Source organism: Microplitis demolitor, chromosome 4, assembly GCF_026212275.2.
Source record: "Microplitis demolitor isolate Queensland-Clemson2020A chromosome 4, iyMicDemo2.1a, whole genome shotgun sequence".
Taxonomy (NCBI): domain Eukaryota; kingdom Metazoa; phylum Arthropoda; class Insecta; order Hymenoptera; family Braconidae; genus Microplitis; species Microplitis demolitor.
The window spans coordinates 941,684-1,047,453 of NC_068548.1; the positions used below are offsets into that span (position 1 = coordinate 941,684).

Below are 105,770 nucleotides of genomic sequence, written 5' to 3' on the forward strand. Positions count from 1 at the left end.
TTTAAATTTCCCGCCAGTTAAAATTTTTAAATTTTCGCGGGAATTTAAATATTCGCGCATGCGCGCAGAAAAAGACAGCGCTACCTGCTGGGTAGTGGTCTAAAGTCTTTCCCTCCATCCTCCATCTTTAAATAAACCTAATAATAATAATAATACGTCATATATTTATACATATGTATATATATATATATACATTACAGTCACTTGCGTTGCTTCCGTCCCTTACTCAAACACATTTTGACTGATAAACGTCACTCGCGCTCGTGTTATTTTTAATATTTATCCCACTAAAATTAAATTCAAACAAAAACAGACCGACTGCGATCCCCTTGACCCTCCCCCGTTTAAAAAAAAGTTTTACCAGTGCGACGAAAGTTTAAAAAAATATCAGATCAATAATCAAAAGTTAATTTTATTTTTCCGCGAATTAGTGATTTTTCAAAAAAATAATAATAATAATAATTATTATTATCGTGATTTAAATTTAAAATATTTTTGTTTTTTATGGGAATGTTTAGTGATTTTATTATTAACGCATCCTGTCAAGAGGTAGGTAAGTTTTTTTTTTTATTTATTTATAATTTTTTTTTTTTTTTTAAATTCTTTTTTTCTCATATATTTTTTTTATCCTTGAGAGTAATGGAATGACACAAATATTGATTTATATATATATGTATGTATATTTTTCGAGGTCAGCGGAACTATCAATTACAACCCCTGATTGAATTTTTTTTTTTTTTTTTATATTCGAGGTCATATATTTGCTTAAAAAATTTGAAACAAGGAGAAGATTTTGAATATGTATATATTTTGATAGTGATGAAAGATATATGGATATTGTGGGAGGTTTTTGGAAAGGAAATTTTGTAAGCTATAATTTTTGATTCTTTGTAAATTTTTTTAAAATCAATAGTTTAAAAGGTATAGGCAATTAATCATCAATTAATCATTTATTGTAATTTTTTTGACGTTTTAGATTAATGCTGTAAATTAGAGACATTAAATTATATATATATATATATATATATATATATATATATATATATATATATATATATATATATATATATATATATATGTATGTATGTTTAAATTATTGGAGTAAGTAAATTTTCTAAATATAGAATTAAAGCTATTACTGAAATTAATAAATATATATGTATATATATTTATCTTTCATGATAACTATATTTATTTAAATCTGGGATAAATATTTTGTTAATTTTTTTTAATGGTCTACAGCAATAATAATAATAATAATAATAATAATAATAATAATAATAATTATAATAATAATAATGAATGTGAATGTAGCAGACATCAAACAAATTTAAAATTATGAAAAAATAGAGTAAATAATTAGAAAAATTAAATTTAAAAAAAATGGGCATTTAAAAAAACTCAAAATTAACAAGTGCATTTTTTGTAAATATATTTTTTTTATTATTTAGTATATTCATTTATAATTTTAAATTTGTCTGATTACTGCTACACTAACAGTCATTAATAATAATAATTTTACTGAGCCTGAAAAAATTTCAAAATTTTAAAAAATGTTCGACTCATACACTTTTAAAAAAAAAATATATATATATATATTTATTTATATATATATTCTCTGATTACGGAAGTTAAATCACTATTAAGTCATTAACGTAATAGTTTAACGTCTTATAGCCTTGTAGAGATACCAAATATATATATATATATATATATAGAAGTTAAAAGAATTCAAGGTAAATTTATAAAAAAAATAATAATTCAATTGTCATATTTATTTAAATAAAATAAATAAATATATATATATATATATATATATATATATATATATATATATATATATATATATATACTATAATGATAATATCAGAAGATGTAATGGTTATTATTATTGTTATTATGATTATTATTATTATTTTGTTTTTATTATTTATACAAGTGATAATATGACCGTGATCTGTATTATGAGCTAAGAAGACTCTTAAGACCCCCTGCAATTATATATGATGTATATAAATATACATATACATATATATATGTGTTTGTGTATGTTTCAAGTCAAATGGTGATAATGAATGAGAAAAAAAGTTATACATATAAAATTACACGTGTATCATATCATCACATTATATATATATATATATATATGTTGGAACTTTTATTCTCATGTAGAGTAAAAATTTTATATACTTTAATAATAATAAATTTTATTTATATTACATAATTTTTACATGATAATGAAATTACTCATCTAATAATTTTTTGAATTTTATTTAAAAATAATAAACTAAAAAAAAAAAATATTTTTAAAAAATTGCACTTATAGCTTTTTGAATTTCCTACAAGTGCATATTTTTATTTTTTTTTTTTTTTTTAAATTCAAATCGTCTAAAAAAATCTGAAAATCATATTATTCTAAACTTAGCAATCTAATAATTTTTGAATCTTTCTAATAACGACCATACATAAAAAAAAAATATTTAAAAAAATTGCACTTATAGCTTTTTGAATTTCCTACTCATTTATTTTTTTTTTTTTTTTTTTTTAAATTCAAACTTAAAAAAAAAACTAAACAATTATTAATTGTCTTCCAACTAGAATCTTAATTTTGACTCCATAAATTCATACTCCAACTGAACCCTAATCAGTCTTCTCTCTCTCTCTCTCTCTCTCTCTCTGTTCCAATGATCATTAATTCTTCCAATACAGATATCCACTACCGTCATCAACCAGCAAAGTATTTTATTATATAGCATCACCTAACTATACCATTGGCAATATCTTAACTCCACTCTACAATCTACTACCCACCTTGCACTCAATACAAAAACAAATCAAACCCCGAGTAAAAAAGTCAAACTAACCAGCCGACAGCCAGTCAGTAGCATTTCTGATCCCAGCTCAAGCTACAATTCATTCCAATCCATATCTAATTCCTCGTTTCCTCGTTCCTCAAGTTCCCCGTTTCCTCCTGTCCTCCATTTTTTTTACATTCATCCGCACAGTTTACTCTGTACTCTACGTCACACATTACACATCATATATATACATATATATATTTATATATATATATATATATATATCACTAGTTACTAGTTAGTGTCGCGTGCATTGGCACCGTATAAATTTTTATTTTTTTACTCCTAATTTTCAAAAATTTTTTTTACACCAAATTTTTATATATTTATATATTTATATATTTATTATGCCTTCAAAAGTACGTATATATTTTTTTATATAAAAAAAAAGTTATGTCATGTGCACGTGACGTTTTAAAATTTGTCTCAAAATTATTTAACTCAAGGTCAAATTTTTTTTTTTTTATTAAAAAAAAAAATTTTTAATTAAAGTTGACCTTGAAAATAATTTAATTGAGCCAAATTTTAAAAGTAAAAATACGTGACCTTGCATTGTGATCATGAACCTGATGATTTAATTGTAGACAAATTATAAATAATTATTTTAATTGTTAATTAATTATAATTTTTTTTTTTTTTTAAATTTATTGATTGGTTGATTAATTATTTTTTTTTTTTTTTAGGGATCTGGTTACTTGAAGAGAGCCAACACTGAACGTCTTCATGAAATATTTAATCAGGTATTATATTTTTTATATAATTGTTATTAATTTTATTTTTTTTTTATTTTTATAACGAGGTCGAAGATCGATTGATAATTAATCATGTGTCGTAAATTGATAAGTGTAATGTAAATATAAAACATAATGGAAAAATTGAAAGTTTAAGTAAAAAAAAAAAAAAGTCAATTTTAATTTTAATTTTTACTAAAAAAAAAAGTGGAGACTTTTTTGGAAAAAAAAAAAAATAAAAATAATTTTTGAAAATTTTAGTATGCAACACAAGAAAAAAATGGCGAACGTTTTATGACCCCATCAGATTTTGTACGAAGTTATCTTGGGCTTTATACAGATGCTGACTACAATCCAGATTCAGTTGCGCTGCTTGCGGGGATCGTTGACACATCAAAAGATGGGTATGAATTTATTTAAAAAAAAAAAAAAATTTTGTTGTGGAAAAATTTTTGTTATTTAATATTTATATTTGCAGACTCATATCTTTTACTGAATTCCAAGCATTCGAAGGGCTTCTTTGTGTCCCAGATGCTTTATACAAAACAGCTTTTCAATTATTTGACACCAATGGAAATGGAATGGTTGCATTTGGTAATTTATTATTTATTATTATTATTTCTCAAAAATTCATAGAAATTTGAATTCCTCGTACCCGAATTAGTAAGATTTGATTATTCGTTTATGGAAATCGCTTAGGTCGCAAGCTCTCAAAAAGCTCTGTGTAGTCTATAGTCGCAAGCTCATACAAATTTCAATTCTTGAGACCTTAAATCGAAAGCATTCCTTAATTCCTCATGAAAATTTCTCATAACGCGTGTTGACAAAAAAGCTCTACTAGTCCTCAGTGACCCAAAGTCACAAGCTCACGTAAATTTAAATTACTGAGACCTCGATTGACAAGAATACATGTTTGTTTCATAGAAATCTCGAAGCACGCAAGCTCACAAAAAGCTCTATCAGCCCCCAGTGACCCTAAGTCGCAATATCACGTAAATTTGAATTACTGAAGTATCAATTAATAAGAATCTATGTTCGTTTAATAGAAATCTTGTAGCACGCAAGCTCACAAAAAAGCTTTTTCACTCCCCAGTGATCCAAAGTCGCAAGCTCATGGAAATTTGAGCTCCCGGGACCTTAAATAATAAGAATATATGTTTCACTTATCGAAACTTCTGACCACGCAAGCTCTCGCAAGCTCACCCAAATTTTTCTATTTTTCGCAGATGAGTTCGCTGAGGTAATGAAAAAAACTGAACTCCACAGCAAAATGCCTTTCAATATGGACAGTAGTTTTATAAAGCTTTACTTCGGGAAAGATCGTAAGCGTCTTATAACTTACGGCGAATTCAGTCAATTCCTTCACGATTTTCACGAAGAGTACGCCACAGAGGCGTTCAAAAAATTCGACAAAGACGGAGCTGGATTTATATCGCTATCAGACTTTCAGGAAATAATGTTGAACATAAAGAGCCATCTTCTGACCAAAGAAGTTAAAGAAAATATAATAGCCGCTGCTACTACTGCCCATGGCGGTCGGAAAGTCAGTTTTCCTTATTTCATGGCCTTCAATTCTCTGCTCAATAACATGGAGCTGATCAAGAGGATTTATCTAAATGCGACTAATGGCCACAGGTACCAAGAAGTTACGAAAGAAGAGTTTTTGTATTCGGCTCAGATGATGTCACAGATCACGCCATTGGAAGTTGACATCCTCTATCATTTGTGTGACTTGCTCGGACAGTCAACTAAAATTATTTACAATGATCTGGTTGCTATCACTCCGGAACAATATTTCAAACATATCACAAGGCGATTAGCGGAAATTAAAGCCGTGTCTGTGAGTATTTTTAATTTTTACTGCAGTCACAGTAAGAATTTTTTTATTTTTCTAGTTTTTTATTTTTTTTACGTCTTGGAAAATTTTTTTTTGAAAAAAAAGGGGTGCGAATTGTAGCTTATTAAATTCCGCGTAAAATGATGTATATATGTTACATATTTTGTGCAGGGGAAGGGGTAAAATAAATTTGAAAAGGCGGGAAAAAAGAAAATTTGAAATTTTTTGGAGTTTTTTTATTTTTTTTACATCTTGGAAATTTTTTTTTTGAAAAAAGAAGGAGTGCAAATTGTAGCTTATTAAATTCCGCGTAAAATCATGTATATATGTTATATATTTTTTGTAAGGGAAGGGGTAAAATAAATTAGAAAGGGCGGGAAAAAAAATAAATTAAAAAAATTTTGAATTTTTTGGCGGGAAAATTTTTTTTTTGGAAAATTGGGAGGTGGGGGAAAAGTTTAGAGAATTTCGAGTAAAAATGAGCGGAGGGTTAGAAAAATTTGAGGCGGGGGAGGGAAAGGAAAAAAATTAAAAAGCGCGCGAAATTTGAAATTAAAATTTTATTTTTTTGAATCAGTAGCTTGAGATAAATATTCTTATAAAATTTTATGTTTAGAGTCCAGACGAACGTGGGGTAGTGACTCAAATCCTGGAAAGTGGTTACCGATTTGTTCTGGGATCGATTGGTGGCGCAGTAGGAGCGACCGCTGTCTATCCAATAGATTTAGTGAAGACGCGTATGCAGAATCAACGCACGGGTTCATTTATCGGTGAACTGATGTACAGAAACAGCTTGGACTGCTGCAAAAAGGTATTACAAATTACTTACTTGAAAACTCAATTTAAAACTAAGAAAAAAATATTAATTGATTTTACCCACAGGTAATACGACACGAGGGATTTTTTGGTCTCTACCGGGGCCTGGTTCCGCAGCTGATGGGCGTCGCTCCAGAAAAAGCCATCAAGCTTACGGTCAACGATTTTGTGAGAGACAAATTTATGGATAAAAATGGCAACCTCGAACTTTATGGCGAAATTATTTCCGGAGCTTGTGTAAGTTTTTTTTTTTTTTTTTTTTTAAATAATTTTTTTTTTAGTAGAAATTTTGTAATAATTTTTGTTTAGGCTGGAGGGTCACAAGTTATTTTTACAAATCCACTGGAAATCGTTAAAATCAGGCTGCAAGTTGCAGGCGAAATTGCTGGGACTCAAAAAGTTCGCGCGTGGGCAGTCGTTAAGGAACTGGGACTTTTTGGTCTTTACAAGGTAATTTTTTTTTTCTTTAAATAGCATATTTGAGTCAAGCGGTAAATTTCCGTTTGTTTGAGTACCCACATGATAATATTCAAATTTCAAAAAAATTCAAAAAAAATTATATTTTTTGAAAGTAGACAAAAATTCCTCTCGAATGAGTACCCACAACCCTATATTTCAATGACAAAATTTTTCAAAAATTTTTTCAAAAAATTAAAAAAAAATTTTGTAAAACTTACATATTTTGAAAGCAGGCAAAAATTCCTCTCGAACGAGTACCCACAACCCCATATTCCAATCACAAAATTTTTCAAAAATTTTTTCAAAAAATTAAAAAAAATCTATACATTTCGAAAGTTGACAAAAATTCCTTTGGAACGAGTACCCACAACCCCATATTCCAATAAAAAATTTTTTCAAAAAATTCCAGGGTGCCAGAGCATGTTTACTTCGTGACGTTCCATTCAGCGCAATATACTTTCCAATGTACGCCCACACTAAGACAAAGCTCGCCGACGAAGGAGGTTACAACACACCCCTGTCACTTTTGTGCGCTGGTGCAATCGCTGGAGTTCCTGCAGCCGCTTTAGTTACTCCCGCTGACGTCATAAAAACCCGTCTCCAGGTGATTACTTTTTATTTTAAAAAAAATCCGCGAACCCGCGAAAATTTAAAATTTAAAAATTTCAGGTCGTAGCAAGAAAAGGACAGACAACTTACAGTGGACTTTTAGACTGCGCACGTAAGATTTATCGGGAAGAAGGTGTCAGAGCGTTTTGGAAAGGAACGACAGGTATAAATTCAAAACTAATTTTCAAAAAAAAAAAAAAAAAAAAAAAAAAAAAAAAAAAATTTATTATTAAGTCGCGATAAATTATTATTTTAATAAAATAATTTTTATAAATTTATCTTACGGTTATAAAACAAAAAATGGCCCCTTATCCTCATCTTCTTCTTCTACTTTTTATTTAAATATCAATTTGGCTTTTTTTAAATCAGTAAGTAAAAATTTATTAAAAAACTATAAATTAATGCCTGGAGTTTTTTTTATTCGTTTAAATTTTTTAAATTTTATGTTCGTTCATTTCTGTCACCGTAAATAAAATTTTTAACATTAGCCTGTTTTTTTTTATTTTAAATTACTAATTAGTGTCACTAAATAAAAAAATAATAAATAATTTTTTTTTCTTTTAATTAAATATTAAAATAATTGTCTTAATTTGACAGCTCGAGTCTTCAGATCTTCACCGCAATTTGGAGTCACATTATTTACGTACGAGTTATTGCAGAGGTTATTTGTCGTCGATTTTGGAGGCTCGTAAGTAAAAAACAAAAAAATAATTTTTACGTTTTTTGAATTTCGCGCGTATTTAAAATTTGAAAAATTCGTCGGTGTAAAGTTAAAAGTTCAGGTATATATATGTATAGAAAGATAGAGAATTTGATGCCCTTTAAAATGAGTACCCACAACCCGTACTTATTTTCGATATTTCATGATAGATATATATAGTCTATATATATAAATATAAATATATGGAATATTAAGTGGAAATAAATATGGCATGTGGGTACTCATTTTAAAGAGCATCGATCGAACTGTCTTTTGGTGTATTTAGAAATTTTTTATATATATTTGTATATCTATATATTTATATATCAATATATAAACATCGACAAATATATAAATGTGAAAATGTATATCTGGAAATGGATAGAGATTTTGATGCCGTTTAAAATGAGTACCCACAAGCCATATTTATTTTAAATATTTAACAGTGGTATTTATATATATACATATATATATGTAAAAATAAGTAAAAAATAAATATGTCATGTGGGTACTCGTTCGAAAGGGCACTTAATTTCCTATATAGACATATATTTAAAAATATATACTTTTAGTCGACCAGCCGGATCCGACTTGAAAGTGCCATCGACTGGAGTAGCTGACGAAATGAAATCAAAGAACAGTGACCACATCGGCGGGTACGAAGTGGCAGTTCCTATTCTATCTGGTATCGAAACTAAATTTGGTCTGAGCTTGCCTCGATTCCAAGCTGCTCCTCGACCAACCGTCAATAAAAATAATTAAATCATTAATTAATAATTATTAATTATCAAACAAAGTAATATATTTTTTTGCATCTAGTGCTTTTCTCCATTCATTTTTAAAAGAGATAATTAACGCCGTTATTGAGTTCGTAATTTTTCAAATAAAAAAAAATAAATTTTAATGAAAATTTGATTCCATAAAAATTTTTTATCGACGGTCGTGTATTAATTAAAATGTAAATAATTAATAAATAAAACTGTAATATATAATTATTAATTAATGAACTTTTTTTTTTTTTTTGAGTGAATGAGTACAAAAATTTTTGAATAAATAAATTAATGCACGATTAAATTAGATAGTAAGTGCACGAATAAAGAAAAAATATTCAGAATTTAAAATATGCCATGAAATTTTTTAAAAATTAAATTAATAAATTTTGAGTAAGTGGAATTTTTTTTATTATTGACAATGATTTGTACATGTACAATAATTGGATGATAATAAATATCGTTAAAAATTTATAAGATTTATTTATTGAGGTAATAATTCATTTCTTTAAATTTTAGATTTGGTGACAGTAGTAAGTTCTGTCTAGGGATTTCATTTTTTATATAAGGTTTGTATTGAGGCTGGTAGGATTTGTAATTTCCTGAAGAATGAGTACCCACATGATGGGGTTTTGAAAAAATAAAATTTTGAAAAATTTTTTGGAAAATTCAAAAATTTATGGGTTTTCATGTTTATTATAAAATTTCCTCTGGAATGAGTACCAACAACCCAGTACTCAAATCAAACGAAAATTTCAAACATTTTGAAAAACAAAATATTCAAAATTTCTAAAATTCATTCATTTTTGATTTCGTCACAAAATTTCCTCTCGAATGAGTACCAACAACCCAGTAGTCAAATCATAAGAAAATTTCCAAAATTTTGAAAAATAAAATTTTTTGAATTTCAAAAATTCGTTCATTTTGGTGTTTGTCGTAAAATTTCCTTTGGAATGAGTACCAACAACCCAGTACTCAGATCAAAAGGAAATTTCAAAAATTTGGAAAACCAAAAAAATTTCAAAAATTCATTCATTTTCGTATTTAATGTAAAATTTCCTCTAGAATGAGTACCAACAACCCAGTAGTCAAATGAAAAGAAAATTTCAAAAATTCTGATGAACAAAATTCAAAAAATTCACTCATTTTTGATTTTGTCACAAAATTTCCTCTCGAATGAGTACCAACAACCTGTACCGGAAATAAAAAAAAATTTATTAAAAAATAAATAAATAATAACAACAATACGACGTGCTACTTTAAGCACGATTTATTTAACAACTCTAGACTACCATGCAATATATATTTAACGCTACATCAATTTAACTTGAAAACATCATAACCGAGACTATTTTATAATTATTATTATTATCATGATCAACAATCAGTCACGCGATCTCCAGTAGTAGAAGATATTGTACATGGTATCAACTCTTAGATCTTTAACGTAAACTCCATCACGCGAACCGCGATCCTCAGGTGCTGCTACGATTGCATTTAATAGTCGACGATCTTCCACAGCGCTATCATCTTTCTCATCTTTTTCGAAATAACCTAAATCTTCTGGCAAAGATTTTCGTGTTTCCATCGATGGTGGCAAGCTTGAACTCGCCGAATTAATTGACTTATCATCGGAGTCTTCACAAATTAAATCTTCACGGTTGTTTTTACCTGCGGTAAGACAAAATCATTAAAGCTCTACCCTCTCCCTACAGCTGCTGCGGAAGCTTTGCATAAAAGCTCAAAAGCTCGACATGAAAATATTTTGTCAAATATTTTTTGTTAAAAAACTTTTTTTGAGATTTTTCCAAGAGCTTGCGAGAGCTTGCAAGCTTCTGAAAGCTCGAGGGAATGTTGCGGCATTGAACGAAATTTTGGGCACTAGGATAAATTTATAAGAAGCTTTCAGGTTTATTATGAGCTTAGAAATTAATGTGAGCTTTTAATGAGCTTTTAGATTTCAGTAAGCTCATAATGTGCTTTTACTTAATGTCAGATGATTAGAAAATTTCAAAAAACATTGAATGGATTTTTTTTAGATTCTTGAAAAAAGCTCAGATTTTGTCGCAAGCTTGCAGAGATTTATAAACTTATGAGCTCAAAAATGGAGCCAATGGGTTCTTAGTGCCAGCGCGAGTTGAGAAATCTGCGAGCTTTCGCAAAAGCTCACAGCTGGCAAGCTCGCTGAGCTATTGATTTTTAAGCTCAACGAACTTGATTTTAAATTCAGCGCATATACTCTACAGCTCTTAGCTTAGATACGAGCTTTTCGGAGCTCACAAGTGAGCTTTTTCGAGCTCGCGAGTGAGCTTACCTGAGATGACGAATGAGCTTGCGTCGTTGTACAAACATTCTTAATATTTTTTCTATAAACTTATTCTTTTCAAGTTCTAATAATTCAAAATATTTGTGAGCTTTTTCGCAAGCTCATGTTCATTTATAAGCGCGCGAGCTCAATACAGTACTACTTAAACTTTCAAGCCTCATAACAAAAAATATCTGAGCTTGTATAACAGTCTGTAAGGCGCGAGCTCACTGAACTCTTTGAGCTCACGAGCTCATTTTTAAATTTTTTAAACTTTAATGCTCATTACGTAATATGAAATTTTTGAGCTTTTGAGCTCGTGAATATTTTCAAAAAAGCTCATACTCACTACACAACGCTGGGTAATTTACCGACGGACTGAAACCTTCTGGGCAATTTAAATTTCCTTTATTATACGGAAGGCTAGCGAAAGTATTTCCACTAAAAAAAAAATATAGAAAATTAGGTTATGACTTTTTCTAATTATTTTAATTAGAGTTTACTTACGCTGACCCATAATTGCACACATAGAGTCGGTAAGTGACGTTTTGGTCACGATATCTAGTGAACCCGCAACCCACAAGGTAAGTGTTCGCCCATGCGAGCTTGTATAATGCCCAAAAAAATAAAAAAAAATATTTTCTACTAAATTACTCATTAATGATAATTAATAATGATAAATATATTTACCTGAGTGTAATGTCCCGAATTCTGGACATCCTTCGGATTAATTGGATTAAAATGGAAATAAATATTTTCGTCGAACCATTTTTGAATTTGGCGCGCAAAGTCTTTTTTATCTGACGGGTGCAGGGATCTGCTGCGGGTTATGCCGATGTTTTGACCGACTCTTCTGAATCTTTCTGATGATTAATTAGTTAATTAATTAATTAAATAGATGATTAATTAAGTGGTTAATTACCGACACGACGATCTTCTTCGCTGTTATGGGCGAACGTGCAGTGGTTGGCCCATTTTTGGGCACCTTCAGCTAATTCGTCGTCCCAGTACTGGTGCAAAAATTAATAGCGGGTAAAATGGGTCAAGGTAAATTTCGGGAGTAGTATACGGTTGTGGGTACTCATTCCAGAGGAAATTGCATTTTGAATTTGATTATTAAGCTAATTTTTGAATTTTTAAAAATTTTTCAAAATAAATTTTGTGACTCAAAACTTAGTCTTGTGGGTACTCATTCTTCTGCAAATTTTATGCAGAACTCGAAAATATGTATAGTTATAACTTTTCTGAAATTTTCAGTTTTCAAAATTTTCAAAAAAAACTTATGCAACCCAAAGTAAGACTTGTGGGTACTCATTCTTCTGGAAATTGATTTCTCTATCAAATCTCACCCTTGATAAACACCCCCCCTCCCCTCCCTATGTACTCTCGCGAACGCCCGTATTTCCAAAATTTTTTGAACGAAAGAATTCAAATAAATAAATAAATAACATGTAAATTAGCAATTAATTTCAAACTCTCTCTAACTTCTAACTTCTAATTATTAATTTAATAATATCAAAAGTAATAATAATAATAATAATAATAATAATAATAATAATATAGAGCAACACGTATGATTTAATGAAATGCGGTTTGTTGAAACTGTCAGACACATTACTGTAATCACCACTGTGGTTTTCATATATACATATATATATATACGTCACATTACATATATACACATCTGTACATAAATTTTACATCTGGTATTCAAATATATATAAAATGATTTCCGGTAGATTGACCATGCGTTTCCACATGTCCATATTTTATATTATAACACATTATTTATACTCATGTATATATATATATATATATATATATATATATATATATTTGATTGCATTGAAACATAGAGAATTCAATTCTCTTTAAAATGAGTACCCACATGACATATTTATTTTTAATTTCAATATATTTAATATATATAAATATGTATATATTTAAAATATATAGAAATATAAGTATATCATGTGGGTACTCATTTGAAAGGATTTTTAATTTTCTATACATCTAGATCAATATGTATATATATATATATATATATATATATATATATATATATATATATATATAAAATTACCAATTCACGCATATTTGATGCTGGAGGCTGTCCCTCAACAGATCCACTGGCGATTGAATTCCTGAGATCGTTGTGCATATGTAGAATGTTCTCTTTTAAGTCACAGGAAATTCCTCCAGTTTCTAATTTTCATTATTTAAAAATTTAAAAGTTTTTTTTGCCCCGAAAATTAAAAAAAATTTAGTAAATTTTAAACCATGGCGGGAAATTATATTTTTTAAAAAAAATATTAATAATTACTCACCCAAAATTTCAAAACCAGGACAAGAAGTTTCCATTTCAGTGGCCCGTGTTACCCCACAAACAATGAAAACCAAAAAAAACATTTTTTTTAAATTTTCCATTTTTTGATTCCGAAAATTAAAAAAAATCTTGAACAAAAAACAATGATTGACCGGCGAGATGATAAATTGCCTGTCTTATATTTATATATATGTATGTATATATGTATACATGTCATATATATATTTTATGGGTTGCAATTGGAATTGATTTGTCTTGTATTTTATAATCGGCAATAAAATCCGACATTTTAATTGTTTTTATTTATAAATACGTGACCAATAAAAAATATATTACCAATAAAAACAACATGGTTATATTTGTTTATAATTAATTAAGTAATTAATCAATTAAATTACTTTTATTTCCATTTAAATTGATTACAATCAAATTAGTTATAAAAAATTAAAATTAATGTTTTTTTAGTTACGGTTTATTATTATTAGTTTGAGGCGATGTAACTTTGTAAGGATTGACTTTAAGGGAATTCGTTAAGAGGGAATTTTTGTAGGGAATTTAATTCTCTATAAAAAAGATTTCTATAAAAATTCCCATAATTCCAACTGTTTATGAGTTATTTTGAGTTTAAAAAAAGAAAAGTTGAATTTTGTGCAAAAAAATTTTTGAAAGTTTGAGGAGCTGTAACTTTTGAATTTTTGAGTTTATGGAAATTTTTATAGAAGGAATTTTTGTAGGGAGTTTAATTCTGAACAAAAAAGTTCCTTACAAAAATTCCCATAATCCCAACCGTTTATGAGTTATTTTGAGTTTAAAAAAAGAAAAGTTGAATTTTGTGCAAAAAAATTTTTGAAAGTTTGAGGAGCTGTAACTTTTGAATTTTTGAGTTTATGGAAATTTTTATAGAAGGAATTTTTGTAGGGAATTTAATTCTAAACAAAAAAGTTTCTTATAAAAATTTCCATAATCCCAACCGTTTATGAGTTATTTTGAGTTTAAAATTAAAAAATGAAATTTCCCTAGTACTTTTTCAAAAAATTAGTTTTTCTATCTTTAACCCTCTCTACCGCCCAAACTATCACTTTTATCACAAAATTCCTTATGATCAATTTTATAGGAAATTAAATTTTCTACAAAAAAGGTCTCTATAAAAATTCCCATAATTCCAACCGTTTATGAGTTATTTTGAGTTTAAAAATTTATTAGTGTATAACTGTTCTATCAGTGCATTTCCGGTAAATATAAATCATTAATTATAATTGTTATTATTATCTAATAAACATAACCACATAAAGCACCAAGGTAGTAATAATTTCCTCGAGCTGAAAAAAAATTTTTAAAATTCTTAATTTGCAATTTTTAAATTTTAAATTTAAAAAATTTCTCATAAACTTACAACAGAGTCCCGCATATCTGTTAGAGAAAGACAACCCATAAGCTGTGCATGAAGGCTGCCCAGATTGGTATGGCGCGAATCCAAGAACGTTCCCGCTATTTTTTAAAAATTCAAATTTTTAAAAAATAAATAATTTTTAAAATTTTAATTATCGTAATTACCTGGGACCGTAATTACAAACGTAGTTCTTGGTGTATCCTCTTGCAGGATCGTAGAAAAATGTGTAGCCACAGCCGACTAAGAAAGTGTCGGCCCAGACGATCTGGAATTTTTAAAAAAATTAATTCTTACTGTGGGGATTAATTAACTGTGGTCAATATACCTGAGTATAGTGTGCAGTATCACGACCATAGCCTGTGTGGAAGTACTGTACTTCATTGAACCAACCAGAAATTTGTCTTCGCCAATTCGGTTCTGCATCGTAAGGTCCTGGTGGTCTTGTTGTCCATGTACGGGCTATATTTTGTCCTACTGTGAATCTCCCTACATATATGTATATATTTGAGTACGTAAAAAAATAGAGAATTCGATGCCCTTTAAAATGAGTACCCACATGCCATATTTATTTTCCATAATTTATAAGTCATATATATATATATATAAATATATGTTTGAAAAAAACAAGCAATAAATATGGCATGTGGGTACTCATTTGAAAGGGCATCGAATTCTCTACCTTACCATGTACTCAAATATATATATATATATATATATATATATATATATATATATATATATATATATATATATAAGTTACTTACGAACATGTCGATTATTATCATGAGATTCCGAGCATGTTTCCGCCCATTTTTGTGCTGTCGCCGCTAACTCATCATCCCAAATCTTTTAATTACATAAAAATAAAAAATAATCGATAAATAAAATTATAATTTAAATTCACAATGCATTTAAATCTTCTCTTAATAATTATAAAATATACTATCTATGTATATATATATATTTAACATAAATTAAAAAGATTACAAGCTTTAAAAATAAAAATAAAATTAACGCGCGCGACAAGTTAAATTTAAATGTATTTTAATCTTGGATTTAAATGTAAAATTTAATCCATTAATGTATTTACTTTACTCGTTACTCTTTTACTCTTACTCCATTTTTTGTCAAGTGGAAAATAAAAATAAATAATTATTATTATTATTATTATTGCCAATGTTTACATTTTTTTTTTGTTGAATTTGAATTTTTTTTTCTGACATATATTATTTTTTTTTGGAGTTTGTAAAAGTATAAAGTTTAAAAAGCCTATATCTTTAAAACTATTGATTTTAAACAAAATTTTAAAGAATAACTTTTGAAAGAAAATTAAATTTCCTACAAAAAATGTTCCTTTAAAAATTTTCCTATCTCCATTTTTTTATGAGTTATTTAAGATTAAAATTTTCTAAGTCAATTTAGCCAAAATTAAAAAAAAATTTTTTTAACTTTAAAATTCTATAACTCGTTAAGAATCACTTTTACGACAAAATTTATAAGGATCAATTTTGTAAGAAATTTAATTTCCTACAAAAAATGTTTCTATAAAAATTTCGATATCTCTCGTCAATACCCCACAATTTTAAAAAGTTCATTTCAAGTCATGAAAAAAATATCAAATATCCCATGAAAAAAATAAAAATCAATAGCTACCATTTCCATCATATTTGCTGCTGGAGGCTGCCCATGGACTTGTCCTAATGCTATTAGCTGACGTAATCGATTGTGTTCATCCAATATAGTCTGTTTATCTTGACAAGATATTACTCCGGCCCCTTTTAGTAGAAAATAAGAAAAAAAAAAAACAAAAATTCCACGAGTAAAAAAATTTAAATATATACATATATATATATATATGTCATGAACATGCGAGTTGTGATTTTTCCCACGACATAAATTCACAACTGATGTAACGCCTAGTGGCCGTGCCTTTTCCAATTTCCGCCTAAATATATATATCTATATATCTATATATATATATATATGTGTACATATATACATTTATATTGTTCTAGATATATAGAAAATTTGATGCCCATTCAAATGAGTACCAACATGCCATATTTATATTCACATATATATACACACATGTTTATATATTTATTTGAACATATATATGAATTATCAATTATAAAAATAAATATATCATGTGGGTATTCATTTGAAAGAGAATTTAATTATTTATTTGTTTTCCAAATATGTTTGTGAATATACAGAAATTTATATACATATATATTTATTGATATATATATATATATATATATATATATATATATATATATATATCAATCAAATTTTCAAATTAAATACATCATGTGGGTATTCATATGAAAGGGCATTTAATTTTCTATTGATATATGTATATAAATATATATATATATATATATATATATATATATATATATATATATTTTTTTTTTTTGTTTTTTTTTTTTTAGAGAAAATTTCCAGAATAATGTACAAGATTAAATTTAAAAAAAAAATTTTGTTGTGATAAAAAATATTGAGATAAAAATATAAATCCCTTAAGATCTACTTGACCTGGTAAGTACTTTTAAAATACTGTGTAGACACTCGTTGAGTCACACGATTATTCTTTACTGCAATTTGGAGTGCACTCTGTATAGGGTGTTTATTAATATATACTTACATATTTATATAAATATATATTTATTTATTTTATATATATTTATCTGTCACGGGAGTTAAATAAAAATGGGCTTCTATAAAGTAAATAGGCTGTAACTCGAAAGCATTTGGGTTTAGAGTAAAAATGATAAGAACCTTTTTTTTAGGAAATTAAATTTCCTATAAAAAATGTCTAAAACATTTTTTTGTAAAACCAAGTGTTAAAAAGATATGACCGTTTGAAATGAAAAGTAGAAAAATTCAAAATTGGAAAAATATTTTTTATTGAAATGAAATTAAAAAAAAAAAAAAAATAATGTGTTGAGTACTTACTTAAGATATTTTTGCCCAAACATGCCGATGCGAGAGACAGAGCTCCGGAAAAAATAACAAAAATAATAAAATAACTCATTTTGAAAAAAAAAAAATTTTGACTTAAATCTTTCTTAAAAAATGAAAATTGATTGAACGTTAGTTCGAAGAATGTGTCGACAGGTTTGTCAAGCAAAATAGACAGGCCGATGGATACATCGGCTTTATATCAATTCGATCGGCATCACGTGTGTCAAGGTAATGCTCAAATAAAAATAAAATAAAGTTAAATAGATGGGTGTGTTTTCAGTGTTAGAATTTATTCCTCTAATTCTAATTTCTAGGATATTCTCCAGTCATAAAATATGTTTTTTTTTTAGATTCTTAAATTTATTAGACCCGGAACAAAAAGGACAGTCCAATCACGTGGGCGTAATTAATGGCCAGTAATTAATTTACTTACAAACTCTGGTTACGACACGCGAAAATTCATTTTATTTTCTTCACAATTTCATTTTTTTTTTGCTGAAGAAAAAAATTTAATTATTTTTAAATTACACAAAAAAAAGTAAAATTTTAATTTTAAATTACATGGGGTCAATGACTTATAATTACAAAAATTAAAAAAAAAATTAATTATCTATTATCAAATTTTATTACTTTATTTGACTGATTAAATTACGATTAATTAATTATCATTAAAAAAAAATTAAATTTTTTATAATAAAACTATTATTTATATGTCCATGTTACCCCTCTTTCTGTTTCTCTTCCAACTCGTCACTATGATAAGACTTCCCTTTCCTCTATGCTTCTGTTGCTATGCTACTATTCCCCTCTACACGCTCGTTGGCATGGTAACGCCCACTTACACGCTTGTTGCTACGGTAATATCCCCACTACGCGTCCGTTGCTATGGCAACGCTCCCACTCTACGACCGTTGCTATGGCAACGCTCCAACTCTATGACCGTTACTATGGCAACGTCTAACTACAAGTTTTTCTCACTAGAGTAAGAATCTTCTACTATCTACTTCTATCCCAACTAATAATAATAATAATAATTATTATTATTATAAATAATTTAATTTATTTTAATAATAACGGTGAAGAATAATTTATTAATTCTGTAGTCTTGTTCCATAATTTCGCAGCCAAACTTGGACTCATTGCTTGTAATGATGGTGATGTAATGTCACAGTTACTGAAAACATATTTATACATATATTGAATCAATTGTACATATATATATATATATATATATATATATATATACATAAATAAGTATATCGTGTGGGTACTCATTCAAAAGCTTATTCAATTTCTGATAAATTGATATATATATATATATATATATATATATATATATATATATGTATATATATGTATGTATATATAAAAATAAGTATATCATGTGGGTACTCATTCAAAAGCTTATTCAATTTCTGATACATTGATATACATATATACACATATATATATATATATATATATATATAAATATATATATAAATAAGTATATCATGTGGGTACTCATTCAAAAGCTTATTGAATTTCTGATTCATTGATATACATATATACACATATATATATATATATATATATATATATATAAATATATATATAAATAAGTATATCATGTGGGTACTCATTCAAGAGCTTATTGAATTTCTAATTCATTGATATACATATATATGTATATAAATATATAAGATGATAAATATAAATACATGTAATAAAGACCAGTTTGATGAGCAACTTGTGGACTTGTGGCACAGTAGATAGTAGTACCAGCACCTTGTTTGTTATTTTTTAAAATTGGCGCTGCTAGAGAGTTGATTAAAGGCGGAAAAAATTTATCAAATAAGTCAGTCTTCACAAGAGTCGGATCGACATTGTAGACGTGGATATTTGTTAAATTATTTTCTGGTAAATAAATTATATTATATTAAGTATAAAATAATATTATTACTAGTATTTAAAAAATCAATACATAAATTTTTAAATTTAATTAATAGAGAAAATAAAATTTTACTTTGTAATTTACGTGCTAATTCTATTGTGAACAATGTAATCGATATTTTACTTTGCGAGTACGCAAATACTGTACTGAATGGATTTTCTGTATTCAAATCGTCAAAATTTACGACACCAACTGAAAAAATTTTTTTTTTTAATACTATTCTTTATATATATGTAAATATGTATATATATAGTTACAATAATGTGAGAGCGAAGACAAATTAACGATTCGCGCTTCATTAGATTTTGCTAAAGCAGGCAACAATAGTAATGTGAACAAAAATGGCGACAAATAATTGGTCTGCAGATGAGTTTCGTATCCGTCGATTGATTTCATACATTTATCAACGACGATACCAGCATTGTTTATCAATATGTCTATTTTATCATAGTCATTGAGTATTTTTTCCGCACAGTTGCGGACACTTTCGAAACTATTTAGATCTAATTGGTAAATTATAAGATCGCCGGTTCTGAAAATTGTGGGAATTTATTTTTGTTAGTGCATTTAATTTTATTAATTTAACTTACTGGTTATTCGATTTTTTTATATCTTCAATGACACGTTGAGCTTTTGTGATATTACGGGCTGGTATTAGTACTTTTGCTCCTGAAAAAAATAAGATTTAAAAAAATACTAATAATTATAATAATAAAGAACTATTATAATAAATAAAAGCTAGTAAAAATACTGATAATACTAATTATTAAAAGTACTAATCATTGCTGGCAAAATACTAATTATTAAAAATACTTATACAAAACTAGTAAAAATACTGATCATTGCTAGTTAAAGTACTAATCGTTATTAGTAAAAATACTAATAATACTAATCTTTTAAAGTACTAATCATTGATGGCCAATATACTAATTATTAAAAATACTAATGGCAACTAGTTAAATACTAATCGTTATTAGTAAAAATACTAATAATACTAATCATTAAAAGTACTAATCATTGATGGCCAATATACTAATTATTAAAAATACTAATGGCAACTAGTTAAATACTAATCGTTATTAGTAAAAATACTAATAATACCAATCATTAAAAGTACTAATCATTGATGGCCAATATATTAATTATTAAAAATACTAATGACAACTAGTTAGAATACTAATAGTTATTAGTAAAAATACTAATAATACTAATCATTAAAAGTACTAATCATTGATGTCCAATATATTAATTATTAAAAATACTAATGACAACTATTAAAAATACTAATAGTTATTAGTAAAAATACTAATAATACTAATCATTAAAAGTACTAATCATTGATGGCCAATATACTAATTATTAAAAATACTAATGACAACTAGTTAAAATACTAATAGTTATTAGTAAAAATACTAATAATACTAATCATTAAAAGTACTAATCATTGATGGCCAATATACTAATTATTAAAAATACTAATGACAACTAGTTAAAATACTAATAGTTATTAGTAAAAATACTAATAATACTAATCATTAAGAGTACTAATCATTGACGGCAAAAATACTAATTATTAAAAATACTAATCAGAACTAAATATACTAATCATCACTAACAAAAGTACTTATCGTTATTCGTAAAATTACTAACAATACTAATCATTAAAACTACTAATAATTGCTGGCAAAAATACTAATAATTAAAAGTACTAATTCTTGCTAGTAAAAATACTAATCATCATTAATAAAAATACTAATCATACTATTCATGAAAAGTACTAATAACTGTTAGTAAAAAATACTAACCATTATAAATACTAATTGTTATCAGTAAAAATATTAATAACAATAATCATCAAAAGTACTAATCATCGTTAGTAAAATACTTATAATACTATCTTCTCGAAGTATTAATCACCCCCAATAAAAATACTAATAATTAAAAGTACTAATTACTGTTAGTAAAATACACTAATCATCAAAAGTACTAATCATGGTTATCATGAAAAATACTAATAAAATTATAATACTAATTACCAGTATCATTGAAAATACTTTTTACGATTATCATTAAAAATACTTCTAATAAAATAAATAAAAAATACTAATTATAGTTATCATTATGGAATACTAATTTTACTGATCTTCAAAAATACTAATAATAATATCAAGTTACCTCTCTGATAAAGAAATTTAGCAGTCTCTAATCCAATCCCCGAGGTCGCTCCCGTCAAAACAATTACTTTATCACTCAAATCAATATTCTTATCAATTTTAAAATCTTCACAGTAATCATTCAAAAATATTTCCTCACTCCAACCGAAAAAATTGACAGCAATAATTATCATCCCAAGGATATTAACAACAAATAGTTTCATTTTAAGACAAAGAAACAGACTTTAAAAAAATAACGCGGACCAAATTCGCGTCAATGAAGCTGCACAAGATATTAATAATTATCGTTGGGTGTTACTATATATGAAGTATGCTAGTGTCCAAGTGATCAATGTCAAATTTCATATGATCTTGAATTTTAATTACCGTCCTTTCTCTTCTCTGTTCAATGTCAACTGCAGCATCTTTTTTTTATCCAGGCGATTTTTAAATAGTCTTACAGATATTTTTTAAATTACGGCTAAACTATAAGAGATATCGCAAAAATGATAAGGAAAAATTTTAAAGGAAATTGAATTTTCTACAAAAAAGTATTCTTATAAATTTTTTGTAAAATTGATATTTCAGCCAGAATTTGAATTACAAGTAATTAGAAAAAAAAAATTCTAATGTCGCATTTTAAATCTAAAAAGAAATAATTTTTTAAAAATAAAATACCACTTCCAGTTGATTATTTTTATAGTTTCTTTAACCTTTACAAGACAGAACATTATATAAATGTATCATATTTATTACAAAAACCTCAGTGAAGGAAAAAAATTCCACGGTCATAAGAAAAAAAAATGGATAAAAATTATAAATTATTTATTTTTATAATTATCTTGTTTATAGTGCATTTAATAACTGAGACAGATGCATGTTCATCGAGGTAATTTTTTTTTATTAAATCCCAAAAATGAAAGCACTAATTTATGACTAATTTTACAGCGCACCGGAAATTGAAAATAGCAGCACAATAATCGAAAAAACAGAGTATTTAAAATTTTTAAGAGACGTAAATAAGGATAAAAAAAACATAAGACAACAATTTAGTAGAATTTGGTTCAGATATTTAGACTGCAATGGAACTTATGACCAAGATATCGGCGACGTATTACAAGGCTTGTGTAATTATTGTGCTATGATAGTGAATGAATACAGAACTGTTGAGTGGGATTGCATGTAAGTAGGAAATAAGTCATGACTATTATGGTTTTTCGTTCGTAGAATTGTTCGATTGTTTTTTTTTTTTTTTTTTTTTTTCAAATTTAGGAGTAAGTGCTACACGAGAATAGGATTTAGTGACTGTTGGAGTTACTACAGCAGAGAAATTGGTACGGCAGTAGATTATCTAGATGGTTTTGTAGAAAAATTGAGTGGAACAGAGCAAATTTTTATGATTTTCGATTCTGAAGTCAATAAAAATTAACTTTTTTTTTTACAAAAATTCATACATATATGATTGCATATCAACATATATGACAGTATATGTGAAATATGATGATATATGGCTCTATATACTTCTATATGATGATTTCTGCTCGTATATGATCATAAATAAAACTATATGGTAATATATGACGATATACGACAATGCATTCTCGTATATGATAATATATGGCTTCATATGCTTCTATATGATAAATTCTGCTCGTATATGATGATATATGGCTTTCTATACTTCTATATGATCGTTTATGCTCGTATATGACGATATATGGCTCTAAATGCTTCTATATGATAATTTCTGCTCGTATATGATCATATATAAAACTATATGTTAATATATGACGATATACGACAGTACATTCTTATATATGATAATATATGGCTTTATATGCTTTTATATGTTAAATTCTGCTCGTATATGATGATGTATGGCTTTCTATACTTCTATATGCTCGTTTATCCTCGTATATGACGATATATGGCTCTATATGCTTCTATATGATGATTTCTGCTCGTATATGATCATATATAAAACTATATGTTAATATATGATGATATATGACAATACATTCTCGTATATGATAATATATGGCTTCATATGCTTCTATATGATAAAATCTGCTCGTATATGATAATATATGGCTTTCTATACTTCTATATGATCGTTTATGCTCGTATATGACGATATATGGCTCTATATGCTTTTATATGATGATTTCTGCTTGTATATGATCATATATAAAACGATATGTTAATATATGATGATATATGACAGTACATTCTTATATATGATAATATATGGCTTCATATGCTTTTATATGTTAAATTCTGCTCGTATATGATGATATATGGCTATATGCTTCTATATGATCGTTTATGCTCATATACTACGATATTTGGCTTTATATGCTTATATACGATAATATATGATTATTTATACTTATATGCTAATATATGAAGATCTTTGATAATATATGACAGTATGTGAAACTATATATAGGAGATATAGTATGATGATTTATGATAATATATCCTTGTATATGACAAGAAAAATTACAAAAATTTATATATTTAAAAAGCAATAAAATAAAAATTTACATTTATATATTTACTGTTGTCAGCTTTCAAAATAAAACATTAATTGTAATTATTTTTTATTTGTATAAAAATAAAATTTAACGAGTGGAATTTTTTATGTTTTTTTTTTATTGTTAATTAATATTAATAACAATTAAAGCAATATTAGAATTATTTTTTTATTATCTTTTTTTTCTGACGTAATATTCCAACTATATAGAGCGTATTAATTACTTCTGGGTTATTATAAATAGAGACAATAAATTAAAAATATTTATGTTATCAAAAATTTTAAGCTGTTATCATACTCCTGATATCTGTTAAAATTTACTCCTAAGAAAATGGTCAGAAATTCATCAATTTTATTTTTTATAACAATTGTTATTTTTTTTAATCTACACGATAGTCATCAGTGTTCGCCTCGGTATTTATTTTTGTTTTTATAATTATTATTATTACTATTATAAAATATTAAAATTTTTAAAATAATTAATTATATAGTCAGGGAGTACCGGAAGAAACCGAAGATACTGCGATAATTGAGGATTCGCCATATTTAAAATATTTGCGTGATTACACTAAAATAGTAAGTCATGAGCAAACATTTAACAGAAGATGGTTCCATTATTTGAAATGTAATGGCACTTATGACAAAGATGTCGGCGACGTACTGAGAGGGTTGTGTAGTTACTGTTCGACATTTCGAGAAGATAATAAAAGTAATCAGTGGGAATGCATGTAAATAAAAAATTCAAATAATTTATTTCCTATTTAAATATTGGTTAAGCAGACTTTATCGATTTATAGGAATCAATGTTACACTGGTGTACAGTTTGGAGAATGTCTACATGAATACAGAAAAAGAAGTAATGGTCAAGTTAGATTTATTAGTAGTTTTGTAGAAAAACTCAGTGGATCTATGCCTCACTACATTGGTCTTCATATAATGATATAGAAAAAATTTATACATATTTTAATAAAGAAATACTTATTAAAGCCAAAAAATGAATATATGATCGTATTTCTCATCTATATGACATTATATGACAATATTTGACAGTATATGATGATATATGCCAGTATATGATTATATATGGCGATATATGCCACTATATGATTATATATAGCGATATATGCTACTGTATGATGATATATGACAGGGTATAGTAGTATATGATTCTATTTGGTAATATATGCCAGTATATGATCATATACTGCGATATATGCCACTATATGATTATATATGGCGATATATGCTACTGTATGATGATATATAACAGGGTATAGTAGTATATGATTCTATATGGTACTATATGCCAGTATATGATCATATACTGCGATATATGCCACTATATAATTATATATGACAGGGTATGTTAGTATATGATGATATATGACAGTCTATGATATATATGACAGGGTATATTATATGGTTATATATCTTGATATATGCCAGTATATGATTATATATGACAGTGTATGGTAGTATATGATTATATATGACAGGGTATGGTAGTATATATGACATTGTAGTCTATATGGTAATTCAAGCCAATATATGACGCTATATCACAGTATATGATGATGTATGACACTATCTGAAAGATATATGGCAGTATCTGATAATATTTTACCAATCATTGCAATAATATTATTTAAAAATATTTAAATATCAAACATGTTTATATATGACATTATATGATATACTAAATTATACCGTCATGTTTTTGACGTTTCTTGTCATAATTTTATCCAAGAAAAAAAATAGGCTGTAAAATTTTTTTTTTAGAGTTTATCATTAAATACAAATGACATTAATTGTATTTTTATTGTCTTCGTCACTGGTGTTATCAGTAAAAATAAAAATATATAAATTTATATAATTTAATAATTTTTAGTTTTACTAAAGCTGATTTTGAATCTATTTTAATTTGTTATAAAAAAAAAATGAAGAAAATTTTATTAAATTTTTTTTCTATAGCCATAATTATATTTACTAACATTCATGGTGGCGATCAATGTTCAAGAAAGTGAGTTTATATTTTATTGTAAGTATTATTAATATACTTTTATAAATAAAAATAATAATAAATTTATAGATCGCGCCTTGTATCTAAAGAAACCGAAATGATCGAGACAACGCCATACTTGAAATATTTACGTGACTATAATAAATTAATAAGCCATGAACAAACATTTAATAGAGATTGGTTTGGATATTTAGAATGTAATGGTACTTATAACAGAAATATTGGTGACGTACTAAGAGGGTTATGTAATTTTTGTAAAACTTTTGAGTCTAAAAATTTTTATTTCGAGTGGGATTGCATGTAAATACAAAACTTACTTATCAAAAAATTACCAAATTGATATCAATAATCTTATAATTATTTATTTTTAAGGAAAAAATGTTACACTACCTCGCATTTTGAGACATGTTTAATAGATTACAGTAAAATCGTGAATAAACCCGTGGAATCTGTCCGATATTTTGTTAAAAAACTCAGTGGAAATGATTCATAATTTCACCATTTTTAATCTTTAACACATTGGACAACAATAGTTTTGTAGAAATGCATATAATTGTCAAAAAATAGAATATATGACAATATATGATCATATGTGACGATATCTGATACTATGTTTTCTGTGACTATTTTTACTAAAAATACTTTTATTACTTTCAAATCAACATATATAGCCAAATATAATGATATATGATCATATATAACGATATCTGATACTATAAAATGGTGATAATTTTCAATAAAAATACTTTTAGTACTTTAAAAGCAACATATATGGTCATATATGATCATATTTGACGGTATATGATAATATATGACGATATCTGATAATATATGATGATATCTGATGCTATGGAACGGCGACTATTTTCAATAAAATTACTATCCGTACTTCAAATGCAACATATCCAGTCATATATGATTATATATGACAGTATACGATCATATATGACTATATATGATCATATGTAACGATATCTGATGCTATAAAATGGTGATAATTTTCAATAAAAATACTTTTAGTACTTCAAAAGCAACATATATGGTCATATATGTTCATATTTGACGGTATGTGATAATATATGACGATATCTAATAATATATGATGATGTCTGATGCTATGGAACGGCGACTATTTTCAATAAAATTACTATCCGTACTTCAAATGCAACATATTCAGTCATATATGATTATATGTGACAGTATACGATCATATATGACTATATATGATCTATGTGACGATATATGACGCTATTTTGTAGCGATTAATGTTGATAGACATACAGTTTAGTGTTAAAGCAACATATATGATCGTATATAATATCATATAAATTCAAATGTGATTGTATACGATTATTATCTGTCATATTTATCATATACTATCCTATACGACCATATATCAACATATACAATCATATATGTTTTATTGACATTTTACTGATATATTCTTGGGAATAGTGACCGTCATACTACATCAGATATTGTCATATTGCTTTTATCACTATCATATATCGCACATAATGTCATAAATCATCATATACTATCATATATTATATTAAAATCATTTTTTCCCGAGGAGTTATATTAAATTCTATCTGAAAAAAAATTTCTAATATATATGACGTCACATATGATCATATGCTCATTTTTTTCTGTATTCCTATGACTTATTAATAAAATAAATATTATAAATCTATAAAAATTTATTTTTTTATGTTTCCTGTCATATGAATTATAATAAAAATTTTCTAAGTATTTATTTTTAAAAAGTTATAAAAATTAACGATTGGAAATTTTTATGTATTAAAAATAATTACCGGATATTTGTTTCAATGACCCGTCAATTATACAATTATAAATAATTTTCAATAAATATAATCTATCATACTTTCTTTTCATCACTGACTTGAGTAGCAGTAAAATTTAAAAAAATGAGTAAAAATTTTCTACATATTTTCTTTATTATAATTTATATATTTTTAAAAATTCATGGAACTCATCAATGTTCTTCGAGGTATTTATTTTATTTTTTAATTACTTATGATCATGAATTTATTAATTTTATAAATAATCAAAAATTTTTTTTCAAGTCCACCGCCACAGAAAAAAGTCGCCCCTAAAGACGATGAAAAAAAAATATCGATAAATACTACCGATATTATTGAAAGAACTCCGTACTTGCGATTCTTGCTTCATTACGAGGCGATGACGAACCACCACATCTTCGATGAGTCATATTTTTCGTATTTGAAGTGCAATGGTACTTATGACGTCGATATTGGTAAAGTATTACATGGATTGTGTTCGTACTGCGTCGAATTGCAGCCGAATAAGAATAACGTTTTTTGGAGATGCATGTAATTATCATTGTTCATATTTTCAATACTTTAGTAATTAATGCCAGATAAATCGATTGATGATAACATCTATCGAGCTAAAAAAAAAAGATTTTTTTATTAAATTGATACATCGATTTTTTATCAGAATCGCATGGAAAGAAAATTTTTGTAACTGGAAGATCAGAGAACGTACGGTAGCAAAATTTTGCATAAGTATCCGGATAATTAATGATTCGTTATGAAAACGATGTTTTTGCAGCTCTAGAGAATGGTTTGTTGCAACTAGCCATGATTTGTACCTGCGAAAATACTACTGTGTTGCAGTAAAAGAATTAATTTGTTAAGCTATTATCATTTTTCTTGTTCAGGAGGTCGCCCAGAACGCATCTGTGCAGATGTCGCTCCAATTTCATTTTTTGATACTTTTTTCTAAGGTTGCGTGGTCAGAATCTACACTTTTGCTGATTTTTTAGGTCCATGGCTCTTTTACTAAGACTCCATGGTTATTCTATACTAACTTATGTAATTTTTCTAGTGCAGAGGGTCGTCTAGAACGCATCTGTGCAGATGTCGCTTCAATTTCATTTTTTGATACTTTTTTCTAAGGTTGTGTGGTCAGAATCTACACTTTTGCTGATTTTTTAGGTCCATGGCTCTTTTACTAAGACTCCATGGTTATTCTATACTAACTTATGTAATTTTTCTAGTGCAGAGGATCGTCTAGAACGCATCTGTAGATTTGTCGCTCTATAATTTCATTTTTTGATACTTTTTTCTAAGGTTGTGTGGTCAGAATCTACACTTTTGCTGATTTTTTAGGACAATGGCTCTTTTACTAAGACTCCATGGTTATTCTATACTAACTTATGTAATTTTTCTAGTGCAGAGGGTCGTCTAGAACGCATCTGTGCAGATGTCGCTTCAATTTCATTTTTTGATACTTTTTTCTAAGGTTGCGTGGTCAGAATCTACACTTTTGCTGATTTTTTAGGTCCATGGCTCTTTTACTAAGACTCCATGGTTATTCTATACTAACTTATGTAATTTTTCTAGTGCAGAGGATCGTCTAGAACGCATCTGTAGAGTTGTCGTTCTATAATTTCATTTTTTGATACTTTTTTCTAAGATTGTGTGGTCGCGACCTGCATTTTTGCTGATTTTTGAGGTCCATGGTTCTCCTACAATGACTCCATGGTTTTTTATACTGACTAATGTAATTTTTTTAGTTCAGGGGGCCGTATTTGACTTACCTGAGCAGTTGTCGCCTTATAAAAATCGATAACTTGATTTATAAAAATAGTCAATATCCCGATTCTTGATTAAAATCGATGTCTTGATTTTTTATTAAAATCGATATCTCGATGTAATATTGAAATCGATTTATCGATTCCATGTTAATATCGATGTATCTATTTAAGAAATTAATAAATTTTTTTTTTTTTCAAGGCATGGTTGTTTTACGCCATTGAAAACCGGCCATTGTCTATTCAGTTATCAAGAAAGAATCGATCAGCCAATAGAATATATCCCATATTTTGTTGAATTATTAAGTGGAAAGAAACCAAAATTTTCACGTTAATTTTCTTTTATAAATCTGCGATATTAAATCTACATTTTTTCAGTATATATCAATGCTTAATAAATGTAACCCATAATAAAAAATTACTATAACATAATTCTTAATTTTTTTCACTCCATGGTTTAAAAATACATTTTTTTCCAAATTACTTTTTTATAGTTTTTAAGCTCTTATCATATTTAAGCCATCACACTCACAAAAAAAAAGTAATTAATCAATATATATTTTTTTAATTACTCGATAAATAAAAATAAAATTTTTTAATGACTTTTTTTTTAATGCGAAAAAAAACCACAGTAAAAAAAAACCCATTTCCTGTTATCAAAAAAAAAAAATTAAACGAGTCGTAAATTGAAGACTAAAATTAGAATTAAAATACTTATATTACATCATAACTATTTTAATTAAAAATAAAAAAACATTTTTTTTTTTTTTTAATAAAAATTTTTATTGACATCGGAATATTATCATGTGGGTACTCATTCCAGAGGAAATTTTATGACAATCACAAATATAATGACAAAATCTTAAATTTTTTTTTTTAGATTCATATTTAAATTTTCTATATTTCTATTTCTAAAATTCCTCAATTTTGATTCCACTTAATTCTTCAACAATTAAGTCGGTCTCATGTATGAGGTTATGGAATAGATCTGATATATTGGCATGAAATTCCTTGCAGAGATCGAATCGATGTGAGGTAAAACAATTCAGCCTTAAAAAAAGAAATTTCGTGAATGAAAGGATATACAATAAGAAATAATTTTTTTTGTGATAATTACTGGCAGTAGTACTGGACAGTTTCCATTGACGGATTGATTTGATAACAGTAATCACACATAGAAGTCAATATTGTCATGGCGTTGCTGTTAAAAATCCCGTTGCAGGATAATGTATTGAAAAGTTTTAAATTCTGATGCATGTTATGGGTTTTCGCACGTCTTAGTATCGATGTCAGTGCAAATGAATTTTTAATAACTGCGTCTGTAATTGGCTCATCAATTTCAGGCTCACCGAGCTTTTCAATGACTGATGTTCTGAAAATTTAAAAGAACTCATATTTTTTTTAGTCTAAATATAGTGTTGTGGGTACTCGTCCCACAGGAAATTTAATACTGAACACAAAAACCAATTTTTTTTTAAAATAAATTTTTTTTTTTCGAAAACGAATTTTTAAAAATTCGAATAGTCTTGATGGTACTCATTTCAAAGGAAATGATGTAATTGACATGAAAATTACATTTATTTTGAAAATTTCCAATTTGAATTTTTTTCAAATTTGAAAATAATGGATGAAAAATACCTTGGTGGACATCCTTCAGTTAACTTCAATACGGAGACGAATATCAACAGTGAGAAAATTATTAACCTTTGACTTTTAATTCCAATCATTTTTTTTTTTTTTTTAATATAACCTGGAGATTGCCGTGAATAATTTTTTTTTCAGTGCGATTTGTCGTCGAACAGACTAGAAATTATAACTAATCTGTAGGCTCTTAAAAATTTTTAATTTATAGAGAAAAAAAAGGCCAATTAAATTTTATTGTTATCGACTTGGAGACACGTTTTTTTTTATTATTTTAGACCATTGTACTATTGCTGTGATTAATTATTAATAAAATAAAATTATTATTATATTTTTTTAATCAAGAGTTAGTCATCACTTAAAATTGTAACGAGAATCATTTTAGATGTTACATATGATCATATCTGGTTCTTATTTTAATCATATATGATTTTATCTGGTATGCGATTATATATGGTCGTATATAGTATGTGATCATATATGATCATATCTGGTCTGTAATCATAGATGATTTTATCTAGTATGTGATCATATATGATCATATCTTGTATGTAATCATATATGATTTTATCTGGTATGAGATCATATATGGTCGTAAACAGTATGTGATCATATATGATCATATCTGGTTTGTAATCATTTTTGGTTTTATCTGGTATGAGATCATATTTGTTTTGTAATCATATATGATCATATCTGGTTTTTAATCATATATGATTTTATCTGGTATGTGATCATAGATGGTCGTAGACAGTGTGTGATCATATATGATCATATCTTGTATGTAATCATATATGATTTTATCTGGTATGAGATCATATATAGTTGTAGACAGTATGTGATCATATATGATTATATCTGGTTTGTAATCATTTTTGGTTTTATCTGGTATGAGATCATATTTGTTGTATAATCATATATGATCATATCTGGTATGTGATTATATATGGTCGTATATAGTATGCGATCATATATGATCATATATGGTATGTAATCATATATGATTTTATCTGGTATGTGATCATATATGGTCGTATGTGATATATGATCGTATATCTCATGTGATCATATATAATCATATCTTATGTGTGATGAATGACCACTGGTGTATGATTGCATTACAGATACGGTCATATAGGATCACTAACTATATAGGACTATATCTGTTATGTGAACATATATGATTTTATTTGTCATGTGATCATACTTGTTATTTGATGTATATGATCATATTTGATAATATGTGTGATTATATCTGATCATATATGATCATATACGATCAGCTAGGATTTTTAGTCATTAAAATAAAAGCGAGTTTTTTTTAAATTTTTTATTAAAATTAAAAATAAAAATCTTATTGCTGATATAAAAAATATATATGTATTTTATTTTATTATTTTTGTCCCAGTCAATTCCCCAGCTAAAATTCCAAATTCGGTATGTAGATCTCTACCTACTGATTCACTGTAAAGTTCAACGCACTTGTGAAACTTATCCGATGAAAAACAATTTTCCCTGGAAAATTATTTGTTTGATATGTTTTTTTAAAAAATATTGTGATAATTATTTTTTTTTCTCAATACTTACATGCATTTTCCTTACAAAGCTCTAATATACGGATGACTAAAAATACAATTTTCGCACAATTGACCCAAAATAATTCCAGCATCATCATTATATTTTCCATTTGCAATTTAGCATCCTGAATCGTACAAAATCAAATTCATTACGAACATTGGCTTTGACTTTTGAGAGTAAACTTGAAAGGTTTATTGAATTTTTTATAATTTCACAGATTGTCAATTTTTCTATTGACTTTGAAGAACTGGAAGTAGATAAATTTTTTATGATTTAAATATGGTCATGTTGGTACTCATTCGAGAGGAAATTTATTGCAGAATACAAAAATGACGTTTATTTTAAAAATATTGAAATTTTCAAAAAGTCGATTTTTGAAGTTTTTTTAAAATGGGATTGATCATAAAACTAGAAAATTTTCAACAAAAAGAAACTACAAGTAGTTCTGGAAAAAAACACACAATTTGAAAAATAACCAAATTTTCAAAATTTCAATTTTTCAAAATTTTTTTTGAATTTAAATATAGTCATGTGGGTACTCGTTCCACCGGAAATGCTTCACAGAACTTAAAAAATATCACTGTAGACCAGAAAAATAGTCAGGGCTCACAAAAAGTTACCCATTAATCTAGAAGCAAAATTAAAAATAAATAAATATTTAATGATAAATAAGTAAAATACCTTAACAGGTATCCTTCTGAGTGGTTTGTCAAACAAACTAATACAAATAATGATGTTGAAAAAATAGTTATTACCATAATTATTTGTTTTTTAAAATATATGACGTTACCGACGAAGTACTTTCATTTTCTGTTAAAACTATATATAATTTTATACCAAGTTTTTTCCCACTATAAAATTAAATTGATTACCTTCTATTTTAAGGAAATTACTAATTTATCAATTGATTTTATCATTAATTAAAAAAAAAATAGATATATATTTTTTTATGCCTCCGGAATAATTTTTAAATGACTTTTTAATGATAAATTATTTTTTAGTGATAATAGGAAGTCATTTAAAAAAAATCAAATAAAGAAAAAAGGTTGATTTTTTTAAATATTTATTTATTCATTTAATATATATATATATATATATATATATATATATATATATATATATATATATATATATATATATATATTTATATATATTATTCTTAGCTACTATTACATTCACTATTACATACATTTTTTTTTAAATATAATAAATTAATTAATTTATCATATATATATTTAGGTTACTTATGTATACATATATATCTATATATATTTATATTATTGTTATTGTAATTTATTATAAAAAAAAGACATTCATAATAATAATAAAATAAATAATGGAAATTCAAAATAAGGGAGAAAAAAAAGTGGAAAAAAAAAATTATTACAGAGGTACAAACTTCATTAGAAGCCAAGATTGCACGCGAAGATCGTTGTGTTACGACCTTTAAAGCCTGTCGTAATTGACTATTATTATTATTATTATTATTATTGTTATTATTATTATTATTATCATTTATTATTTATATTTATATTTATCCTTATACATATATGTATTAGTATATTTTCTATCTAATTATTTATATATATGTAGAGCGAGAAGGTTAAATTGATTACCAAATGCCGCCTGAGCCTTTGGCTCGGGCTACCAATGTGAAGCTAAACTGATAAAATTTGCCAATGTATATATTTGTTATATGATAATGAATATGAAGGCGTAAAATAATGAAATATTACTAACAATATTGAGGATATGGAGTTTTGGTAACAAAAGCCGAAGGCTAATGCTGCCAACGTTTGCTGCATGAGCCTAAGGCTAATTTCAATCCTTTCTTCAATGCCCACGCTGATTAATTACATTATTTCAATAATAAACACATGTAGTTTGTTACAGTAGCCGAAGGCTAATGCTACCAATGGCAGATTAATTGTTAAATTAATGTCTTGAACGAATCCTCTGTTAATGGATCCAAAGGCTAGTACTATCACTGGCAACATAATCTAAAGGTCATCGCTACTATTTGGCAACATTAGCCAATGGTTAATGATACTATTGGCAATGTAATCCAAAGGTTACTGCTACCATTGGCAACATAATTCAAAGGCTACTGCTACCATTGGCAACATAATCCAAAGGTTAATCCTACCATTGGCAGCATAATCCAAAGGCTACTGCTACCATTGGCAGCAAAATCCGAAGGCTATTGCTACCATTGGCAGCATAAGCCTTTGGCTAATGCTATCAACATATTCTATGTACTTAAAATTTTACCTTCTCTTACTCTATATATATTTCCATAAAATTTTGTGCAACGTTCAAAATCTTTAAGATGGTCCCTGCCATTTTTTTTCTCCTAATTTCAATTATTATTTTTTCACGTTACACAATTAATTTTATTTTTAATTATTATCATTATTTTATTCACAATTAAACTAACAAATTAAAATAATCATACATTTCAGTATTTTATAAACTAGCCAAGCATTTTTCTTATACTTTTAATTGGTTTTATTTATTTAATTATTAATAGCAAGCATTACACATTTGCTCATTAATTATTATTATATATTTTTCTTTTTTTTTAAATTATAAATTATTACAATTAATCATTTATAATTAATTTCTAGTTGATAGTATCTTGCAAGCTCGACAGGAAATATAAATATATATAATATACATTTATTCATACATATATACGGATATATATATATGTATATATTTTTTTACAATAGAATTTGCCTCATATAATTATATATTTAATACAATAGATTAAATAAACCCTCTTTACAAATTAATACGAAATATATTTACTGGCAGCCATTTTGAAATACCCGCCATTTTAAAAGAATCCGCCATTTTGTTGACAATCAATCAGAATTTTGGTTCTTTTTAAAAATTCTAATTTATGGCCAAAATATTGAAGATACGTAAAAAATGTACTCTATCAATTTTGTAGGAAATTGAATTTTTTTTAAAAAAGTATTCATGTGTTTTTTTTGTAAATTCAATAGTTTCGCCGGAATATCGATTTCGTCGTATCGATAAAATAAAAAATTTGAAAATTTACATACAGAGAGTTTATTATTTATATTTTATTCTGTCTTTTGACTTTGTAGAAGGAGTCGTGAGGATCAGCTACAATTATTATATATTTTGTAAAAAAAAAAAAGTTATATATATTTATATATTTATTTTTATATATTTTATACATAATTATTATCATTCATTTGATCCTCACAGATATCGAACTACGACTTTGTTTTTTAATATTTTTATTTTTTTATTAAAAAAAAAAAAGACATGTTTTTCATATTTATATATTTATTACATATATCATAAATATAGAATGCCGAATTCAAGCTCGTTATTTATCATTTATTGATTGTTGATTATTTAATTCTATTTCGCGGGTGTGTCATAAATTTATACTTTTTATTTAATTAATAGGAAATTTAGTGATCTACAAAAAAGGTCCTATCCCGCGAATCGATATTTTCAAAATTTAAAAAGTTGGAGCATTTTTTTTAAAAACCACGACATTACTAATTAGTTTAAAATACTCATAACTTTAAAACTATCAATTTTCACGACTAAGTGCTTAGTACCTTTTTTGTAGCCCATCAAATTTCCTATGAAAATGTTACCTTTCAAAAAATTAAAGACCAAAATTAACCTCCACTAAACCGTGGCCAATTTTATTAAAATTCGTTTTTACTTTTACGCGTCCTCTAACTTCCGAACACTTGATCTCACAGACTCGCGGCATTATACTTTTTTGTAGCAAATTGGATGTACTTTAGCCCTGCACAATTCAAAAATTTAAAAAAATTAATTTTTTTTTTTTTTTTTTCAAATTTTTAAATTTTCGCGCGTCCTCTAACTTCCGAACACTTGATCTCACAGACTCGCGGCATCATACTTTTTTGTAGCAAATTTGATGTACTTTAGCCCTGCATAATTCAAAAAATTAAAAAATATAATTTTTTTACCCTCATGATAAATTGGAGCCAAAGTTTTATAAAATAACAAATGAAAAAAAATGATTTATAACACACCCTAGTATATACAAGTACCCCATCCCGGTTACAATAAAAACCCAACTTTTATTTCATCTTGTTAAAAAAAAAAAAAAAAAAAAACTAAAATGAGTGCATCGAAAGACAATGACACGTCGTAAAGTTTTAATTTACGTCTCACAAGTTCGTCTCGAGTCTCGAGTATAGAGCCGGCGTAAACAATGTTACGGTTTTTAGTTTTGTTTACTAACTTCTACACGATACAGAACAATACAATGCAGTATACAATAGTACAACAAGGAGTTAGGTGTTTACGTGCTGCGAATCTCAGATAAGCTTTGCCGTTTCATCTTTATTTGCTCGCTTTATTTTTTTTAATAATAATAATAATTATTATTTTTATTGTTATTTTTTTACTTAAGGAAAATGAGCGATACAGACATGAATGATTAAGATTGCAATTACTTTAGGTATATCAGAGATAATGAGATTTATGAGCTAATTACAATGTAAATTTAATTAGCTACACTTAAATTTTTTTTAAAGTGGCTTCTAGTTTCTACACATTTCATCCTACGGGCTCGCGGTATTAGACTTTTTTGTAGCAAATTTTACGTACTTTATCCCTGCATGGTTGAAAAATTGAAAAAAAAAAATTTTTTTTTGAATTTTTGAATTTCGCGGGTTTTCTAGTTTCTACACATTTCATCCTACGGGCTCGCGGTATTAGACTTTTTTGTAGCAAATTTTACGTACTTTATCCCTGCATGGTTGAAAAATGAAAAAAAAAAAATTTTTTTTTTGAATTTTTGAATTTCGCGGGTTCTCTAGTTTCTACACATTTCATCCTACGGGCTCGCGGCATAAGACTTTTTTGTAGCAAATTTCACGTACTTTATCCCTGCATGGTTGAAAAATGAAAAAAAAAAAATTTTTTTTTTGAATTTTTGAATTTCGCGGGTTTTCTAGTTTCTACACATTTCATCCTACGGGCTCGCGGTATAAGACTTTTTTTTAGGGAATATAGTCTACTTTAACCTGAGCTCGTCAGAAAATTAAAAAAAAAAGAAATTTTTTTTTAAAAACCCATACACGGGATAAAAAACAAACTTTTTGCATTAAAAAAAAAAAATTAAATTTTTTCTTCGCCAAACTTGTTCATACAACACTGACCTTATATATTTTCCGAGATATCGTTCATTATATTTCAAATAAATTGTTCTTGAATATTATTATTATAAATTTTGTTATTAAACTTTTTCAATACCGAGTAAATTTACATAAAAAGTTTAAAAAAAATATAGCGAGCAAACGGCACAATTGAAAACTTATTTATTTATTTTTTATTATTATTAGTTATTTCTATTTTTTTTTTTGGCAACAAAATTTAATCGATAAATTATCAATATTTTTATTATTATTAATATTATTAATATTACTAATAATATAAATAATTCGTCTTTGATCAACGAAAAAAATTTCTTATATATTTTATTATATCTTAGTAATAAATATAAGTTTAATTTTTTTACAAAAAAAAAAAAAAAAAAAAAAAAAAAAAAAAAATTTATCATAATAATTATCAATTATCATTCTTAGGTCTACATACTCAGTCATAATTGAATTTTTTTTTTAAATAAAAAAATATTTTTTCTGTAAAATTTGCACAGGCACTCAAAAAATTTTTTTTTTCCAATTTTTCTCAATTATTATTATTATTATTATTATTATTATTATTAATTAGAGAGATAATTTTTTAAAATGTAATGTTCTATTTTGATGCACTAGTGATATGTGACAGGAAGTAAAGGCGGGTGAAGCTAATTTATGTAAATATATATGTAATTATATATAGTGAGGGTGAAAAAAATTTCGATCAGTTTACAAGAAATTTAATTTTTAAGCTGACCATTTTACCCCACATCTATATATATTTATATATGTGATTAATTAATAATTAATAGTAACAGAATATTTAAAATTTATAAATTTTACAATCAATTATTTTAAAATTTTCTAAATTTAATTAATTAATTTACCACTAATTAATTTTTTTTATTCATAAAATAGTTTCATTCATTAACCAATCAAATAATTTTTAGTTTTATCTGTTAATAATAGAAAATTTATGAGGTCCAGCCTCAGTAATTAATTATTTTTAATTACCAATTATGATTTTTTTTTTATAAAAAAAAAGACAAATTTTTATAATATATTTATATATAATCATTTTTTATATCATTAGCAATAAATAAGTATAAAATAATATATATAATTATATTTTCTATATTTATAATATATGTCTTTGACCAATGATACTAGGTCTATCATTTTTATATTTATATATATATATATATATATATATATATATATATTTGTAATGTAACTATATATATATTAGGGTGAAAAGTAATTTAATTTCCATAAAAAAATGAAATATTAATAATAGTATTGGGTATAAAAGTTCGTTAGCAAAAGCCGAAGGCTAATGCTGCCAATGTTCGCTGCATGAGCCTTAGGCTCCTGCTATTAAGTTTAAATAAGATGGAAATTCCGTCCACTGCGTAAATAATCTAGTAAACGCCTTATTTGATGCTCAAGAATTTAATGGTGTCGTTTGCTGCACTAGCCTAGGGCTATTGCTACCAATGGCAAAATAATTGAATGCCTCACTCTATTTTTCTGTTACCGAATCCAAAGGCTATCACTACCACCGGCAGCATAATCTAAAGATCAATGTTACTATTTGGCAGCATTAGCCAAAGGCTACTGCTACCAATGGCAAAATAATTGAATGCTTAGTCTATTTTTCTGTTACCGAATTCAAAGGCTAGTACTACCATTGGCAGCATAATCTAAAGGTCAATGTTACTATTTGGCAGCATTAGCCAAAGGCTACTGCTACCAATGGCAAAATAATTGAATGCTTAGTCTATTTTTCTGTTACCGAATTCAAAGGCTAGTACTACCATTGGCAGCATAATCTAAAGGTCAATGCTACTATTTGGCAGCATGAGCCAAAGGCTACTGCTACCAATGGTAAAATAATTGAATGCCTCACTTTATTTTTCTGTTACCGAATTCAAAGGCTAGTACTGCCACTGGCAGCACAATCTAAAGGGCAACACTACCATTTGGCAGCATTAGCCTTTGGCTAATGCTACCAATATTTAAAAAAACAAGTTATTTAACCCTAATATATTCTCTATGTATTCAATTACTTATTTTTTTTTTTACATTTTTTAAATTCTATGATTAAATATGTAAATAATAAACAAATTCATCAATATTTATTCTAAAATTATTATTTTTCATTAATTAATTATTAATATTAAAACATTTAATAAATATTAATTACATTCAACTTCATTAATTTTTTTTTTTGTAATTTTTATTTTTTTAGGTGATATGTACCAAATGGAAGATTCAAGTTTACGCTTTTAATTAATTAATTTTCTTTTTTATATATATCTATATATATTTTTTTTATCATTCATTAATGATTAATAAATAATTAATAATTAATAATTAAAAGCGTTTGTTTATTTTTAGAACATTTATATTTGTCACTCTTTATAATCAATTAGGCATTAAAATTATTAATTAGTTAATCAATCGATTAATTAATTAATCAATTAAGATAAATATTTATTTTAATTATTTATTTAAAAAATATTTTTATTTATTATTAATCAATATTTTCACTAAACTCTCTAATCTATACTAAAAAAAAAAAATGCTTGTCGAATCCTACATCCGGATTAATGATCATCATTGATCATTAATCATCAATCATCATCATGATGATTTTTGTTTTTTAAATCAAGACAGCAAATTCTGTCACTAAGTCGTTTGACCATTTAATATTTTGGTGCTTATTTAATTGTCTCGTTTAGTTCTGGTCTATTTGTTTTTTTTGGTTAATTAATTTTTAGGTTATCAATGACCTGGAATTAATTATAATTCCCGTTGTTAGTGTGACCTAAATGACTCCAGTGAATGCTATCAGTGCGATCATCAGTAAAACGGTCGAACGCAACTTCTGTGCACCGGCAGAGACACTGGAGGCTATCGCGCTATTACAGGCTTCTGGTGATGGATCTGTAATTAATGAAATTATTTAATTACATAATAAAAATTTTTTTGGGTTGTGGGTACTCTTTCCAGAGGGAATTTCATCAGGAAAATAGGCATGAATTTATTTTTTTTAAAAAATCAATTTTTTCAAAAATGGATTTTTGAAAAAATTGATGGGTTCGAAGACTAGGGTTGTGGGTACTCTTTCCAGAGGAAATTTGATGGAGTATATGAAAACGTAGTTATTTTGAAAAAAAAAAAAAATTTTTGAAAATTTTTATTTTTGAAATTTTTTTGGTTACTCAGAATGTGGTCATGTGGGTACTCGTTCCACTGGAAATCACATGAGGAACTCATTAATATATAGTCTGTAGTGAAATTATTATACCCGTTGCTAAAAAATAAAAGAATAATGACAATTACCAAGTTGTTGTTTTTATTTAACAAGTGAAGTTTAATGAGACAAAAAATAATTTTAGCAAAAGTATAATAAAATATTAAAAACAAAAGTAGACTAGGTCATCTCTAATTGGAACGCTCGTTATTTTATCATTTACTGATTTTTATGTCACGTCTTTTAAAAATAAAAAAATAATAAACTACTAGTGTATTCTTTTACTGGCACTTGGAAAAATTTTTTTTAATATGGCATTTAATAATAAAACCAGTGCCCACTCAACTGGCCACAGACAACTTAATGACGTACTTCTTCTCCCATCCCCACCCTCAACCCCCACTTTAATTCTCTTTCTCTCCCAACGTATTTATTTTGTCCGGCACTATAAATAAAGAATTGATGTCAATCAAAACTGTAACATAAACCGATCAATCCGAGTAGAAAAAAAATTATCTATTTATTTTTTCAAACCGCGAAATGTCATCGCGAAATAATTAATTTTGATTATTTCTTACCCTTGTGCTTAAAATACAAAAACTTGCGGTTCATTTTACCCTCCTTTAATGTCAGATAGAGCCCATTTATGAGATTTAAAAAAAAAATTTTTTTTGCCCGCGAAAATTCAAATTTAAAAACCCGCGGGATTCAAAAATTATTTCGCGGTTTTTTAAAATCAATTTTTTTAAAACTTATTATTAATGAAAAAATATATTGTTGCATATCATTTTACTCGGCATTTAACACTCTACAAACTCCGTATATTTATTTTTATAAAAAAAATTTATTTGACTGCGTTGGTCGCATTTAAAGACGGAAGAGTTTTAAAAAATTAAAAAAAAAATCGTAGACGATTTTTTACCATTATTATTATCATCATTATTATTTATATATTGACCAAGATGATAATATATGTTCGTAGATAATATATATAAGATTGGGAATAAATAAAAAATTGAATTACGACAGTAATGTGATTTTAATGATAGAGAGAGGAGAAGGGAAGAAATTAGGAACTGATTTGAATACAAATTAATTTTATACTGAGGTATATATTTATGTATGTATATATATACTTAGAGGGTGTATACATGCCTGGTACGCCTGCTAATCGGGGTAAAAATTCATTCCAGAATGCGCAAGCTGGAGACCGTGGTCCGGTACCAAGCCCGTTCGTTTCTGCATTGAAAATATAATACTGAGGTTCGTCACGAGTGTAAGCTGGCCAGTCATCACCTTCTGTTGGTTTGCTAAAAAAAAAATTTATTTTTTTTTATTTTTGTTAAAAAAATCAAAAATAAAATTTTCGAATTTTTGAATGATCATTAGCTTGCGACCTAGTTCATGAAATACTGATTAAAATGAGTACCCACACTACGTGTGAATAAATATTTTAAAATCATGAAAACTTCGTTAATATTTAATTAATCAATTAATCAAATAATAAATGAATCAATTAATGGACTGTAACTTTTGAACGGTTGATTTTGGAATAATTTTGCAAGAGACAAAAATTGTAGCTTATTAAATTACCTTTCAAACGACCATAAATTTTATATATTTATCTCATATATATACCAAGATACTAATCAGTTTGTATAAAACATTATTTTTCTTTGGTTTAAAATGTTTTTAAAATAGACATCTGTTTATTTCCGTAAAATAAATAGATCGATCACTATTCTGCATGCGCAATCGTCTAAGTTTTATTTGTGTTTGAAAGCTATTTATCATCGGATTTAACTTGCATATTTTTTTTTTAAAAATAAAATAATAAAACGAATTCTAGCGAAGAGTAAAATAAGGAATAAAAATAAAAGAATGAGAAATACATGTGCGGCTCGAGTCTATATGTGCCACTTGGGAATTATTTGAAGTGAAATACTGTCGTTTAGCCACCTGCTATTTTTATATTTTTTTTCGATACAAAACTTATAATTTATTTATTTTCTCCTAATGTTTTTCTCGTTCCTTTATTAGCTTATATATCTTTCGCTGGTTTATTTATCGGTTGAGAATTTTTTGTTAGAAAAAAATCTAAATAAGCTGCTTTTACTCTGAAATTAAGAAGTCACTTGAAGCGTGACTTGGAATTGTCGGGACGAGGGATCGAATTGACTGATAGCACTTTAAAATGGAGATCGTTGAATTTTGAGATTTTAATATTAATGAAAATTTGAATTTTATTGAAATGATTAAAATTTTTTTTTTCAAATTCATTCGAAATTAAAACCGCGACCTCGTTCGCGAAATCCTGAACGAAACGAGTACCCACACCCTATATAAATAATTACCTCCAGTATGAAAAAAGTCAATTAATAATATATTAATCGATTAATCAAATTAATGACCATTTCGAAATATGAGCATGTGGGTACTCATTAAACTCGTCTCCTCGCGTACTATTCGAAAGTTCCACTAATTTTTCTCTCAAAAATTACTGTCTACCTTTTTAATCAAAAAACGATACTTTTAATTAAAATATCCCGACAAGGTCAAGTATCTCATCAATTTCATAAATTATTAATATAATTTAAAACATTATTAGTCTTTTATTGCAATGTTTGCATCAAAACTACATAATTAAATAAAAAATTTTAATACATTAATATTATTTCATTGCTCAATTTCGGGTATCTGTTCACTTATTGCAAATGTATGGAAAATATTTGGACAAGTGCTTCCTAATAAAATATATAAACCAGCGTTATAATAACCTGATAATTAGTCGTTAATGTAACTAGACATTCACCTAAAAAATGTGTCGTGTCTTAATTATTTTTTTATTTATCACAAGCACTTTTGCTACAGAATATAAATCTGGGCACTGTCCCAATATCACTGCAATTTCAGTCGATCTTATAAAGGTTGGTATTAAATAAATTATTAAATATCAACTTTTTCAAGTGAGTCTTCGAGAGTGAACCATTTAAAAATTACGTAAATAATCAGTCGAATAGTTATCGCTACTTTATATTTTTTAGGCTTTTGGAACTTGGTACGAGTACAGTCGCAGTTCCAACAAATGGAATAATTTAGAAAAATGTGGTTATTTACAACTTAATAAGCCCAAAGATTGCTCGTCAATTACAATTTATAATAGCATTTCAAAAGAGTAATTTTATGGTTCATATATATATATATATATATATATGTATATATATATATATATATATTTTATTGCTTAGATAGATAGAGAAATGAATGCCCTTTCAAATGAGTACCCACATGATATATTTATTTTTAGATTATAATTTATATATATATATATATATATATATATATATATATATATATATATATATATATATAAGTATAGCTTGTGGGTACTCATTCAAAAGGATATTGAATTCTCTACACAAATACGTATATATATATATATATATTTATATAAAATTTTAGAATTAACGAACCTCTGACAATGGTAACTAATTTTACTGTACTCAATGGAAGACTTGACATCACTTACAATTTACCAGTAGTTGGAAAGATGGTAAGAGAATTGACTATCGTTGATATAGATTACAATGACTACGTAATAGGGTGGCTGTGTATAGACGTAGGAAGTAACCAGTGAGTTATTAATTTCAATCATAATCAATATTGTTATTTTAATTTACTATATATTAATTAAAATAACTATTTCTGTTTGATTGCCAGTACCGAGAGTGTTTGGGTGCTTACACGAGAACCGAACCCTTCAAAAAATTACAACGAATTAGCAAAATCTGCGCTGAAGTCCTATGGGCTAAAGATGCCAAAGATGGTCAGGGTCGATCAAAAGGATTGCCCTTATGCCAGTAGCTCTAATTCTTCGGGGGTGAAAACTTGTTGATCATTCAATGGTTTTTTGTACATTAATTAATTAAAGGAATGATTTATGAAAAAAAAAAAAAATTTTCAGTTCTTTTTCTTATACATACTGCGACCTAGATCACAAAACGACGATTAAAATGAGTACCCACATGACAATTTAATAAATATTCATTAAGTAAGTTAAGCACATTAATAATTTATTAATCAATTAATGACTTTTCTATAACATAGTCATGTGGGTACTCATTTAACTCGTAATTTTGTTCCTAATGAGAATTTCCATCCAATTATTTTATAAAAAAATTTCTGCTTCTTATTTTTCGAAAAAAACTTACCACTTACAGAGAATTCAATTTCCAATAAAATTCTGTTTATACTTTTTAATGTAAATTCAAAATTTTATCGGTTAATGTATATATATTTATTTGAACAAGTGAATCAAAATCAAATATACTGAAATTCTATATAAATTAAATTAAAAATCAGTTGTAATTAAAATGTCGTGGGTCATAATTATATTTTTGTTAATCGCGAGTACTTTTGCTGAGTTTTTAAAATCTGGGTCCTGTCCAAAAATAACTGTCGATAAAATTGATTTGGACAGAGTAAGTACTAACTATCAGACACTATAAAATTAATGAATAACATATTTAAATTTTTCTGTAAACTTAAAAATAATTTAAATTATCAGGTGTCTGGTATTTGGTACGAGCACAAACGCAGTATCAATAATTGGGACAATTCCGATGAATGTGGTAAAATAACTTGGAATAAACCTAAAGCAGGCGTGTCGATTATTATTTACAATAGTTTATCAAAAATGTAATTTTGAATTTGCGATAAATTTGTTTTTTTTTTTTTTTATTATAATTTTTTTATTTTTATTAGTCTTAATATTACGTCAACGATGGTCGTTGAAAGTAAGTCGACTAAACAAGGTTTCATTTACCATTTGCCTGTTGTTGGAAATATGTATCACGATCATTATATTCTTGGTACCGATTACGACAATTATGGGGTAGTATGGTTGTGTGAAAACGATGAATCTAGACAGTAAGTTCACTATTAATTTTTTTTTTTAAAAAACGTATTTTGTTAACGAGCTTTGAAGGCTTTTAAACAACGAATTTTTTTAGCATTGAGAAGTCTTGGGTTTTCACACGAAAGCCAAATTTTGGGATAGACATCGAAGATTCGATAAAAGCGGCATTCGATAGTCATAGACTCGAAAAACCGAAAATGGTGACAATGAATAACCAAGAGTGTTTTCGGAAGTGCGACGGTTATTTAGAAGATTAGCTGTGCGACCTAGATCATGAAACCTCGAGTAGAATGAGTACTCACACTCCATATAAATAAATATCTCTAGTACAAGAAAACTCTATTAATAATATATTAATCAATTAATCAATTAATGACCATCTCATAAAATAGACTTGTGGGTACTCTATTAACTCGTAAATCCTTCACCTAGACAAATATGTAACCTATTTTTTAATAAAAAATTTTTGATTCGAAGAATCGTGTTGTAGACAATTAATTAATTATTTCCAAAAAATTTTTTTTCTCCTTTCTTTACCAAATAAATACTGCGACCTAGATTACAAAATGCCGATTAAAATGAGTACCCACACTACAGTTAAATAAATATTCATTAAGTAAGTTGAGTACATTAATAATTTATTAATCGATTAATCAATTAATGACCATCTCATAAAATAGACTTGTGGGTACTCTATTAACTCGTAAATCCTTCACCTAGACAAATATGTAACCTATTTTTTGATAAAAAATTTTTGATTCGAAGAATCGTGTTGTAGACAATTAATTAATTATTTTCAAAAATTTTTTTTTCTCCTTTCTTTACCAAATAAATACTGCGACCTAGATTACAAAATGCCGATTAAAATGAGTACCCACACGACAGTTAAATAAATATTCATTAAGCAAGTTAAGTACATTAATAATTAATTAATCGATTAATCAATTAATGACTTTTTTATAATATAGTCATGTGGGTATTTGTTTTACTCGTCATTCAAAATCTGACAAATTTTTAATAAAATAAAGTTAAAATATTCATGACTCAATGATATATTAATTTTTTTTTGTCTCATTTTAGTTTCTTGCAAAACAGATTAGTATATATTTAAACAAGTGCATAATAAAATGAAGTACATAGAGCCATTAAATAATTCATCGATAGTTAATCGTTAATTCGTCAAGTCATTAAACTAAATATGTACGTCTCAGTTATTTTTTTAATTATCACAAGTACTTTTGGTGAAAATCTCAAGCCTGGAACTTGTCCTAATGTGACGGTACCTATAACCGATATTCATAAAGTAAGTGAACATTTGGTGAAGTTTCGAAGTTAAACTGTCGTAGAATCATTAAATTATAATTTACAACTGTTTGAACTCCTTGTAGATCGTTGGAGTTTGGTATGAGTACAGTCGGAGTTGCAATGTTGGGAATAGTTTCGACAAATGTCAACGTCTAGTAATTGATGACCCAGTCGAGGGCTCATCATCGTCCATTTTCGAAAGCAAATCATTATTGTGATTATAAAATATATCATTGTATAGGAAATTAAAAATGCTTTAAAATGAGTACCAACATGATATATTTCATTATATATTTTTCATATATTTATATTTCTAAAATATAAATATATGAAAAATTATCGATAATAAATATATCATGTTGGTACTCATTTTAAAGCGTATTCACTTTCCTATTCAATAATATATATGTCTATATGTATATATTTATATATAAATTTAAATTCCAGAAGTGACGTTAACACAAAAATGCTAACCAATTTTATTATGAAAAATGATAAGCTCCATATAACTTATTATCTGCCTACCATAGGAAATATGATAAGAGATTTTACTATTCTTGGTGTAGATCATAATAATTATTGTATTACATGGCATTGTATGGAAATAGGGTCCAGTCAGTAAGTTAATAATTAAGTATGATAAATTATAAATAAATATATATTTATAATTCATTTTAATTTTTCTAGTGTCGAGAAGCTTTATGTTTTTAGTCGACATCCAAATACGTCATTAAATTTAGATGAATTAACGGCATGCGCACTTTTAACCTACGGCCTCAAGATACCGGAAATGGTAAAAATTGACCATGATAACTGTTATTAAAATATAATTTCTTATTTTGAATACTTTTTATATCGATATCAAATTTAGAACTAATAAATTTTATTTTACAAGTAAAATTTATTTTTTTCTGATACCGACGACTTTTTGTAATTTTACAAAAAAAAAAGTTTTTTTGTTTTATATCTCGGACATACTGCGACCTAGATCATGAAATCCCAATTAAAATGAGTACCCACACTCTGCAAAAATAATTAACTCTAGTATGAGAAAACTCTATTAATAATATATTAATCAATTAATAATATATTAATCAATTAATGACCATTTCATAATATGATCATGTGGGTACTCATTTTACTCGCCATTTTACCCTCTATACAAATATCTCACTTATTTATTGATAAAAAATTTCCCATATGATTAATTACAAAAAAACATCATTTTAGATTAATTAGTAAACTGTATCCAGTATAAAAATTTTTTTGAGGCTTTAGATTTTTTTTTCAAACATTCTTTATTAATCAAAAATACATAATCAACTAAAAAATTGAGAAAATATTAATACAAATAATTCATTTAAAAAGAACAACACTTGTTATCGATCTTGGACATTTTCGGCATCTTTAGGCCGTATTTCTCAAACGCACATTTTGTCAATTCCTTCAAATTTGCTGGTGGTTTTGGCCGCCGACTAAACGACCAAGATCTTTCGATACTAAAATTTAAAAATGAATCATTTTTTTTTTGTTTTACACTTATTAACCATATTTATAATTCGAAAACTTACTGTTTTTTTCCAACATTAACACAATTGTACACAACGCAATAATTATCATAATCAATTTCCAGAATCGGAAATTCGTTGAATATTTTTCCCACAACAGGTAAATTAAAGTAAATTCCTGTACCATCGTCACTTACAAAGCTTTCAGTGACCATAGTTAGCGTCGTGTTTACTCTGATAAATATTTCAAGTTATTAATTGTCAATTAATCAGTTATTTTTTTAAAATTCAAACTTCAAACTACCATAACTTATAAACTAATGGTTTTATGGAAATTTTATAAGAATTCTTTTTTGTAGTAAATTTAATTTTCTACAAAAAAGGTCCTTAGTTTAATCACTGTAACTTTGATAGTTTAGAAGTTATCGGCAGTTGAAGTTCAAAAGAAGATAAAAATATTACAATTTTGAATTAGTGGTGTAAACAGCCTTAGTTACACCGTTAACGGGTTTATGCATGTAAATTTTATTACATTTGTCCAAATTTTGATAAATATTAGAACTTCGTAAAATTTCAAACCAATCTCCGGACGCCTGAAGAATTAAATATATAAGATACTATATTTTAGATACTTAGGAATAATAGAATACTTGCTTTGCATAAATCAACTGGAGGCGCAGTGACATTGGGACATGGTCCAGGTTGAAGTTTTATAGCAAAAGCACTTGAGATAAGTACATAAATAATTAAGACACGAAACATTTTTTGGGTGAATGTCTAGTTTAATTAATGACTAATTATCGCGGAATAACGCTGGCTTATATATTTTGTTAGCAGGCAGTTGTTCAAATATATTTCATACATTTGCAAGGTGCGAACAGACAAACCGTAATATAACAATGGAGTAATATTAATATATTGAAATTTTTTATTTAATTATGTAGTTTTGATGCAAACATTGCATTAAAAGACTGATAATGCTTTAAATTAAATTAATAATTTCGGAAATCACTGGGTTATTGATCTTGTGGAGATATTTCAATTAAAAGAGTCGTTTTTTTCATTAGAAAGGTAGACAGTAATTTTTGAGAGAAAAATTAGTGGAACTTTCAAATAGTACGCGAGGAGACGAGTTTAATGAGTACCCACATGCCCATATTTTGAAATGGTCAATTAATTGATTAATTGATTAATATATTATTAATGTACTTTACATACTTAAGAAGTATTCATAATAGGGTAGTGTGGGTACTCATCTTAATCAGGATAAAAAGATCTAGGTCGCACCAGTCATTTCAAAAAAATTTGAGCAAATTTTTTATTTATCAAAATAATTAATTAATTAATTACATGCAGCAATTATTTTATAAGTTAATTTTTTTTTAATGGAGAGTTAAATATTCGTGTAGAGGAGTAAATTGTGAATTATACAAGTACCCACTTGACTATATTATGAATTGGTCATTAATTGATTAATCGATTAATAAATTATTAATCAACTTTTCATGCCTAAGAGGTATTTACTTAAATGACATGTGGGTACTCGTTTTAATCGGGGTTTCAAGGTCTAGGTCGCAGTACTAATATCACCCGGAAGTGAAACAAAAAATTTTTATTCTCTCTTTAAATTTCATCGTAGACAAGTACTTTTTTTATTCTAACGATTGGAAAAAAACGTGCAATTGGTACACTTTTCTCTTGACAGAGTACACGTTCTAGTAAGACATCACCTCAGAGTCACGTAGTATTAACTCAGGTGTCTTTTAGTACTTTTTATTGATTTTACGTGCGGAAAAAGAATCATTTGTTTATTTGTATTTTTTTTTTTTTTTTCATTTTTTCTTTACAAAAATGAATTTTTCTGATGACAAAATTCACTAAAATAAAAAATTCAATATTTTAGAAATTTCTTGTAAGTAATTTTTTTGCGTATAAATATTTATATATATATATATATATATATATATATATATATATATATATATATATATATATATATATATATATATATATTATTTATTTATATAAAATTTTTATATACATTATATATCGCAAAAAAATATACAAATGTAATAAAAGAAGAACGTGAACCCTAGTAAAGATACTCGGTAAATATAAACTGTTAAGACTCGAGTCGAGGGTTGGTTTTTTATCTTTAAAATAACGTGTCTACGGTTCATCTTATATCCCCTATAACACTATACTTCACATATTTTTTTTTTACCTGGTTATATCTCTTTAAAGACTTTAATATTTTACTTTTTTTTTATCATAAAAAGTAAACATTACTTTTGCTACTTAAAGTTAATGTAACTTTATAAATATCACTTTTACGAAAAAATTTATAGATACCTTTTTTGTAGACCATAAAATTATCTACAAATTTGTACTCATATATATTTTCGATATCTTCGATAGTTTCGTAGATATTTTGATTAAAAGATTAATAATCAATTTGATTCTGCGGAAATTGGAATTTTGAATTTGAAATTTGAAAAATTTAATTTTCTGACTTAACTACTGGGTTTAGGAAAAAATTTATAGAAACATTTTTTGTAGAAAATTCAATTTTCTACAGAAAATTACTGAGATGTTTTTGGTGTAAGTGTGATAGTTTGGGTGTAATATCGTAATATAGATAAATAACTTACCCAGTGAAAGCGAAATTTGAAAATGCTGAGATTATTTTCATTGACAACTCGCGTTCTTTGTCAGTATATTTTAGTGACGTGTTTAATGGGTGTCCAAATACATATTCAACTTCATCACCGTGTACTACACCCATCCATTTACCCCACAAATTCGTGCTTGATCTCTGTAATACAAAATAAAGTTTTTCTTTTAAACTCCTCAGAAAAATTCAAAAAATATATACATATATACATATATCTATATATATATACATGTATTTATATATGAAAGTGTAGGAAATTTAATAAGCTTTAAAATGAGTACCAACATGACATATTTATTTTTATATATTTATTTGATACACATATATATTGATCTTGACATATATATGAATAAAAAATTATCAAAAATACATATGTCATGTGGGTACTCATTTTAAAGAGAATTTGGATCCCCATTTATTTATGTAGTACAATATATATATATATATATATATATATATATATATATGTATATATATATATATATATATATATGTATATATATATATATATTTATATATAAAAGTGTAGGAAATTTAATAAGCTCTGAAATGAGTACCCACATGACATACTTATTTTTATATATTTACTTGATACATATATATATATTGATTCTGACATATATATGAATAAAAAATTATCAAAAATACATATATCATGTGGGTACTCATTTTAAAGAGAATTTGAATCCTCATTTATTTTATGTAATAAAATATATATATATATATATATATATATATATTTTTTTTTTTTTATTTTGTTTTTTTATCTCATTTAATTTATTTTTATTTTTAGTGCACATTTCTGAAGAAGCCAATATTTTTATTTTATTTTATATATATTTTTTATCACTACCGGGTTGAAAAGATAAAAGCGAGACGTGGAATAACATTCAAGAATTCGCCTTAAAGAAGGACCAATCCTTCTCTCCTGAGTATCTGAACAAACATATAAATATATATGTATTATATAAATTGAAAAAATTTTCTTTACAAATAATTGAATTATAAAAAATAATTTTCTTTTAGCATTTAAGTAGAAAAAAAATAAATTGAAATAGAAAATTATTATCATCTTGATAAGAATTCTCATATATATAGATATATCTGACCTTTCTTCGATCTATTGTACTGATATTAATAATAATAATAACTGAGAAAAAAAAAGTTGACCGCAATATATTTTTTTTTAAATTATTTGAATATTTTTCAATTGTTCTCTAATGAACGTACATACTCCTGATAACAAACAATCATAAATATATATAAATATATAGGTATGTGTGGGTGGTTGGGAGTGTGGGAGAGGGTAGAAAGTATTGAAGTTAAAATTCATATGCGGGCACAAAGCCACAAACTTTAAATGGATGCTTTTATTTGACCGCTTGATTACGAGAATTTTATTATTTTATCAAGCTTTCAGGAGTTAATTAAATATTTCATTTGAATTATTAACGAAACTTTAATTAATTAATTAAAATATATAATTTACTTATTTATTGTTATAGAAATCTCTTATTTTTACTCCTTTCGTTTCAGTAAAACTATTATAGTTATACGTCATTTTACTCGTTATCAAATTCTCTACAATTTTCGTCCGAAACTTTTGTTTCTAAAAAATTTATTTCATCCCCAGAATCTCCTCCGCTCCCAAAAATTCAAAATATTAAGTTTGCAATTCCGCGCCTTTGAAAATCTATTTTTCTCCACTTCCGGTTGATAAAAGTAACTATTATTATACATGAATTTACTCGTCATTAAATTCTCTACAACTTTTGTTTGAAACTTTTTTTTCTAAAAAATTTATTTCATCCGCAGAATCTCCTCCGATCCCAAAAATTCAAAATATTAAGTTTGCAATTCCGCGCCTTTGAAAATCTATTTTTTCTCCACTTCCGGTTCATAAAAGTAACTATTGTTATACATGAATTTACTCGTCATTAAATTCTCTACAACTTTTGTCTGAAATTTTTTTTTCTAAAAAATTTATTTCCTCCGCAGAATCTCCTCCGATTCAAAAATTCCAAAATTTAAGTCTCTGATTCCGTGCCATTAGAAAATATATTTTTCTCCACTTCCGGTTCATAAAAGTAACTATTGTTATACATGAATTTACTCGTCATTAAATTCTCTACAACTTTTGTTTGAAACTTTTTTTTCTAAAAAATTTATATCATCCGCAGAATCTCCTCCGATCCCAAAAATTCAAAAATTTAAAGACTAAAGCCTTCAATTCCGCGCTTTGGAAATTTTATTTTTTTCCACTTCCAGTTCATAAAATAATTATTACCATACATCAGTTTACTGGGGATTAAATACCCTAGAACTTCCACCCCAAATTAAAGCGAAGAAAAAATTCTTTCCCCTAAATTATACCGTCGATCGATTCCCCATTAAAACGACTCACTAACAAACCACCAATTTCTTTCCCCTTTGCTCCCTTTTCCACGGCCCTGAACATAAGAAAAAAAAAAAAAATAAAACTTAAGCAACACAAATCCAGTTATAAATTTTCCCTTAATCCAATAGACAATAATAATCCTTAGGGCAAACTTTGTCCTTAAGATTTTTATCAGAATTCGGTCTCGTGTTTCACGAAAAATTTCTCCGCGTCCCGCGATCGCGTAAGCAACCAAACCCTGGAAATTTCTACAGCTAAATAATATAACTCAAGTCCAGATTATAGATTTCGAGTACCAGCATCAAGATAACAATGGGTTTAATATTAAAATTTTTTTTTTATTTAAAAAAATTTTGAATTTTACGCAGTCGCGTAACATAAATTTGTTTATTTGTAAAATTATTTATAGATTTGATTTGATAATTAAATTAAATGAGCAGCGATAAGTGCGTGAATGGGTGCCATTAAGTTTATGGATAGGGTGAATAGGTGAGATGGGGGAGGGTAAGGGGGTGAATAAGATTAGAGTAAATAGCGAGTGAGTAAAGGCCTGAAGGCTTCGGCAGGCTAAGGAAATTCTAAACTCGGTTTAAAGGGAATTATCTAACTTTGAGAATGTTACTGTTGCTGATACGGGTAATTATGGGTATGACCACCTTTTGTATACATATATATTAGGGTGCTTCGTTTCCGGCGAAAGTATTTTTTTGATTGTTCATCAAGCAAAATATTGTTTTTTATGCTAAATTATACATATATGTGAAGAAAATTTAATATGCTTTCAAATGAGTAGCAACATCATATACTTCTTTTAAAAATTTTTTCCATTTATATATATATGTATATATACATATATGATATATATATTTTAAGAGAAAATTTAAAGCCCTTTAAAATGAGTACCAACATCACATACTTTGTTTTAAATATTTTTTCATGCATATATATGTATATATATATATATATAAATATACATATATAATATATATATTTTAAGAGAAAATTTCAGGCCCGTTAAAATGAGTACAAACATGGCATACTTATTTTTATTACCCGAGGATGTACATATATTTTATTTGAAATATATGAAAATATATGATTATCTCAAATATTAATAAAAAATAAATATGTCATGTTGGTACTCGTTTGAAAGCGCTTTGAATTTTCTATTTAAAAAAATATATACTGATCATTTTTATCGACATACCCTCAAGGAAATAGTCATTACAATTATATACATATTTTTATTATTTCAATTAATTACACGGTGGGAAGATCTGAGGCTTGCGGGCTCAACTTTTTCAGATGTTTTTTTGCTCGGCTAAAATATTCCGCTCTGAAAATTTTTTCCCTTCCCCCTGGAAAATAACATATGCACCCAGCAAATGTCTGACACACTGGCACAGCGAGACTTAAATTTATGGCAAGTTATTGCCCAGAAACACAATTCCAGCAGAAATATCTGGATTTCTTGTCAGCGAAACCACTCGCGCTCTAACAAGATACCGCGTAATTTACGACTCTACTGTTTATAAGCCCACGTGTGCTACCAGTGTACATTAAATACGTCGTATATTATGTCCCTGTTATGATATGAAAATTTTCTTACCCATAGTTACACTTTTATATACTTTTTTATGTCTCACTATTAATAATAGCCTATTTTATGCGTTATACTATTTTTCTTTTTTTTTTCCACTTGTTTGGAGGGTGCCGACAAGTGTTACTTTCGTTCAGATAAGAGCTTCAGACACTCATGAATACATAATAAATAATGATAACAATAAAGTTTTCTTTTTTTCGTGGATCCGCGGATTAAGTCCGCGGATCATTTATCAGCACTATAAATTTTTTTTGGAACCAAAAAAAGTGAGAAAAGAGCTGAGAAAAACATTGATGAGCTAGAAATTAAAAAAAAAGAAAAATTGGCGGGAAATTTTCAAATTTGAATTTTTGGCGGGAAAATTTCAAATTTGAATTTTTGGCGGGAAAATTAAAAATTTCAAATTTGAATTTTTAGCAAGAAAATTTAAAATTTTTAATTTTAATTATTGGCGGGAAAATTCAAAATTTTAATTTTTGGCGGGAAAATTAAAAACTTATTTTTTTATAATTCTTTTTTACTGAATTTTTTGAAAAATGAGGGTTGTAATAGGTCATTTTTCTCGGTATTAAACGCGCCATTGCTTAAGCCCTTGAATTTTATATAAAAAAAATTTTCTCATACTTTTCCATGCTGATTAATATAAAATATATGACAAAAAAAAAATAATTTTTCATTAAGAAACTTCGGATTCTGTAAAAGCTATTGCAGATATGAAAAAAATGTACTGAAACAATTTTGTAGTAAATTAAATTTCGCACAAAATAAGTATTTATGACTTTTTACATAGTTCTGATAGTTACCGCGTAATTTAAATTTCAAGTAAAAAACTTTTTAATGAATAAGAATTTACGGATGAAAAAAAAAATCTTTGGAGTAAAAATTTTATGTAGTTAATCATTTAATTATTTTTGAAGCATCTGAAGTTCATTTAAATACCATGAGGTGTTAAATATATATAAGGAAATATAACCGGAACTAGAATAATTAAAATGGACAATTAAAGTCGGCATTTAAATTAAAACTTTAAAATATTCAAGCGTTGGCCCAAAATCTTGGTATCCATTCAAAACTTTCAGCAACATATATATCATATACATATATATGAGGTATATATGTATAACTTCAATAGCTTTAGGATCTCAGTAAACCGCGAAAAAGTTTTTTTAGAGAATTTCAATCTTCTTTTTTTCATTTCATCTCATGTGGATAAAAAGTTATTCCTTTGCATTTACCGGGTGAATTTAATATTACGCAGTCACTCATTTTTCTTTTAAACCCTCTGTGCTTCTTTGCGTTTTGTTGAACTTAAATAATAATTATATTTACTCATGTTATTAAAATTCCTTTGGATACTGAGTTTTTATTAAAAAAATTTTTTTCTCTTACAGGAAAAGTTACCTTTGAATTTTATTACTATTTCTAAAAGTTATTATCATTGTACACGGAAATAAATAATCAGTACTAGCTACCGATTAATTTTCGATAAAAGCTACCGAAATAATTGGTGGCAGCTACCGAAATAACAAGTGGTAGCTACCAAAAAACGAATCAGTAGCAGCTACGGAAAAACAAATCGGTGGTAGCTACCGAAATAAGCAGTGGCAGCTACTGAAAATGAAATGGTTGCAGCTACAAAAATAACTGGTGGCAGCTACCAAAATAATCAGTAGCAGCTACCGAAAATTAATTGGTTGCAGCTACCAAAATAATTGGTGGCAGCTACTGAAATAACAAGTGGTAGCTACCAAAAAACGAATCAGTAGCAGCTACGGAAAAACAAATCGGTGGCAGCTACCGAAATAAGCAGTGGCAGCTACTGAAAATGAATTGGTTGTAGCTACCAAAATAACTGGTGGCAGCTACCGAAATAATTGGTAACAGCTACCGAAATAATTGGTAACAGCTACCAAAATAATTGGTAGCAGCTAACGAAATAATTAGTAGCAGCTACCGAAAATGAATTGGTTGCAGCTACTGAAAATTAATCGGTTGCTGCTACCAACTATTTTGATATCGGATACCGAAATGATCGGTGGCTGCTACCGAAAACTTCTATAATAACTTGGTAGCTACTAAATTTATGAAAAAAAGTAATAAGAACTTTTTTTTTGTAAATTAAATTTCCTATAAAAAAGATATCTATACATTTTCACGTAAGTTCAATAGTTTAGTCATTAACTACAGTAATTACAAGCTGACTTCCTTTCTCGTGGTTCTAGTGTTCATAATATATTTATATAGACTTTTGTAAATTGATGGATGGAGGTTTAAGAACATTTAATTATAGCAAAATGGTGTATAATAACCTCCATAAATCTTCTGAACAATTACTCAAAATAATTGAATGAAGCCTTGTAACGGAATAATTAAAATAAATGTTTGAAATAAACAGCAAAAATTAGATGAGTAAAATAATAAATAAAATAATAATATTACTTAAGTAAATCGGTTGAAAGTCTCTACCGTAGATGATAAATTTGAAGACAAGGTAACTCGACAGCAAAGGCTTTAACACAAAGAAAGACTGAAAGCTAGTAAGAAAATCCGCGATTTGGTCGCGGTCTTACAAGATTTAACTTGACATTTATGAGTAATGACATTTTCCCTCTTTGTCTTAACCTCTATCTCTATCCTTCATTTTATACTTTAACCATCTATTACTTTACCTCATTATATAAAGATATATGTTACATTTTACCGCAAAGCAACCTCATCATCGTCATAATTTTAAAACCTTTTTAATTTTCTCGTGCACTTGATAAATTATATAGTTTGTTAATTACTCATTTACTTTATGGAGAAAAAAAAAATTAGAACTAAAAATTTTGTATTTTTTTCTGGAGAAAATAGTAGCTACAGTAGACCTAGTGGGAGTAAAAATGATATGGGACAGCACTATGATAAGTTGAATAGAGTACTACAAAAAGTAGTGGGGACGTTGCTATGGTAAGTTACAGAAGAGGGGAGCGTTGCTATGGTAGCTAAAAGTAGTAGGGAGCGTTGCTATGGTAACTCATGGTAGTGGGGACGTTGCTATGGTATGTTAAAGAAGAGGGGAGCGTTGCTATGGTGACTAAAGGTAGTGGGGAGCGTTGCTATGGTGATTCATGGTAGTGGGGACGTTGCTATGGTATGTTACAGAAGAGGGGAGCGTTGCTATGGTGACTAAAGGTAGTGGGGAGCGTTGCTATGGTGATTCCTGGTAGTGGGGACGTTGCTATGGTAAGTTACAGAAGAGGGGAGCGTTGCTATGGTAGCTAAAAGTAGTAGGGAGCGTTGCTATGGTAACTCATGGTAGTGGGGACGTTGCTATGGTATGTTAAAGAAGAGGGGAGCGTTGCTATGGTGACTAAAGGTAGTGGGGAGCGTTGCTATGGTGATTCATGGTAGTGGGGACGTTGCTATGGTATGTTACAGAAGAGGGGAGCGTTGCTATGGTGACTAAAGGTAGTGGGGAGCGTTGCTATGGTGATTCCTGGTAGTGGGGACGTTGCTATGGTAAGTTACAGAAGAGGGGAGCGTTGCTATGGTAACTCATGGTAGTGGGGACGTTGCTATGGTATGTTACAGAAGAGGGGAGCGTTGCTATGGTGACTAAAGGTAGTGGGGAGCGTTGCTATGGTGATTCATGGTAGTGGGGACGTTGCTATGGTATGTTACAGAAGAGGGGAGCGTTGCTATGGTGAGTCATGGTAGTGGGGACGTTGCTATGGCAAGTCACAGAAGAGGGGAGCGTTGCTATGGTGACTAAAGGTAGTGGGGAGTGTTGCTATGGTAATTAATGGTAGTGGGGAGCGTCGCTATGGTAATTGAAGTAGGGGAGCGTTGCTATGGTGACTAAAGGTAGTGGGGAGTGTTGCTATGGTAATTAATGGTAGTGGGGAGCGTCGCTATGGTAATTGAAGTAGGGGAGAATAGTAATGAAAAAAAAATTGATTTTGTTAAATTTTTAGTATTTTTCAAAAATAATATTGAAGAAAAAAATTATTTTCGCAAATTTAAAAATTTCAGATATTAATGAGAATTAAAAAAAAAAATTACTAATAATTAGTAACCAAAAAAATTAATTCGAAAAACTGGGTAGTAATAAATGTTCATAAGATTATTTTATTTAATTTTCCATGAATCTAGTATATCAATATTAATAAAAAATTTCTTCCGTTTACATAAATCTGAATTAAAATAATAATTACCTAGTAAGCTTCAGCTTTATCTCTTGTTTAATAATTAATTAACTTTACTTCATTTTTTTTTTTTTTTAATATATCAAAGGAAAACTTCAGAGAATTTCATAAATTAGTTATATATTATCTCTTGTTACAGTATTACTTAAACATTAATTACTTGGTAAAGAATCAGTGAATGAATCACTGAAGTAACTTTTTTTTTAATTTAAAAAAAATAACAAATTTTTTAAAAAATTTTCATAGAAGTTGAACTGTTTTATTTGCGTACGTAACAAGATTCCTCTAGAGTAAATAGAGTTAATAGACTATATATATATGTATATAAATGTTGATGTTTACAGAATAAGCGCAAGCGCGCGTAGTGTAAACTTTTATAAAAAAGTAAGCGTTTGAAATATAGCCGTGAGATAGAATAAAAATAGATAATATAAAAATAATAATGATAGTAATAGTGTGATAATAGAGATAAAAAAGTTGTACAGAAGCTGTCGCGCTTCATAAAATCAACTTTTTTTTTTTTCATTGAAGACATTTAGAATTCAAATCAAAATTTCTCGTAAACTATCAGAGTTAGACAAAAAACTATAAGAACTTTTTTTATGGGAAATTTAATTCGCTATAAAAAAGTTGAGTCTTGTTTTTTCGTACCTCTAATGGTTTGGATGGAATTTGAATTTAAAAATTCAAAAACAGTCGATTTTTTATGTGGAGTCGATTTACGGTATCAGTATTTATTTATTTTTTTTTTTTTTTTAATTGTTATTTTTGGTAATGGGAAAAAAGTACTTACTTGTGTAAAGAAATAATAGTAGACCTTCATACCACGTTCAGCAAACAATTGAGCGAACAGTGTGGACGGACATATAAAAAAATAATCGCCTACAATATCGGCAATCGCTTTCTGATATCTGTAACCATCTTTAGGCCGTTCCCAATCGGTGTACTGTAACAGATAAAAACAATTGTCTCTAATTAATCGTGTTAAAACGTTTAAATTGCCGTTAATTTTTTTGACTTTCATTTTTGAATCGACGATAAAAAAAAATATCACAGATATGATAGAAATGTATGGATAAATTCACATCGAAAGTATGAATCTGCAAAAATGATTTCTATCTCTTAACATAAATCAAATATTTTATCATAAATTTTAAAATATATTTTTCGTATTTTTTGAAAAGACGTCACTTGGTACTCAAATAAAACTACGTACATATATGATGCATGATATATATTTCTGTGTAGGGAATTGAATGCCCTTTAAAATGAATACCCACATGCTATATTTATTTTTAATTCCTCTTACACATATATTTTGATATATTCAGGTATATGTAAAAATCGCTTATAAAATATTCATAATAGATATAGCATGTAAGTACTCATTTTAAAGGGCATCCAATTCTCTAGATATATATATATATATATATATATATATATATATATATACATATATACATATATATATATATATATAAAATGATAAAAAATTGAATGTCCTTTGAAATGAATACCCACATGCTATATTCAATCTTGATTCCTTTTATATATATATTTTCATATATTTCGATCTTTATATATCTTATAGAAAATATTAATAATAAATATGGCATGTGGGTACTCATTTGAAAGAGCATTCAATTTCCTACACGTATTTATATATATATATATTCATATATATATATATGTATATATATTCATATATATATGAAATTTGAAGCTGCATAAAGCAGAGAAATTTTATAAGGCTATTCTACATGTTCGATGTCCAATACCTTCATGTCTTTTCTTTCCACTATATGCTCCCCCTTTTACCCCCTCAATATCTTTACATACATCTTTTATATTGCGACTTTTTATCCTAGTATATTTCAATATTCATTTTCTTCCATACTCTAAAAAAAAAAAATTTCTCTACAATTTTTTCTTTTTTGCACTAATTACAGCAGATAACTATCTATAGACTTTAGTCAACTTGGCTAATGTATTTAAACTTCATTAAATAGGTTAAACAAAAAAATTCAGTGACTAAAAAAATATCCGAGTTAAGTGAAAAAAAAAAAAAAAAAATGTTTTCGATTAAATCAAAAGTAAGAGATCGTAATTTAAAAATTAATGAAATATACAATTATAAATCTAAATTGCGTGTGTGAAATCAGATGCCCTTGATTGTAAACACAGAATTAAATTACAGTGGCCTCTGGTGGCAATACAGTGTAAACATAAATATTTGTTGTGTATGTGACGTCATTGGTATTGAGAGTACTCAGGTAAATTTAATTAATACAATATAAACAGAGTTTAATTGATTCGCAATTTATTATATTTCGTAGTGAGTTAATAACGCAACAGCGAACAATTCCAAGTTTTTCAGTTTACATTAAAAATATCTCACCAAATGTATACAATAATCATACATCATATATGCTTACCGATTTTGAAATTTTCCCGCCTACAATTTTTGTCTCTTTACAAATTTCCCTAAAACCACTCCTTCAAAAGTTATCAGCCCGGGAAAATTTGAATTCAAAAACAAAATTTTTTTCCGCCGAATTTTTATTTTTCATAGTTAAAAATTTTGATTAAAAAAATTTTTTTTCATTCTAAGTCACTACTCAGCTTTTGTCTGCACACATCAAGCTTTCACCGAAATTTTTTTATTTTATCCCACGTCAATTAGTCGCTGAGATACCGACGATTTTTCTTGGTGACATTTATGTCAGTGTCGTAAATGTAACGAAGGTAATTTTAAAATAACAGCGATAAATTTAACAGTAGACTCAAAATTAGTAATGAACCTTTTTTTAACCGTAACAATAGACAATCAGTTAATACTTGAGCAATTGCTACGAAAAAAAAAAACGATAATTGATAGACAGAAATAATAAAATAGTCAATAGTCAATTTTGAAGAAGGAATTATTTACACACAAGCTGCACTTGATTACGACCATCAATTTTATGTTTCATATATATCTATACATATATATATATATATATATATATATATATATATATATATATATATATATATATATATAAAAGTTGAAATGCCCTCTAGGATAATGAAATAAGTTAGTACTTCTATTTCCGTTTTCTCTTCCCCCTCCCCCACCCCAACGTATTTTCTCTTTACTTTCTCACATCCACCAACGCCCATTTCAATCGATTCAAATTCATTTAAACTATTAAATTCACACTAACAACACTTGCAATCTTTTTTCAATTTTATTCATTCAATTTTTTTTTTTTTGAAAAAAAAAAAAAAAAATAAACTGAATGAACTAATTAGAATATTTTTTATATTTCAATGAAGAATAACTCCGTTAATATGAGAGTTAGACGAAAATTTATAGAAACCTTTTTTGTAGAGAATTACATTTCCGATAACAAAGTATTGATATGTAATCGTCATATTTTTGATATATAACGAGTTATGATAGTTTGAAATATTAATGAGCGAAATTTGAAATTGGTTTTTTAATATTTTTGAAATTACTCTTTAAATATGAGAGTTAGGATAAAGTTACTTAAGAGTTTTTTTGTAGGAAATTAAGTTTTCTACAAAAAGTAATCAGAGCATTTTTGGTGTAAATGCAAAACTTGAGGCGTAATTTTAATATGAAGAGATAAAATAGAATTTTAGAAAAAAACTTTTTTTTTTCTGCAGTTAATTAATGTTAAATCATGTATAGTACAATAAGTAATTTGTGAAATGTGTCTAGACTTAAGAACACACGAGACGTAAGCTAGTACGGAGAGTAATGTCAGTACAATTACAAAAGACAAAGGAAACTGAGCATTCTTAGCAAAGCTTGTCATTCAAACTGCCGCCATAGTAAATGAACAATGTCCACAGCACGGTTACTTACATGATTAAATTCTACCATAAAAAGCCTTAATTAACACTCAGTACCCAACCAAAATTTTTACAGCCCCCTTCCGAACTCTCAAAAAAAAAATGTTGACTCCTATTCAAAATTTTTACACATTTTTCCTATTTTGAGCTCCGCTATTTTTTTTTTTTAAAAACTTATATTTTTATCTTAAACTCTATAAAATTCTGCATAAAATGACCTATGATAACTTAAAATTTGATGGAACCAAGCTCCTGAAATTTAAATTTAAATCGCGGGAAGACGAAAAAATTCAAAAAGTTTAAAACATTTTTGGAATTTTTTTGGACTGATTATTGATAATCATCAATTTTTGTCATCAATCATCAATTCACAGGCCCCTTAGTACCTATTCCATGAATTTTTATTTTTTAAATACCTTTAGAAATACCCGAACTAGATATTTTTTAACTGTTACATTTATGTAAGCTAAAATCATCAAAAATGGAATTTTTTCAATTTTTAAATTAAATTTAATTATATTAACTAATTTTTTTCTCAAAACACTTCTTGAACTCTGTAATCAGTCATAAATAAGTGAAAAATATTTTTTTGCGCTAAAAACATCCTTTTGTTAAAAAAAAGTTTTTTTTTTTTTTTTTTTTTTTTTTGAAAAATGTAAAAGTCGATTAAAATCGTACGTTAAAAGATGACACTAACAGCCAAGGAAATTCGCTAATAAATAGATGTTAAAACAATAACAAACAAAAAGTCAATAATGAAAAAAAAAAAGATAACGATGGCCATCTAGTCACTTTCGTTGAGCTTCCGCTCATTGTTTACGTTCCGCTTTTTTTCTGCACGTTCATTCTTTTCTTTCTTCGTTATTCTACTTTTTTTTTTTGTCTATTTTTTAATTTTACGAAAGTTTGTACACGAGTTTTGTGCGCGGCTTCGAGAAAGAAATTGGACGCAACAACTTTTTTTTTTTTAGCTTGATTCGAGAACAATGAACATATTGTTTAAACATGCTCGTAAAAATACGCTAGTAAATATTCGATAGCTATGAAAATAAAAATTTTTTTATTTATTGTTATTTTTTTTTCTTATGCTCATTGAGCTTTATCTTTTTCTATAAAAAAATTCAAAAAAAATTATTAAAAAAAAAAAGCAATTTTTTTTGAAATTTTTGTTTCTATCGTTAATTTTGGAAAGAAAGATATTGTTATAGGTCATTTCACGTGGAATCGGAAGTAGAATAGTCTCCAAAAATCGGTTTGTAAAAAAAAAATTTTCCCTGGTGGCTGTGACCAAAAATATAACTGTTACATTTATGTAACACATGAAATTTAATTTTTTTATTAGAGACATAAAAAAAAGTACTTACTTGAAATGCAATAGCTTCTCTTTCGACGTCAGTCATGTTTTTGAAAATGGTGTTTATGATACTCAAAAATTTTTCTCGTTGCAGAAAACTCGGCTGGTCTTTTTCGAAGTAATCGATAAAATCGTAGAGTATAAAATAAGTTCCTGTAACAGAATAAATTATAATAATTACTACTCATTTTTTTTTATATAAAATATGAAAAATTAAAAAAATGACATAAATGTAACTTTTATAAAATTTTAGTTCTCAGGAAATTTACCATGAGATTGACTTTTTTTTTTCTGGTAAATTTTCTTATACTTCTATGTCTTCATTGTAAAGATAATTTTTGTAATAAACATTATTATATTGCATGGAAAAAATTAATTTCCATTGGAAATGATCAAAAATTTTTTTTTTTTGAAAATTATATATATATATATATATAACATGATAGAAAATGAAATGCTTTTTTAAATGAGTACCCACATGCCATATTTATTTTTAATTCTTGTTTATACATATATTTTTATATATACAAAATTTGAATATTTCTTATAAATTATTAAAAATAAACATAGCATGTGGGTATTCATTTCATAGGGAATTCAATTCTCTACCTCGATATATATATATATATATATATATATATATATATATATATGTGAGTGTGTGTATAAGTATATATATATTTGAGCGAGTAAATATATGTGTAATAGAAAATCGAAGTAGAAGCCCCTCAAGGAAATGGTTGAAAAAGATGTAAAGAAATGTACGGACTCGTGTTCCATCGATAAGAAAATAAAAGTATCTAAGAAAATGGGGATGCTCTTTCACCACCTGAAGGTACTTTACGTGCACTCTTTTTAGTTGGCTAGCGGAAAGATGCTTGTGACATATATTAGGTACAAGAAATGTCAACTCGTGCATTTGTATTCACAATATTCAAGGCTCTCTTTGTTTTCACAATTTCCTTACTATCTAAGAGTATTTCTCTTTGTCACTGGACGAGACAGAAATAACAAATTCTCATGAAATATTTTTATTTGAAATAAAAAATTACGTAAATGTAACTTTTAAAAATTTACATTTCTGGCGATTACTCAAAAACTTGAGGCAATATTTGATCAAAATATATATAAACAGCCAAGTTGGGTCACGGCGTGTTAATTGAAAAAAAAATTTATCGAAATTGATCTACTAGTTTTCTTATTCAAATTTTCTGTAGCTAACAATTGAATTTTTCTTAAGTTCCCAAATATTCAATCGATTTGACCAAATTTTTTTTTCCATCGATACGTCTCGTTCCAATATATAAGCCTAAAACTCAAAATAATTAATAACTATTTTTTTTTCTAGTTAATTTTCATTTTTTTTTCAAAAATGACATAAATGTAACTTTCTAAAAAATACTTTTTTAGCTTTTATTCGAAAACTAATGACAATATCAACTTGTAGTATTTTTTATACTTTAAGTTGGATCAAAGCGTATCGATTGAAAAAAAAATTGACTGAAATCGGTCCATTAGTTTCTGAGAATAGCAAATTTAAAATTCTCAAAAAAAAAAAAAGTGAATTTTCAATCCCGCAAAAAAATGAAATTAATTGGTCTCCATAGAATCTTGAAGTAGTTAAACTATTACAACAAACCGTAACGTAAATTAGAAAATCCCTAAATCCATAAACTCCTTTGGCCCAATAGCTTGGCTCACCACTCAATCAATTAATCCTCCTCAAAGCCTGTGAGATCTTGTTTCCTCACCATATACTAAACCACCAAACTATCCTCACCGCCGGTATACACTGAGTACTCGGGACTATAATATATATATATATCTAGCCTCTAGACAACCCGAGACAACCCGACAGAAACCTAGAAGCTACGGTAAATTGAAATTAATGTTCAGTACTTCAGTAACATATCACGATCATCAGTAACGTCAACATCAGCTGCAGTCTAGTTCTGGAGCCTAAAGCTTACGCCGAACCCACTAACCAACAAGATGCAACAGTAACAGCAACAGCACACCACTCGAACAATAATGCTCGTTACGTATTGTCATCGTTATCTAGTTTATGATTATAATCATTATACCAAAATGTGTCTATCGTTTATCACAACCTGTCATTACAGCCGACTATTCAATTCACTGGCAACGCATCAATATCACAATAAATTGTATTGATTTGTTTTAAATGTCATATATACACTTACATTTGTTTCACTCAACTGTTAATATTATTATTTAGGTTCAATGACATTAAGCTTGCAAGCTTTCAGGCTAAATATTAGTTTTCGTGCAAGCTCCGTTATATTCGGATTCCTCGGACTCCCGTCTATCGATAACATTGCGAGCTTTTAACATCATGAGCTTTTTTCAATGCGAGCTTGCGACCAGAAGACTCGGCGACTTTACAAAATTAAAAAGTGTTATCACGATGTTTGACAAAAAGTGAAGTCAGTTTGCAAACTCAAGCTTTCGGTGATAGATGGGTTGGCTATGATCTTTATCGTCGCAAGCTCGGAAACTCAGATGTAGACACATCTCATTTAGAACTTCTGAGGATCGATAACGAATTGAAGTTTATTTTTTTTCCAAATGTAATTTGTACACTTTAGATCATTACTTTATATGCAAGCTCGTGCTATCTGGAATTCTAGAGACCCTAGACTAGAGATTTCACGCTGAGCTTTTATCTTAACAAGCTTTTGGGCAATAAGCTTGCAGCTCAAGATATTTTTACAGAGTTTATAAAACTGTGCCAGAAGTACACTGCTTATACTGTGGAAAATGAGCTTGCAAGCTTCTAACTCACGGGCTCACAGCTGTCACCTGCGAAAGCTGCCTGACCTCCAATCATTCAGTTATTATCCGATAATCTGAATAAATAACTCGTTTCAAAAATGACTATCCTGAAATTTAAATTCCAGAGCTTTTGTGCTTTTAGCAGTCACTTTTAATCATGTTAACAATATTGATTGCACAACCGGTCAACTGCAGTATCTAAACTGATATCTCTCGACTATCATATCCAGTAATTATCCATGTAAATGATGAAGCTTGCAAGCTTTCAAGTTAATTATAAATTTTCTCTGTAAGCTCGCATATTTTTGAATTCCCCAGACCTAGTGCTTTACGTTTATGATCAAGCTTTCATGCTAATGAGCTTTCTAGCCCGCAAGCTTGCAGTCGAAAAAATTTACAATTTTTTTATTTTTATTCCTGAACATGAAGGCATTAGAGCTTCAATATTGAGTTAGACATTCAAGTTCATCAGAGCGTTGTAATAATCGATTACATTGGGTAGCCATAACCGTTATCACATGCCACAATATTGGTACGAGTGTGTGTACATTTGAATTTGTAAGCCGTAGCCAGAAAAAGTTATCGTTAAAAAATTTTTTTTACCAGCAATGCTTTCACTTTTAAATAAAAATAATCTAAACTACACACACGTATATTGACAAAAAATATCCACCCCACTCTAATATTGTACAGACCATTAACTTCTATAAATTTCTTAATGAAAATTCTTTGAATTTCTTAACGACTCCTCCTACTACATACTTTATTATTCTAAGCACTAATTTCTAGTCTCTTAATATACCAGCCATCAGCTTCGCCCTTGAAACTTTTTGTCATTATTGTTATTATAGTTATCGTTAGTATTATCATAATAATAGTCGACAGTATTTGAGTATTGAATAATTAAGTAAATTAAATTATATATTTATTACTATTCCTGTTCTGTCTCCAAATTGTCATGTCTGTTTATTGATTGAAGCTCCGACCTTATGAGCATAATCGTAAAATCAATAAAAACTTAACCTGGGTGTCTTGCAGCAATTATCTAGCCGTCAATAAATATATATGTAAATACATGTATTTACATATTTTTATTTATGAATGTATAAAAGAAAATGAATTGCCGTTTAAAATGAGTACCCACAAGCCATATTTATTTGTCATATATATCTATTTATATATATCACTATATATATTTTTTTTACGAAATATTAAAAATAAACGGGGCATGTGGGTACTCATTTCAAAGGACATTCAATTCTCTACTCAAATATATATATGTATATATATATATATGTGTATATGTATATATAGATGTATGATACCACGTCCCAATTAAGCTTCAACCAATCCAATTACACCTACAGTGCTACTGACATAAGAATAAAATACATTGGCTACAAAAAAATCTTTAATTGACTTAAAAAAAAGTCTATAAAAAACTTGAACTTCTAAAAATATCTGCAATATAAAATATAGAAAATTTCTAAAATCCTTGAGGATTTATATTTGATGTTTGTAATGCGAAGTGAGAGAAATCATTTAATTTTTAAACAAATAATTGAAAAAAACAGAAATTACTGTGAAGACGAAAATTGTTTTCTCAACTTTCTATTTATCTCAATCCTCTTATCTGAGGGTTGAGGTTGATTATGTAGTTGTGTGTATGTTGTAAGTTCGGACTATTTTCTACCATCTTCAATGTCTTCTCTTCTTTATAGTAAATACTTGAGTTTGTAGCAAACCTACTCTACTCAAACAACTCGAAGTTGATGCAATTTCACCAACTGCGGAGCTAAAGCACAAAACTTTCAACGTAAAAAAATAGTTAGTAATTTTTTTCTCAATAATTTTTTAATACAATTTTATCCTCGCAAGCTTCCTATCGATTTACTATTTTTTCTCGAAAGCTCGGGCGTTTTTGAAATCTACAGACATCAAAGTACAGAACGAGACCCGAGCTTTCAAGCTTCTGAGCCTCCGCCTGAGCTTGCGAGCTGTGATCGCTGTAATTTTGAATTATCTATTTGACTGCAACTAAAATTCGCTGGGAGTTTATTTTTCACAAAAAATTATTTTTGATCCGCAAGCTTTCACTCGGTTCAAGAAAAATTTCAAAAGCTCTTAGATATTCTGTGTCTACGTGACCAGAACTACAATATAAGCTTCGAGCTTACAACTCCAGAGCATTTTCCGAACTAGTAAGCTCTGAACTTAGTTCAAGTTTTACAGCAAAAAAAATGGATGCTCAGAAATTTTTATTGCAGTAATTTTCTAGAAAAAAATTACCCGCAAGCTTTCACTCGATGCACTCAATTATTTAAAAGCTTTCAGATATTCGGATTTGACTATCTTTGAACTGTAAGATTTACCACAAGCTTTCAAGCTATCTCTCTATTGAAGGCGTTTCAAGAAGATCTTCATATTTTAATTGACACAATTAATTGTTCGCACTTACAGCAAAAGCTTTTGAAGAAACTTAATTATGGAAGCTCCATACGTGCTGGGAATATGTCTAAGGATGTAAAGAACTGAAGGGAAAAAATACCCTACTGAGAAAGCTCGAGAATACTCAGGAGGGTCAGGTAAATTGGTGCGGTTCTACCTGAGTAATAATATAAAAATAGAGCAACTGCTTTTTCTGTAGCTCAAGCTTTTAGGCTATTTGATGTTTTATCTCAGATGCTTCTAGGTATTTGAACTCTTGTACCGTACTTACGATTTCATGTCAAGCTTTCCTGACTAAAAGCTCCCTTGTAAGCTTAAATATTAGTAAATTTTAAATTTTTATTTCCTTATTTTCTATCAACTTTATTTTACAAAACTTATTGCAAGCTTTCGATCTTCTTATCGTTTCTTCGTAAAATCTTAACTTTTTCGATTCTCTACCGTCTGCACTCACGCTTCCATGCCAAGGTTTTACTACCGCAAGCTTCTTAAAATTGAGCTTGCAAACTTTTTTATTTTTAAATTTTTCTGTTTTACATTTTGAGTAAATCCTAATCGGAGCTTTCAAACTTGATGCAAGCTTCAAGGCTTGCTTTCATGGTTCCTTGCAAGCTCTATAATTTTCAGACTCTCCGATGCCCCACCCTGTAATCTACCTCTGAGCTTTCGCGATCGCCAGAATTATTACTCCATGCTTGCAAGCTCAAAGTTATTTTCCAACTTTGCATTATTTGTAGAATTAAACTGATACTTTTAATCTTGTTGCAAGCTTTCGACCTTGTCATGATTTTTTACCGCAAGCTCTCAGCTTTTCTGACTCTCTGGCCTCACCTTTTGCGATTCCACGTCGAGCTTTCACGATCGAAAGCATCTCTACATGCTTGCAAGCTCGTTTATAATTTCGTTTGTATATTAAAGTTCTGGGGTTTTAGGCCAAAGCTTTTACAATTTTGAGCTTTTGAGATTTAAAGTGATTATTTGTACCGAATTTGAACGTTGAGTTGCGGTTTGATTTTAAACAAAAGGTAAATGTAGTACGTACTTATAGTTAAAAGTTTAGTGTATTCAGTGGGAAGTAGGTTGATAGTGGTCTACAGTAAATTTCTAGTGAATCGTTGTGTATATACGGGCATTGGGTATGATGGTCATGGTGGCGTGATAGTGAGGGTAAAACCGGGAGGTACGACCTTCTCACCTGCCTACAACCTACCCCCAGGCTCACCCAGCCTCTATCGATTCGACACCAGCAACTTGTTGGCTACCTCTAACACTTCCGTTGTGTTCGCTGGACTTTCTCTATCCCGAAATTATATATAACGTTATTTTTTTAACATTCACTTTTTTATTTTCAGCTATTAATTATATTTTATCTCCATGTTTTTGTTACCCGTGTAACAATTTTTATGTTTTACGACTCTAAGTGATTTTTAAATATACGGCTTTTTTTTTTATAACAAAGAAAACAATTTTGTTTTCGCAAGCTTTTTTATTTTCACTCCGGAAATTTACCGGTACTTTATAAATGCAGTTATTTTTATTTAATTTTCAGTTTTGCTTTAGTTGTTGGTTTACTGACACTTTAAATGTAATTTTAATCGTTTATATTTGAAAAATTGTATTAATAGTAGTTTTGTTACATTTATGTCATAAAATTTTTTTTTTCAAAATTTTTATAAAAAAATTTGAAATATCGATCTGTGCATCTTTTCGACTAAAATATTCTTACCATGCTAAGAAAAAAAATAATAATTTCCCCTAATTCTACACATAAATTTTTAGTTACATTAACGTAATTTTTTTTTAAATTCTGCTTAAAATATATTCATTTACCTTTTTTATATTAATTAAAAAAATTTATTGGAACAATCCGGTATTTTTTCATTCCACGGCCATAAATAATTTTATTTTTGTATAAAAAAATTTTTTTTTTAATTACTATAGTAAATAACAGCTGCATAAAAACATATTTAAATGTAAACAAAACAGACAATGGATAAAAATGGAGCTTTAAACATATTTTGAAACAATAAAAAAGTTTACACGGAATCGCGACCCGCGGATGGGAAAAAAAAATATTTTATTTTTTGTTTACTCGATTCAGTTCCACAAATGCAATAAAAAATGTCTTTTGATATATGAATACACATGTGTTGAAAGACTAGTAACTAAAGTTTTTTTTTTTTTTTTTTTTTTTTAACAAACGATCGCATTCAACTTGTCTGAGTAATTCCCAACGACAACATTTTTTTATTTCACATTATTTACAGCAGTTGGAAGCGTATCATTGATCCAAGCTATACATATACCTATAGCTGCATTATATTATATTTTAAATAATAATAATAATTATTATTATTATTCATTTATTTTATTTCATTTTCATTTATATTTTTTTATTTTATTTTATTATTTTTTCAATAAAAATAAACGGAAATTAATATAATAGTGAGTCTCTGAAAGATAAACCAGAATTTATGAGAATGAAATTGTAGAAAATTTAATTTTATGTTGAATTAGTTTACAGTACTATAATGACAATTATTATGACTGAGTGCGGACGTGAAAAAAAATTAAAGGTACACTTGTTGTAAACTATTAAATTTCCTTTCCGACGAGTATAAACACCATATATTTATTTTTTATCAATTTTACAAGATCGTTCATTGACGGCATTAACCGAAAATGACTAAAAAATGATTAACTGATGATTAATTGACTGTAACTTTTAAACGGTTGGTTTTAGAAAAAATTGTAAAGATACAAAAATTGTAGCTTATTAAATTTCCTTTCCAATGACCATAAGCAACATATATTTATTTTATATATCTTGCCTAAAATCGCTAATCAAAGGCATTAACCAAAAATTCGCAAAAAATGATTAATTGGCTGAAACTTTTAAACGAATGGTTTTACGAAAATTTTTAAAGAATAGGTAATTGTAGCTTACTAAATTTCTGATCTAAAGACCATAAACAACGTATATTTGTCTCATATATCTTGCATGAAATCGCTAATCAAAGGCATTAACCAAAAATTCTCAAAAAATAATTAACTGATGATTAATTGACTGTAACTCTTAAACGGTTGAGTTTACGAAAATTTTTAAAGAATAGAAAATTGTGGCTTATTAAATTTCCTATTCAATGACTATAAACAACATATATTTATCTTATATATCTTTTCCAAAATCGCTAATTAAAGGTATTAATCGGAAATTCTTGAAAAATGATTAACTGATGATTAATTGACTGTAACTCTTAAACAGTCGAGTTTACGAAAATTTTTAAAGAATAGAAAATTGTGGCTTATTAAATTTCCTATTCAATGACTATAAACAACATATATTTATCTTATATATCTTTTCCGAAATCGCTAATTAAAGGTATTAACCAAAAATTCTCAAAAAATGATTAACTGATGATTAATTGGCTGTAACTCTTAAACGGTTGAGTTTACGAAAATTTTTAAAGAATAGAAAATTGTGGCTTATTAAATTTCCTATTCAATGACTATAAACAACATGTATTTATCTTATATATCTTTTCCGAAATCGCTAATTAAAGGTATTAATCGGGAATTCTCGAAAAATGATTAACTGATGATTAATTGACTTTAACTCTTAAACGGTTGAGTTTACGAAAATTTTTAATGAATAGAAAATTGTAGCTTATTAAATTTCCTTTCCAATGACCTTAAGCAACATATATTTATCTCATATATCTTGTCTGAAATCGATAATGAAAGGCATTAACCAAAAAATGATTAACTGAAGATTAATCGACTGTAACTTTTGAACGGTTGGTTTTAGAAAAAATTACAAAGAGACAAAAATTGTAGCCTATTAAATTTCCTTTCCAACTACTATACATAAAATATATTTATCTCATATATTTCAAATGATAAATCAATATAATATATGGAAATTTTTTTATCGTCATTACTGCCATTAACAATTAACATACCAACTCTTAGTAGTACCAATAAATCGGTTTAATTAAAATACCAGTAAAAAATTTCGATTTGCACTGCCATCGACCCCCAGGGACTTAAATATATTTTTTTTCCAATTTTGTTTAGTTTCTTTTATTTGAGTTCGATTTCTCTCTCCCCCTTCCCTATCTTCTCTCGAGTGAATTTTCACTCGTTTCAATGCGATAATCGAATTTTTGTGACCTGGATTCTTTCGACAGCTTCAATTCTACTCTACTACATATCCACCTACCATTCACTACTCACTACTCACTAGCTTATAGTTTTTCCTGTATTTATAATCTGTCAATTCTGTTATTTCTATTTTTTGCAAAAAAAAAAAAAAAAAATATAAATAAAACTAAAATTTTAATTAAAAAAAAATCAATTGCATTCATTAGAAAAAAAAAAAAAAATTTGACGTCAGATTGATAAATGAAAGAATTAAAATGCATAAATTATTTTATCATAATAATAGAGTTTTATTATAAAGATATTACACTGATTATTATCAGACGGTTTATTTTCGAGCTTGATCTAAATATGGAATTTAATATTAATTTGAATTTAAATATAAATTTAAATTTAAATTCATATATAAATGTCAAGTAATTAGAGATTCTGTAAACCGAACAAAGACCGCGGGGGTTTTATATTATTTAAATGAGTAGACATTTAGCGTAAAAGGGGAAGGGGTAAAAGGAGGTTAATAATTTTTTTATGTTAATGTTACAAACTGTTAACATGCTGGCGTTTAAATGGATTTTATTATTTTAATTTTTTGGGCAAATGTATCTGATTATAATTTTATCTTATATATATATATACTTATGAATTCCTACTAAAAAAAAAAAAAAAAATTTCCATCCAGTGGTCAAGTGTTCTCTTAAAAAATGCAAACCGCACTAGAACTCAGACATTTGAATGCTATTTCAAGTACCCATTGTCATCCTTCTAAATATATATATATATATATATATATATATATATATATATATATATATGAATAGAATAAAGACTGATGATCATCGACTTGACAAAAACGAACTCTTGTACTTTTATTTTTATCTCGAAGTCTTTATTTTCCATCTTTATACTATATATATATGTATATATATATATATATATATATATATATATATATATATATATATATATATATATATATGTTAAGCGATAGAAAATTTCACGCCCTTTCAAATGAGTACCTACATGCTATATTTATTTTTTACAATTCAAATAATATATATGTATATATATTTTAATATATATAAATTTTGTAAAATATAAAAAATAAATATATCATGTTGGTACTCATTTGATAGGGAATTTAATTTTCTACAACACTACATATATATATATATATATATATATATACATATATATCATTTTTTATGGCCCATTTTACCTCAAATTAGTAGAAATTTTTTTATTTATCCAATTGAAAAAAAAAATTTTTGTGTGGCGAATATTTAATTAAATAGTCTGTGTAATAAAGATTATTAAATAAATATAATTATGCGTTTCGCGAACTGAAAAGCCGAAGAAGCGAGCACTCATTATTATTATATATATTATATATGTATATGTATATATACATACGAGTAATTTTGATAGTTACACAAAACCACCTGATATGTAATGAGTTTTAAAAGGGCTCGAGGCATTTCCCAACATGTCCGTGGTATGTCCTGGTACAAAAGAGCTTTTATCATTCCCCCAGGTCATTTAGTGCTCCAGTCACTCGTATCAAAGCGTCATACATTTTGTTCACCCACTCTTGTTTGGTTTCTTTGTTAAAAACATATTTTTATCCTTTGATGGAAAATTTTTTAATTCTTATTCACATATACTTTTTTTCATTTTTTTTTTTTTCTAATATCTAGTACAGGTTGACGGGCAAAGTCGCCCAAGTTCAAGTTGATTTTAATAATGGAGAGGAAAAAGTTGAGCGAATATATAAGATGAGTGGGAGTGGATAGTGGGAAGTAAAGGGAGGAGAGTCGAGAGACATTTCCGGTTGCACTGGCATCCGGAATTACTCGATGAATTATTCATCGGTTCAATATTACACCTGCTATATTGTGCGCTAGCTCGTTACATTATTGCATTCCGATGTCTTACTTTACTTTTTAATTAATTTATATTTTTTTCGGGAGTTTCATTTTTCAGAGAAAAGAGAAAAATTTACCGAATTTTTTTTTTTTATGTTTTAGAGTGAATATAGATCTGAGGTGTAGATTATCAAATTTCCTTTCCAAAGAGTACAAACAACATATATTTATCTGTTATCAATTTTACAAAATCGTTAATTGACGGCATTAACCAAAAATTCCAAAAAAATAATTAACTGATGATTAATTAACTGTAACTTTTAAACGGTTGGATTTACGAAAATTTATAAAGAAACAAAAATTGTAGCTTATTAAATTTCCTTTCCAATGACCATAAGCAACATATATTTATCTCATACATATTTTCTGAAATCGCTAATTAATATCATTAACCAAAAATTCCCAAAAACTGATTAATTGGCTGTAACTTTTAAACGAATGGTTTTACGAAAATTTTTAAAGAATAGGAAATTGTAGCTTATTAAATTTCCTTCCCAATAACCATAAGCAACATATATTTATCTCATGTATATTTTCTGAAATCGCTAATTAATAGCATTAACCAAAAATTCCCAAAAACTGATTAATTGGCTGTAACTTTTAAACGAATGGTTTTACGAAAATTTTTAAAGAATAGGAAATTGTAGCTTATTAAATTTCCTTTCCAATGACCATAAGCAACATATATTTATCTCATATATATTTTCTGAAATCGCTAATTAATAGCATTAACCAAAAATTCCTAAAAAATGATTAACTGCTGATTAATTAACTGTAACTTTTAAACGGTTGAATTTACGAAAATTTATAAAGAGACAAAAATTGTAGCCTGTTAAATTTCCTTTCCGACAGAAGAAAATTTTCCGGGACTTCTTGAGGGTAAAATGAGTCACAGATATTATTTTGAAAATTGAGTGAAATGGGGTTGAAAAATTGTTTTTTAACTATGGGAACATAAAATTTGTATGTAAAAAATTAAATCTGCTGGATTAATGAAGTAAATAATGATATATTTATTGAAGTGGTTGATATAAATGGAGGCCCTTAGCCCTTTGGTAACTTAATAAGATAATAAAGTAAATAACAAAATGTTGATAGTATAATGACATTAATATACAGAAGCAAGTGTATAAAGTATGAATTATCATAATGAGGGTGTTGAAAGTTAAATCGAGGGTTATAAAGAGTATAGTGTCTAATCGTATCAGTGGGATCACAAGCTATCATCGTCATTTCCGGCGCCGCAACTCACTCTCGCTAAACATTTTCTCATTCACTTGAGCCTCTTCCCACCTCCTTGTGCGTCAACTTCCTTATTTTTAGTCGTAAATCATTGCATAGTATCTTCGAAACATTCAATTTACTTTTTTTATCTCAGACGAATTTTTTTTTCTGCTATTTTTTAAAAAATATTATGACAACAAATTGGGTGGTATAATTATTGATTATCTAATTGGAGGCAATTTCCATGACAAATGAACTATTCTATTTCCTGTGTACTAACTGATATACTGTAGTTTATCAGACTAGTGTAGAGAAGAGAAGTAGAGACTAAACTATATTGCAATCTCCTGTACAATTTAATTTTCAAATTGTAATTTAAATTGTATGATGTAATTTTATATAATAAGTGTATGACTACTTAGTCGTATGTATGCAGTTAATTGTATAAGTTATTTTAGATAAATTATTATTATATTTATTATTTTTTTTTTTTTTTGGAATTGTCATTATCATTAGCATCGTGATCATTATCATGATGATCATCATGAAAATCATGATGATGATGATGATCATACGAGTCATCATGATGATTACCATGATCACCATGATCATCGTGATGACCATGATCATGACTATGACCACCATAATCATCATAAGAGTCATCATGATGATTTTCATGATCACCATGATCATCATGATGACCATGATCATGACTATGACCACCATGATCATCATAAGAGTCATCATGATGATCTCCATGATCACTATGATCATGACTATGACCACCATGATCATCATGATCATGGTCATGACGATGATGTCAATCATGGTATTCATGATGATGGTCATGACGCCATAATCATAATGATAATCATGATAATGATCATCATCAAAAGAGTCATAATGATGATTTTCATGATCACCATGATCATGACTATGACCACCATGATCATCATGATAATCATTATGATGATGATCATCAAAATAGTTATCATGATGATCTTTATGATCACCAAGATGACCATGATCATGACCATGACCACCATGAACATCATAAGAGTCATCATGATGATCACCATGATCATTATGATGATGACCATCATGATAATGATTATGATATTCCTGATGATGATCATCATGATAATGATCATCATCATAAAAGTCATCATGATAACCTCCATGATCACCATGATCACCATGATCATGGCCATGACCACGATGATCATAGCCATGATGATGATGACGATCAAGATATTTATGATGCTGATGATCATCATCATGACAGTCATGACAATTACCATGATATTCATCATGATCATTACCATCATGGTAATAATACTTATTGTTCTTTTTTTTTTTTATTAAAAAAATCGGCTTTAAATTTAAAAATCTAGTGATAACTCTCCAATAATCAATTTTCCAAAAAAATATAAAGAATATTTTATTTTAGAAAATTTTGTCCTCTATAAAATCATAAGAATACATTTTTTCGATATCTTTGACAGTTAGCTCGTTATTTTAAATCAAAGCTATTAATATAAAAAAATCGGTAAAAATTAATTTTAACTTTGATTTATGGGTAAACTACCAAAAATACCATAAAAATGCATGAATACAATTTTGTAGGAAATTAAATTCGCTACAAATTTTATTCTGTATACTTTTTTTTTATCTCCAGTAGTTTCGATGTAATTTTGATTATAACTTAGTACTTACGAACTTACTGAACACCTGCCTACACATATATGTCTATATATGCACATATATGTATATATGAATGTATATAAACAATGATATCAATAACAACAAACATTAGCAATAAACTTATGATCTAATTACACAAGCTATTCATCTAAAAAGTAACTTTAAACAACTTTAACTCCGTAAACAACTTTGATGAATTTCCCTCATCCTCTCCCCTCCTCCCCCCCCTACCTCACAACCACTCGATACCCACTCAACTACCGTTTTCATCTTGTTAAACATATATATCTACATATACATCGCTTTATTTAATTATTCATTAAATTACAAGTGCCTCATCTTCATCAACTTCACTCTCTTCTCTTTTAAATTTTCCCGCCATTTTTTTTTTAAACTTCAAAATTTTTTTTACATTTTATTTACTCACTCTCATTAACTAATTATTTTATTACCTAATTTTCGAAACCTCATTAACGTCCAGAAATAATTATAGAAAAAAAAAATTAATGAATTTGAATTTCCCGCGCTTATTCCCGCCATTTTTGAATTATATGCAGGCAAGCCAACTTTGAAATTTTTTAGTCGAAATTTTCGGGGGTTTTTGTTGTTGTTAATTTTGGAAAAAAAGGGTGAGGGGGCTTGTGGTAGATGTTATTGAGAGCAGCGTGTGGGCAGAAGATCAAAGATGAGTTTAATTGGTGGGTAATTTGGACTGAAGCTAGAGACAGAAGTTGGCAGAACTGGTGGCGCTGCGGTTGTGGGAAAGTTTAGAAGTTCGCGGTTAAATTTGTCAGCAAGTCATTCATAATAATTGATGGTAATATATATGTGTATATATATATATAAATATATATATATGTTTTTCAATTTATTTTATAAAACAACGAAAAATTTCGAAAGAATAAAATCTAAGAAACAAATCAACAATACAAAACATATATTTATATATCTATATATATTCTGGCTTGTTGATATAAAATTTAAATTCCATCAAATATTTAGCATTCAAAGTGAATTTATTATGATGTGATTAAATTTAAATAACAGTTTATAATTTTTAATCCACTTGATTTTTGTTGGCTTTTTGATTTTTCAAAGGACGTCATGCAAATTTACGTTTATATATAAATTTTTATAAAATGTATGAGTTCATTGATGTTTGAAATGAATTAACGGATTTTTAAATTAAATTTAATCTCGATTCCGGGTATTTAACAACTCATGTGTGTTTTACTCACAATCAAATCACGTGATCAAATTTGCCGTTATATATATATATATATATATATATATATATATATATATATATATATATATATATTTATATATATATATATATTTATACACAATATTATATGCCCTTTCAAACGAATACCAACAAGCTATACTTACTTTTAACATTTTTCATACATATATATATTGATGTATATATATATAAATATAGAAATTTTTAAAAATAAGTATAAGTTGTTGGTACTCATTTTAAAGGAAATTAAACTTTCTGTTTATATATGTATATAAAAATATATATGTCTATACATTGATATATATATATATATATATATATATATATATATATATATATGATGTGGGTACTCATATTAAAGAGCATCGAATTCTCTATCAGTTGTTCAAAAAATAATCCTAAAAATAATTTTTCTAAAAATTCCTTGAAAAAAAAAAAAAAAAAAAAAAAAAAAATCGAATATTTAAAAAAAAATTTAATTTAAATCGTTTCGTAGTCTTAGACCTCAAATTAGTCTAGAACTTTTTTTATTATACTTTATTTATTCAATTTAAATTTCCGAATTAAAAATCTCATTAGTCGTAACATCTGCTTTAGACTCGGCCATAAATTAAATCCTCCGATAAGAAAATCAGCATCTCTATCTCTATCCGAAGCTTCTGTAGAAGCAGAAGCTCTGCTGTACAGTGAACTTAGTTTAAGACATTTTGTGATTAAAAGTATGTCAAAGAAGCTCGGTAAGTGGAACAGGGATACGAGCTGAAGGGTTAAGATAGGAACGACGAGGATGAGGTTTGGAGTTAACGCGAGGGAAATTAATAGCAAGAAGAAAGAGGGTGAGAGAGAAAGGGATGATAGTTTAGGCTCAAGGGGTTGAGAAGCTGAATAGTAAGTAAATTGTTGGGGTAACAATAGAGTGCAATTTCCGGTGGCATACTACCAGACTCAAGTCCTCGGTGTCTTTTATCTGCTCTGGTTTATTTATTATATATGAATATATACATATATATTTTAACTAACAAGTATTTCCGAGACTCTTTCAGTTGAGGGCAACAATGCTCTTATTTATATAGAATTTTTTACATAAAAAATTGAAGGGATGAAAAGTTTTATGTACTTATGAAATTTTGTAGAAAATGAAATTGATAAATTTACATTTTTTACCCATTAATAATAGGTGTCACATGTATAGTTCGTTGATATGACGAAATATATCATTTTATTTTATTTTATTTTATAGAAAAAATATTAATGAGTTATTAAATTTTTACTTTAGAGGCTGTAACTTCCAAACCGTTGGTTTTAGAAAAAATTATGAAGATAGAAAAGTTGTAGCTTATTAAATTTCCTATCCAACGACCATAAACAACATATATTTATCTTATATATCTTTTCCAAAATTGCTAATTAAAGGTATTAATCGGAAATTCTTGAAAAATGATTAACTAATGATTAATTGACTGTAACTCTTAAACGGTTGAGTTTACGAAAATTTTTAAAGAATAGAAAATTGTAGCTTATTAAATTTCCTATCCAATGACCATAAACAACATATATTTATCTTATATATCTTTTCCGAAATTGCTAATTAAAGGTATTAATCGGAAATTCTTGAAAAATGATTAACTGATGATTAATTGACTGTAACTCTTAAACGTTTGAGTTTATGAAAATTTTTAAAGAATAAAAAATTGTAGCTTATTAAATTTCCTATCCAATGACCATAAACAACATATATTTATCTTATATATCTTTTCCGAAATCGCTAATTAAAGGTATTAATCGGAAATTCTCGAAAAATGATTAACTGATGATTAATTGACTGTAACTCTTAAACGGTTGAGTTTACGAAAATTTTCAAAGAAAAGAAAATTGTAGCTTATTAAATTTCCTATCCAATGACCATAAACAACATATATTTATCTTATATATCTTTTCCGAAATCGCTAATTAAAGGTATTAATCGGAAATTCTCGAAAAATGATTAACTAATGATTAATTGGCTGTAACTCTTAAACGGTTGGTTTTAGAAAAAAATATAAAGAGATAAAAATTGTAGCTTGGTAAATTTCCTATCCGACAAGCATCAATGACGTGTATTTACTCTATATATTTAACGAGAAAATGCAAATAATAATATATAATTAATAATCGATCCCTCTAAAATAACCGGCTATTTATCTCTATTAAATAATTTAGTAGATAATGGAGCCTAAAAATAACTAATAAAACAACCAGAACAAGAACAACCCGGCAGCAATATCGCGAACGAGACGCAGATGTAAAGAGGAAATCGATATAAACCACTAATGCATTATCAACTAAAAACCAAGGACAAAAGGACATCCAGTGTCTATTTTTATTATATTCACTCAAATACCTTCGAGCTAAATTTTCTGTTATTTTTTTTTTTTTTTTTCGATTTCCAATTTTTCATTCGTCATTTTTAGTAGTATTTACCAGGCTCAGAAAAATTATTCGAATACTTTGAAATTTTTTATTAATAAAAAAAAAATTAATAATAAAAATTTTTAACATTCCAGCGTTTATATTTTATCGAAAACTTTTATTACTCGACTTGGTTACGTCTGCTCCCAATACAAATATATTTAAAATATATATAAAAACCAAATAAATTTTTATATTTTGGTATTTTATAAAATAAAAATTTATATATATATATATATATATATATATATATATATATATATATATATATATATATATATATATATATATATATATATATATATATATATATATATATATATATATATATATGTGACCTCATATATGAATATAAAATTTAATTCTCTTTTAAATGAGTACCAACAAGCCATACTTATTTCTAACATCTAAAATAAAAATTTATATATCATAAATATATATATATATATATATATATATATATATATTTTTTGAATTGTTAAAATAATATAACTTGTAAGTAATCATTTTAAAAGCCATTAAATTCTCTTTCAAATGAATACCATCAAGCTATACTTATTTTATAAATTTATGTATATTAAAATATATATGCGAACATATATTTTTTAAATTATCAAAGATAAATGTTGCATGTGGGTACTCATTTTAAAGAGGAGGAAATTTTCTATTTCATGACGTAGTCGAGCATATATATATATATATATATATATATATATATATATATATATATATATATATGTGATTATTATTATTATTATTGTATCAGACGTAGACAAGTGGAGTGAGCATGAAAATGTATATGATGCAGGTGTTGAAAATAAACTACACGGTCAAAACGTTAAATGTTAAAGTTCATTTTCGTCGTACTCTTAATCTGTCATAAATTCATGTAACATTTCACTTCATATTTTTTTTCTTTTACTAACCAGTTGAGAGGTTTATTTTAAGAAGCTTTTGTGATCGGTTATTGTCTGACATTATTAATTGACATCTTTTTTTTTTTAACCTTAAGTAAAAAAAAAAAAAAATTCGAAAAAAAATTTTCCAAAAAAAAAAATTCAACCTCAAAATTGTAGCGGAAATAAAAATCCAATTATTTCCCAATCCTGCAATCCTATTTAATAAAAAAAAAATAAAATAAACGAAACAATATCCCACAAAAAAAAATAAATTACAGCCGTAGAAAAAAAAAAATTTAAAAAAGCAATTATCCCAATCAATTTTGACTCGTCAATTAACGAGCCCCGGTTTATCCAGTAGCAATAGTAAAAATTCAATTATTCAAACAATAAAATTTAAAAAAAAAAAGTAATAAAATTTAAATAAGTGCAACGACAAATAAATAAATTTTCTGGACATTTACCTTTGGTTAAAATAAATCGATTTAGTAAGTGATTGAAAGGCCACGGGGTTACGGAGTGAAAAGTCACAACCACCTACACTTTGCTCCCCCATCTATCCCCTCTAGAGTACAAGGCTCGCCTACTATGACACGTCTAAGTAGTAGTGTAAGGTAAACTCGGTGCACTAACAAAAGCATGAGCAAGTACTGTAACTACACTATGTTTTGCTAACATTTTTTTTTCATATATATATAACTAGGTCGTATATATATTTTCAAGTATGTAGAGAGATGGATAACTTGTATAGACATGCAATTTTATATACCGGAAGTGTTTTTCTTTTTAACTATTTAGTTGTAAGTTCTCAGATAGAAAAGAAAAAGATTAAATGTCATGATTAAATATTTAGTTTTTTCTTTGAATATATTTTTTTTTATATAAAAGAAATAAACGGTTGTATTTGAATTTTGGAAAAAATAGTGGCCCATTTGACCCGTCTTTGAATAAAAAAAATTTTTAGCGCTCCATAGTATACATGAGAATTTTTTTTTGGTCCATTTTCCCTCATCAGTAAAATTTCCATCGGTGGCCCACTTTACCCCACCAATAAATTTAAACTTTTACGTGGCCAAATTTAACCGTAACTTCAAAATTTTTGTTACTGTCCATTTTACCCTCCCCAAAAAAATTTCCAACTGATTTTACCCCATAATCAAAAATATTTATCAAACCAGCCCATTTTACCCCTTGTCTAAAAATACTTAATCGGGCATTTTATCGAATGAAAATAAACTAGAGTATTTTTACAAGATTCTGTCAAGCGTCAACTATATAAGTAGTCGTAACATGAATGCAATCCCCAATTTAGCTCGTGAATAATTCAAACATCTCAATCAGTGGATGCCCCCAAAATATTCAGCTGCTAGTAATGTAACCAGCTACCAGGCAATGATTCTACGGCAATGCCTTACCCGTACATAAAGATGATGTAGGTCGATATTTCACTGGCTTATATATGTACATATATATGTATATATATGATACTTTGCATTAAGAACGAGCGAAACTTACATTACCGATGTAATTTTATTTCGCAACTTAACTGAACATCTAGACTCCATTTTCATGAATTTTATATTTTTTCAAACAAATATATACCACATATATATAAAATATGAATATCTGATATTTTTAAGTCAACTAAAACCTGCAGTTACGACTCCCGCTTCATCTCCAAGCATCAGAATTCAAATCTAATTATTCAAACTCGAGATATTTTAATAAATATAACTGTTACATTTATGTAGTTCTATAAATATATGCCTTTATATGAGAAAAAAAAATTTTTTTGAGGCTCTATTAGTTGGGGTATTTAGTGAACAATAGATTCAGGGGGTGAAAATTTCAAAATATTTTTTTTTTTCACCGAAAATAGGCAAAAAATGCGTTGTTACATAAATGTCAGCGCGGGTTTTTAGAGGCGGAGTTAGTGGAAAATTTTTTCACGGTGGAAAAGCTGTAGGGAACATTTTGGGACAGTCGAGAGGAAAATGGAAAATTTTTTTTTTAATAAAATTTTTATGCGACGTAAGTGGGATATTAGAAAAATTTTCGGAAAATTGGAAAAGGAGAAATTAGGGAAATGAAAAATTCAGTTAAATTTCCCACTGGGAAAAATATAAGATAAATATAACAGTTTACTTTTCTCAATTTCCATGCTTACAAAAAAAATATTTTTCTTCCGAATCCTATCTGAGCTACTTCTTAAACCTCATACCCAAAAAAAGTAAAAAAAGATCAAAGAAAAAATCACACCATCTCAAATCAATAGAATCTAAGACTCGGCAACAGGTTGCGCCACGTTAAAAGTCTCCACAATAAAAGCTAAAGAAATTCAAACGTGAAATAAGCCTTAGATGAATCAAATGATCCGTAAATGCACATACTCTCACTGGAAATAATTTTAACGGTCTACCGCATTTTCTAACCTCTTGATTACTTCCCTTTTCCCTCTTCCCTTATAATTCGTACCTGCCCCTAGCCTTACACATACTATTTCTCTCCTTGCTCTAACTTACTCTTACTCCCAGCGCACCTTTTACCCCTTATTACTCAACCGCACCCCGCTATTATTTTTATCAAAAAAAAATTAACTTTATAGCTTTATATATAAATCGTGACTTAAAATCATTTATTTTTAGATTTTTTTTTTAATAACCTCATTTATTTTAACAAATCATTGAAGTCGCAATTATTTAAAAATTATTTTCATATATATATATATATATAGATATATATATATTAATCGATAGAAAATTTCACGCCCTTTCAAATGAATACCCACATGCTGTATTTATTTTTCACAATTCAAATAATTTATATGTACGTATATATATTTAAATATATATAAATTTAGTAAAATATAAGAAATAAATATAGCTTGTTGGTACTCATTTGAAAGAGAATTTAATTTTCTGCAACTTTACATAAATATATACATGTATATGTTTAGATATATATGTATATAATATAGAAATAGATTAAATATTAAAATAAAAAAAACGATATATTGGATTTCAAGTGATATCGACAAGCCATTTTATATTCGTTGGTTATGACAGATGTGACAGAATGTTTTTTTTTTTTTGCTCCCACGGGGTATTGGGTACATAAATAATAGTTTTGTATTATATATATATGTAAAAATCAGTGATGGATTTTATCTGTAAATATTTGTCTATTTTACGTGCACGCTAATGGACATTGTGATTTTGGGGGTTGGGATGCAATTATAAAGGGTAGTTAATTTTATTTTTAATTTAACCTGATTGGGGTGAGGGGTGGATGCCATAGAACGTGATTTGGTGATTTAAATTTTCAAAATGGGGTAAATTTGACGGTAATTAAGAAAACGCTACTGTTACATTTATGTACAGGGACGATAAATAGTATTGTGACCTACAGTTTTAAAATCTAGGAAAATACAGAAATTTTTTCAGAAAATACAGAAATCAAACAAAAGCTCTTATACAAAAATTGAACAACCCTCTTCCGGGTTACATAAATGTAACAGTCATATTTAAGCCTATTTCTCCATTTCTTATGGTCATTTCAGCAAAAAAAGAATACATTGAGCATCGAATGTCACTAGACTAAAATGTCAACGAAACCATGAACCAACAATGAAACCCTCCAGCCATAGAATTGAAATAAACAATAGTATAAATTTAAAGTATCGGTTAAAGTAATGCCTAAATTAAAGTTTAGTGTGTTGGCTTGCGTCCAGATTCAACAGATGGGAACAATCAGCTTCACCCGACACTATCCAGGGACACATTGGACAGTACACTCTGTCTATACGGAGTCCAATACTCAATTGTATTAATGTTACAGGTGTCTTGACCTCTGACCACTAAATATATAAATTACTAAATCGCGTTGGCTCTGGCCTATGACCAAGAAAACGTTATGCTGATAATAATAATAAAGTTAATTTGATTGCTTTTGCTTTTTATCGATCCAGACACATTAATCTTCAGAACATATATATATATATATATATATATATATATATATATATATATATATATATATATATATATGTATAAATGATGAAATAGAGTAGTACGCTATTGGTTAAATTGCCGGATTACGATTCAACCTCAGTTAAACGAGGTGCGGTCGATAAATTTATTTTACGTCTTACGTGCTTTCTATTCTTCGGTTAAACTGCAGAATATTTCGTTTTTTTATTTCCGACACTTGTACGTGTTGATAAGCTTATTTATTATTTTAAAATAAGCGGGAAAATTCGAAACTGACATAAATGTAACTAATTCTGTTTAAGGTGTTCGGGCACTTCCGGTCGTTTAAAAAAATTATTTTTGATGAAATTTTACTGAGGGCGGCCTTTAGAAGCTTTGTGGGCAGTTTAAGGTATTAATGAGCTTTGGCGAGCTCATGGTGAGCTTTTGGTTAAAATCAAAATTTGGAAAAAATTTAGGGCTTCATAAATGGGGGAGGGATGTGAATTGACTAATTTTGAAAATTTTGAACGATAATAAGTTGATTTGTTTTCTTGAATTCGCGGGTCAATTTGAAAATGACATAAATGTAACTAGAGGTTTGAGCCAATTGAGCACTTTTGGGCATTTTGAAAAAAAATTTTCGATGGAATTTCATTGAGAGCTCGCTTAGAAAGCTTGATGAGCAACTTGAGCTCTTAATGAGCTTGCAGAGCTTTTAATTTGTCTATAATTTTTTGTAAACAGGGTTAATTAAAAAAAATGTAATTAAGGTAGCAAAACTAAAAAATGAAAGAAAAGTAAAATATAAATTAATGAAAGCTCAGCATCATCAGCGTTGAGTGAAACAAAAACCTATACTAATTGCTTTTTGCCTCGGAAATTGAATCTTCCATTAAATCATCTGTAAATGTCACTGTGAAAGCTCCGAGGCTTAAATAAAGGCTGCTAGTAAAACAGGTTACTGTGTATGCTCGTGTGTACAATGCATTGTACTAGAAAATTGTTACAGAAACTATCTAAAGACTCTTTCCCCGTCATAAAACAAGAATAAGTAAAATAAGTTTCTTGATTCGCTTTTTCCTTATTTTTTTTTTTTTCATCCTTTTATCTGTTTTCAGATGAATTCGTCTTTGTAAATTTTTTTTTTACGCTTGATAGAACTCAAGGATATCTTCAGTGATATAATATCAAGAAGCTTGTATAAATTTTATGCAACTCGTATTTTTTTTTTTTTTTTAATAAAATATAGGTCACTTGAATTACGATTACTATTTTTATCTATAATTGTGACAATACGTCAGTTAAATAATATTTTTATTTTCAATAATAGCAACACTATGTCAATTTAAAAATATTTTTTTTTTTTAATAACAGCATTATGTCAATTTGAAAATGTTTTTTTTTTTTTTTTTTTTTTAAGTAGCAATGTTATGTCATTTGAAAAGTATCTTATTAAAATAATTATTTTATATTTTCATAAATGATAAATCACTATATCATTTAAAAAACATTTTCTTCATAGTAGTAGCACTAAGTCATTAAAAATATTTTTTCAAAGTAATAACACTATGTTAATTTAGAAAAAATTTTTTTAATAACAGCATTATGTCAAATTAAAAAGTACCTTATTAAAGTGATTGTTCCACTATGTCATTTAAAGAATATTTTTTTAAAGTAGTAAAACTATGCCATTCAAAAAATTTTTTCATAGTAGCAACACTATTTCAATTTAAAAATATTGTTTTCGAAAATTTGCATCTGCTATCAACAACACTATTAAAAATACAATGCTGCGTAAGTCAACTCTGACGTTGTATCATTATCATGAAATTATATGTTTTGACAGTTTTTACAATTCTGTCAGTAGTTACCCTACTACACAACTTCACCATTCAAGATGGCCATAATTCACTATTCAAAATTACTATCATTAGAGCTATGTTTGTAGGGTTGACTTAAGTAGAGTATTGTTGGTAGTGTTACTCAAAACAAAAATGTTATTGCGATTTTTTTATAGTTACAACACTATGTCATTTTAAAAATATTTTTTTTTTAATTACAACACTATGTCATTTTAAAAATATTTTTTTTTAATTACAACACTATGTCATTTTAAAAATATGTTTTTTTATAATTGCAACACTATGTCATTTAAAAAAATTTTTTTTTTTATTGCAACACTATGTCATTTTAAAAATTTTTTTTTCAACAGTTTCACTACTATGTCAATCAAAAAACATTGTTTTTTAATTGCAAGACAATGTCATTTTAAAAAATTTTTTTTTAATTGCAACACTATGTCATTTTAAAAATATTATTTTCAAGAGTTTCAACTCTATGACATTTAAAATCTATCCTTCATTAATATCCGCGCGCTTTTCATAAATATTCTACCTTTTCTATAAATAATTATTCCAATTAAATTTATAACATTTCTACCGTCTATTCAATAAAAAAAATTAATTATTACCAGTAATTAACAAAATCTATTTATAAACCAATTACAATTGGGTCACCATGCCATTTTATAAATATTGTCTTTCAATTATTAAGCCACTATGTCACTTGTAAGCTATTGCATATCGATTACAGCCCACAATGACATTTTAAAAATATTCTGTCCAAAAATTACGATTAATCTGTGCTTGAAGCATCGATTAACGTTATATAATAACCCCAAAAAAATATATATCTATATACATAAATATACATAAATAGGTTGTATTGATCGATGAGTAAAAAAAAGTTGTGCTTATGATCGTCAAGGGATTGAAAATGAGATTGGGTTATCTGGCTGTTCTACATTGACTACGATGAAAAGTCAAGATAGCTCAATGCTCAAGTTATACATATATATGAAAATATATTAAAAGAGCCTTTACAAAAAATACGTAGATAGCTTTTTATGAAAGATAAAAAAAAACTAAGCCACTCCCTTACAATCTCATGTCGCTTATAATGTTATATCGTCCTCGTTATCGAATTTCATCAACAAGTAAACTCAACCTCGATCATTTAACCAGGTTATAATCGTGACCTTGAGTTTGGATGAATTTTTTTTCAGACAACTTTCTAATGGGAAAAGATAAACCCGTAATCAACATAAACTAAGTCACAATATGATATATATATATGTATTATACAATAAGCTTTTCTTAGTTATTGGATTACGGAGTTAAGCTGGATTTAAGCTGTGTCACTGTTGTATGTGAGTAAACGGACTCGGACACAAGTGACCTATAGCTTTTCGATTTATATTTATCCTAGTCATGGATCTAGTTTTTAGTTTATTAATTATCATCGCTAGATAATTTTAATAGCTTTATTATGTAGTAATTTGGTGACAGTGATATATTGAGTGGTACATTTATGTCACATTAATCATATTTTTTATGATAGTAAATTTTTTTATAGTAAATTATGTGATTGTATGGAAAAATATATTTTTTTTAAATTTGAATCAATGTTACATTGGTGTAACATGATGTTACATATATGTAACAGAATGTTATATACCCCATATTTATTACGGAGTTTCTACATTATGTCCAAATATTTAAAAATAGAATGTTTCATATATGTAACAGAATATGACACACGCGTAACAGAATGTAACATGCGTGTAACAGAACGTAACATATATGTAACAGAGTGTAATATATGTGCAGCAGAAAGTAACATATGTGTAACGCCGGATAACATATACGTAACAGGTTGTAACATATGTGTAGAAACATGTAACATATGCGTGACAAAATACAGCATATGTGTAACAGAGAGTGGCATATATGTAACAGAACGTGACATATACGTAGCAGAACGTAACATATGCGTATCATCTCTCACTTTGTCTAGATAATTTCTTTAGAAAGACATTATTGTTCTCAAAAATATAAATGTGTATTTTTTAAAAAATATGTTACATTTATGTTACATACATGTAGCAGAAGTGTACGTATATGTAACACTTTAAGCGACATTTTGAGGCTTTTTGATTAATTTTTGACAGACTTGCATATGTGAACGTCTTATATATTGTTTAAATATGTTACATTTGTGTTACATAGAGTGACATATGTGTAACATAATTTTTCATAAATGTAACACTTTACGTGACATTTCGAGACTTTTCAGCTAATTTTTTCCGGGCTTTCAAATATTGGCATGTAATATTTTTTGTAAAATGTTACATTAATGCAATATCTGTAACATTTATGTAATATTTTTTTGTAATTATTTTCAATTTTCTTGAAAAATAATTTCTGACAGTAAAAAAATTTTAAGAATCAATATTAATGTAACAGAATCCCCGGTCATTTTTTTAAAATTTTTAACTAAAGTCTCAGAATGTTTTCCGATTTAAAATAAAAATTTCATGTTTCCGTTTTAATAATTCCTGAATAATTATGTAGAATGATATAAAAAATTTACCTTCGTTCTGATTATTTCCAATAAGGATTTCGGTTTCTGCGAAATCAGCCTCTTTGAGCAATTCGAGGGGATGTTTTGGTAAAAAAACACCATCAATAGTAGGCGCTGATGGAAAACCTAAAATACCCCAGTAACTATTCCACTGTTGGACACTGATAGTCTTAGCATCAACGGACCTCAAACAGGCCATAACTCTGGCAGGATTGTCCATAAGCATGGTCGAGTTGCAGCCACAGTCATCGACCAGTACTCTGGCCACATCCGTCGCCTTTTCGGCGGTCATGAAGCTCCATGGCGCATTTAAGGTCCCGCTCTGTAGCACTCCGCGTCTCACGAGTCCTCTAGTTACCGGGGAAATAAGATGTAACGACACGGAACCACCTCCCGCGCTTTCACCAAAAATTGTTATCGCCTCGGGATCTCCACCGAATACAGCAGCGTTGGATTTTAGCCACTTTAGAGCCAGTGCCTGGTCCCAGAGACCCATATTCCCAGGAGCTTCCTCATTCTGACCAAAGTACTTGTTCAAATACAAGAAACCAAAAGCCCCAACCCGGTACTGGATCGACGCAATAATTGCGTTGCTGGTAACTGCCATCAAATCCGCGTCGTAAACATCCAAGGTCGCGGTTCCGGTCATATATCCACCCCCATAAATCCAAACTAGCATTGGCATTCCTCGTTTGTCATCACCCGGGGTCTCTTTATGACGCAGCCTGTACTTCTGTGGCACCCAAATATTCAAATATAGACAGTCCTCAGATACATTGGTGTTAGGATTCCACATTTCCTCCCCTTCAAATCCCGGGAAATACTCGTAGCGTTCTTGAAAGCAACTGTTACTCAACGTAGTAGTGTTCAAAACTCCATGCCATGGCTCCATTGGCAGAGGCTTCCGGAATCGAAGTGGCCCGATCGGTGGCTTGGCAAAGGGCACGCCCAGAAAGACGTGGACTTCATGGTCCAGAACTGTCTTTGACGTGCCACGTATCAGCCCGCTGGTTGTTTCGACCACCAACGGGTCTGTACGTGAGTCGCGGGCACAACAGTTGGCTATTAGTCCTACTAGTAGTTGTAGTAGCAGTAGTATTGACGGCTTTGTGGTAGTCATGATTCGAGTACGATGAAAATATTTATTACGATCAACAAGTTTGCTGGACCGGCTTGTTGATTAAAATCTTTTTTTATTTTCAACCTCAGTTTCTAGTCATTGCACTTTTTTTTCATTCAGCACTATGTTTGTTTACGATTTTTTTTTTTTTGTTACACTACTATGTCGATTTAAAAATATTTTTTTTTGTAATAACACTACTATGTTACTTTACGATTATTTTTTTTTTGTAGTTACACTACTATGTCAGTTTAAAAATATTGTAATTTTTAAATTTTAACACTATGACAATTTAAAAGTAATTTTTGGTAAATGACACTACTATGTCAATTGAAAAGTGATTTTTAATGAAAGTTACACTACTATGTCAATTTAAAAGTAATTTTTGGTAAATGACACTACTATGTCAATTTAAAAATATTTTTTTTTAAATTACAAGACTATCTTACTTGAAAAATATTTTTTTTTTTTTTTCAAGTTATAAGACTATGTCATTTAAAAAATGTTATTATTACTAAAGACACTAATAAATTTTTAAAGTGACAACACTATGCCAATTTCAAAATATTTTAAAATAGTGAAACTGTAAAAAATTATTTACGGATAATAGCATTCACTAAATTTTTTTTTTTTTCAAGTATCAACACTATGTCAGTTGAAAAATATTTTTTTTACTATAGTAGTGATACTGTCACTAAAAATGATTGTTTTCGAACGCCGGACACTGGAAAAAAAATTTTTTCAGTGGCAATTGAATTTTTTTTTTTTGAAAGTTGCAACACTATGTCAGTTAAAAATAAAATAAAAAATGAAATTTGGATTAATATCTTATAAATAATTACAATATGTATCGTTAGACTTGAGCTGTTTATCGCGAACACGCGATACTGATACTACGACCGACATGCCGCGATGCACGGGGTCAACTGAACCAAGAGCTAGGCTACAAGGTGGATTGGTTTGTGTACATGAGTGGGTGTATGCGTTAGTACGTTCTTTTATGTGCCTGTGGGGGTACAAACTAACCGAGAGAACGAGATAGTGACTAAGTGAGTGAGTGAGTGAGTGAGTGAGCGAGTCACCGAGTGTTGGTTGGATTTGACGGTGAATTGTTAAGGGTAGGGAAGAAGCGTCGGCGCACGTTAACGTCTTTTACCTTCAATGTGAAGTAGAACTGCCACTGGGTTACTCTTACACAATTCAAGACTATACTAACGCGTTTCTTTATTATTATTATTTACTTTAATTACCTGCCCCTTTATCTTTCATTCCAGCTGATAATTTTTTTTTTTTACATAAATGTAACAGTTATGTTCTGATGAATTTTTAGGGTTCGAGGGGTCAGATTTAAAAAATTTCAGGTTCAAATTCTAGGCGCGAAGTCTAAGAGTGGAAAAAGTTATTAATAATAGCCACAAAATTTATGGGAAAATTTTTTTTTCGGCTAGAAATTTTTTTTTTGCAGAAAAATTTATTTTCTGGATTTTAAATGCGCGGTAATGAGTAATGTAATTTTGAATAATTATGCTTTGAGTTAAGGCTAATTATGGCATTAATTGTGTATATGAATGGAATTTTGATGACGTTAATTAAGTATTGTAATTTTGGGAATTATAATATTTTAGTTCTTTGAAACTGATATGAGGCAGAATTACGGTGAGTGTATTAATTTAAATGAAATTATGATTTGTAACTGTGTTTAGATGATGTAAGTGTTACATAAAATGCATTATTTTGTTGTAAGCAAAGATTTTGTGATTTTGATATTTTTTAACTTTTTTAGAAAAATATCTCACATAAACGTAGCATATATGTAACATTCAGGCGTCACCCCCAAAAAATCACCTTAAAAAATTTGAAAATTCGAAAAAATGTAAAACCACTCAAAAAAATATAACGCTAAAATTGTGTGCATATGTAACTCTATAAATGAGACATACATGCAATCTTAAAAATTGCTACACACATGTAACACTAAATTTACACATACACGTAACTCTAAATTTATAAATAGATGTAAGACTAAAGGAATACAATGCGCAACATTAAAAAATGCTGCACGCCTGTAACACTAAAATGTTACATATGTGTAACTCTAATTGTTACATATAGACAACACTAAAATGTGACATATATGTAACACTAAAGTGTGACGTATATGTAACACTAAAATGGGACGTATATGTAACACTAAAATGGGGCATACATGTAACACTAGAATGTCACAGACACGTAAGGCTAAAATGTCACATACATGAAATTCTAATTATAACATATATGTAAGACAGAGTCCTGCATCTATATGACATTTAGTTACATACATGTGACACAGTGTAACATACACGTGATATTTGATGTTACACGCATGTGACACTTGGCGTTACATACACGCAGCACTTAGTGTTACATGCATGTGTCACTTAGTGTTACATACATGTGCCACTTATTGTTACATACATGTGCCACTTAGTGTTACATCAACGAAACACTTTGTGCTACATACACGTGACACTTAGCGTTACATACACGTGACACTTAGTGTTACATATGCGTGGCATTTAATGTTACATACATGTACCGCTTAGTGTTACATACGCGTGGCACTTAGTGTTACATACATGTGCCACTTATTGTTACATACATGTGCCACTTAGTGTTACATAAACGAAACACTTTGTGCTACATACATGTGACACTTAGCGTTACATACACGTGACACTTAGTGTTACATACACATGGCACTTAGTGTTACATACACGTGACACTGAGTGTTACGTATGCGTGGCATTTAATGTTACATACATGTACCGCTTAGTGTTACATACGCGTGGCACTTAGTGTTACATACATGTAACGCTTGATGTACATATACATGACACTTAGTGTTACAGGCATGTAACGCTAAATGTTACATGCATGTAACACAAAATTTTGCATACATGGGACATTTTGTGTAGCATGTAGTATTTTTCTGCCATATGTGTAAAAATTTGTCTCACATATATGTTGGATGTGAAATCTAGCAAAAATTAGTGCTAAAATCTCTCAACACTTTTTACAAAAGAATAAAAAATATCTCACAAAAAATGTAACATCAAACATGACTAAAACTTCCGCCCCAATTGAAAAAAAATTATTCCAGCATTATCTGGAAAAAAACTAGCCCCAGGAAATAAAACAAACAATCTGCCCTGAATGCAGTATGTTTCCATTCAATTTGACACAATCCGTACTGTAAACCAATATTGCATTATATAATTCCATCGCCGACAAAGCTTGCACGCTACTAGACTACACGGCCACTGAATAGTAAAAAAAAAAATAATATAACTAAAATAATATTTCAGGCCAAGTTAAAGGTCACCAATAGAATTAAATCGATGACCTCCAGTGCATCTCCCACGATATCTTTATATGTTATATTGCTTTATTTGTCTATCTACTATATCAACTTATTTTTATTCCATTCCCTCAACTCGCTCGCCCTCTCCTTCCCTTTCTCTGTCTTTCTCTCACTTTAAGTTATCACTAACACTCTTCAATATAATAATGATACAAATCGAGTATGAACGATTTAAATTGTCAGCGGAAGAGACTCGTTATGCCCTCAAGCTACCCAACCAATCGTTAGCCTGTTGGTCCACGATCATTGTCGAGATATTCGTACACACATTTATTATTTTCATGAGAGCGAGAAAATCGTTATCTTGCTCAAAATAATATTATGCATGACTCACACTACACTATTACCGATAATGAACCTCTATATATCATATATCTATAGATATACATATGTGTGTGGATATATGATCAAGTCTCATGTTAATTCGGTACTTAAACAATCTCGATAATGTGACATTGGAATTTAATTAATTTACTTTAATGAGAGTCTATTCAATACTACAACTTCCGCAGTACTCCAATTAATAATTAAAATCAATAGAGAATTTAGAAAATTAATTATTGAAATTTTTTTATCAATTCTTTTTGGAAAAAACCGCAGCAAGGGATAGGGAGTGGTTTTAGAAGGCATAACTTGTAAAGGGATGGTTTGGGAGAAAAGTTGACGGGAGCATTTTTGTGGGGAATTTTGTGAGGAACAAAAAAGGTTATGTGAGTTTTTGATGGGAAGATAGAGAGGAGAGAAGGGCGAAGGAGAAAGGACTAGGGGGAATAGGAGTCGCTTTGAGGTTTAAAAGGGAATTTTTAAGGAAAGGAGAAGAGATAGAGGTAAAAAGTATTGAAATGATTTTGTAGGAAATTTTGTGAGAAACAAAAAAGGTTATGTGAGTTTTTGATGTAGGTGTGATAGGGAAGAAGATAGAGAGGAGAGAAGGGCGAAGGAGAAAGGACTAGGGGGAATAGGAGTCGCTTTGAGGTTTAAAAGGGAATTTTTGAGGAAAGGAGAAGAGATAGAGGTAAAAAGTATTAAAATGATTTTGTAGGAAATTTTATGAGGAACAAAAAAGGTCCTGAGTGACTTTTACGTAAAATCGGTATTTTAACCCCATAATTCTAATATTCCTAAAAAATTCCTTTCTTTACGGACTTTTCTACTAGAACGTAAATTCCAGCTAAACTATTATAGATACAACAAAACTTCTCAGGACCTTTTTTGTTCCCCATAAAATTTCCTCCAAGAAAACCTCCCATAAACATATTTTTCTTAAATTTCCTCATCACTACGTAAACTTTTCCAGTTTCCCATGATAAAAAATAAAAATATGTCCATCTTATCTCCACCTCATTAATAAACTTTTATTCGAACCCCCACCCAACCCCTTTTTTATCTACCAATAAATTATCTCACGAGCGTCAACTCTCTTTGGATTCCAAGCTCTTAAATAATTTCCCACAATGACAATTTTCCATTGAACGTCTCGGTGATTTTAAATTATTAGTTTGCTTTAGTTTGAATATGTAGATCGTAATACTTAACTACCCATACATTAACTTAAACCCGGTCTCTATCGAGAGCCACTAATCATCAAAAAGTTTTCAGTCATCTCTGTCAGTAAAAATAAGCCAGAAAAAAAAATATAAAAAATAAATCGATGAGTGCAAGTCATAAATCACAAGATTGTACTCTTTTTATAAGAACTTTAAAAACTATTTTATTTAAAATATAAAAAAAACTAACTTTTAAGTTTCATAAAAATCTATAAAGAATTTTAAATTGTCGTAGTTCTCTTTGCTCATTTTTTACGCGAAACGTGTCAGTGACATTTATGTCAGACTAATATCTAAAGTAGTTTATAATTTAAAAAAAAAAAACTTAAAGAAATATTTCTTTAAGAAAAAAAAAATTAATTTATCGGAAATGCCGATCGTTCTCACCCCCACCAAGACCGCGAGCAACCATCTGGAATCGTATCAATTCAAATCCAAGTGGTATTCAAATCCAGCTGCACAACTCAACCATTACTGCAACTATCGGTGGAACTACGCGGTATATATTGAAATGTTACGGTACATTTCAAGCTTGGATTTCGTGAATTTACTATTTAAATTGAGTTTTAAATATTGACAAGATGGTTGAATAATTATCTTCTTTTTTTGTTAATTTACTCGCAATTTTTTAAATTCGTCTGTTACATTTATGTCATATATCTAAATATATATATACATATGTAAGTAAAAATTTTTCGGAAAATAGATGCAATATTCGATGCCCTTTCATATGAGTACCCACATGATATATCTAAATCCACAAATTAAAAATATATATATAAAGATATACATCAATATATATATATATATATATATATGGAAAATATTTAAAGTATGGCATGTTGGTATTCATATAAAAGGGTTTTCAATTTTCTACATGCATATATATGTGTTTTATCAAAAGCTCAAAATTTTGATATTTTTGAAATTTTGATATTTTGAAAATTTTGATAATTTCAAAACTATGGGGTTTAGGAAGAAATTAGTAAGGACCTTTTTTGTAGGAAATTTAATTGTCTACAAAAAAGGTCTCTTTGGTTTTTTACGTAAATATGGAATTTTATGAGTTATATTTGATTTTAAGAAAAATGAGGAAATTTTGGTTTTAAGATTTAGATTAAGATACTCTACAAAAAAAAAAAAAAAATCAATTCTCTTACCAAAACTACTGAGCAAATAAAGAAATTGTAATTAAAAATATCCATTAAAGCTGATTACTGAATTGAAGATCAATATGCTCTCACAATAATTAATCTTCTTACAAAAAATAATAATCCTTAAGCATTCCGCGTAATTATAGTCAGTCATCCACATGGCGATAGCTTATTACGCTGAGCTCAACAATGCAATACTCTTATCGTCCGAGAGTTAACTCTCAATGTTTTTAAATTAAAGCTCTTATACAAACATCAAAATGATACAAAGGTAGAAAGAAAAATGTAAAAAAAGGCCGCGAAAAGCCTGGTGGCTTCTCCAGAACCAGCAAACTCGAGACTCCTCTGACCCGGTAATTGCAAACGGGGCTAACTCAAAATAACCTAGGTCACCAACCAGGTCATTGTTTACGTCATTCGACATTGCAAACCTTTTTTCGGACAATTATTTACATTTTCATTACTCCCCCCCCCCCTTATTTAAATTTCCCGCCTGCCTTTCTTCCCTATCTACTCCGTTTTCAAAAACTTACATAAATGTAACAGTAACTTTTTGGCCGTTTCATGCCTAAATATTATTCAAATTGAAAAAAAAAAAATTTCCACCGATTCTACGTCCAATTCTAAGCCATTAATAATTTTAATATTAATTATTGAGTCGCGAGATATTTCAGTAAGGCCAAGAGCATAAAGCCTGGATTCGTAAGAAATCGATAGAACGACGCAACCTGCCACCTGCTGGCAGCATCCAATCCTGCAGGTCATTTTTTTTATGCTAATTTATTTATTGTAAAAAATAATAATTATTATTATTATTATTTTTGTAGTATAGGGTGGGGGAGGGGGGATTTTTGAATGATTTTTCGGATAAATTTGAATGAAAATAAATATTCGAAAACTGTATTATGGCAAGTGACATTTCGATTCAAGTTCGGGTAAGTTATGATCGAGCTGTCAACATCAATGTTACAGAGCAAATATAGGAAATATAGTCTTGCTAGAGGATTTAGGTGTCGAGAGTGAGTTTAACTGCTTTGAAATCATGGATCATTGTATTTTGATGGACTTTATAGTTTGAAATATCGTCTTGCAAGTTAGATTTACTATTTCGGGTACATATTATCTAATATATATTAAGGTGGTTGAAAAACCCACTAATTTTATTGATTCGAGTATAGAATTTTAGACATTTTTAAGCGATCTTTAATATTAATATTTAAGTTTTTCATATGTAAAATCAACAAGCCCTCATATTTTTCAGTATATATATAAAAATACATATATGAGTGTATATTTTGATTGAAAATTGAATGCGCTTTCGAATGAATACCCACAAGCTATACTTTAAACATCTATCATAAATACTTATATATACATATTTATTAACATATATATAACTCTTTTAAATTTTTATAAATAAATATGGCATGTGGGTACTCATTTTACAGGGCATTCGATTTTCTATTCATATATATGTAAATATATACGTATATATTTACATATACATTTTTGTCATATTTATATAAATTTTTGATCCAAAAAATTTTTCTAAAAATTAAAAAAAAAATTTTTTTAATATCACATATATATTACCCCTGTAATTCGCTCGGAAAATTCATAAACTAACTTATGAATTTTTTAAACTGTCATATGTGTAACTTTATATTAATGAACCTCTATATATTTTTATACATTCTTAATACTTGCCGAATATTCATGTTTAATTTTCAGTGAAAATTATTTCAACTAAGCTTGCAAAATGAAAAAATAAAACTGTTACATTTATGTAAGTTTTTTTGAATTCATAAAAAAAAATAAAGTAAACGCTATAGAATTTTTTTCTTTATTTAAAGTTAGTTCTTTTACGCAAATGAACCATAAAAGTTTATAATAACTCAATAAAAGTTAAATAAAATATTATTTCAGAAATAAAAATCGCGAGTAAAAATCACGACTGTTAAATAGTTACTTTTGATGTTAAACTCAATATAGTTTAATCCACTGAGACAATTTCGCTGAAAAAAGTTACAACCGTCAAAGTAAAAAAAAAATAGTAGATTAATAAAAAAAAAAAAAAAAAAAAAAAAAAAAAAAAAAATAAGAGAAAAGAAGAAAGAAAGAGTTGAAGACGCATCACTTGACCTAGAAGGTAATCTGAAGACGGAGCTAGAGGGAAAAAAAAATTTTTCAAGATTCTTGGAAGCTGCTCAACCTGGCCAAACTTGTGCGAGATACGGATGGAAAATAAAAAGTTTCCAAGACAAGAGGGTGTGAGTACAGGGTGGGAATTTGAGTGCAAGCGAGATATGACGGGAGCGAACAGGAGAACGAGAGAAAGGGTAGGAAAAGCGAGATGGGAGGTAAGGGAGAGAAATTGTGCTCCCGGCAGAGATATTGATCGGTTGGGTCACGCAACAGGCTGGTTGTCAGTTATACTCGACAGCCTCGCGAGCCCTATCCTGAAGGCCATCGTGCTTGAGAAGAGCTTGATGTTGATACTGGCGATACCAATTGTTGATAAGAGTGATAACGTGACGGAAAATAACAATAGGCTAATGTAATTCGTTACGCTGTTGCGGAAAAATTATTATACGTTTTTATTGTTTTGTTTAGATTGCGATTGAGATTTAAACCTGACGAATTGTCGAGCTAATTAATTTCACGCCCAGCTTTTATTGAAAAGAGGCCGAGTAATTTTTTTTTTCATAGATAATTTTTGTTTAAAACACGTCTAATGCTTCTAGAAATGGAGCCTAGTAAAAATTATTTCGGAAAATTAATTTAGGAAAAAGTTTTCTTTGTTTGATTTGAAATTTTAACGAAAATTAAAAAAATTTACGATTTTATTAAGACAACGTAATTTTTTATATGAAAGATTTTTTCATGAAAAGTTGTAAGAAGGCTCTAGAAATGGCACCCCGTTGGAAAAATTAAAAAAAATAAATTACAAAAAAAGTTTTCTTTGTTAAGTTTGAAAATTTGACCAAAAATTTGGATACTTTCGATGATAACTGACCACGATAATTTTTTCCATGAAATTTTTTGTATAGAAAGTAGGCTTTGGGATACCAGAAGCTGTTTCCAGAGCAAAAAAAAAATGGAGCTCAATTTGAAAAAAAATTACCGCCGTTCGTTTTTTAATTTTTGCTAAAAAAGCAGCAAATTGCCATTTTTGCTGCCTGCAAAAATTTTGTGAAAACATGTTCTTGCCATATGAAAATAATATATATGAATATAAAAGGAAACATATCAATACAATATATTATAAGGTAAATGTATATATGGCTTAATATAAAAAACATATAAGTTACATATATGGACTACATATATTTACTACTGTATATAATTTTATATTAAATCGGCGAAAATCTCTATATGATTTTTTATAATATATCATATATTTTTTTGTTGCGAACACATGATTTTATATATTTTAACCATATATTTTTTTTTTCGGGTTGAACAAAATTAATTTCGTACATAAAAAAAAAATATGTCATTCCCTAGATCCCTTAAACCAACAAAATATAACTTTTCCCTAAAAAAGAAAATCACTAAAAATTTAAACTCCCCTGTGAAATTATAAATTATTAACTACCTCAGGGAAATTAAAGACACTAAAGATTCACGTTCAATACCCAGCGAATAAAAAATTCTCTCAATAACTTTTTTTTAATTTAAAAAAAAAAAAATTCCCATTAAACTGAATCAATTTAAGAAAAAAAAACTATCTTCTGAAAGGTAAGTAATTCACCGTCTCTTGACCCTGCGGCATTTCTAATATCGCATCCGGCCAGTAATCAAAGCAGCATTGACGTTAAATTTTACCGTCATCAAAAGCTTGCTGCGTTTACCCCCCCCCCCTTTACATACACTCCCTGAGACCTTAAATAACCATATAAAAAAAAACCCAAGCAAAATTACTGGGTACAAAGGCTATGGAGTCTAAAAAATGACATTTTCACTTGGAGTGACATAAATGTAACAGTTACTTTTTTTGCTATACCGTCGGTTGTGATATAAATAAATGTGAGTTAAAATTTTTTAGGACACAGTAGACTCTTACCGAGTATTTAAATCACTTGGTTACATTTAAAATTTATTATAAGAGCTGGAAATAATTTTAAAACCCACAGACGTCGATTCAGTTTATTTTAAGTTTACTTTAAGTATTCAAACCTTTTCATTTACCATTCGTTTAATATCGATTTGAATTTATTTATAAATATACAAGGATCGAAGTAAAGCCGTATTTAACGTAAGAATATAAAATATATTTATAAATATACATTTTTTTTATAGGAATAGTAAAAAATATCAAATGCCGCAAGACGTCTGAAATTAATTTTTTTTATAAATCCACAAATATCTCGGGAAATATGCGGATTTGACAAAATGTTTATAAGAACAATTTTGTAGGATATTAAATTCTCTACAAAAGATGTCATGTTGACTTTTTCAAAAAAATGCGTATTTATTGAAATATTTGAAAAAAACCGCGGGCTCATAAAAAAATCATCTTTTGACGTCTTGCGGCATTTGTTATTTTTATTTTTTGTACGAGAAAAAAAATTTCTGTGTTCTTACGGGAAAAATAACTTTTTTAGGGGGTAGAGGTTGAATTTTTCCAGACGCCTAATATATATTTAATTTGTTGAAATGTTACAATATTTCGAAAATTAGGTTAGCGTTAGGGGGCCGGGGCTCGAACCAGATCAATGATAATCGAATTTCCCAGATATAGGTTATAATGGAATAGGTTTGTTGTTAGTACGGAGTTTAGCCATTTCCTGCATCTCTATACACACAATCGGCTGTTGGTTCATTCTAGTATCTCGTATATACTAACTAAGTTTCGTTAATTTCGTGTACTGCACTTTGTAAATAACGAGCGATTATATTTCATTGTTTATTTCATATCTTTAATTGTCTTTATAAAATTTTCGAATTATATAAAATTCGAAATTTTGTTTCTTATAATTTTTAAAAAATTAAAAGTTCAAAAAATCTTTAACCAAAATTCCGGCTAAACAAATGACGATACGAAAAAATCATTTCTGAGAATTCGATAGGAAATTTCATGCCCTACAAAAAAGGTCCTTATGAATTTTCGTGTAACTTCATTGGTTTACTTTTTATCGCAATTTTAAGTCAAGAATCTCAAATTTTTACCACGCAGTTGAAATTTCCGATCCGCAAATTTGAAAATCGATATTCTGACTCAACTATCAAAAATATGAGAAAAACATAAGAGATAAAATTTGTAGGAAATTAAATTCTCTACAAAAAAGGTCTTTATAAATTTTCATGTAACTCCATTGGTTTACTTTTTATCGCAATTTTAAGTCAAAAACCTCAAATTTTTACCACGCAGTTGAAATTTCCGAACCGCAAATTTGAAAATCGATATTCTGACTCAACTATCAAAAATATGAGAAAAACATAAGAAATAAAATTTGTAGGAAATTAAATTCTCTACAAAAAAGGTCCTTATAAATTTTCATGTAACTCCATTGGTTTACTTGTTATCGCAATTTTAAGTCACAAACCTCAAATTTTTACCATGTAGTTAAAATTTCCGTTTCGCAAATTTTAAAATCGATATTCCAGCTCAAATATCAAAAATATGAGAAAAACCAAAGATACAAAAATTGTAGGAAATTAAATTCTCTGCAAAAAAGGTTTCTATAAATGTTACCCTAAGCCTAATAGTTACCCCGCAAACTGAACTTTAATCCGAACCTCCGTTTAAATTTCCTCGAGTCTTGACGAGTAATAAAAAAAGCAATAATAAAATAATTATTTATTAACATAAGATGCTATTTTTGTTAATTGACATTGTTATTATTATTATAAAT

General features: G+C 27.8%; 8 protein-coding genes across 11 annotated transcripts; 4 read left to right on the forward strand and 4 right to left on the reverse strand.

Annotated features, from left to right (window-relative positions):
• Positions 1-225: 225 nt before the first annotated feature.
• LOC103574617 (calcium-binding mitochondrial carrier protein Aralar1) lies at positions 226-8,980 on the forward strand. Of its 3 annotated transcripts, none has more exons than XM_053738808.1 (12): positions 226-549; positions 3,542-3,598; positions 3,851-3,993; positions 4,068-4,183; positions 4,816-5,429; positions 6,043-6,237; positions 6,309-6,479; positions 6,552-6,692; positions 7,111-7,305; positions 7,371-7,473; positions 7,908-7,998; positions 8,583-8,980. In XM_053738808.1, exons 1-12 carry the CDS (start codon positions 505-507, stop codon positions 8,770-8,772), a joined length of 2,061 nt encoding a protein of 686 aa, XP_053594783.1. In that variant the 5' UTR covers positions 226-504; the 3' UTR covers positions 8,773-8,980. The 3 variants fall into 3 exon arrangements, with proteins under 3 accessions (XP_053594783.1, XP_053594785.1, XP_053594784.1); XM_053738810.1 differs by having other exon boundaries at positions 226-553; positions 8,583-8,977; XM_053738809.1 differs by lacking the exon at positions 226-549 and adding an exon at positions 2,837-3,217 and having other exon boundaries at positions 8,583-8,979.
• Positions 8,981-10,164: 1,184 nt separating this feature from the next.
• LOC103574665 (scoloptoxin SSD976) lies at positions 10,165-13,446 on the reverse strand. Its single transcript, XM_008554165.1, has 7 exons — positions 13,413-13,446; positions 13,169-13,290; positions 12,008-12,095; positions 11,776-11,948; positions 11,593-11,690; positions 11,435-11,526; positions 10,165-10,451 (listed from the first exon to the last, which is right to left on the reverse strand). Exons 1-7 carry the CDS (start codon positions 13,444-13,446, stop codon positions 10,165-10,167), a joined length of 894 nt encoding a protein of 297 aa, XP_008552387.1.
• A 1,234-nt stretch (positions 13,447-14,680) lies between these two features.
• On the reverse strand, positions 14,681-17,841 carry LOC103574664 (venom allergen 5). Its single transcript, XM_008554164.2, has 7 exons — positions 17,763-17,841; positions 16,455-16,576; positions 15,566-15,647; positions 15,127-15,287; positions 14,966-15,066; positions 14,805-14,899; positions 14,681-14,730 (listed from the first exon to the last, which is right to left on the reverse strand). Exons 1-7 carry the CDS (start codon positions 17,839-17,841, stop codon positions 14,681-14,683), a joined length of 690 nt encoding a protein of 229 aa, XP_008552386.2.
• A 623-nt stretch (positions 17,842-18,464) lies between these two features.
• Positions 18,465-22,130, reverse strand: LOC103574614 (retinol dehydrogenase 12). The gene is made up of 6 exons (XM_008554099.2): positions 21,880-22,130; positions 20,295-20,373; positions 19,962-20,236; positions 19,777-19,896; positions 19,472-19,667; positions 18,465-18,945 (listed from the first exon to the last, which is right to left on the reverse strand). The coding sequence occupies exons 1-6, from the start codon at positions 22,079-22,081 to the stop codon at positions 18,831-18,833; spliced, it is 987 nt and encodes a 328-aa protein (XP_008552321.1). The 5' UTR covers positions 22,082-22,130; the 3' UTR covers positions 18,465-18,830.
• A 2,594-nt stretch (positions 22,131-24,724) lies between these two features.
• LOC103574613 (uncharacterized) lies at positions 24,725-25,372 on the forward strand. Its single transcript, XM_008554098.2, has 3 exons — positions 24,725-24,807; positions 24,885-25,121; positions 25,191-25,372. The coding sequence occupies exons 1-3, from the start codon at positions 24,725-24,727 to the stop codon at positions 25,336-25,338; spliced, it is 468 nt and encodes a 155-aa protein (XP_008552320.1). The 3' UTR covers positions 25,339-25,372.
• A 15,619-nt stretch (positions 25,373-40,991) lies between these two features.
• LOC103574611 (acetylcholinesterase) lies at positions 40,992-93,735 on the reverse strand. The gene is made up of 6 exons (XM_008554097.2): positions 92,698-93,735; positions 65,458-65,600; positions 61,026-61,178; positions 52,022-52,185; positions 42,795-42,949; positions 40,992-41,329 (listed from the first exon to the last, which is right to left on the reverse strand). The coding sequence occupies exons 1-6, from the start codon at positions 93,578-93,580 to the stop codon at positions 41,211-41,213; spliced, it is 1,617 nt and encodes a 538-aa protein (XP_008552319.1). The 5' UTR covers positions 93,581-93,735; the 3' UTR covers positions 40,992-41,210.
• LOC103574609 (bilin-binding protein) lies at positions 44,446-45,575 on the forward strand. The gene is made up of 4 exons (XM_008554095.1): positions 44,446-44,566; positions 44,684-44,814; positions 45,102-45,272; positions 45,360-45,575. Exons 1-4 carry the CDS (start codon positions 44,459-44,461, stop codon positions 45,532-45,534), a joined length of 585 nt encoding a protein of 194 aa, XP_008552317.1. The 5' UTR covers positions 44,446-44,458; the 3' UTR covers positions 45,535-45,575.
• LOC103574610 (uncharacterized) lies at positions 47,741-52,920 on the forward strand. 2 transcript variants are annotated; one of them, XR_008403633.1, is made up of 5 exons: positions 47,741-47,860; positions 47,946-48,076; positions 48,310-48,476; positions 48,550-48,655; positions 52,838-52,920. XR_008403633.1 is itself a non-coding variant. In XM_008554096.2 (4 exons), exons 1-4 carry the CDS (start codon positions 47,756-47,758, stop codon positions 48,594-48,596), a joined length of 450 nt encoding a protein of 149 aa, XP_008552318.1. In that variant the 5' UTR covers positions 47,741-47,755; the 3' UTR covers positions 48,597-48,682. The 2 variants fall into 2 exon arrangements, 1 of the variants encoding a protein (XP_008552318.1); XM_008554096.2 differs by lacking the exon at positions 52,838-52,920 and having other exon boundaries at positions 48,550-48,682.
• Positions 93,736-105,770: the final 12,035 nt, after the last annotated feature.

What these genes read in the sequence shown, in the direction of transcription:
- LOC103574664 (XM_008554164.2), bottom strand. Translation starts at nt 17,841, where the DNA reads ATGAGTTATTTTATTATTTTTGTTATTTTTTCCGGAGCTCTGTCTCTC. An exon ending in TTTGGGCAAAAATATCTTAA is followed by an intron (nt 16,577 to 17,762) that starts GTAAGTACTCAA and finishes TTCTACTAAAAG; the next exon opens with GGGCCGGAGTAATATCTTGT. An exon ending in TGATAATAATCGACATGTTC is followed by an intron (nt 15,288 to 15,565) that starts GTAAGTAACTTA and finishes ACATATATGTAG; the next exon opens with GGAGATTCACAGTAGGACAA.
- LOC103574665 (XM_008554165.1), bottom strand. Translation starts at nt 13,446, where the DNA reads ATGGAAACTTCTTGTCCTGGTTTTGAAATTTTGG. An exon ending in TCCTGGTTTTGAAATTTTGG is followed by an intron (nt 13,291 to 13,412) that starts GTGAGTAATTAT and finishes AATGAAAATTAG; the next exon opens with AAACTGGAGGAATTTCCTGT. An exon ending in AAATTACCCAGCGTTGTGTA is followed by an intron (nt 10,452 to 11,434) that starts GTGAGTATGAGC and finishes GTCTTACCGCAG; the next exon opens with GTAAAAACAACCGTGAAGAT.
- LOC103574611 (XM_008554097.2), bottom strand. Translation starts at nt 93,580, where the DNA reads ATGGAGCCATGGCATGGAGTTTTGAACACTACTACGTTGAGTAACAGT. An exon ending in GAGAAGCTATTGCATTTCAA is followed by an intron (nt 61,179 to 65,457) that starts GTAAGTACTTTT and finishes TATCTGTTACAG; the next exon opens with TACACCGATTGGGAACGGCC. An exon ending in ACTATTATTTCTTTACACAA is followed by an intron (nt 52,186 to 61,025) that starts GTAAGTACTTTT and finishes TTTGTATTACAG; the next exon opens with AGATCAAGCACGAATTTGTG.
- LOC103574609 (XM_008554095.1), top strand. Translation starts at nt 44,459, where the DNA reads ATGTGTCGTGTCTTAATTATTTTTTTATTTATCACAAGCACTTTTGCT. An exon ending in TATAATAGCATTTCAAAAGA is followed by an intron (nt 44,815 to 45,101) that starts GTAATTTTATGG and finishes ATAAAATTTTAG; the next exon opens with AATTAACGAACCTCTGACAA. An exon ending in ATAGACGTAGGAAGTAACCA is followed by an intron (nt 45,273 to 45,359) that starts GTGAGTTATTAA and finishes TTTGATTGCCAG; the next exon opens with TACCGAGAGTGTTTGGGTGC.
- LOC103574613 (XM_008554098.2), top strand. Translation starts at nt 24,725, where the DNA reads ATGGTCAGAAATTCATCAATTTTATTTTTTATAACAATTGTTATTTTT. An exon ending in AGTCATCAGTGTTCGCCTCG is followed by an intron (nt 24,808 to 24,884) that starts GTATTTATTTTT and finishes TTAATTATATAG; the next exon opens with TCAGGGAGTACCGGAAGAAA. An exon ending in AGTAATCAGTGGGAATGCAT is followed by an intron (nt 25,122 to 25,190) that starts GTAAATAAAAAA and finishes ATCGATTTATAG; the next exon opens with GAATCAATGTTACACTGGTG.
- LOC103574610 (XM_008554096.2), top strand. Translation starts at nt 47,756, where the DNA reads ATGTACGTCTCAGTTATTTTTTTAATTATCACAAGTACTTTTGGTGAA. An exon ending in CTATAACCGATATTCATAAA is followed by an intron (nt 47,861 to 47,945) that starts GTAAGTGAACAT and finishes AACTCCTTGTAG; the next exon opens with ATCGTTGGAGTTTGGTATGA. An exon ending in TTCGAAAGCAAATCATTATT is followed by an intron (nt 48,077 to 48,309) that starts GTGATTATAAAA and finishes TTTAAATTCCAG; the next exon opens with AAGTGACGTTAACACAAAAA.
- LOC103574617 (XM_053738808.1), top strand. Translation starts at nt 505, where the DNA reads ATGGGAATGTTTAGTGATTTTATTATTAACGCATCCTGTCAAGAG. An exon ending in TTAACGCATCCTGTCAAGAG is followed by an intron (nt 550 to 3,541) that starts GTAGGTAAGTTT and finishes TTTTTTTTTTAG; the next exon opens with GGATCTGGTTACTTGAAGAG. An exon ending in GACTTTTTGGTCTTTACAAG is followed by an intron (nt 6,693 to 7,110) that starts GTAATTTTTTTT and finishes AAAAAATTCCAG; the next exon opens with GGTGCCAGAGCATGTTTACT.
- LOC103574614 (XM_008554099.2), bottom strand. Translation starts at nt 22,081, where the DNA reads ATGAAACTATTTGTTGTTAATATCCTTGGGATGATAATTATTGCTGTC. An exon ending in ATAAAAAAATCGAATAACCA is followed by an intron (nt 20,237 to 20,294) that starts GTAAGTTAAATT and finishes CACAATTTTCAG; the next exon opens with AACCGGCGATCTTATAATTT. An exon ending in ATTAGCACGTAAATTACAAA is followed by an intron (nt 19,668 to 19,776) that starts GTAAAATTTTAT and finishes TTTATTTACCAG; the next exon opens with AAAATAATTTAACAAATATC.